This window comes from Glandiceps talaboti, chromosome 1 (genome assembly GCF_964340395.1).
Source record: "Glandiceps talaboti chromosome 1, keGlaTala1.1, whole genome shotgun sequence".
Taxonomy (NCBI): Eukaryota; Metazoa; Hemichordata; class Enteropneusta; family Spengelidae; genus Glandiceps; species Glandiceps talaboti.
Window position 1 is genome coordinate 6034172 of NC_135549.1, and position 140800 is coordinate 6174971.

Consider the following 140800-nt stretch of genomic DNA (forward strand, 5'->3'; position numbering starts at 1 on the left):
GTGAAAGTACTCATGACGTATTTCTTCTATCTATAGCAAACAGTTCAACCAGTGATAATTTCCATGCCAACACGTTTTCATGTTTGTAGCATCTGTTGTTGTTTTTTAAAATGGTTTTGTTTAATAGCTTTAGTGGACTTATCAGTTTTTGTCCGACCGTTGTTGTTGTTGTTGTTGTTGTTGTTGTTGTTGTTGTTTTTGTTTTTGTTGCTGTTATTGTTGTTGTTGTGGTGGTGGTGGTGGTGGTGGTGGTGGTGGTGGTGGTGGTGGTGGTGGTGGTCACAGGGGCGCGTATTATTTTCAGATTGCCGTTTTCTTAAGAAAATATCGTATGAATCCTGCTGCTACAAATGTATCAATCTCTATACTACTAGTAGAAAGAACGCTATGTTTTAATATATAGTCAATAGGTTGTTATATTTAGCCTGTAGACCAGGAAAACAACAATCTAAGAAATATTACACGTCCCTTGTTGTGGTGGCCATGTTATTGACAATCCATTCCTGGTGCAAAGTTTCAACCAGCGCCATCATTATAATGACCGAAAATCTTTTGTTTTTAGGACGGTTGATAAATCAATAAATATGTTAATTTAATGAGTGGATTCAGCACTTGGTCATCAAACATTTTCTAATAAAGTAGAACATTTATGACACAACGATAAGTCGTTATCTTGTACTCTTCAATTTGCGAGAATGTATAAAATGAAAAAACTTTAAGAGTGGCCGTGATGACCTTTGACATTGCACATGCGCATTTCTGTCCGCCATATTTAATCATATTTTGTTGACATCGGCTCGGCCGGATATAGTGAAAAACGAATTCAGCATTCCGTTTTGTGTCTTTCAGAGATTTAAGTATTCCATGATGATCAGTAATCATTCCTAGCGGAGTTATATTTCTTCCTTATCTCCACAACCGTCATATTTTATCATGGAACAGTACACAATCCTTGGGCGAATCGGCGAAGGCGCCCATGGCATCGTATTCAAAGCCAAACACATCGAGGTAAGCATTATCTGTTGTCATGGTAATGCTAATACTAGTGCTTGTGCATGTAAAATCACCCACCCACCCCGAACCAACACCAACACCCAAATCCCCAATCTTCACCAGGTTGAAGTGACAGTGTATCATAATTTTGGGGAGGTGTTTACCTCGAATGGAAAGAAATATGGGGTGGGGGGTGTACATGGACATTTCATGAATTTACTTACACCCCTTTCAAACAGTAAATAAATATCAGGTGTATTGATATATCAATATTATGTAATAAAACACTTTTACACTCAAATAAAAGCACCATCGTATAAAATATTCGAGCCAATTGACTGACTCAGTGACTGTACAATTTTGTGTCTAATCATGGATGTATTTCGGTCCAATCAAGATAGGTAGGGTTGGTAGGATTTGGCTCAGGCGGTGACCACATTGCAGAATATATGTACATGTATAATCTAATATTGACACTGGGACATTGACAATTCTGTGAATGCACACGACACAATAGCCAGAAGTCTTGTGATAATACTGTCTACCATGGGAGTATAAAGTATTATACTTGTATGTATCTACCAACAGGACTATGTTAATTATGGCATTGAAGTACATGTACATCCATGATTGTAGTATCTGCTACCAGTATGACTGTATGGTGAAACATTGTCAGTTTTTATCACAGGTAGTATTGATATAAATTAATGATCCATCATTCATGTAGTCATGTATTTACTTTCCACCTTCTAATATACATTAGACAGGAGAGATTGTTGCAATGAAGAAGGTACCATTGAGAAAACTTGAAGATGGTATACCAAACACAGCCCTAAGGTATGTACATATGTACATGTATGTGTTCATTTCAAAATTAAGTGAAATTTGTAACAAGTGAATAGTAAGGTAACATACTCAATTAATGGAAATGAAAGTGTGTAAGATAGTTGGCTAAATTCAAGTTACTTTCTATTTTGATAAAGAATAGTTGTTAACAATTAATTTTATCTCACAGTGTTCAGCAATTCTTTTTGACAGCAGTAGTAACTCTATCTAATTCTCTCGATTGTCTTATGTATCAGTACCAATTAGATTCAATAACCAGCGACACTCTGTTTTTGTACACAGGGAAATAAAAGCACTGCAAGAGATTGATGAAAACCAACATGTGAGTACTATGTAACTTACTGTGTATCTTATTTACTTCTGTGTCAAGTGCTAGATTCACAGTGTTGTATAAGTTTGACTTTTAATAGTTTTCAAGATTGTGAATGTTGTGTAGATTTTGACAGGTTAATTTTACTTGTATTATTTCTTTATTTCGGGCCATCAAAATGTTAAAAATAAAAATAGAAAAAACATACAGATACAAAAAAAATAATGCAGTCATCTACCTATACAAGACAATCCTATAATTTTTCAAAAAAAACTTGAAAGAAAGTATGTGTTGTGTGTACGTTTTGTACATTTGCTCGAGTATCTCCAAGTTTTCCATGTAGAACAGAACAACCTGATAAATTTGATTAATTGGAAAGTGATAGGTGTATATCATTATGCATACTTTTCAACAGGTCTTTAAATTTGGGTGTCTTTCCCACAGCATTTAAAGTCGCAAATGTCACGCCAGTTTTTAAATCCGGTGACAAGTCAAAGGTAGTTAACTACCGTCCAATATCTCTCCTACCATTAGTATCTAAAGTTTTTGAGAGATTAGTGTATGCCCACCTTTTCCCCCATATTCGGGAACATATTTCAGAATCCCAACATGGTTTTATGAAAGGTAGATCCACTCAAACCAATTTAGTAAATTATATTGACTTTATTACAGATGCTATTGATAACAAATTACAGGTAGATAGCATTTATACAGACTTCAGTAAAGCTTTTGACACTGTATCACATACTTTACTGTCACACAAACTGAGCGCATATGGTTTCTCTGGCAATGTTATGTCCTGGCTTTCATCTTACCTACAAAATAGAACACAACGTGTAGTTATAAATGGTCACATGTCATCACCTTGTGACGTCACTTCAGGTGTGCCTCAAGGTTCCCTGATTGGGCCACTTTTGTTTATTCTGTTCGTCAATGATATGCCAGACATTGTCAACAGTCATGGGTCATCATTGTGCTCAATGTATGCTGACGATGCCAAAATATATCACATAGTTAGAACACAACATGATTGTATTTCTCTTCAAACAGACATTAATAATGTCTATAAATGGTGTAATACATGGAAATTGAAGCTTAATGTGGGGAAGTGTAATGTAATTACATTTAGTAACAAAAAGAAACTGATTACATACAATTACAGTATTGCTGATGGTCCCCTTGTTCGTGTTCATAGTATCAAAGATCTTGGTATTCTACTTTCTTCACAGTTGTCTTTTAGCACCCATATTGATAGTATTGTCAGGAAAGCTTTTAGAATGATGGGTTTTATCAAACGTACATGTGCCAATTTTTCCAACATTTCTACATTAAGATCTTTATATGTGAGCCATGTTGGAAGCCATCTTGAGTACTGCAGTGTAATTTGGTCACCATGGCAAGTAACTCAAATTGATAAAATCGAACGTGTACAGCAGAAATTTATTACATTTTTATGTTTTAAATCAAATGTGCAATATACTTCAACAGATTACGATTCACTATGTGCTAGGTTTAAGCTTCCCCCACTGGTGAGGAGGCGAAAGTTTTTAGATGCTATTTTTGTTTACAAACTGGTCAATTCATGCTATAATTGTCCATCCATTTTGTACAAGGTTTGTTTTAATGTACAGAGCAGACAGCTACGTAATAACCATATCTTTCGCATCAGTGCCTCCAGAGTAAATCTGAGAAAATATTCCCCAATTTTAAGATGTTTAACCACTTGTAATGACGTTTTTAAAGTAAATCCAAACCTAGATTTATTTAGTCCTGTTTCCGCCTTTCGGCGTGTGCTTCAGGCTGCGTGTTTTTAATAATTTTTCCTGTTTTGTTGTTTTTATTTCTGTGTTTGCCTTTTATGTCATGTCACTTGTGTTATTGCTACCCCTTGTTTTATCTTTTTAGTGCTTGTTTTTCCTTATTTGTTTCTAAAGGTGCCTGTAAATGGCCATGGGCTTTATGCCCGTTGGTTTACCTGAATAAATAAATAAATAAATAAATTAAAAAAAATATCAACTACATCCAACAATATGTATATATTGATTCAATCTTTTGTGGATTTTTTTTTGTCCAGGTTGTAAAACTGAGAGACGTCTTTCCACATGGTACTGGTTTTGTACTAGTGTTTGAATTCATGTTGTCTGATTTATCAGAAGTTGTTAGGAATTCTGACAGACCTCTGACAGAAGCCCAGATTAAAAGCTATATGCAGATGTTACTCAAAGGTGTCACCTACTGCCATGAAAATTCCATTATGCACAGGGTAAGAATAGGCTTCTTCTAAGTACAATGTATCTAATATTAAAATTCTGTTATTGTCATTGTCTTTTTATCTTGGTATGGTTGGGAATCTACAGTAATAATAATCTAGTTGAAATAACTAGTTGATATACCAGGGATTGCCAGTAGATTTGACGGACTGTGTTAATGTTACTGCCTTTACATAGAGTGTAAATTATTGTCTAGGACTATAACACCCAAAATATTTATGTAATAGTTCAGGTTTGTAAACTTTTTGACAAATACCAGTCCCTGAACAAATTTTTACAATGATCAGATGTGATGATGTAAATGTATGGAAGCATTGTACAAAACTTCAAGGTTTTCTCAGATTGCTTTACTTTCGATTTAAATCGTGTTTACATAGTTCTACCCACTGTACAACACAATATGTCTGATCATGATTATTATATGGAGATCAAATATGAAATTAATGATATACTTATGTATGGAGAGAGAAAAAAAAACCATGTTATTGAATGGTTAACATTTCTATCAAAATTACAAGTGAGTTGAAATGAGTAGAGTAATGTCTCAAAATATCAATAATCTTATATGTTTGTAGGATTTGAAGCCTGCTAACTTACTGATTGGTGAAGCTGGACATCTAAAGATTGCAGATTTTGGATTAGCAAGAGTGTTTAATAATGATGAAGGAAGGCAATATAGTCATCAAGTTGCTACCAGGTAAGTCAATGGTCCAATCATTTTTCAGTATTCATATTCACCATGTTTATCTCCTGTGACCAAATACTTACCATATTCTGATAACTGAGGCATATTTAATCATTGTTAGTTACCTGCAAATTTTATGAGAGATTTTGGATAACCTGGTGAGTACATTTTGGCTCAATCACAGTGACAAACATGAATAGTGCCCTCTATGTTGGTAAAATGCATTTCAAGCTTCAAATTTAGAATAATGCAGATGATGAAAGTTTCTGGCCTATTTGTGCGTCATCAGCATGTAATCTTTGATAGAAGTCTCTATATACCAGATACACCACTCAGTGAGTAAGGTAGATACTAAAAATGGAAAGTTTGGTGTCAACAAACTAAGGTAGATACAATTTTACCAACAGAGATCTGACAGACATTGATAATTGTGACACCATTAGTTACAAGTGAAGAGTTTAGATTTGAAGTGCATATCACATCAATACTATGATGTAATGCTAATTGCACAAGTGTTGTGAAGGTACTGTTGTTGTGCTATCATGTATCTCAAACACACATGCTACAATTAGTACGGTAAGTATGGTTGTTTTGTTTTCACAAAAGTTTTGATCAATAGTAATGAAAAAACTACACTTTTAATTCGTCATTTCAGGTGGTACCGTGCACCAGAACTCCTGTATGGAGCTAGAAAATATGATGAAGGTGTGGATCTATGGTGAGTGGTCCTTACTTCATTTGATGTGTTGCAACTTTAACAAGCTATCCTAAATTGTGTTAACACATGTCAAAAGAAAGGTGTGAAAGGTGTCAAGAATATGTCAAATAAATAGCATTAAAATCAACGTATTTTGACTAAAAGAGAATTTTAAGTTGCCTTGGTTAATTTTCAGTTCCCTGTAGGTAGCTAATCTCCTCTTTTCTAGAGAATAGTTTTTAACTGTCCTCTTGTGACATTATCGTCTTTCAAAACCCAAGATGAACACTTGATTTGATTAACTGAGCTGTGTGATTAATACTGGTAGTAGGAGCTGTAGAATTATTAGGAAGCATCAAGATGAACGCTAATGATACATTGCTGTTACATTACAGGGCTGTTGGATGCATATTTGGTGAACTTTTAAACAATTCTCCATTGTTTCCTGGTGAAAGTGATATAGAACAATTGTGTTGTGTACTTCGTGTTTTAGGTACACCAACAGAGAAAACATGGCCTGTAAGTTCATTGAGAATTCTTCATTTTAGTTCCATAGAGACAAAGTGGCAAAGCAGGGCTAGGGCTTTTAGAAATGATATACCAAGTAGTTATAACGCCGGACATGTAAATTCAATCTGGTTGTGGTATTGTCAAATAAACTTTTAGTCATACACAAGATTTTCGCCTTTTGCGAAATAAATTCTTGTTACTTGCTACTGAAAATGCTCCTCTCTGAGTTGATGTTGGAAGTGTACATATAACATTGATTTGTAATTAAATTAAATCTTTTTAGAGTTCTCCCTATAATAGAATACACATGTAGTTGGTTGCCTAGACCCTAGATATCTAAATTAGTTGATTCATCAATTAAACCTCAGATCTTGGTGGTCCAAGATTAAACACCTATAGAGTACCCTAGACCACTGACAATAGAATACTTGATTCCATCCTATGATTTGTTGAGAACAGCTAGCGTATGATATATGCACACAACATGCATATTTGCCATTAGCCAATCATTATTTGCTTAGGAAGCACTTTGCACCCAGTAATTCAATAATTTAATAAATAATTTCATTTCTCACAAATCATAATGTCATATATTATCTATACATCTGTTAGGGAATGAAAGACTTGCCAGATTACATGAAAATTACTTTCCCAGAGAACCCACCCATTCCATTGGAACAAATAGTCACTGATGCACCACCTGAGGTATGTAATAGTCCATTGTTTATATAGCTTTAATTTTGTCAAAATGTTGTCAGTAGATGTATGATCATGGATTGGTTTTCAGAGTTCAACCTCGACAGCAAAAGAGTCTATATTACTGGTTAATAGACTGTTATTCTTTCCCCACTTGATTTTTTCAAAGTGGATGTAAAGTGAACCACATGAGTCAGAGCTCAATAAATTGAATGAAACCAAAACATTGACTTAAATATTGACATATAGGTTTGATTTCAATTAATCATGAATACTTCCACAGGACAAACAAAGAAATGATCTGATATGATATGATGTGATATGATATGACATATGATATGATATGATATGATATGATATGATATGATATGATATGATATGATAGAAGTATATTATTTTAAGGCAAAACCCTAGATTTAATTTGATGTGATTGTTACAGTGAAATAATTGTATTTTTTACTAATTGAGTTATTTATCAAATAACAGCAATGGTATTAGACAACTTGAGTAATCATCATTGTATGTTTTCTATATCTTATAGGCTCTTGATTTACTGAAGAAATTTCTTGTATATCCATCAAAGCAAAGGATATCAGCTACTGAGGTTTGTAGTTTCTCCTCTCAAGACATGTCAATTTCAGCGAAGCAATGTGTGTGTATGTATGTGTGTGTGTGTGTGTATGTACCTATGTATGTATGTATGTATGTAATTGTATGTATGTATGTACGTACGTATGCATGTGTACATTGTATGTATGTATATACATGTATGTATAGACTGTCAACAGCCGCTCGCGCCTTTTTTTCCCTATGTTGCTGCGCTCCGATCTGGCACAATACTACTATACTCGCATACTGATATCGTGGGCCGAAGGCATGGCGACGACTTAAGTTTAGATAAAACGTAGGAAAAAAAGGTGCAAGCGACTGTCGACAGTCTAATGTATGTACAGTATGTATGTACATATTTTTTGTATATATATATGCATGTATGCATGTATGTGTGTGTATGCATATATTATGTATGTACGCATGTGTGTATATATGTACATCTGTATATGTACATACATATGTATGTGTGTGTGTGTGTGTGTGTGTGTGTGTGTGTGTGTGCATGCATGTATTTGTGTGTAAAAATGTATGTTTGTATACATGTACATACAAACATACAAGCGCTTGTATACGTATATATTAATTCCACAATATCATTATCCTCTTCCAGGCATTGCTCCATCCATATTTTTTCACGGAACCACTCCCAGCACACCATTCAGAGTTACCCAAGCCAACTAGAAGTCATAGGAAAAGACAACATGCACAACATGCACATGAATATGATGTAGATACATCCCTGGAGAATTCATTGGTAGATCCAGAACTTATAGTACCATTTGTGTAATTTATGACAGCTAAAACAGGAGTTCATTTATTCAGATGTACATTGAAATATTTGTATATATACCACTGTATAGTATATTGTCATGTGACACTTTGTATTAGAAATATGTTCGTGACACTCTATAATCAAGTGACTGTTCTGATGATGAAAAAGCGTTAAAACAGAAAGATTTTACTAAATAATAAATGTAAAAAGCATTCAGAAGTTCATCAAACTTTGTTGCAAATACAGTGTTTTGTTAGCATCCTATAATCTACTAGCATAGGTTATCCATGCCATCAATGACTTTTAAAAAAGCCTGCTGAGGTGTAAAAATAGTCAAAGATTCAAGTTGTCTTTGTACTCATTTACATGTGCTACCAATGACTGTACTGTACACTGTAACTCTATTCCGTTATGTCTATTTTCATGCTTATAGACGAAAAGGTAGGCCTAGGAGTGAGGAAAAGAATTAAATGTTTTCTTTGTTTTGATACTGTGATGATAGTATACTGTGATGTATTGCATATTCCATTTCCCTTTCTTTTGGACCAAAATCAGAAAACATTATTTGTACATGTATTTCTCAGCAGTGTTTACAACTTCACAATCAAATATGTTATCATAAGTTCATAAATTAAACATTTTTAGTTGTCTAAAGTTTGTCGTACGACTCACCAACTTGTCATTACTAATTATTGTACATTGTATATACATGTATATGTACCAAACTGTTCTGTAAATTTGCAATAAATTATTGAACATGTTGAGAAATCTCAAACTTCAGTGTCTCTATGAAATGGCTTTTGTAGAGAGAGAAAGGATGATGATGACACCATATTGTAGAATGGGGGGGGGGGGGGCAACAGTACCAACCCTGTCAAGTAAAAAAAAAATCACATTCTGTGTATGAGCTGTGGTGCTTTACTGAAATAAATTATTATCATTACTATTATTAGTAGAGGTGCAACATCTCTAGTAAGTTGAGATAGCATACTCAAGATCAACCAGCAAAAGTTCTAAGGGGATAGACTCGGAAGATTCTGAACATGAGTGTTGAATAATTATATGTACCACCATGAAGTATTTCAGTGACCTTTCACTTTAAAGGAGCTTGTCAATATCAGGAATAAATAGAAGACAAGTGGAACAGTCATGATGTGAAATTTGATAATGAAATCAGCCAGGGTCTTCTAAAGGATTAAATCTTTGGTAATCAAATTACCAAAGAACACTGTTGAAATGCTGACAACATAGCAATCATCACCCATAGGCCATCAATGGACACATCACTGAAACTGCCTTGTTAATAAGATCAATCCAGAATACACAATAGACACAAATACACATCTACACTATTGCTTCAATAACATAAGCACCAGTGGAGTTTGGTATCAGCAAATGACATACAAAGAACAAAAAATATTGTCTTTTCATATCGTTAGTAAATTAAGTGAAATGACTATAATGTATGGGTAGAACTTGTAATTTTTTGGTTGTTGGGTTGCGACATGTCATTAGTGAATTCTTAAGGCATGCATTCTTGTCAATCAGGCACGTTGATAAAATTCAGGTCAAGTCATCACTTTCGCATTCAAAATTCTATATATTTTGATCTTTTCAGTCATTTTCTGACATCAAACTCCAACGACGTCCTTGTACTTACTCTCAAGACACAAAGAACATCCACAAATGGACAATGATACACATCCATGCCAGTCATCTACACATACATGCGCATGTGTGACAGTATATGTATGTCAGCACTCATTAACAACTTAAGAGGCATACAAGATTAGAATTCATACAAATTTGAACCAATCCACTTCAGTCCATGTAAGTTGCACTGTATATTTTATTTCATGTACTACAAATTAACAGTAAGTGGAGAAAAAACAAAAGCACCAAAAAAAAGTCTGAAATTACAGATCGAAACATGGAAGAATGACAATTGTACACAAATATAAAAAAATTGACAAGCCTCGGAAAAGTTAAATAAAACAATACTGCAGGCAAAATAAATAACATTATTTCAACAAAAGAAACGTAAAAATGATGTTTACAGACATTGTAAAGTTGATGAGTTATCTCAAGCCCTATATGGCATCTGGAGTTGTAACTGTATTTCCATCACACCAAAAGTGAGTACATAAATGTCGATAGGCATACAATGAGTAGGTGACACTGATATATATGATACTGGCAAATGTATACTGTATGTGTTTTGGTTAAGATAGGGTACATGAATACATGTACTGATAAAAAGAGATCCTTTAGTTTCCCCAAAAGTTAGATGGCAAACCAAAAGAAACTATTTTGAAAGTTCAGTAGATTTTATTTTCTTGCTGTCCAAACAAACGACACATTACAATAAAATCCCTTGCATCAAAGAGCTGTTTAAATATTTTCTGAGTAAAATACATTACAAAGATCAAGAAATCATTGTACTTGTCTTATACTTTCATAACATAACTATTTTAAAAAATAAGCCTTTGCATTTTCCACTATTTTTCCATCAAATTAACACATCTTTTGAGCATAAAACTCATGAAATTTTAAATTTGTGACCAACATCATCACAAAACCCAATACCGGACATGGTAAACAATTACCTTCCACCAAAATATCAGTCAAAACAATGAAAGGGAAAATGATCAGTATCTTGATATATAAAAATCAACCAAAATAACAATAGCAATTATCCATGTTAAATTATAAAAAAATTATATTTGCACATGAAGTTAATAATAAATACATCTAACATAAATGACTACATGTGGCATATGTAATCATTCTCGATCTTGAATCTATCATGGCTGGAACCAATCTGATTAAAATCCGATGTAGTATACACATCGCGATTTCTTTTTGGCTGTTACATTTACTGTTGTTTGTTCTTTTGTGAATGCTCATTACAAACATCTGACACAATACCATAGGTTTTCCTGAATCCAATCTCATACTGACAAGTAGCCAACCAGTATAATTTCTGTTGCATATGCAGTGACTCTGAAATAATTAGTAGCAAGAGTTAAACTTACTGGTATATAATTTTAGTTGCACAAGAAGTCGCTGTGAAATCTGTATTAGCTGGAGCTAAATTTTTGTTGTGTGCAAGTAATCACTCTCAAATCTACTATGGTTACAATATTTTCTGTGGCATGTGAAATTATTCTGAAACACTCAGTAGCTGCTACAGCTAAACTTGGATATCTCCTGTGGCATGTGAAGTTACTCTGAAATCTGGGGCTAAACTTAGATTTCTGTAACACATGAAGTCACCCTAAAATTTAGTGACTGGTTGGTTATACTATTAGCATTATAGTATTACTCTATTCTGATTGGTTGCTATATTAAAACTACAGCCTACCCTACCTAAAGTCACATGGGCTACCTTTAATATGAAATGTACATGAGTTTATATAAATCCTGGGAAACTATGCCCATTTATAGAATGTGGGGCATTCTAATAATTGCTCCATTACTTCGTATTGCTTTCAATTTAGTTAGCTTTTTACCTTCGAAGTAGAACTAATAATTGAAATCCATACATTTGACAACAAGACATAAAGAATTGTCATTCTAGCTGCCTTCCTCAGCACATTTTTTAGTCAACAGAAACTATATTAGGGCAGTAAAAATGACTGTTAAATAAAGAATTTCATATTAGCCTTCTTCACTCATCTGCTTCTAATCCAAATATCATTAACTGAACTCATAAAGTATCCCATCTTATATTCTGTAGTTATTACAATGCCTTGAGTCGTAGACAAAGTATGCAAATCATACATAAGTGAAATGAGGCCTCTCATTGATATGTACGATAAATGTAAACAACATCTGTTAAGTCGATACTGCATATGGACTCTCCAATAGAGCAGTGTATTAGTGAATAAAAGGTTCATCCTAATTGGTTGTTCACTGTGGAGGACTTAAAAGCTTCAACCTGATTGGTTGTTTATATGAAGTTTTGAAGTTTTTTAAAAGCTTCATTCTGACTGGATGCTCAATTTAAAGTACTTACAAACTTCATCCTGATTGGATGTTAAGTGTTCAGTTCTTAAAAGCTTCATCTGGAATTGTTGTCAACTAAGAGTAAGAGTCACAGGTTAGTTTGAACATAGACAGTGCTCCACTGTCTATGGTTTGAAACAAGATAACAAGATAAACAACGACAAGGTAGTCCCTATCTTTTCTATATTTGAAAATGGGACTCTCCTTATTAACTTATGCATTGAACTTTGTTCAGAGGGTATTACAAAACTGGTAAAACAGAAATATCTTCTTTTTTTTCAAATATAAGATAAATACGACTACAAAAATGTATTATATGGCTATACAGGTTTACAAATGTTGTTAAGTACAGTAATGATTTTGAGATAAAAGTATAACATACACCATGACTGTTTTTAGAACAAACTTTCTGTTAAGTGCTTCTATTTGGCACCTAAATAAAAGACAATACACAACATAAAGGTATATGTAATGCAAGATGGGAAGATTTAGGAATAAGTGCTAGACTGAAAACCCCCATGTACACCTTATGTGCAAAGGCATTTAATGAGAAGACTGGTAGGCATTACTCTCCATGAGAGTGTTAAAAAGAGACAACAGAAACAGTCAATCTAGTTTGCAGCTGTGCAATTTCCTGATGTACAAAGTACTTTAAAGAAGAAATTTCAACCTCTTTGTCAGGGAAGGGTATGGACTAAATGAAGAATCAGTGTTGAATTCATTGTCAGTAGTGCTATACTTTACAACAGGCAAGTACTACTAACACACTTGTATGGCCCAACACAACACTACCAAGGCAGAAACCGGTATACATGTACATGTACAGTTACTACATAGGTAGTTGGTCAACCACAGATCAAAGAGTATATTTCGTTTGAAATACATATAGCTTATGTACAGATATCGTTTGTACTTCAATGTTTTAGTCTAGTGCAGAGAGACACTAGAAATTCACCTAAAACCCCTGGAAACTCAAGACAATCCTAAAATGCCAATTTGCCTAAAAAAATATACAATTACGATTTGTCTGTTGATATACTTGTTTTAGTTTCACCTATGAGTGGACCTGTGCTTGGTTTGGGTCTACTGTACAAATACACAGCAAAGATGACTAAACTTGCACCAAATGTAAACTGCATGTTGATCTGAAAGCCAAAGAAGTAGACAGCACAAATTGTAGATATGATAATAGCTGCTGATGTGGCAAAACCTTTCAGTATATTGTCAGCGTACTTCACAACTACAGCAACCAAAAGGCCACCGAATGCTTGCCAACATACCACAAACCAGACGAGGCTGGTGTATCCAAAGAAAAACCCCTTGTCTTGAACTGCTGCACCCTCTTTCATCCACATTCCAATCAAACCAATGATTGTTCCATACATGCCAAATTGTATGTTCATTAACCAGATTGATGCAGACGAACCTTTAAGGATTTTCTCAAAATAAACGCCAGCAAAGCCAGATGATAGGCAGGAAACGATGACAGCTACAAGTCCAAGAAGGGGGTTTTGTTCTGTATGTTCTGTGCCTGTTTCTGTGTGTTGTTTTGAGGGATCTGTGGGCTGCACCTGAACAATGGCCACGCCAACAAACAATATGACAAGTGACATCCACTGGACACGACTCAAACTTCTCTGTAGCAACAACACTGAAAATAACGCTGTAGTCAATATCTTCAACTGGTATGTTACCTGCAAAAGAACAGAATCCAATAATTCTATTTAGTTGTAATCCAGTAAACATAACACAGGACAAAGTTTTCTTTTATGCATCAGTTCAAGTTCCCCAACAGCATTCTCAATACATCACTCTAATTGCACTTTGTATGAATCATGAATAAAGAATGAAATATCTAAAATAACAGAAAATAATACAATGACACAGTCCTTCCATCAAAGGCCTGTTGTGGCCATGGGTGTCTACTTCAATGCCTTGACTATGCAGAGCTCAAAGCTTTCCCACATCCATTGTTTACATTGTCAATGTCAAGCTATTGACTACAATACATATTTGTATCATGATTTAATACAATAAGTGATAATATGGGGTACAAGTATGTCCTTGACTTATACAGGTAATATGTGAAATATTCTGTAAGATATGAGATGTCGTGCCATCGTTTTAGCAAGCATTCACTGAGAAAAGAAGACTGGTTTAGAATAGGGCTGAATGACACAACATATCTTACAGTCTATGTGTGAAGTAACTAATATAGGATTCTATCATAGACAGTAGAGACGAAACATCTCCACTGTCTATGGTTCTATACTCTACGGCAATAATTGACAACTAGAGGAAATCCATGTAATAATGTACAATGTATGCCCTAAAATCTAGTACACTCAACATAAATGGTTCCAATTCATGGAACATTTTGTAACAACTACTAGACTATGGTTCATGAAACATAAGTGAAATTAATGACAAATTATAACTTCATTTTCTGTACTTAAACCATTTGAAGAAGGACTATGTATTTACAATGTGCCTGTTCTCCTGAGAGCTCCAGACACTCCCAATTACAGTATTACTCCAGGCATGGATCTATAATTGTGCACTGGCCCTTTAACGTCCTTAACTCCCTGGGGAGCATACAATCCATTGCAGCCTCTGTATTAAAGCACAAAGCACTCCTATTGTAACCCTATCCATGGAAGTACCACCCATTATCCATCAGGTCCCCAATTACTATACAGCTGGGTTGACTGAGACACAATCTTGGTTCAAATCTTGTCCATTCAACAACAAATGGCAATCTACAGATTTCAAGCCAGTTACATGTACTCTAACTATCTGGCAATCATGACTCCACATGGCTCCACTATTGTTAATACAAGCATTAACAGCACTATGCAAAATTTCTTATACTATCATTTTTCATTTCAAATTTCAATTCTAGTTGAAGCAGAGACAATAGTGTTGAAGTTGTACCATGCCTCTGTCATTACTATCTCTTGATAAAAATAATTTTGTGTATGTACTTTAACAGCTGCCATGATAAATGACAATATCTGGGACTATTACGACAATTTCAATACCAAACCTATGTTTACTTTCAGCAAATAAAAGTATATGTACAGGTATATTCAAAATGAATGCCTTTATTGTACATATATGAAGAGAAAACACAAACATATGGACACATGTAAATATATGTTTAGAAATGTATCATCATACTGTAATTAATTCATTTTCAATAGGCCAATTCTCACTGAAGAACATTATACGGTTGTTTTGTTAGAATTTTATGATTATTGACTGAAGAAAGCATATGTGTCACTGTGCATAGAGTCTATTCAAATCCAATTAATTTTCATTGTGAGCTTACTGTATAGAGGAAATCACATAAAATAATTTGTTCTACATGGTTTAGAAAGAGATTGTTGGTCTAATGCTATCTTTCATCAAATCTTTCAGGTTAGAGACCACGTTGGCATCCAGACTATAAAGAGATTGCATGCTTCATAGAAGCAACCCTAGGGGTGCTACTCCCTTTATTTGAGTATACATATATGTGCTGTCCTTTGAGTGCATTTTCTAGTCCTTTGGTCTAAGCTGAAGAGTTTAAACGGGGTCACCTTTGCATTATTTTTGATATTGCTGGTCTAAAATGTGGTCCACTGTCCTATTACCAATTTAATCATAATTGCCATTAATTGCCCCAAAAATGTTGCTTCCTAAGGAAAATGTAGTTAGGTCTAAACGTTCAACTTTTAGAAACCTGTAATGGTCGAAAATGGGTATTGATTTTTGGTCAAAGTGGGTCTAAAATGGGGCCTGGGGTTTCAAGTACTGGCCACACACCCCTACCAGAGCTCAGTAGCCACTGGTACGTCCCAGGTATGCAACATGGGAAGCTGGATAACATTACATAGTCCTACAAAGTAAATGGAAAGGTAAAATGTTTTGGTAAAAAATACTCCCCACCCCAACCCCCACACCCCATCCCCCAAAAGGAACAAAAAATAATTTTCCTGAATTTACTTTTATTGCAGAAATCATCTTGTCCTTATTCATAATATATGTGTTGTATAAATGTGTTCAAAAATCCTACACATCTCAGTGCCCAAAACTGACTTGCCCACTTCATACAGACCATTTACTTTCACCTGTGATTTTAAATATAGATGAATGAAGAGTTTTAAGAATCTACATGTATTTGCTGTTCACACACATGTACATGTATCACAGACAAAGGTCTTTACTTGTCTGTGATGTATGCACTGTGAAAAGCTCACTCACTCAAGGGTCTACCTTTATACTATGTCTAACATGAGAATTCAAATTTGATAGCAAACAGATGTCACATCATGTACATGTATGTCTTCATATTTTATGTAAAAAAGATACAGATAACAGCTGTGATTAGTCATTGTAACTACATGTAATCTAACTAAGCATGTACACATATGAATGTTATAAGCTATTTACACTGAGGAGTAATTAAACAGTTGTTCATACCTCATTAAGTGATAAGTAATTAGCAATTACTGATATAACAGGATGTAATTACTAATTCATTTCTTCTATTGGGAATGAATCCATTACTATTCATTCTCTCTCTCTCTCTCTCTCTCTCTCTCTCTCTCTCTCTCTCTCTCTCTCTCTCTCTCTCTCTCTCTCTCTCTCTCTCTCTCTCTCTCTCTCTCTCTCTCTCTCCTCCCTCCCTCCCTCTCCCTCCCTCCCTCCCTCCCTCCCTCCCTCCCTCCCTCCCTCCCTCCCTCCCTCCCTCTCTCTCTCTCTCTCTCTCTCTCTCTAATAATGTGATTTTCTTATCTAAAATCAGCTGCACAAGTATATGAAAGTGATCTTTCTCTTTTTTTCTTTCAATGTAACCCTTTAAGCCAAAACAGTAATCAATCAAACAATTTGTCATGTGAGATTGATAGTTTTTGTATAATGTAACAGTATATGTACATTTGTACATTTGTAGATGTACCATATGGTCATACACAAAATGCCCAGTGTATGTATACATTCCAACGATCGATTCTATTATCTTCACAACTCAAAGATACAGCACTATCATGTGACACTGCCTGACACCTATAATGTTGCAACCATTGTAGGTCCTTTACTCCTTGCATATAATATAAAATCTGTGTTGGCACACAATTGAATCCTTCATAACATTCCTGTCCGATAAAGGTACCTCTTCTCCAGCTTGGCAAACCAAGGCACAGGAATGGCTTAGATCTTGCCAAATGATTTTACTAAATCAGAAACAACCATCAGAGATGGGAATCTAATTCATTATGTACAGTTAAGATACAATGTATACATGTACGAATAAGACAGACAGTCACGCATACTTGGACACATACACACATGTGTACATACATGCATGCATACATGCACACATGCACGCACACACATACATACTGATAGACTCACCTGGAAAGTAGCTGCACTCAAGTTAGATATTGCAACATAGAGCAGATTGTTCTGAATAGTGTATGCCAATGCTGGTATTGCTAATTTCAATGTATCCACAGGTTTTCCTATAATATTACTGTGCAGATACCCACAAAAGGCAGGGAAGTTACCATGGCGCTGAATGAATATGATAACTAAACATGTAGACAGCTTCAGGAATTCTGTGACCACCACTGCTGTTGTTGAAAAGTACATATCTCCTTTAACAGTTCTTGTGTATCGCATAACCAGAATAAGGGATGCATTTTGCACAACAAGGACCACCAGACTTATGTATTTCAAATGACTTGATGACCCTACAAATAAAAAGGAAATTCAAGAAATCAGTGCCACAATATCAACAACACTTAAATCAATGCTGTCCAAACAATTTAATGATAACAGCAAAAATATGTAGATACAGAATTATGCTTGAACTGGAAATGCCACGCGCATTTTGACAATGCAGAAACTAGAGAAAATCTATCATAAATTATATCCAAATCATTTTAGTTGGGCTCACTACCAAAATGAATGCATATATTGAGAATATCGCATCTATTTTAACAGATGTCTAAATCCCTAGTATAAACAATAATCTGCACAATACATGATACATCATACATACATATTATCCTCTAGTATATGGTGGACGGATATACATACAATATAGTACAGATTTGTAGGCTGAATGAACAACTACAGAGAAACCTTAACAGCTGTAGTCAGTAATTCACTCAAAACATGCACATTACTGGTGAAACAAAATAATCATGGTAAAAACCGTACCAGTAAAATAACGATAATATGGCTGGTAATATCTGCACATTCTCAACCTACCACTCCACTGCATGATTATTGTTCAATATATGAAAGTGACAAATAGTGTACAATAAAAGGAAGTTTAAACCATATGTTTCCATGCAGTGCTATTTTTACATTGCATACATGTATGTACATCTGCATATATATGTACATCGACATTCAGAATACAAAGTGAAATGTGCCAAGGTCAAAGGTCAGATTGCAGTTTTCCATACATGTACACGTGCATACAAACAATGTATGATGATAAATATTTCATTCTTTGGCAATTGAAAAAAATAATATAATTCTATATTACACAGGTACTGAAGTCATTTGTGTAACAGAACTAAGAACTGGGGTAATAAACACAAAACTACCAGAAAATACAGTATTAAATGGTAGATTTATAGAAATACAAATGTATGTATACATGTAGGTGAGGATGTGTTGTTACAAAAATTCTGCGTGATTGCTGTCAAGAACTGGCAAGGTACATGTAGAACACACAAACTGATGAAGATCTGGAAAGAAAACTAACCATTTTTATCTGGCATGGGTACGTGAGAACTAAAAAAAATGCTCTGGTGAAAAGATGAACACATAATACAATTATATAGAGGCTGACTATTTCTATATATGGGATGAAAGTACATTTTTCAGTGCTGGATTTACTATAGCTGAATACATGGAAAGGCTTAGGTTGGGTTTTTTTTGCTGAAATAAGACCCACTAAACCAAGTTGCCATATTTCTATACAAAAGTGTCAATGACAGTTGACAGCAGACTGACTGATGAGTTATTTACAAGTAGCATCTACTTTTATTGTCTGTCAAATAAAATTGCACCTGACACGTCATAAATTGCACTTTGCTCTTTTACCAAATTTTTCACGTGCCAAGATAAATACATGAACAGATCTGATTTTATACTAAAGGGACCAAAGTATAGTTTTTAGAGATTGACGAGATGAAATATATACATTTCACCAATATTACTAGTACTGAGTACTGAGGTATTTTTATCCTAGAATTTATTGGAAAATGGATACACAATACTACCAGTACATATGATACATTGTGAAGTTACTCATCTGGATTGACATACTAGTAATCACAAATAGTTCTGTACATTGTACAGAACACATCACACTGTTTTAGAGTAAATTGTTGCACAAAACGGCAAATGCTAAGCTCTTATGACCAGGATTCAGTGTGTCTCAAACAAGGATTGTGTGTGTCTCAAACAAGAATTGTGTGTGTCTCAAACACCCAAATGCTAAGCTTTTATGACAAAGAATGTAATGTTTGTGATTCTCTTTGTTTCAATTTCAAACATCTAGTTTTATATTGCAAAATGGATTCTGGTTGGCTACACACAAGTACAAGATTTGGTATGAGCTCATATGGTATTGTATGGCGCTATAGGTACAAGGTGCTGACAGAACAAGAAAAGAACAAATGACAATAAAAGTAGGAGGTAACAAAGAAATCCCACCAAGTTCCCTACATCAGATTTTAATCAGATTGAGATGAAATATAAACATGTAGGTACAAATTATTCACGCTCTGAGTTTGGAAGTATGATTCCAAGGCAAAGAAATGTTTTTGATTGTACATGTACATGCTTGTATAACAACTGGCTTACAACAATCCATGTCATCAAACTGAATCAGTTGGTAAATCCTTTTAGAAGCTATTTATCCAGACACTTTAGATTTTATGGTATGGTTGATAACCCCTTTTTGAGATTTTGGCACTACACCTTTTGTTGACACACAATGCCCATGTGTAAAAGTACAAAATGTAGGTGCTCTACTTTGACCACACCCGAATTTAATGAGAAAATGAATGATTCCATGTTAAAGGTTGGAATACCTGTATGAAAAAAACCACTCAACCAAACTCCAATCCATTAATAGCAGGTTTCCTTTTTGACAGATTTCCTATTTTTCCAAATTCGTCCATAAAATGTGCATCTAGACTCCTGGCATGTGTACATTAAAAATCAATACTTCTATGTACTGCATAGCTTTGCTAAAATAAAATGAAATACACACCACACATTGTGATTTATGAGTTTGGAAGGGCAATACATCCATTCATACTAATGTTCATGCATGTGTGTTGTTTACATCATACGTGGCTGAATTTTCTAGGGAGGTCAAGAACTCTTGTAGAGTTTATAACACAATAGTTTGACCTTTCACCTCTCTCAAATCATTAACTGTACATGTAGTTTTGGTGGCAGTCCATGTATATGTTGTTTTATTACTACCAATAGCTTGGAATCTCTTACAGCTATACCAAACAGGGTCTTCAACTCTTGGAATGGGCATGAGTTCACATCTACATCAACTGAGTGTGACCGATTCATTGTGTTTACAGCAAGGATGTATATGCATAACATAGAATATTTAAAAATGTCAGATAAACACTGCCAGAAATGTGTTCAAAATAGTTGTACATGTAGTATGGAAATCCCACATTTGTACCTCCCCTTCTATAACCTCTGTAACAGGAAAATAGTATAGATTAAAGTGGCACAAGCTGAATTTGTAAGGCTTAGCTTTTTACTCAAGTGAAAATACTGACATAAAACTTTGATTAAACTATTTTCGTATAATGTTAATATTGATGTATGTCTTCTATGACATTACAATTGTCGTCTGGCATTGTTAGAATAGTTCGTAGCATAGTAGACATCTCCAACATTTTTCATACGTATAATAAATTACATCATCAGATCTTTTATAAGTTATATCTTAATACCCGGTCATTCTCACAAACCAGAGCTGTTATTAGGGTTTGAGTTCAGTCAATTGCAAGTGATGGTTTAAGTATGTTTCAGTATGTAGAATACTACCAGAAACTTCTAAATCTGCAGCAAAATTACATCCCAAACCATATAAACTCAGCTTGTGCCTCTTTAAGTACCTATGCCCCAACACCCATTGTATCTAGGCTGTAGACAGTGATTACCAGTATTAATCAGTATACATATAATAATATATACATATTATCTGTTATAGGTTAGTATATGTTGTAGAGTGTTATAGTTTAGTATGTCACAGCTGCAAATATACGCAATATTGCTCGAATAGGCTTTTATGCAAATTAGAGAAATCAATGGGTGAAACCTACTCTAGACTCTAGGGAGAGAATAGCGCTACATGTACATATAGAATAACTGTGATAAATATGACTTGCATTTTAATGATCAAGTAATCACGTAAAATTACTCTAAGCATGGAAGCATAACAAATCATAGTATTATAACTGACAAAGTACAAGTAGTACCCCAGACAAGAAAAAGTAGTTAATGGTTTGAGACTGTCCAGAGGGAATATATTCATTAGAGTAGAACAGTGACAACTACATATCACTATCCAGAAATTGACCCAACAACACGTAAGTCATTCACACACACACACACACACACACACACACATACACACTGAAACAAGCTATAATTTATAATGTAAAATTAAAAAATGCATAAAATATTTGTTATTGCAATGAGAAACTTTTCACACATTTTTTTAGCTTTTTTAATTCAGTTCACAAACCATATACATGTACATGTACAGTTGAGCTGATTGACAAGTTGTTACATGTACATAGGATGCCATTCCCTGATTCAGTTCACAAATCATATTGCACCTGGTTACTGAGTTGTGAGGCAAAAGAGCAAACCATACAAACCTACAATGTACATGTACCTGCGATTCATTTGTTACAGAGGACATTACATTAGTTGAATCAGTCAAGAAATCACTACATGTGTATGTGTACCCAATATTGCCAAGGTGTCACAAAGGATTCTACAATTTCTATCGGATGATGATGTCAGCAAATCATCACATGTATCTGTTTAATTAATTGTTACACAGGTTTCTATTGGATGATTACACAAGTAAACCAACAAATCATCATATGTAGCTGATTGAATTGTTACAGAGGATTCTATTGGATGATTATGTCAGCAAAATAAACATATGTATCTGTTTGAATTGTTACAGAGGATATTCTATTGGATGATTATGTCACTAAATTATTCTACAGTACTTGATCTTTGAGGTGATACAAGGGCTCTGATTGGGTGATTCAGTCTGCAATTCACCATACAAACCTGATCAGGTTGTTCCAGCAGACCCTATTGCATGATTCAGTCAGCTAATCACAATACATATTTTAACCTGATTGACTTGTATACATACCTGATCAAGTTGTTACAGTGCATTCCATTGGCCAATTAAATCAGCAAATCATCACATAATGTGTACATATACATGTACATGTACCTGACTGAGTTGTTCAAGTGGATCCTATTGGACAAACCATTAATTGTATCTGACCGATTTGCATACGTACCTGATAACGTTGTTATGTAGAGGCTGGCTTGGTTAGCAAATTTGTCACATGCATGATACCTACCTGTAGTTATTGAGTTGTTAACACAGGATTTAGTCAGTAAATCAACATGCACTGAACATACCTGACTTTGGAGTCACTATAGAGGATACAGTAATAGGATCCTGCTTCTCAATATCCACATTCACAGTAGTGGCTACATCAACATCAACATTATACAAAATGTGAGGATACAAGGAAAATAATGACCCAGTTTGTACAGTTAAATGAAAAAGACACAGAAAAATAAAACATGTTATTATTAGGTTTTGTATTTCTCTATATTAAGCATGCTATAGCTACCATAACACAGTTGTTATGCATGTAACATTACACACCATTATTGCCTCACCTGTTTACACCCAAGAGATGTTAAAAAGTACTGTGGTTAGTTTGAATTTGACACAAAAATGGGAATTTGTTTTTACTATTTATAGTGAAATTGGATTGAAAAATGCAACATTCTTTTTAAATCAATGCAAATGTACTTGGTGCATATCAATGAAATTTTTGTACTTCAGCATACATGTACATCATCTTTCCTACATCATGTAATTGGGAAATGTTGGTCACTTCAAGACACATGTTAAAGATCCCAGATTCCCACCATGAAGATGTGCCATGTATTTATGTAGTTCAAAGCAACATCTTCCTATGTAGGCAATCTTTTTTTTTTGTAATTTGTATCATAATATTATATCAAAATAAAAATGCCTTCATGAAAAGTTCAACAGCTGAGTAAAAAATGTCTGTCTATAGATATGACAGGGGTCGAGGGTGTACATTTGTACAATGTATTTGTAAATTGTATTTCTGCTGGCAAGACTTGGTAGGAATGTCCTACATGTACATGTATACATGTATAAACACCCCCCCCCCCCATACATGTGCGCACGAAAGCACACACACACACACACACACACACACACACACACACACACACACACACACACACACACACACTCACTCATACCACCACCACCATCACCACCACCACCACCAATACCACCAAAACCACCAACCAGAAATCTCTTGTGGAACAAATCATACTTCCATAATATTAAAACACAGTTTGTTTCATGTCATGTGTTTTAGAAAACTAAAATCAATTGTAGGGTCAAAAATCAACTTTGATAACTAGCGATTTACAAGACGTGAATTGTGCGTAGATATGTTATCAACATACAGACCACTGTATGACTTCAATTCAAGTGGGTAACAAGTACAATATGATAAGCAGCAAACAAATATGCATGATAAACTGGTATGTGGATGGCAGGCCAACAGTGACAAAAGTACATGTACACGTATCACATATGTACAAATGTACCAGCACATTGTGCGAATTTCATATAAACTCCACATGAATTATACATGAATACATGTAGATTAGTGAAATCCTTACACCAACTGTTGGTGATATCAGCTGTGACTCTACTAATACTGCAAAGTATAATATACATGTGATACATATATGTATAATTTTCTTTCACAATTTTTTAAGCCTTTTCATAATTCCCTCAAAACACCATCACATCTAAAAAACTTTTCAAAAAAATTTACAAATGTAATAATAATAATAATGATGATAATAATAATGTTGGGTTCTATATAGCGCTTTCCCAAGCTGTGCTCAAATCGCTTTACAATTATTACCCCTGGCTTGGATCAAAACGTCACAATAGCCCTTTACATGTAGACTTCCTCAACTCCCCAGGGAGCATACAATCCATTGCAGCCATTTCAGCACATAGGATTAAAGACTTCACATTGCAACCTACATCCTACCAGGTCCCCAATTATACAGCGGGGTTGACTGAGGCGCAGTCGTGGTTCAAATCTTGCCCATGGACTTTAGCCACTCAGAAACAAACAGCAGGCAGCGACAGGGCTCAAACCTGCAACCTGTAGATTCCAAGTCGGCCACGCTAATCATTCACCCATCATGACTCCACACAAATGTACTCTCTATCTGCTACCTCCCGGCAATAATTTTATCTTAAGTGTTTAAGATGAACAGTTTACAACTCCTAATGTATGCTGTGTCTCCAATGTCTGTAGGGGAAATAGTCCAAACCCCCACCCCCACCCTCAGCACATTCTGAATCTTATTTGAATTATAATTCCTTCATTGTTTGGTGAGCTCATTCATTGTGACTAGATTAGAATGTGTGCTGCAAAATCACCCTCATACATCATCATACATTATGAACTCTAAAGAGGCTGCTCATGACAAATACTTTGTATAAAAACTGAGCATTTTCAATTTTCTGGAGGTCACTGGAAAATGTATCAAGAGAAACCGCAGCAAAATAATTATGTTTGGTAAACAAACATATCAACTGAACAAAATAGTTCATTCTTATTGGTTGATCTATCCCATTTCACATATTTCACTGAGGGTGTGTACATCCAATCTCTGACTAGATGGCTGAAATGGACATCGTCAAATGTCAACAAAGTACATCCAATAATACATATGGTCAAAATGTTAATCATATTCATAATCCAAATGGAACATTGATTTTCATGGCTTCTGCTGTGATAGTTTGTAATCATTGCACTCTTTTTGTTTTATATGTATCTACATTGTACTATGGTATCCCTTAGGCTGTGACTGCCATACATGTAGCAACAGTTTTATACACCCAAAGCTTGTTGCAACTATACTATTATGTTGTGAAAAACCAGCAGTCTACTTTACCCCAAGATGAAATTACTAAAAAGAAATAAAGTGCTTAATGCAAACATGTAGCTAATGCAACTAGGTTATCATTCATCACCACATGAGTTCCATTTGCAGCTCACATTACGACTAAGAGTACTCCTTGAATTCTATTTCTGAAAGACTGAATTGTTCTCAATTGTGTTTTCACTGAATTTTCAATAAAAGCATACACCATGTACATAGTAGTTACATCATACTACTGCATAAACCATGTAAACCATGTAACTAACTATACAACACTTCTTGTTATATTATAGCTACTGCCCTTTGCATGCAGAACTTGTTATATGGTAAGATAAGAATTAGTCCTTTATTCCAGCTAGCAGCTACCACATTTTAAACTCTGAATTTTAAGCAAAGTCTAATCAAGTACTTACATTCAAAATGCTAACAAAATTAAAAATGTTTCCCTAAATATCACCACATACTGTATGGTATTGGGTAGTCTGAGGCAACTCTAATTTGACATCACAGTCCGATATATTTGGTTGTTATGACTCTATTCTCAGTTTGAGACCTAAAGGTACTAAAACCTTTGGTATTCAACAGGTGAGATTCTGTGCCCCTGTTTACTGACAAATTTATTTCAGACGCCCACAATGACCAACATGATAAGGTCACATACAGTACTTCAAAATTGTTCCAAAGTGACAAGCACCTACCATACATGTATTAGTGAACAAAGTTTGAAAATTTTGTTGTCAATAAAATGAAAACAAACATAAAGTCACAACAAGTTTTGTAAGGTAAAATTACAAAATATGATTGCAGATTATCGGGCGAGGTTAATTGCTGTTTCAATATGGGAGATGCTTGATAATTCAACAGTTTTGGGAAAATTGGGTGCAACCTTGAATGATGGATTGGAGGGATTCAAGATCACCAAAAAAATGTGCGGCCTTTGAAGTCACACTAACCAAATACATGTATACTCAAGTCCATACTCAAGTCCATGTACATGTACATACTGGACGCCACATTTAATTCAGAGTTGCTTCGGACTAGTTATTAGGTAGACTGAAAAATTCATCATTGTACACAGCCTCATTTAATCCCTCATTACTCAAACAACAATGAATATTTCAGTCTAGATATTGGGAAGTAGTAAATGTTGCTGCATCACAGGCAATGGCTGTGAATCAGTAACACACAGAGAAATATTGAGAGCATATCATATGCTGATAATGTATTTTGTCTTGTATGCTTTACATGTAGGTGTGTGATCTCTTCCATGTGTTCAAATTCTCAACTGTAAACAGGAAACTACATGTATATCCATTATAATAACATAACAGTACCGGTACTCATGTATTGATTTATACTTATTTGCCACTCAGTCTACCCGGAGTTTAATTAAAGTGAATTTTTTATGTTGATTATTGCATTGATATTTAAAACAGAAAGGGAACATTAACATCCCTTTACTTATTTACCCATGGTGGTATAATTACATGTAAAAGGCAAGAAGTTTACAGTAAATACCCCAATAGTTGAACCAATACCCTTTTACTTTTAAATCTAAATTAAAAGAGACATGAAATGAATAGAGTAACAATACAACTGGATGGATGCACTTTAGTTAATGTAAATAACAACATGTAATAAAATTGCAATGAAAAACGGCAACCCTCAATGAAACTACCATAGATGTATTTCCACTTGTACATGATACACGTATACTAACTCCATGAAACTCCAAACTTTCAGTCTTTCAAAGTTTCAAAAATACTTTAAAATCCATTTTTGTTCAAAATATGAATGTTTCTAACAATGATTATTGGAGGTTGTCATTATTTGCCATATCACTAAAATTTGAGGGATTACAAGATACGCAGTTCTGGCAATAAATACAAATGTACTAGCATCATATCTTGCATACGTGTACATATGTACACAAGTAACAATACTAATTAAGTACTCAGAACAGCAACATAACAATCTCGTATGCAGAACATAGGTGTGGACGTTCGAGGCAGTGATACAGCCTTCCTGTAATGGCGTAGTTATAAAAAGTAGTTTGGCAGAGTCCCTTGTCTCACTGTTCGCTCACGATTGAATGAATTAGTTCACAGTGTAACAATGTCGCTGCCACGTTACTTACTTGTTGGTTTGGAAGCAAGTGGGTCCGTTTTCGAAACACCAGCCATGTTGTCAGCTAACTCAATATTCTCGCAACTTACGATATTTCATGATGCGAGATTGAACGAGATGTCAATCACATTTAGCATGACCTTTCAACTTATTACATATGGCGATGGACCATGTGAGTTGATGACACAGCGTTAGTAGCGTAAAAAGCTGAGATTTTGGTTATTTGGCTCAATTAGCGGTGAAGATGTCGTACTGTAGGCAAGAAGGTAATTATGTGACAACTTCTCCTGTTCAAAACTCCCGTCACTATGAATTCCTGTTTAGAGATATAATGATTTGCCTGTGACTGTGAGGTTCACCGGTGTTTGCACATAACTTGATGAGTTGGTTACATCATTTCACAACGATACATGTTAATGTTATGCTAACTGATCACTGGGCTGTAGTGCTACAGTATCGATCGCAAGTCAAACACACTCTTGCGATGCCGGCGGCACGGTGGTAATAACCAGTACAAATGTGGTTTTTTTTTTACCACGTGTTAATTGCGCCCTCTCGCCGTGTAGTGCTGACAGAAAATTTGACTTTGTCTATAAATTAATGCATGGTGCCAAAGACTAGTCATACTCCAATAGAGTGGTTCCGTGTAGTGAATCATGTCTCATTGCACGACACGCATTATCATTGTCAGCACAGGCACTCGAATCAATGTGTATGATATTTTTTTAATGTGTAGTAAAAAAAATTTTTAAATCATACAGATTGATTTGAGACTGAGTGCCTGTGATTGTCAGCTACAGCCAACATAAAAAATGGTTTATTTAGAAACTATTAGTGTGATCAACATTTACATTTATTGGAAGTCTATAAATGGTCTGGTTCCCTAGATAATGAATTATTATTTAGATGATTTAAGTTTGTCAATAAAATTGAAGTAATAGACTAATGTTATATTTTAAAGTAAGTGTAAGCACTTATTAACAAATGACAATTCCGATATCATTACATCTGTAAAAATGTGGCGTTTTAAAAAAATTAATGATTTATTGATATGATGTATATTTTGGATTGATCAATGGAGTATCTTTGATTGATAGGTAAAGACAAGATAATATTTGCAACCAAAGATGATCATGATGAACCATCTAAAGCAGATATTGATTTTGAAGATGACGACGATGATGAACCAGGTATGTTACAACATTTTACAGTATTTCAGCTAAAATTATCTGGTTAACTTTGGCTGGCTGTTGGATTTTGCTCTGGTTTGACCATTGGATATCATCCCCTCTGTTACATGTATCTGTGAATGCATACTGTAATTGATGTGTACTAATGGGGACATTCTCTTGGCTTCAAATGTGTGTACAGCATTGTTCACAAAATGGCTTGCGAGTCAAGATTCTGATGTCTGAGACCAAGTGTGTATAAGTGAGAGATGTCATCTATCTTTGTCATAAGAAAGTTCATCTTATCTCGTACAGAGTACTAAAGTATTTTCATAATTTTGATCAACAACAACAACAAAAAAGATTGGGCTTTTTATTCCGGGTAACTTTTTTGGTCAGACAGTCTGTGAACATTACTGGGACAAGCCATTAGCCAAGCAAGTGGACTTGTTATCAAAGAGTACCAATATTTACACATGTGATGATGGGCTCTTACATAACACAAGTAAACAGCTGTAAAACATTTTATTACCCACCGGCACTACTTTTGGCATTTCAACATGAAACAATATTGGGGAGTCGAACAATTCGAATTACCGATAGCTTGGATTAATGCTCATTTCGAGTTGAAATCCCACAACTTTAATGTAAGCGAAGAATGTGTGACTTAATTTCATCGTGTAACCTTTTCTCTAATAACAAAAATCAGTATAATTCCAAAGTGTAGTTCACAGCGTAAGATCATTTCTAAGGAGTGAGTCAATTGAGGCAAACCTTATCTCCGTCTTATATCAGTTGTTATCAATTTATTAGGCTATTATAAGTAACACTACAAACAGCTTTAGAGATGCAAACAACTTTTATGACACCCGTTTTCGCCAGGCAAGCCTGCGGGTTTGTTGCACTTGGACCGCTAATGGTTTGTGACTGTCATGATTTTCACATATAGAATGTCATGTATTTGTGAGAGTAATTAGCCAATGAGCTTTAATTTTTAGAAAGACATACATGTAGCAACTTTTCTGAAATATTTATGAATTGAATACATGGATTTGAATGATTCGTTAACCACTATCATCTTACCCTCATTTACATTGTACTTTGTCACAGGACTGATTCTTCCAAATGGTGATATCAACTGGAACTGTCCTTGTCTAGGTGGGATGGCCACAGGACCCTGTGGAGATGAATTCAAAGAAGCATTTTCATGTTTCCACTACAGCTCAGCCGAGATCAAAGGCTCGGATTGCATTGACCAATTCCGTACCATGCAGGAATGTATGCGGGAGTATCCAGAACTTTATCCAGAGAAAGAAGATGAAGATGAAAAGAAAAAGGATGAAGAAACAACTTTACCCAATTTAGAGATTAGTCCAGAAGAAAAGAAAAAAGATGAGGAAACGGTCTTACCAAGTTCAGAGACCAGTCCAGAGGAACAACTAACCGTAAAGGATTCTCCACAAACTCAGGAAAACAGTAGTTAATGTTTTTATGTGTACATTTTATTCACGGCAGTGGAATAATAATATCATGAAGGCATCAAACAGTTAAAGTGAATCTCTTTGTTGTTATCAGGGCATTATATTTCAACTGACCAATATAAAACTTCAATCTCGGTAAAACAGTGGATTTCATCCCCTTTCAGGTTGTGTTACAGTGTACCCCATCAATGTATATTACTTTCACATACATTTTACACAAATGAAAACAAACAAAACCTAAGCACATGGGCAACTAGAGAGGTGATATCAAATGCATAAACTCATGAATGATCATACAACATAATATGACATTGTTTTCAAAATGTTGTATTGTTGATCAAATGGATAATTTTAATTATGTGGTACCAAAAATGTTATAGAACTATTTTTGTTTAGGATTGAAGGGCATGTAAGACCTACCTGGGGTGTGTTTGCTTTTTACCCAGCTACATGGGCATAAGTAGTATCTATCACAATAACACAATTCTGTGTACTGACATTCTAACATTTCTCGATATCCTGTTATCTTGGTCATTTAACCTTTTTGGAAACTGCACAGGTGCCAAAGCAGTACAAATAAATTGATAATTTATTTAATTTTATAAATGAGTCTTTACATTTGTTTTTTCAAATTCAGATTTCTGTCTTACCTAACTTACCCAGATCAGCACCCCATATATTAGTTCACCACCATTGTAGTTGCTGTAAGGGCAATCCACTAATTCTTTGAATGTAGAGACATTGTACTTGAACTAGAAAAGAAGAAAATTGACATCAAGCACATCAGTTGTTGTATTCCATAGAAAATGTAAACAGAGTCACTCAAATATGTAAGACAAAAGATCCCTAGAATATGTAGCCTAAGCCACTCAAAATTTATATCTTAAAAGTATGTTAGTATGTTGTTTCACTTTTATCGTTTTCAAGAATCACAAGTGTCAACCTATAATCCAGAATGTCTGCTGCCAGTTCTATTTACTCAAATGACAAAATATGTATACCATGTTGATAATTCTGCAAAGACTAATATTTTTGCCAATGAGCAGTGTGGCCACTAAGCCAATTGGACTCACCAGTGACACACATAATTTCTAGTGACGTACCAGAATTTGTTGTTCCGTATCTCTTACTATGTGGTGACGCACAAAAAATGCAAGTTTTTCTCATTTTGACTCACAACAACAAAATTTGGCTATCATGAGCGGGCACACTGCCAATGATAGTCTAGTTCCTATACAGTATCGTTATGATTTATACCTTCACTCACAGTTGGCATCCAGACTATGCCAACGAGGAAGTGTATGCATCAAACTATCAACAGAAGAAACACATGCACTGCAAATAGATGTGACTTTAAGTGCATGTATTATATGTTGGTGTGAACTTTGTAGTTTTGCAGAACAAGCCTTTGTATGTTCAATCAGTGTTCTACCTAAAGACTGTCATATGGGGCTAAGAAGCTGTCTTGTAATATCTGAACAATTTAGCAAATGAAAATTATATTCGACTACTTTTCAAAATAACGATAAAATGACGTGAAAACAGTCGTCAGGCACCAAACAGTTCACTGTACCTTCACTATCAAAAAACTTAACTTTGTGGAGACAGCACACCTATCCTAGTAGTAAACCAGTGTCAGCTGAAGTCTTAGTGATGACTATTGTATGTAGTAGGCCAATATCAGAGTAGGAATAAAATGTGGGTGTGAAAAGTGGTTGTCTGGCAGAGCTCTAGAAAATGTTGGTCCTGAACAAAGAATGTGCTTATCTAAATCCTTGTGGCTTTCATTGATAAGAGAGTAAATGTAGTACATATTCCAAACCATGGGATTCAAACATGGGGGGTTTAGGCCCCTTTTGTAACCAAATTTAAAGGACAATGTTGCAAACTACTGAATGTTTCTAACTACAATATACAATGTATCATAGCATTCTATACAGAATTGAAGTGTTGTGTGGATAGGGTGTGGATATTTTCCAATTGCAAAAGATACTAAATGGGATTTTTTTTTTAACTTTTACTGCATGCATTGTAGTTGTCTTCGTGTTAGCATTGTTCCAGAGTAAGATAGGGAAATGGGGACCATATGTACATTTTTTAGAACCATTTGTCTGTGAGATTTGATAAATTTACAGCTGTCTATCACAATTCCATTCTCTCTTTTGTAATAAAGAAATGTTTTATATGACTGTGTATTTCCAAAGTTTTCTTCATTTATCAAAGGTGTGGTGTAAATTGATAAATTTTACCAATTTTTTTGTTGTACTAGTTCAGAATCATATATTTTACTAGTGTTATCGTTACATAAGGGGTGAGACCAAGGTGGTGAGACTACAGTAACTGTGGCAATTAGTATGTTTTGGTGCAACTGAACTCTTACGGTTATCAGCCTTCATTTGTGTGTTCTTGTGTGAAAACAACTTGATATCAAAACACAAGGCAGGCAATCTATCACATGTCGTAAGGAAAAGGTCATGCCATATGTATGCAAATTCGACTTCAAAACATTATTTTTTGTCGAACATATTGAATGGTCCAAAACTGTCATATGTCAAATCGCTTACAACTCAAATAGAAACTGAATCAAAGCACTTCATATAAATAGCTCTTAACAGGTATCAACAACAACATTGAAACCCAATAATGTCATGTAGAACTGTTTTGTGAACATAACTCTGCTAATATTTTTTGTAATCCAGAATCAGATAATACCCCGAACAAAACTCCAGCTTTGTAATATAGATTGTTGGAAAGTGATAAAATGAACTATTTGTTTTATTTCCAGTCTTTGTACCTCAAGCAACCATTACTATATCCATAGCAAACTACACAACTGAGGTATTCTAGTTAAAGACAGAACTCCACTAGTTAAAGAGAACCCGATCAGTTGGGCATGTAATTTACCTGTTGGGCATGTAATTTACCTGTTAATTAGAATGTAAGGCTGGCTACCGTCAAGGTATTTTCATTTATGAGAAGAAAAAGATTGTAACATTTTCGAACCAGATGTAAACGGAATCATAATACCATGAGGATGAAAAAGTAGATCACTACAGGAAAAACAAAATTTTAAGAAAATCACTCCAGGAAAAACAAAATTTGAAACTAACGACAATAAACGAATAAATAAAGATATAGAGAAATATTCACTACATCAGATTGCCCCTGTACAGATTAGACAAGCACACACACAGGCGGAGACACACGTACAAACAAAGCTATAAACCTCTTGTAACTCTCGGAGATGGATCGAGACATGTACCAATAAGGAAATAACATTCTGCCAAACAAGTTTAACTGTATATATAGTCGTGCTATGATTTAATGTCTTTTTGCAATCTAGCAACTTCCAAGACCCTTGGAATTACATGTATAAATATGTCAAATACTTTTCCAAACTTTCAACAATGCGGTATATAATACCTGATCAATACGAACAATCAGTCAGCGTACATTGACCTTATCCTACAGGAAATTTTAAATGTAACATTGTCACAGTACAGCCTAATCTCTCTCTCTCTCTCTCTCTCTCTCTCTCTCTCTCTCTCTCTCTCTCTCTCTCTCTCTCTCTCTCTCTCTCTCTCTCTCTCTCTCTCTCTCTCTCTCTCTCTCTCTCTCTCTCTCTCTCTCTCTCTCTCTCTCTCTCTCTCTCTCTCTCACGATCCCTCCCTCCCCCCTATCTCTCTCCCCCTCTCACTTCTCTCTCGCGCTCTCGCTCAGTCTCTGTGTGTGTCTCTCTCTCTTTCTCTCTCTCTCTCTCTCAACAATTGAACTTAAAAGCATGCTGTGAAAGCAGGAAATTGAATTTTGGCAGATATATGATCAAGTGCTGTATAAGTTATTTAAACCCTCTCGTAACTCTCGGAGATAGTTCGAGATACATACCAATAAGGAAATAGTATCCCACCAAACAAACCTTAATAATATTAGTACTGTAACAATCATGATATGATATCTCCTTGCAATCCAGCAACTTTATACATTAGGCAAAACAAATTATCTAGCCCATGCAGTCTGCAGGTCTGTGGGGAAACACAAAAATAACCCTCCCTACTTCAGTGAAGACAACTGCAGAGCCAATCATGAACAAGCAAATGAAATCTGCCCCACATACACACTTGCTCTAAAGTAGTGTTAATAAAAAGAACAGTAACTGCCATAAATAGGAGACTGGGTTACATGTTTGTTGAGAATAAAACAAACAAACAAATCCACGTTGTCGCACCATTGAGACAGACTGTCTGGCTCCTAATCTGAAACAATTCTTCTTTTGGGGGGCTTAAATGAAACATTATCACAGTCTGCTCGTCTTAACAGGTGGTTCGAGATTTGCCAATGAGGACACAACGATACATCAAACAAAGATTAGGGAACCTTCATTTTTTACAAGGGGGAGGAATCGGGGGGGTCACATTTTACAAACCTGTTCTTGGGGGAGGGTCATATTTTGCATTACAACATTTGGGGAGGGTCACATTTTACAATGCGTAGTTTTGTGACTAAATTGAAGATTCAATTATTGTGATGATGATGATGATGATGATGATGATGATGATGATGATGATGATGATGATGATGATGATGACGATGATGATGATGATGATGATGATGATGATGATGATGATGGTGGTGGTGGCGGTGGTGATGGTGGTGGTGGTGGTGGTGGTGGTGGTGGTGATAATGATGATGATGATGATGATGATGATGATGATGATGATGATGATGATGATGATGATGATGATGATGATGATGATGATGATGATTTAGTTTTGAATGTCATAGAGAACACGAACAGTGATAGATGTACTGACTCAAGAAGTAACAGTGAGTCAGATTTGAGTGACACTGATAATGGCAATACTAACTAGATTGTGTATGATTATAAGAGAAAGGTAATTAGCCAGTCTTTTACTGTTTGTCACTTTATAATTATGTACAAATATTGCTTTCTAATACAAAGTCAAAATAATTTAATTTGTATGTATATATACATATAATGGGAATATTGATTAACGTTCAGTATATGCAAATGTCATGGGGAGGGTCATATTTTACAAAATGGGACAAAGGGGAGGGTCACTTTTTACGAATGGGGTAGGGAGGGTCATGTTTTTCTTAACAAACCATGTGTGATTTCCTCCGCCCCCCCCCCCCGTAAATACTGAAGGCTCCCTTAGACTCCCGTACAGAGGTATTATGATTTAACATATAGTGTTCAGTCTTTGCTGGCAATGAAGTGGTGACTCTTCTAAGGCCCCTTTAAATAATTCATTCTTGAAAGTATCTGTCCCTATATCATCAAATTTTACCTTGCTACAAGACTATATTTATATTTGACCGTGATATATATATACCTTCTTGGTCAATTCGGTTTTTTCTTCAAAAAGCTATTTCACCTATTAGTTACATCTAAGATCGTTTCTACAGTGGTCTGAGGTATTCCAGAAGTAAAGTATTCAGAGTGGCCCATGACTTCTACGAAGACTTATCAAAAGCATTTGACATGATAATCCCTCAAGAAGAGACAATACTTTTGACAGATATGATCAAAATCAATAGTCATCAACAAATAAAATCAACAATGAAATGGGAATATCATATGTTGCAGTTTGTTTCTGAATTAAAATAAAGTATGGCGTAAAAAAAATGGGCTCAGTGTTTCACCTAGTACGCGTTTTACTATTTGATTGCAAGAACGCCGAACATGTCACCAACAAATTTGTAAAGTGTATCTCGACATTAGTCATAAATCATATTGCACAATGATATTCACATTCTTTGGCGTAACTTTGTTTCTTTATTACCTCGAACAATCGATGGTTGGGGGGGGGGGGGGCTGTAAATTCTGTTTATGGTTCCAGAACACGGATCTAACAAAATCTATTTCCTTCTTCCTTGTGAAATAAATTATTATTTTATTGATTGAAAACTCAAAAATGCATTATATAAACCCTGGACTTAAGTCATATTAGGCATAATCGTTCGGGCAGCGAAAGAAACGGTCACGCTTATTGATCTGTTTCTTTTCTCTCTACGTTTCGGTGTAGTGTCGGTAACATGGACAACTCTGAGAAAAGTTCGATTGGTATGGGTCAAAGCATGGATCCCCTCACACCTGTAAATATCGTTTTTTAATTCCTATTTTTGAACTTTAGATTTTGAATTTGATTAATCTTGAATATAGAAGTGATATCCGTAAGGTATTCTGCTAAGTTAGCTGGAATGTTCAATGAAGAAAATATGTTAGAGTTCTTTCTGTCGTAAAACGCCCGCCTGCAAGTTCCAGACTTGAGTAACGTTTGTGATATTATGAAAATGTACACTGTACATGTAAGTCCAACCAGGGATACCCAATCAAAGGACATTAATCGGGGAAAAAATGGAAAATCCAAATTTAAAATGTCAAAGTTGCCCTCTCCTCGTGGAAGAGACTTGTATCGTTGTATTTGTATCAAGATGTTTTTGTTCGTGTTATCCCAGACTATTAGGTGTTAGTAATCTGTTTCCAAAGAGAATCTCATTTATGTAACTTTTCACTGCAGGATTCAGAGAAATCAGGATGGAGGAAGATGTTGAAAACCCGAAAATTCAAGATTGGCGCTGTGTTAGCCGCATTCATGGTGGTTGGCATGGTAGCAGTATCGAGTATTGCCGTTGTCAAGTTACAGGACAGTGATGAGGGGAATGAAGAATTTCAAGGACAGGTAGGTAACTTCTTTACCTCTCAGATGTATGTATGTATGTATGTATGTATGTATGTATGTATGTATGTATGTATGTATGTATGTATGTATGTACGGTATGTATGTATGTATGTATGTATGTATGTATGTATGTATGTATGCGTGTATGTGTGTGTATGTATGTATGTATGTATGTATGTATGTATGTATGTATGTATGTATGTGTGTGTGTGCATGCTTACTTTGTTGATTATTGGTGTTGTTTATGTTTGTTTTGTTTGTGTGTTTCTTTTGTTTGTTTCTTTAATTTATGCTTTTCAAAATAAAATTTCATAGCAGGTTATTATACACTCTTTTACTCTATATAACCCACATTTTAATATGCTATTGTAGTGCCACCCTTTGTGAATGAAAAGGGATAGGATTTCGCTAACGCCATTTCTATCATTATATTATATTATTTTTATTAATATTACATGTTGTGTATTGGAGACCAGACACTCACATTTCGTGCCTTTACATGTAGCTGGACTAAGTAGATTTTTATTCGACGAGATTTTTTCACACATTTACATTCGTTGTTGACGTGACGCAATATCTTTTGATGTACAGATTTACAACTTTCAATATCAAGCAGCCGATGGTAAAGTTCGTAGTGGATCAATCGGAGTCGACACGGAGGACGGCGTCGAGATTTTCAATACTGTCCAGAAACTTAGCGATGGGCCAGGAGCGAAGAGCGCCACCAACGGCGATATTTATGTAATCCAAGACACCGATAAAGTAAATCGCTTTGTGCATTTATGTCAATCTCGTTATAGCTTGAACATCCGAACAATCAATTTTTAGTTGTTCTGATAGACTTAAAACGAAAGTGCCTAAGTGCCTGGGTTTGAGGGACACATTTAGGTACCTGCTTACTCTATGCATATATATGGTTAGGTACCTGTTGTACAGGCAGCCGCTAATAAAGTATATTTCGTAGGGTTTCCAGAATGCATTTATTGTAGTTCCGGCTACACTTTATACTTTCACACCCCCACACCCCAGATCGTTTATCATTAGAAGAAATACACACACACAGATATAATTACCTAATAGTTTGTTGAATCCAAATTGGTTTTCTGAATATACTTAACTCTTCCACAAATATTAACGCTTCTAAAGATTTATATTCGGTCAAATTCAGCTTTGAAAACAGAATTTACCAATGCAGCATTATTTGCGGTACAATCAAATAATAAATCCATTTATTTCCATGTCTATCAGATGATGCAAGCTATGGTGGACGAAGGTGAATCAACTTGTTACATCAATACCATTGCTCCTAATGCTGCCATAAGCCCTGAAGATTTACAAGGTGATTTAGAAGGCAAGGGTGAGGTACGTGTAACTATGTATTTCAGTTCATGTGTTCAAACTTTCCATTAAATTCAGTTCCTTGATGATTTTATGAGAGTAATAAGTGCGCGCTCACTCAAAACTTGTTAGTGAATTTATAGAAGGCAATTGAGCCGCACCTATCGCGTACTGATATATTTTACTAGTAATGTAATTTTGACGAGACATTTGCAAGTGCTGTCTCCGTTCTTTCACGCTCCAGTGCAGTTGAAATGCCATGTCATGAAAGAACAACGATCATATGGCTTTCTTTTTGTCCTTACGAAAGGTATTTAATTTAGAAATTACACATGTTACAATGTCTTCAAATCTTGTCAACTTATTCTCAGGACATCACGATTGAAGCAGATGACACTGATGATATCAACATGACTGTCGCAGATGCAATCGACGATTTGTCGGTCCTAGGTGATGTCATCGCAGCTAGATGTGACGGCAAGTCAGTGTTCTGGGCAACAGTGAACGAGACCAGTGCTAGTGAAAGTGACGCACAAGGAGAAGGTTAGTATTTCACTATTGTTGAATTGTGAGTTCCGTCCATCACATGCCAAAACAATTGACTGATGATCGATGCGAACGCAATATCAGAGATATTGCTGGTCCGGTGAAATGTTACAATATAAACTTATTATTTACTTGCCTTTACAGTGACGTATCACACGGATGTTGCTATTGTATCAATTAACTATGTTTTCTCTTGTCGATAACATGACAATATAGGAAATGTGATGAACACTTGTCAATCATAACCGCAAGAAAATTGTTAGCTGAATACAAATTGATAATATATGTTTGTTTGTTAGCAATTGGTTGTAGATTTGTTTGCACATATACTGAAAATAGTTCATTATAAAACACAGTCTTTTGCGTTTATGTAATGTTAGTCCCTTTATTATTATCAGTATACCATTTGAATGATATTTTCCCAAAATTCTTAATTGCACTCATATCTATGTCTTCTTTTTAATATCCAGTTCGGGCAAAGTACTGTCGGGTTGTAACACAATACGTATGGGTACGCGTGTCATATTATCGATGTGGATGGGTTTTGTCATGGTCATGGTATGGTTACATCAGGCAGTACACGTGTTGGATAGAGTCTTACTGGTATCTCACCTGCAGAAGCGTATTAATCTGCTATTTTGGTTAAAGCAATTAGCTCAGAGCTTCCTACAATACACTACATTATGGTGTTGCCAACAAACTATATCAACCGAACTTTATTAAATATATGTTTGTATTTCTAGGGTAGAGGCGGGGGACACTTGCATTTTATCAAAATGTAAAGAGAGCAGTTGTCGGACAGTGACTGAAAAGGGGGTTGCTTTTACATCAACTACTTTAATATGCATAGTCCACGAAATTATGTTTCCGTTTGTTCTGATGACTGCTTCCTTTCTTTGACTAAAATGAATTCTAGAATTTTAAGGGCCATGTAAACAGTCCATTATCAGTGATTGAACCCACTGATTGTATTGACCATATAAACGAGATTCAGAAAGTAGAGACGTGATTCAGAAAGTAGAGAGAGAGAGTGCATTAGCGCTGGAAGGGAATAAAATTGTAAATATGTTAATAAAGTAAATAAAGTATTCGATAAATAGTAAAACTTCAATACACTGTTTTATTATTATTATTATTATTATCTGTTGTTGTTGTTGTTGTTGTTGTTGTTGTTTTATCTGCTTCAAAATCATACATATGACCAACTCAATCACATTAATACTCGCAGAATATTCAGTCCCTATATCTTTTTACTACTTTGTTATCTAGTGGCAGCGAGTGACTTGCTAACCAAATGAATGAATAAATGTGTGTGTGTATGTGTATAGGTGTGTGAGTGAGTGAATGAAAGAAAGAAAGAATGGATGGATGGATGAATGAGAGATTAATTTACTGTCAGTTAGTGACTAACTAGTTAACTGACCGATTGATTGATTGATGCACAATGGGTTGTGGCTAGCTGAATGACCAATAATTTCAATCGATTGAACATTTACATGTATAAGAGAACGAATATAATTTTCGCCAGGGGGAACGATGAAGAAACTATCTTAGTCAAAATTTATTTCGCATCACCTTAACCCCCCCCCCCCCATATAACTCTAGAAATCTCGTAGCACTCCCCCCCCCCACCACACACACACACACACACACATCGATTCACAATTGTATGGTACCTCCGCCCTCACGTGCATTGGAAATGTACAATACATTAAAGAAACAGTGGCATCGACTTCATTGTCCACAATAAAGTTCTGTACAGCTAGATATGGGATTTGCAAGGAGTAATCTCATAATGAGTTGTAACAAATACTTGGAAATACTTTATATGTGATAGCCAGCTGGGCTTTTTCCTTCAGAAATAGTGTCACCGTAATGGTCAGACAAAAGGATATTTGACAACATCGTCATAGTCCTTGACTGTACGTGACAGCTCTCCCTATCAAAATTGACTGAATAAGCTTAAAATGGTGCTTTAAGTTTCGAAAACAACTTAACATCTTGGTAGTGTACCAAAGTAAATAACTTGAAGTAGTGTTTTAAAAACATTGATGATTTATCGACAATGGCCCTTACATGATCAGAGGTAAACATGGCCATATATCATGTTTAGCAAACAAATTTTGATTAATACCACGTCTCAAAGGAACCAAAATGAAATAATCGATTTACATACACACAGCACAATATATTATGTTGAAAATCTTATTACGTATCTGACAATGCGTGCCTTGTAACTAACTGCTCATATTCAACCACATTGAGCTAGCGGAATTTCCACTATTTTTTTACCTATGATTTACTTATTGGCTGTTTGTGCTAAGGCTTTATATAGAATAGTAATTTATAACTAACTAGTATTACTGTGAAAATCACGAGACCTGAAACAAAACGCCATCTGTCTCGACAAAATTCTAATACTACATGCTAGTAATACTGTACAGTACCTGCTATATTGCATCGTCTGGTTCGATAAAACTTCACAGACATTGCTATACTGTATCGTCTCACTTGACAAATATCCTTGTCCGTCTGACTGACTGACTGACTGACTTTATAGTTTTACTGTTAGTAAGTAAACACGCATATGGACTGTTCAGTGAGTGAGGGAAGCTAGGTGATCAGTTAGTTAGCTCGTGTGCCAATTTATAAAACCAATATAATTAAATACAAAACAGACACAGCCACAGAAATGATAAACTTTATCACCATGTATTACATATCTATACATACTGTATAACACCACGAAATACATTTTCCAGTTCCCGAAATTTAAAAGTACACATTTTTAGATTTTTTTCATAAGAAAGATTTATAAGTGAGTGTACGGTATCAATTTTGACATTTCTCCATGACAATTTTCAAGATTTTGTTTACTGTAGTCAAACCCTTTCATGACTGCAAAGACTCAAGTGAAATAATGATGAATACAACACACTGAAATGTATTTTTCAAAATATTTCCATCAAAATGTGCTAAAATTACATCTGAATTAAAATATTTATTAATTTTAGCAAATTTCCCTCATAATCAGTAAAATTTAACCTCTAAAAAGATTCAGGTTTGTGTCTTACAAGCCCTGCAGCTGACACATCCCTTTCACTCTCAGGACAAGTACTGCATCTGACAGCTGACCGACACACCAGTCTGTGAAACATTTTATATTGTCAGGTAGAATTGAAGATTGGTGGAGGGGACAGTGACTTCTTTCATTATTTCCTCAAAAAATGCCTGATTTGTGTGACAGGGAAGTGAAATTGAAATTATAACTTGGGAATTTTAGATTACAACAACTGACCTGAGAGATTTTGTTTTAAACTGTGATAATCTTACAACAATTATATGATTTTTTTATAATTTCACTGGCAATAGTTTACTCTTTTTATGCAAAGGTTAAAAATCTGTGTTCAGAATTACAAATATATTAATTTAGGTATGTGTATGATCAAGCTGACATTTTTTCATGTAGTTAAATTAAATGAATTGGTATTTGCAGTCAAAATATGATGAACTTAACATTTTCAAGGTACAAACACTGAAGGAATATTCAAAAGTTGATCAACTGGATTTTTCTTCAACAATTATTAAAGAATATTATATTTTTTGCATTTTTTTCTATCACAATTGTGTGAGATACCGGGTTTTCGGAAATTGGAAAATGGTTTTCGGGCTGTTTATTATAAAATGTTGCATTTTACAGTCATCAGATGTGCATGCTCTCAAGGCGGACTATTACTGTGATTTATTACACTTGAATATGATTGAAACAAGGTTTTGACGTTCACATTTACACTAAAGAGCTCATCAAGATTCACTAATATACATATGTTAGCAGAGTCATTATCTTCGAATCCAAATTACTGCAGAACTCCTCATATGGAAATGATGTTCATTTTACATGTGGACTTGGTAAATCATAGGACACAAAATTTTAGATCAGAATTAAGGGGGAAAGATCAACATTATAATCAGTGTATTCCTGTGAGTGTCTAATACAGTAACTGCAACCAGTATGTGCAAAAGTTTTATGTAGATTTGGAAAGGTACAATACGTCTAAGTAATACTGTTTTCTCCAGTAGACGTACGTGTGTGGTGTACATGTAACAGTTAGTTCTATTGCTTTAACACACGTAATAAACAAGTCATCAACTATGTTTGGATATTAAATCAATAATAAGTACATTATTTGTTTTGGGTGACTTATTTCCTTATTGGCATAACCCGAACCACTATCAAGGGTTCTTGAACACGGATCTGCAACATTGTATATCCTGTTTCTGTTATAATTCATGGTTAATCATTTATTTTATCTATTTATTTGTCAAAACATGGAAAGTATAAAAGCACTGGAATCAGCTATTTTCGCCATAATCAGGACAATTATCGCTGGCAAAACACTGGTGGCATTCTCAGTTGTATATTCTTCAGTGTTGGTACGATGGAAAACACAGAGAAAAATTCTATTGGTATATGGGTCAAAGCATAGACCCGCTCACACAGGTCAGTAATGCGGTAATATCTGTTGGATTTGACTGTATATGTTAGCTTCTAGATTTACATTTTATTACTTTATCTTTAGGAATATACATTCTCCCCTCCATTGTCTATGATTCTACCAAGTAATCTGGAATGATCACATTTGGTAATTTTTTGAAAGTTGGCTTGATTAATTTGACGTCTACAAGTGCCTGACGAAAATTAGTTACAGGGTTTCATGTATAGAAGTACTTTGTTGTGACCGACCAACTAGGATCAAAACATTACATTTGTAGTATAGATTACACTTTAGTATCCACTTCAGAAATTATACTATCGGGGGAAATGGGATGGGGGATGTTCAAGCTTTATTTTTTTCGCTCTACTCTGTTTTTTGGAAGAGGATTATGCCGTTTGTATTTGTATTGCGAGATATTTTATTCGTGTATGTTATCTCAGTGTTTTAACGAGAATCTGATAACCCTTGCTTTGCTTTTCAGGAGTTAAAGAAGTCGGGATGGAGGAAGATGACGAAAACTCGAAAATTCAAGATAGGTGCTGTGTTAGCCGTATTCATGGTTGTTGCCATGGCAGCAGCAGCTAGTTTTGTCGTTGTGAAACTGCAGAACAGTGATGGGGATGATAAAGAGTTTCATGGACGGGTAAGTATCTACACCTCTCAGAAAACTAACTGTGGGAACTACCCATGACCGTTTCATAAGGCATAACAAATGCTCAGTATCATAGCGTTGGATATATGTGTATTGTGGCGTGTGGAGGGGCCCTTGGGTTCAAGTGTGGGGATAGTTGGTTGGTGGGTTGATGTGTTGATGCATGGGTTGTTTATTGGTTTAGTTTACTCTTTGCGTTATTTTTTACAGACATTCAACTTTCAATATACGGACTCTGACGGCAACGTTCATCCTGGATCAATCGAAGTTGACACGGAGGACGGAGTCGAGATTTTCAATACTGTCCAGAAAAAGGGTGATGGGCCAGGAGCGAAGAGCGCCACCAATGGTGACGTTTATGTAATCCAAGACACAGATAATGTAAATCGATTCCAATATCTCAGACCTATTCTATACAGTTCAGTTTCAAGAAATACAAGACCGATAATTGTAATGATGCACTCTGTTAATTAAAAACAAATCAAACATTCTAAATGCAGTGTACTTAATCCACGCAAGAAAGCGCAAGACGAGCTCATAATACCAAAAGCACACTTAGCCCTGTTCTATCTCTAGAATCTGATGTGTATCAAGTTGACAAGATTTCTAGATCCAATATTTATTTGCCACCATGACCATTTAAACACTTGGCAATCATATATGTACAGCACAAAGTCGAAAAAAACCAGAATTCATCGGTGTAGCATTGATCATGATGCAACATATAAACAGCACCTCCCTCGATTTTCATTTTCAACAGTTGCTGCAAGTCACGGTGGACGAAGGAGAGTCAGTTTGCTTCATCAATACCATCGCCCCAAATACTGCAATTAGCCCCGAAGATTTACAAGAGGAATTAGAAGGCAAGGACGAGGTACGTATTATCAGTTCGGTTCGTTTTATTCAAACTTTTCTACATTCATTTCATGGTAATTCCCTGGTTTCATTTCAGCTATAACCCAGATAGTGATACTAGGATCAGAGCTAGGTTTGTCACAGAACGTATTGATTGAGGAAAACAGACAGCACAGATACACTGAGATAGTCATTTTATCTGAAATTGTAAATGTTTGACAAAACATATACAGAACTGAAATGACGACGTCACTAGTGGTTTACAGAGATAATGTTGAATAGTTGATTGATTGATACTTTGCATGAAATCAAGGACACACATTCTCAAGATACAAAAAATAAATTTATCAAAAATGGTTGTGCCTCCATGGTCAACCAGGGTGTATGATCAGGGACACGGTAGGGGGTTTCAGTGCATTGTATGCTCCCCAGGATGTTGGAGAAGTTATAGAGGGTCGCTGTGCCGATATAGTTCTGTGACAGGATGGCACTTTAACAATTATAATTATTATATTATATAATATTATAATTATAAAATAACAATTTTACTGTTTGTTTACATCTTTCAACATATTTCTAGGATATTACAGTTGAAGCAGGTCAAACTGATCAGATCAATATGGATGTCGAAACAGACCCAATCAATGATTTGTCGGTCTTAGGAGATGTCATTGCTGCCAGATGTGACGGCAAGTCAGTGTTCTGGGCAACCGTCAACGAGACGAATGGTGGCGAAAGTGATGCACAAGAAGGAGGAGGTTCGTAGTTTGTAGAGAATTTCGTGTATATCGAATCTGATTTTACTGTGGCTTGATTTGTGTAGAGTAATTCTAAACAAATTGCATCATATCAAATGTCCATCGAATAGTTCGACGATAATGTCAAAAGGCTAGTTCAATACATAATTTGCGAATCTTCCGATCACAGTGAAGCGAAATCTTGCTCATAAAATTCCTATAAATATGTTGCATCCTATAGTTAATTTTAATGTCAACATTCATGTTATTTTTCCATTCGACGTCCTTCAAAGTTTGTATTGGTTTCTTTGATCGATATTAATACATTGCATTGTAACAGTTTTGAAAATCTTCGCTATTTGATGAATGCGTGTCTATCGATTGGTATAATAGGCATATGTAAATCGCTGTATGAATGAATGAAATTGATGTACTTGTCCATTTGAGAGTCATGAAATAAGAAATAGTGCTCGAACACTTCTGCTCTTCAGTTCAAATCAACAAGTCGGGTTTTTTACTTGGTTTCTTACGTAATCGGATATGTAATTGACCCACTGACACAAATACAGACACAACTATTAAATCCTTTCTAAAATGGAATCCGCTTCCCGAGCACCCTCTGCAGCATTTTGCAAGTGTAATGATTCGTTACAGTTTAAGCTGTAACTCTCTCAGAGCAAATCGAACCCCATTGCATCATTTAATTGTCTCTTTCAAATGTTTTAATTATCTGAAACAGTTACTGTTCTTTTCTTTTTGATATCCAGTGCAGGCAAAGTACTGTCGGGCAATAAGAGAATACGTCATGATATGCATAACATATTATCGCTGTGAATGGTCCTGGTTTCGTTATAGCTGTTGGTACTATCGTTACTGTTACGTCTCTTGCAGAACGAGATTTGTCTGTTATGGTTAAAGAAATGAATATCTGTCCTTGGCAACTGTTTCATATTGTTGATTATAAAATGCTTCACTTGTATTTTATAAAATATATCCATTTAATCGTATTTCTAGCAAATTATTTGACTTTTGTATCACATATTTAACACTACACACGAACGAAGGCACACTCACACAAACATGCACACACACACATACATACACATACATATACATACATACACAAGCACGCACGCACGCACACACACACACACATACGTACGTTGCATTTTTATCTGTTTGTTTGTCTTTAACATTGCTTTACAATATGTAAAATAAATGTTTTCTCTAATTCCTTATTGTTTAGTGCTTCACAGTCAATTCAGTGTTAGTAATTAGTCTAGAATGTATATGATAGTAATTCGTTGTAATTTTACACACAAATTTGTGACGTAATGTTGAAAATGTATATTTGTAAATCTGCATGGTTCAATAAATGATAAGTGAGCAATTTACTGTTTACATTTGTTTTGGAGAAATAACTTTGAATCGTTCGCTAGAGGGATCTAAGATCTAAGGATACATTGACAATAAGCCAATCGGTGCTTATGTCTACACTAACCATCAAAACAAGCAGTAATTATGGTATTTCTGGGTGTTGCTAATTTGTAAGATGCCCCCAGACTATGACGTATAAATCTTTGTTCCTCGTCATCCTACTACAGCATGTATCATCATTCATCGTGATCTACTAAATGCAAACTTAACTAGACGAAATTGAATGATTCGTCGTTAAGGGCGCTCTTTCAGAGCGATTACAAGCTTCAAGTTTTACAGCAAAAAGCTCGTCCAGTCTCAGATATTTCTTCAAACTTACATCATCACATATCATTTCGTGAGTTAATTTTTTGTAAGCTTTGTACCCGAACATACTCTGGATACAAAATGTGTGGCTGAGTCCACATTATAGAGCCGTATTGATAGCAGTGACCAATTATTTGACCAATGACACATACTAGTAGTCTCTGTGGACTGATTCGTTGTCCGTTGTATTTTGAGCTGTCGGTATCCTGTAAAATATACTCGACTGTAAACACCCCTTCACATAGTACGGCCAAGGGGACAACACCTAAACACTCATGTTATTGTTCTGTTCGTGATATTACATCAACGCCAGCCTTTGCTACTGAACTACTCGACACCAAAATGTGTAGATTTACAAAGCCAATTTTGAATGTTGGTGATAATTTCGATTTCGGACTTTTACAAGACTATTATTGCATTCTGTACTTTACAACACTGGAATTTTGACCTCGTGTTCAATTACTGTGTTATCGGTAACTTCTATATATTGGACTACTGAATCAGATATTTTGTGAGATACAAGTATACGCACGTAGATATTGAGTATCACTTCTTCAACTGAGTAAAGTGATAATAAACTTATCAATCTTCTCTAGACTAGTATTTGTAAACTATATACCGGTTAAGAAGGTAGTAGGCCTATATATGTGATAGTAGGAGTTTCGAATCTATTGAAACTGAATAAATCCGGGATCATGAAGTGACCAGCAATTCTGTTGTTATTTTGATAGTGACAGTTTTATGTATGTATGTATGTATGTATGTATGTATGTATGTATGTATGTATGTATGTATGTATGTATCAACGATGATCTTTTTCGATGAAAATATCCATTTAGACACCAATCCTTCTTTGTAAGAGAGTATGCCTATCAAAGACAGGTGAACCGATATGGTTTAAACCACTGACCACAAACAAATTGGTGGTCTGAGTTTAAACGAATGTATGGGAGGAATAAAAGGACGCCATCCTGGGTTTAAGGAAATCATTGCACTGGTATATAGACAGTGATTTCTCCTTAGCAATATATAGGGACGTACGTGTTCATAAGGATATGATCGCATATACAGGTGGACAAACGGTCATGAAAGTGCAAAGACTTACAATACGCATGCACCTGCAGAAGGTAGATATAAGTTGGCCAAGAAAGAAACAGAGTTGGCAACGATAAACCATAGACCCTCCACCAACCGGGGTCTATGGATAAACTTACAGTCAATCGAAACGGACCAGGTTACGTGGAAGAGAAGCGGATAAGTAGACAAGGATAGTTAGACAAAGTCTGGTGGTGTTCACATGTCTGGATGTTGTGCTTCCAACGCTTCATCCGAAGGACGCCCTCCCATGTGGAATGTAGTAAAATGAAAATAGGTCAGGTGGTCTGAGATGTTAACTGGCCGACTGTACTGTATATTTCAGTTATTCTCTGTCAGGTATGTTCATAGTGTAAATGTTTTGGGAGATATCCTCCTAACCTACTACTCTGGTTGTGAAGGGACTTCGTATAATTGTATCCATGCGTTGTCTACACAGCACCGAAACATGCATGTGTACTTTATACATGTGATAAAGCATGGGGCAAAGTATGTGGTAGGCCGTTCACTTCATCGCTGCTCTCACAGTGTGATTGTCATGTGTGCATTCATCTCATAACAAGTTGATTGGAAGGGAAATTCGCGAATTTAGTGGCAGTTAACATGTCACGAGACCACAACTGGTAACATCATGTGATGACTCCTGCCCAATGACGTAATGTCTGGTGGGAGATGGGATTGGCATACCTCCATGCACTATGTTCCGAGACTACGAGACTATGTTACATGGTCGGCGATTTACAGGCATCACAGATAACAATCACACATTCATGATTTCCTACACTGATACCAAATAATTCGACAAACTGTAATCTTCGCTAACATATCAAAATTCGGTTTTTCAAAGTGCAAACAGTTCTGATGTTACACACTTTCATTACTGTTCGTTACAATAGCAAATAGCTGCTTGGAAAAGTAGACCGTTGTGATATCGACAGTAGCCATGTGAGGTCCTTGCTTGTAAAGACAGTTGCAGTGACTACCAAGGAATTGTTACATTGTTAGCTATGAACAGAACTGTTCCTGACTGGCCTGTCCTTGCCGAAATTGAGGTATGTAAGCGGGGTTTAGTATCAGGAGGTGGGGATATGTAGGCGTGCATTATATCCAACAAACACACACCATTGTTCTGCACATTACGTGTATTTTATTTGCAACACAACTTGACAGTTAATGTTTCACACACAGACCCTCCACCAGGTGGTGCACGTTCTATGCTTCACAACAATGTACTGATTACATAATGTAAATAGCATAAAGTGTCAATCACAATAAATGATGCATTTAATTTACATACTCACAGTAACCATAAGTTGTCATTTGATGTACTATTGACACGTCAGATTATAAGCACCTTGAGATGTAGCCCCTTATTACTACTATCTTACTTTGTAAAACTTTGGGTTGTTATGATGGGAGGCAACTCAGCTTTATGATAAGATATTTTATTTAGGATTCAATTCCAACTACAAATTAATATTTGCTTAATCCGTGCTTTCTGTGCATTTACTGGAGTCCTTTACAAAAGAATGTCATTAAAAAATCAAAGAGTCACACATTAAGTATCAACATAATATCGCAAGGTTAAAATATGCACAATCCAATATAAATCTTAGAACCACTCGTAAAACACATCGTTTTCATACAACCTTCAATGATTTGCTTAGATCCTGTCACGTCGTATGGACTAGTGACCCACCGTGACCTCGATTTGCATAGAGCGTGTACGAGTGTGAGTGTTTATGATAATTTGTAAACTATGACAAATTATGAGTACCGGAACTCTTTGTTTAACCGTTGTAGAATCTATTAAAAACTATATGTAGACGTTGATAAGCTGTGCTTTTAGAATAAAAAATTTATGATGACATGATTTTATTATGTATTATTTTTGAATAATGAGAAGAACCCAGGAGTATCAAACTAAATTAGCTCATTTCGTATAGAGTACATGATTAACCATAAAAAGTTTGCCTTTTCAAGGAATCGGGCACAAGTCTATCTCGCCATTGTAAAATTTAAACAAGAGCTTAATACCGAGTTTTCATTTAAAATGTGTCTTTATATCACCCACTGATATAGTCCTAGATTATACACATGGTTGTTGATGCAAATACCTCTCGATGGATATAGAGACTAGACTAAATAACCATGATTTGAAAAGTGAAATGTCAACAGCACCCTTACATTGTTAACACTATAACATGTGATGAAAAGTTACCACGTCACTACTAATTTTAAATTTACTCTCGTTGTATCCAGATTGTTTTACTACATTTATATTTGCATAACACTACCAATATTTGTAAGTATTTCTTTGCTAGGTTATTAGAAACGTTCTGTATAATCGTCATGCAACATTTACGAAAAAATAATCCACACTTAGTCTATTAAACAAGTGACTACACAACTACACGTTTCCGTCACCACTCATGGTATATATAGAATGTCATCAATAACATTTTGTTCCAGGTCATTCCATTGGTCATTTTGGAACAATACTGTGTTGTCAACTCCTTTACATGCGAACTATTTTGCAGCAGCCTGCACTGTAGCTTTCTTTTTGTAGTCGTCAATAAATGGTTCGACCACTTTCCATACCTAGGAAAAGACATAAATATACTCTAGTATTGTAAGAAGTAAACCGCTTTATCATAGCAAATATGAAGTCATCAGAAGTTTCATTGTAATTCAATCATCGAAATAATGTAAGGTAATTGACATTGCATTTCATGCTCAATTACAAATACCTTTACATGTATATCAATTTTGTTTGTGTTAAAATGTTAGTGTTTTGTTTTTTGCCTTGTGAATCACCATGTCGAAATAAAAGGAAATATCGTATAACTGGGTTTCCTCTCCATATCCTTACTATAAGTACTCTAGACCATTGTAGAAATAGAATCGAAACTATGTGTTAAATGTCACAGTATATGGTCGTTCGTAAACTGAGTCACGGATAGATTGAAAAAGTGATAGTACATGAAGAGATGGGGTAGGACCAACTCGAAGAGATCACGTATGTTCAGCCAGATTTTACGAGATCTGTTCAGTGCACAAAGTAATCCCGATTGAAGAAAGCAGCTGTAAAGCAAATTAATAAGTTGATGCTTCATACCTTTTCTTCTCGCAGCAATTCGGTGACGGCATCGATATCAGGAGCCATGAAACGGTCTCTATCCCATGGCCTGTTGATTGATAACAAGGTAAATAGTTTTAAGTACATACATACATACATACATACATACATACATACTGTACATACATACATAATGACACACATACCCACCCATAAACATATGCAAATTAATTGTAATGTTCTGCATTTCGATGGAATTGTCTTGGTTTTTTACATACATGTCTTTGAGAATTAAACAATAGTGTCATTTACATGCTAACACCATGACAATATAAACACTGTGACACATTCCTTTGTCATATTTTTCATCCTGAAGAAGTAGCATGACAAAACAATACAACCTACCATGTCATATAGGGATTAATGTTTTAAAATATACGTCTTATATTATGATTTACTGTAAAGACCAAAATATTACAAACAAAAACTTGTAAAATATAAGTGGCGCACAAATTTTGTATCTTAAATTACAGTCGGTTCAGATTACTCACTTAGCCACTCCCCGTACCATCTTGTATACTTCTTCCAATGGGGCTGTAGTTCTCAATCTCTTCTCGTCCTCAGATCTCCGAAATTCCAGACCTTGACAAGCAGCTAGCAGCTCAATGGCAAGAACTGTAATTTGGATAGTAAAGTTTGATAAAAGACAAGTAACTGTTATAAAATTCGCCAACATATTTAAATGTTAAATAGAATATTACATAAAATTACACACTAGATATACACCCACAGTACACGTTCCTATGAGAACGCTAACTTATTCATGTTTGCGGTTGCAAAAGAAGTGGCTCGATAGAGATTATTTACCTTGTTCAACATGTTCGACGACGGAGAGAGCCTTTCTGGCGGCAAAACCCCCCATAGAGACATGATCCTCAGTACCCGCACTGGTAGGTAATGAGTCCACTGACGATGGATGCGTCAGAACCTTGTTTTCTGAAACTGTAAAGGTAACAGATAATCTATCAGCTAGATCAAGTCGAGTAACTAGACTGGGAAAATATGGGTTGATTTTGTGGGATCTGTACTCGATGTCACAGGAGTTAGAAGTCGTAAACGCAGAATGTAATGATTAGAATTTGAGGATTTAGTCGCACTGACAATCAAAGAATGACATTGTACATGCACTCTAGAGATTCCAAAATCATCATCTATTGCAGTGAGTCTTTTTCGAAGCACTTCATTCATGCCTTTAAAAACTTTGAGTAAAATGATAGTTCAAACAATTTTCATATCACATACTGTGGCCATACTTACCCAGGGCTGCTGCGGTGCAATGTGCAATCATAAACCCAGAATTCAGACCACCTTCTTCTACCAAGAACAGGGGAATGCCAGACTTGTCTGTCAGAAAAAAAAGGACCGTTTTATTTATCGATAAACATTTTAGGGACATTTTAAGAATAATGTTTCATGTAGCTCAACCTTGTATTTTAAACTTCTGCTGTGGAAATGGAATGACACATGATACCGTTCTTGTTTATATTTTTATGCACGTCCTCCCTGTATACTTACCAGCATTGGTCAGCTTCTCTGTTCTTCTTTCACTGATATTTGCTAACTCATGAACACCAATCGCCAAATAGTCTAACACCTGTATACATATATATAATAAGATGTCATTTTGTTTTCATTTCATTTATTTAAAAACACCAAGATGAAGTTGCCTGTACATATTTATTCACAGTCACTGCGTAATTACAAGGACGGTTGCACCTCAAATAACACTATTGTAGCGAACGTTTTGTAGTATTCTACTATTGATAATGTTTATGTAAATATATTGTTTCCTTGAAGATTCTACGAATAATGCAGGGTTGATTTCTAATTGCTTTAAATATTGTTTTGATATTTTTATCCTGGTGTTAATTACCAGTTAAAATGCCGTGTATCGAAGAAGAAAAATAAAATTGAATGGCAAAACTAGGAATCTTTCGTGGGAATACTTCCGCAAACGTGTGAAGCAAATATGGAAATGAAATCAGATAGTACTGATAAAGCAAGGATGTCATATCTTGGCATGAAACTCCGGGAATTCCATAGAAGACTCCTACCTTTTCAAATAACGCACTAATTATCATGTCTTTATTGTCATGCATTAACCATTTCCAGCCATATCATACATATTTTGGAGGTAAATTTCCCTTAGCTACTTCATACTCATCTCGGTTGAATATTCTCCATTTTCCACTAATTGTACTAATGTCATCTCTGCAGGAAAGTCCCAATGGAAATTCCAACTACCTACACTTTCTGCATCTTGGCTGGATATTGGGGGGTGGGGAGCGACTGGATATTCTCCATAGAAATTCCATTTGCTATACATGTATCATACTCGCCTTAGGAGGATATTTCCAGTGGAAAGTTCCACTAGTTTAATACATTACACTCACCTTAGCTGGATATTCTCCATGGAAATTTCCACCAGAAATAATTTCTTGCCTATCAGGGAACACAATCTTTGCAATTGATGTTAAGGAGTTTCTTAGACTTACATCTTATCGATCGATCTTTTTATTTCTTTTCGTATGGCCATCATTCATTCTTGAACTCCAATCCAAGGTTTAAAGTAGAAATTAAATAAACACATATTAAATAGACGTGTGAAATGATGCACATCTGATTAAAGGATACAGGATTATCAGTCACACTATTGATCTCTGTTGTAAGGACACCTCTTACAAAATCAATCGTATCTCTTGCAATTCCATGAACCTGCAACGGACAAAATCGAAAGTGAATCAAGACGTCTGTTGTACACTGTTAGTACCCAACTATGCAATGCCTTTTCATATGACTTGTATTGGAATGCATATATATATACTGTTAGTATGTTTTTTATTTATCTATTTATTTATTTATTTATTTATTTATTTATTTATTTATTTATTTGTTCGTTCGTTCGTTCGTTCGTTTGTTTGTTTGTTTGTTTGTTTGTTTGTTTGTTTGTTTGTTTGTTTGTTTGTTTGTTTGTTTGTTTGTTTATAAATCGTTACCCTAGTGTCATTAGGTAGGTAGGATTTCTTACTTGGGGAGAGCATCGGACGGAATAACAGTCTTGCACTCTTTTCCATGTCTCATAGTGTTGAGCAATTTCTGATGGATGGCATTCAGAATGAAGCAAAGCACGAAATGTGGCTGCAGATTCTTGCTGACCTTTGTGTGGTCTCACTCCATGAAGATCTGGTTACGACAACATAATAATATCAACTTGAACCATTGATAACATTATGGTTCATTAGTTAGTCAACTCTACTATATATGAATCAAACATATCTCAACACAGTTGAGTACCGTACACATTTTAGACTAATAGGTTGTCTGGTGTCTGGCTGTTTGACATTTGATGTGGAGGGTCTATCAGCCATTATTCAATTGAATGCATAAGCCAATATTTGGCTATCCTCGCTTATTGAAATATAAAGATTAAAGATAGAGGAAATTTGCAAGGAACTTTCACTTTCATTCATTCATTCGTTCGTTCATTCATTCATTCATTCATTCATTCATTCATTCATTCATTCATTCATTCATTACGGGTATCAGAAAACCAGGAGGGAATGTTATACAGTGGTAATACAATTTGATCGTTATACACAGTGGGACCTTTATTCCAAAGACAACAAAAGTTCCACTGTGTAAAACGATCAAAGATCGAAAATTAATACCTGAAATTTCATTGTTAACAAGACTGAAATGTGCAGTCGAAATGTGTTTGAAGAAGTTGGTGTTTTCTTACTATTAGAAACACTGTGTGACATTCAGTGAATAGTAACAACCCCTACCAATATCAAAGGCTCTTGTTGTGCCTTTTAAGGCGTCTAATGTAATAGCTGCAACCACATCTGCCTGTCTTGCTATTGCCGCAGCCTTTTCCAGTGCTAAAAAGAAACCAACAAAGTAATACAGGAAGATTAAGTATTAATCTATTTTATGAATGACGCCCTCTTGTGGTAGACGAAAGCATTAGGTATTTTCGCCGAGAGGGGAGTGTCGGCATTTGAAAAAACTCTGAGGCAATTCACCCTCTTGCAGCAACTTCGGACCTGAAGGCAAGGTAAAGAATTTGCTCTTCTCACTCAAGTACCTAAGGTTAAACATTTCCTAACCAATATAAAGTCAGAAGTATCTTGAACTTTGTCACTCATACATAAGTCTAATTTGTACAACTGTGTTTCAGTGACCTTTGACCTGAAACAAGGTGAAATACTATCCTTTTCAACCTGATTTTTTGGCCAACTGTAACCTTTGACCTTATCTGATTATTGTAAAGTGGGTTGGCTGATAGTGATTATCCTACCGAATAAGGGATTTTTCTGGGTGAGGAAAGTCTTTGCTCTTGTATTTTTCTGAGATATTAAACATTAAAATTGCCATGGCCAATGTTGCCAGAAATGTGGTCTTTTGTGTATTTGTAAAGATTTATAGGTGGTACTTGCTGTTTAGGATTTGTGAGAGTCAGCCATAAATAACTGTTAACTGAGTTCCAAATCTACATGTACAAATCTAGGTAACCAAATATTAGGGCAACAATGTAGAACAGTTGACTGACTGACTGAACAAAAGACGCACCTTTGTATAAACTAAGCTAAGGAGTTGGGGTTACTGTTCAGATATGAACAAAATCAGATTAGGTTTGACCGCTAAGGAAACATCCATCACGAATGGCCAATGCTCTACACCGTCCCACTTTAGAGATATATGTACAGACACAGATAGCTCCATCCCGCTTTTGTTTTAATTCCTTTTTCATCCTTTTCCAAAACATAATTTGAACTTAGCTCGATTTCAGCATTTATCAAAACAAGTTCCCAATGTCTATTTACACAACAAATCCTGAGAACAACAACGAGTAATGGTCAAGTTGGCGAAAGATGTGTGCTTAGGTGAAAATCTGAATTAATCGCATTTATAACAATTAAAATGTATAGGCATGGATTTCTTGAACTTTAACATTCTGTACCAACGTCTTTATCGAGAGGATATGATAATATAAGGTGACCACGTCGGGGGGTTTTCAACTGTATATTGACCATTATAGTGGGGAACAATGTAAATACATGTAAATACATGCCTCGGGCTTACAGTAGTCAACTGGCAAGTATTTAGACCACTCACACTGTTATAAAAATATCTTTTGTCAGGATTACTTTAGCAGATACAATTTCCAGAACTCGATACTATGTCTCGAGGAGTCAAAAGTACAATTAAGATATATATTTCAATAAATTACAACCAGAACATTGTTAGTCATCTAAGTATTCGTGTACACGTTGCTTGGTATGCTAATGACGAATAAGATGGCGACCTTATTTCAAATCGAAAGTTGTTTTGCAAAGTGTGTTGACATTATAATAAACACACGATCTATAATGTCCCACTGAACGGCTGGCTACAAGTACCTGGTATTAGTGGAAAACCTTACATCTTGCCTGACTTGGCTCGGGGCCAAGTGAATGGAAATTTCACGCAAGCATATTGAAATGTTGTAAAAAGAGCGAAATGAGGACACATTATTTTTACACTTTTCCCTGTTGATAAAATCATTGTCCAATGTCAGGGTTTAAGAATTATTTCAAAAGATAAAATCATTGAATCAAATTATTATGCGACCAATTTCATTGTCATGTAGATATGCCTGTGTCACTATTTATTAGATGGCCAGTTAAAAATGGCTTCGAAGATGCCGTGAAGTCGCCTTCTATTCATACTACCAAATACAATAAAACATCTTAAACTGTCGTTGTGCCAGGTTACAACATTTCTATTTATACATTTTTAATCATTGCGTGTTAGTCATAGCGTAAAGGCTTTCGGTTCTTTTCTTGCTATACATATGACAACGGTATTCAACAGAGCACGGATGGTTGATTGCATTGTTACTATTTCAAAACTATTTTTAAAAAAGTGTAGTCATAGCGTAAAGACTTTCGGTTCTTTTCTTGCTATACGGTATTCAACAGAGCACGGATGGTTGATAGCATTGTTACTATTCCAGTACTATAAAAAAGTGAAAACACAAATCTTTCTATTTTAAACAAATGTTATACATATATATGATTAATTTCGCGACTTTTTGCTGTTCGCGTAATTCGCTAAATTAAATACCCACCCTTAATTAGTGTTTTTACAGTATTATGTTAAAGTGAAAACAAACTTTTCTATGTTTTTAAAATATACATGTATATATTATATATATCCCGTTATGTATTTTTGTAAATTAATGACGATGTTTCTTTCCCCTATATTTCACAAAAGTTATAGGATACAGTCAAACTCTACAAAATCACATAGAACAATAAGCCGATAATGAAAAAAATCAATCACCAATGAGGCACCGCACACGGTTCTTTGTGCACGTATGACATGACATCAAAACGAAAGGACACATAGAGTTCACAGTTATGTTATCGTATTGTCAATTACTCATCACATTTTTACAGTATTATGTGAAAGTGAAAACAAACCTTTCTATGTTTTTAAAATATACATGTATATATTATATATATCCCGTTATGTATTTTTAAAATTAATGACTAGATGTTTCTTTCCCCTATATTTCACAAAAGTTATAGGATACAGTCAAACTCTACAAAATCACATAGAACAATAAGCCGATAATGAAAAAAATCAATCACCAATGAGGCACCGCACACGGTTCTTTGTGCACGTATGACATGATATCAAAACGAAAGGACACATACAGTTCACAGTTATGTTATCGTATTGTCAATTACTCATCACATTTCAAGACTAGTACACTGTACGAAATATTCAGTACTCTATTTTGTTTATTTTAGTGAATTAAGAAGTTTTTGATAGAAACTTGGGGGGGGGAGGGGTTCATAACATGGAAAAAAAATCCAGGCTAATTCCATGGAATAGTTGAAAAAAGCACAACTCTTGATTCTGAACACATAGCAGTCTACGTACGGTCTCTACTGGACACTATACCCAGCTAGCTTGAAGGGATTTCAACACTGTTTGTAGCATGCGTTTAGGGGGAAATATTTCATATGTTTGATGTCTTCAGTTTTTGTAATCTGAAGAACCTTTACGTCCGTGGTACTTTATCCAAAATCATAATGTATCCTATGGATGGAGCTCAAATTTGTCAACAAATAATTTCTTGATAACACTGCAGGCTGAGTCCTGAATTAAGTATTCTACAATATTTACTATATATGAGTAAATCGTCCGTGAATGGGAATTACCAGCAACTGGTATGGATTTAGCTTTCATTTCATTTCACCAGGCATCCATATGTTATTGAGATTACATAGCATGTAATCCCATATAACATTTACTTTTTCACCATTTAGAATCCTGATATATCTCTAGGATGTCAACCTTGATCTAAAATACATTATTAAACTGATATCTCCTTTTTGTAACACGGTGATGATCTGTTCTCAAGATGATTTATTCGAATGATTTACATTTGTAAACTCAGTGCTACTGTTTCCTAATAGAGTATCTTAAATGTTCCTCTCTATTTGCTATGATTCACCATTCCGCATGTGTTCTTATATATGAGTATTGAGGAACCACGTGTTCATTAATTGATGCTATTACATGTCATCAAAATATGTTGAATTCCCGTATTTTCGATTTGATTATAAGTCAAGCATTCGTCATACCTAATGTTCCAATCGATGTAATCAGCTGAGCACCATTTATCAGGGCGAGACCCTGAAAGAAATATTTCAAGTTACGATGTTGTTACTTTGCACGTGTGGGTTAATGTCAGCATAGTTTTGTTCATATCCAGACTGGCATAAATACGCAAACGTACATGTATCAGGTAATATGTATTCATTTATATCTACTGGTTTCCTGGCCAACTTACATGTAGAACACAAATAATAGCAGAGCTCAAAGAATAAAACATGTGACAGATTTGAAGCAAAATTGTTTGGAATTGACAACAGTAACGATGCTTGAACTGTCTATTATATAACATGCTGATAAATTGTATGTGCCTACCTCTTTTGGGCCAAGTTTAATCTTGGTTAGCCCGTGACTTTTCAGTACCTATGAAAACATGACATTGGACAGAAAAAATAATGGTCATTGCAATGAACTATTTCTGGTGACTAGACACTTTAATTTTATATTTGCCACAGTACTTCTTGATCAATCTAATGTGTGTATAGTAATTTATGAATATATAATTTCGACAACTGTAACTTTCTTGCACCCGGCCTCATAGTCTCAAGAGTATATGTTTTGCCTTGTATGCAAAGAAGGTCATAATATTTGCATATCATTGATCCATTACTTTTATAATTCGTAGATATATGGTAATGATTCTCGAAGCATGCTTAAATGGTTTTTTACATTGTTTTCAACTTACAGTTTCAGCATCTATCATACCACTTTTTGGACTCCACATTTTACCTTCACCCATCAACCCAAGTGCCAAGTGAGCCAGGGGAGCCAGGTCTCCACAGGCGCCAACAGTGCCTTTCTCTGGTATGTAGGGTAGGCAGGAAGCTATGGAAAGATTACAGAGTTGTTTTAGCAATATAGAAAAATTCGTTATTGAGATCGACATGTATCATGTAAAAGTACTCACACATACAAAGCTTAAGTTAATGTGTGGAAATTAATGAAGCATCAGCATAGATTAGTTGACATGTACTACTACTTCCCATCATTCTTTAAAATGATCTCTATTTTGCAGTTCACTTCATACACCAATTCTTATTATGTATCATCTGTACTATACCATAGTAACTACAACTTTTGAAAATAAAAGTCGACGGAAAAATTCTATTTAGTATGTTGGTGATCGAAAGTTTATCTTCGTTATTGCAAGGTTTATTGGGACTAAATTTTACAGATAACTAAAGCTCTAGGTGTTCTTGATTATTGCCGCTATGTACACTTTGAATAACAAGAAAGTGTGTTAGATATCAACCTGTAAACACTAAGTTTATCTTGTGAACACGCCTAAACCCGAAAAAGACGCAAAAATATATATTAATTAAGGTTGTAATTACCATTGAAGGCAGCAATGAATTTTCCCAATGTTTCTTTTGCGATGCCACTGTGTCCCTTGGACAGTACGTTTATTCGTATTGCCATCAGCATACGTGTCTTGTCGGGACACAAAGGCTCTCCAACTCCTGCTGAATGTGACCGAATCAGATTCTCTTGTAACTCACTGAAATATGAAAATATAACGTTTGACCTCCTGGGGAAAACAGTCTCACCGTGTCTTCAGGCCGAGTCCACTTGACACATTGCTTGATAAACACGTACCAATTTTATGATACCTAATCTGGCATCGGATGCGAAACTATGCTCATGCCTTCAACACTCAAGCCATTCTTGTACATGGCATTCATCGAGAAAGAGGTGATGCTAGAATTCCACTTTTTGAATGATAACTTGTACTTTGTTAGTTCTAACAACTGAAAGATGGAAAGCACGAATAAAGATAATTTAAAGTCTTGATAAACCAATATGATAAATTTATTTTCATGTCTTTCCTTGTAAAGAGAAAGGGGGCAAACTCAGTCTACATGGTCAATTCACAATCACATTTGTACAACTTAATACAACCAGTTCAATCGTACATCAGCCTAGTTAGTGTCAATTGACAAATCTTCTGGCATCGAGTCAAAAATACAAAGTAATTGATTACCACTCCATAAAGTAAAGTGAAAGAAAAACACAGTTAACAATGGTTTGAAATGATATGAATGTTGGCATGTATATGAGGTCATACCTCAGTTTGTCAGGACTGATAACAGTTTCAGCAAACCTGCCAAACCCAGTATTAACTCCATAGGTAACTGGAAAAGTGGGAAGAAAACATAATATGACTATCACGAAAAATTACGCGATCCGTCTCTTTCCAACATTAAGTCGTTCAGAAAACTACATTTAAAACTTCACCAGCATACATTGAAATGTTGTCGAAAAGTTTAAATGCACTCTTGACACAATTGCTTTACTAAACCAAGTACGATAGGAGAGGAAATAAGCATTGAAGCATTCAATTTGAATACGCTTCACGGCAACACCTGTTCACCTCTATAGCTCTGAACTGTAAGAAAAGATGTTGCCACAAGTTTGATTGATCAACTGAGCAGTAAAGTAGAGGATTTGTCAGTGACGAGGAGTATGCTTCTTGTGCCGGTTTAATAGCGTTTGCATTCTCCAGTTAATCTTTTCAGTCAGTGTTTGATTCATAGTGATTGATTGATTGATTGATTGATTGATTGGTTGGTTGATTGGTTGGTTGATTGATTGATTGATTGATTGATTGATTGATTGATTGATTGATTGATTGATTGATTGATTGATTGATTGATGGATTGATGGATTGATTGATTGATGGATTGATTGTTTTATTTCTATACTGACAACTAATGCCTGGAAAATCCAGCTGAAGACATCTTTTTTTTAGAACTCTTTTCTGGTTAATTCAACAAAATTACAAAGTCGATTGGTATTGACTATTACCTTTTTCGTCTTTGACTATTTTATCCAGAAAGTCCTTTGCTTTTTGAACTTTTTCCCATGACTCGTCAGTCAACTGTATAAAAGAAATAAACAAATTCCCAATTTAGGACAATAATTCACGAATTGTCCTATGTGAATGTGTTAGGCAGACATACCACGTACAAATATGACTAGGCTAGGGAGACAACTATGTCTATTAGACAATATCTCTCATTTGATTGATCGTGCCAAAACGATCTGATAGCACGGTATCGATTGTCACTAATTAATATGTTTGAAGTGACGTTCCGATTAAAAAAACCCATAAAGATCCCCCCACACACACACAAACAAACTGACACACACACATGCATGTACGCACATGCACGCGCATACATACATACATACATACATACATACATACATACATACATACATACATACATACATACATACATACATACATACATACATACACACACACACACCGACCGACCGACCGACCGACCGACCGACCGACCTACCTACCTACCTACCTACCTACCTACCTACGTACGTACGTACGTACGTACATACATACATACATACATACATACATACATACATACATACATACATACATACATACACACACAAACACACCCGGACAGACAGACAGACAGACAGACAGACAGACAGACAGACAGACAGACAGACAGACAGACAGACAGACAGACAGACAGACAGACAGACAGACAGACGGAAAGTGAGACAGACAGATGCTTACGTACAAATTATTACAACGAGAGACTTAGAAATACAGGCATGACACACAGCCATCGATTCGTAAAATACAAATTCTCGTACTAAGAGGTAAAGGGGAAGACAATGGCACTTGGTTTTTACCTCTATTCTGTACTTTCCTTTACCAAGCTGCACAAGCTGCTCAGTGGACAGTGAGTTACCATCTAACTTTAGAACCTGTCATTGTTAAGATATGCATTGTTAGTTGACACACTATTCTAATTTACCAACCATGTATACCCAACAATGGCCTCACGTTGGTTATTCAGTTTGCATCACATTGTGTCAGGAAAAGACAACTGTCACAACAGCATGAGAAATTGTCTTCGGTATATACATAAGAACAAAAGTTGTTATGCCTTAGGAATCGCAACCTTATCTTCCTTGGCTGATTGAGTTCATTCAAACCAGTGTTAGAATGTTGATATATTTATTAACTCTTTAGACTTGGTTGGGTTAAGACATGACAAAATTGAAGCAATACACTTAATTTTTTAACAAATGTTTTAACAACCTAATAAATTGCAATTGATCAAAACATGAACGAAACAACGCGAGCAATGCACCACATGTTGTGAACAGTGACAAACAGAAAGTGAAAGAAAGATGTAGGCAGATTTAGTTACAATGTAATATAGCCACGGCTTACGTCAAAATTGTTCACCATTCTACATTTCGATATTTCGCAATCGGCATGGTGTAATACATAGAGAAATGGAGTGGTCCATGTTTATGTCAACTTCGCATTCCGAAAGCTGTTGTAATGAGAGGGTCGATTACAGTACTTACAGGACTGAGATTTTTAAAAATGAGATTTTTAAAAAGTAAATAAGTGGTTGCATGATCTGATTGATTGTGAGGTTATGGGACAATGGTCTTTGGCAATGTTTGCACGACCCCAGTTTGAAAGTCTGCGTGAGTGTGATTGGATCATCACCCGAGGGACCAAGGAATGTGAATACATTAATGATCACCGTGCATGATATTTTACAAAACATGTTTCCCTTTTACAACAAACAATAAACTGATAATTTACCTCAGTAGGCTCTTCATATACACTGTCACTGGTTATACAACTTCAAGGAAAACTAATGTGTTTGACTGTCACTCATATTATTCGTTTTAACAACACTCTTTCAAAGGTAATCAATTGTTATTAGTGTCAGCAATATCAGTAAGAAGTGATTTTATAATTAAATATTGTGAACGATAAAAAGTGAACGATGGTCCACAATTTCATTTAAAAACATACGCACACCGACAAAATAATTATACTTTTCGATATTACCAACATTTAAATGACGTAAAAAGGGAGGAAGGAAAAAGCTACATGTAAAGGATACAGTTGCTGTTGTGACAGTGTGGACACACTTTGGTTTTCATCCTGTTGGCCAACACTTTTTAGCTCTGAAAAAAAATGATAATCACATTTATTTACTCACAAATGCAACAATGAAAGTGGCAATTTACCGATGAATTATTAACAAAGATTCAATAAATGATCCTGTAACTATGACATCCATGATCGTCTCACGTGACTGCTTCCTGTAGGTTGTTACGTTTTCATTGTAGAACTAGCTTGTCATGTGTTGTGTAATCGACGTTCGCTTGGCTGTGTGGGGGGGGAGGTGTGTGTGTGTGTTTTAAATCGAGACCACGTAGGTGGCTGTAGACTGCATCAACTTGCAGACTATATGGCTTAAGAAATGTCGATATACTTCGAGATTGTCCAACAGACGTGATGACCTCAAAAAGTAAGCGTGACGTTAATTTGACCACATCCGTGTGTTGCCAACTTTTTGGGGGCGTTGCTTTTTTTGGCTGCATTTTATTTCGCAACTATTTTGGTGATAAAGGTATTACGAAATGAGGTCAGTAAAAAGGACAGGTACTCTCTACGGAGATGACTTATATTCAATGCTACATGTATGCATGCACGTACACACGAAATGAAACATTCATTACGTGACGTGTCCAGACTTTGCACTTTTATTTTTTTTTTCAAGTCGGTTTGCGATTTTATTGAGTCTCATTAACAAGCGTTTAATGACCCACGTACTCTAGTACATATATCGGCATTTATGCATACATTGAGAGTAGCATGGTGGGAGTAAATAAATTGCTGGTCGGAATGTCGCAGTGTAAACGAAGTCGTCTGTTTACGTGATCACCAAACTAAGAATCATAATTAGCATTGCGTCATGTTACATTATCCAAATCTGATGTCTTGCCAATCACTAAGTATCACTATATATATGTAGTGGTGGTAAGATTTCCTAGAAACGTTATTAATGCTGACTATTACGAGGGTATGTTTGGACACAAACTTATTGCAATTACGAAATGTGTCACGTTTTAAACCTATATCATGTCTAGTATTGTGTGATCTGCAAAAAAAAGGCGATTGGTATGTTTACGTTACGCTCAACGTACTTAAAATAAAGCATTCCATAATCAAAATTGATATTTTTTGACATTTCACCGCGTTTCTGCCTGTTGTAATTACCCTGAGTAAATGATTTATTATAACATACCACATTTTACAACACCCTTCGTGTATAGGGGATTAAATGCGTTACACACCGACGCGACGCGTTCCCTTCATTCAGCAAACAAGAGCCTCCTACTTCCAATTCAAGACCAATACATATATACGATAGCCGTGCATTTTCAAACTGTGCACCTACACTATAGCTATGGAATTCTTCACCATTGTATATGCGGCAATCATCAAATCTGTACACTTTCAAGAACAAACTTAAGACAGTATTTTGTGTGGATTTACCCCTATTTGTGCAATTGAACAGTACTTTCGTTCTGGAGCCTGGCGCGTTATAATTTTTTTTGGATTGATTGATAGTCAACATTAAACCCACCTATGCCAATTAAAACTTTGTAAATATTTCATGAAATACTTATATCACTAGCGTCGGAACTACTTAATTTATTGACACATTACAGGTAGTTGAAACGTATATCACCCAGACCTCACCACCTACCGTTGCCTTGTTGGGCAACTTTTGGCTTTAGAAACTTGGATAGAAACTAGTGTTACTGTAACTGCCAAGTCAGCACTTTTATAAAGTTCGTCACGTCATATCACGTCGCAAAGTAGATGATCAGTGTGAGTCTGAATTTTGCGCTTTAGATAGGATTTTGATCATCTCTAAATGCGTCACTCAGGAGGGTGTCCCCTTTGCTGTTGGCGGATGTACAGACTGTGAAGTACTGAAATTATATTTCAAAGTTTTAAACAAGTTTAAACAAACTGTCTATACATAGACAGTTTGTGATTTTTCCAGCTACGTTAACGGTGGCTATCTGTGGCTGTATGTGGCATGTATTCCCGCAAGAACTCTCACTCTTACATTTGTGAATATGTCAATAGTCTGTCATGTAAATGAAAATAAGTTTACCTGCTGTAACGAAGTCGTTGTTGCTAAGAACGTCTTCGATTAGATCGTCGGGATCTAGCAGACTTCTTCCCTGGGCAGTTCTCAGTTCCAACACTTCTGCACCGAGATTGGTTGACGATTTCCGCAACGCTTCTTCAATGAGCCATTGCACTTTCTTACCACTTTCACATGGCACTGTTACCCAGTTGTCGTTAACACGAACTGATACTCTCATAGTTTTACCGAAATAACACAAAACACGTTCACGAAAGTTCTAAGTGGTAGTGAAATATAAATATAAGTATACAACACTATCTGGAGCTCTCTTGGATTTGTAACAAAGCGGGCTGTGTTGAACACGTTAGGCCCTCGAATATATAGCATATTTTTTGGCCGTTTGCCCGAACGGCCTATTTGTGATTGGCTCATAAAGTTTGTCATTTTCGAAATCCCCAATATTCATGTTTAACTGGAACAAGAAGAGAAAGTGAAAACGTTAATTAAAGTGTCATTATCATTATGAGAATAATTCAATAGAAAATCAACAACTAACTGTTTATAAACTCTTGGTAATTGGACAGTATAACACTTTTATGGGAATCATGTTCGCCATTTGGAAATCAAGAACGCTCCTAACAAGCTCTTAGGTCATAGAGGTCATAGAGGCCATGGGTCATACGTCAGCTGGCAGTTAGAAAGTGCATAAAAATGTGTAAATGTTTCATTTTCCAATGAACATGTGCAGATGCGGTGACGTGAAGGATTAAAATAGTACACGTTGAGTGTACTCCATTTAGCCTATGAATACTAGTGACAACTGAACTCAGGCAGATAGCCATGCATATTAAAGCTGAAGTTAGTTTTAACACTTTAATACCATATTTGATTTGTTTAATATAACCCATTCACAGGGAAATAAGAAATAAAATGGCTGAAAATGGTTTAGTTGGGGAGGGACAATATCAATATTTTCTAATGGAACATATCAATTCGATGACATCATCTCTGTTTTTTTTACATTCACTTTGGTACAACTACACCGAAAGATGGTTACTGGATGTAATTTTCTAAATACTTGACCAGTAAAATGGTCAAAGTATGTATTGACATGCACGACTGCATTCCCTGTCTACATGGCAAGCATACATATTATCTACTTAACACTTGTTATATATAAACTATCTCAACTATGGTCGATAAGTTATGCACGCCCACACAACCATACACAGACACACAATGACACACACATATATAGATATTTGACTTTCCTTTCCCCCCTTCCCCCCCCCCCCCCACAAATTATCAATATTAAAATGACAACAGAGTGACTACACACTTGTGTAACACAATCAGTGCGCTACATATGAATACAATAGATCGAGTTATCAATAGAGAGCATAAATACCTGTTGTGTCTATCACGTTGGATTTTCCAAAGAGGGTTGCCAAAGGCCGAATGCGAAATTGGATGCACCCCAGGGGAAATTGGCGACACTCTGGACTCAGGCACCTGCCAACTTGAGAGGGCGTCAATACGCTTATTACATAATCCCTTGTGTGTCTGTCTGTCCGTGTGTGTGTGTGTGTGTGTGTGTGTGTGTGTGTGTGTGTGTGTGTGTGTGTGTGCGCGCGCGCGTGCGTGTGTGTATTAACTTAATACCTGGATGATTGATAACATTCATGCTCACTTCAGTTACAGTTATTACAGCTTTAAAATTTAAGGAAAAGCTGGAAAATATGCGATGTATGACAAGTTTGAGCCCAATCCTTATAAACGAATTAAACTTGAACAACATCTATCTTCATTTGAATTCGCAGAAAGGACCTACTGGCGGATCCACTGCTCACAGAGAGAGAGTTCTCCACTAATTGCAAGTAACAATGGCGAAAGTGAAAGGAGTTCTCCACTAATTGCAAGTAACAACGGCGAAAGTGATGTGAAATCTGAAAGAAAGTTCAACATTACCACTTACTCTCATACCAAAACAGCTGCACATGGTTTGACAGATTTTGCACTCATGACTCGTAATTTCACGTTAATACGACAATTGCTACTCAGTGGACCAAAGAACGATAATTTTTTCTATCTGTTGATAACTTTTGCTCTGCTGTCTGTGCTTTTTCAAATTATCAACGGCGTTGTGGTGTTTCTTTCTCTCCGTAAGGACATGCAGGATGAAGCACACAGAGAGGAATCACATAGACTTTCCAAGATTAATGGACTCCTGGCATTCGTCATCACTGTCATTAACGTTACCATTTCGGCATTTGAAGGCCACAATCTACAAAATAGTTAGAAAATAAAGTTTTTCTCGGAGAGGCACAAGCAGAGTTTATAAGCTTTACACTCAAGTGAAAATATGTAAATAAAATCATATTCTAGTATAATGTTAACGTCGGTTAGAGTTAGGGTTAGTAATACTGCAATAAAGTTCTCTACTTCACCACAACCTCGAGGTTTTTGATAGAACAGGGACAGTGAGTGAGTGTGTGTGTGCAGTGTAGTAACGAAAAGGGGATGGCGGGTAACTGAAAGTCGGGGGGTTAGGGTTAGGTACCTTATTAAATATTAGACCATGTCAATCAAATCGCTGCTGACAACCATGTAGTGAAATAATTGTCATGTGCAATGTGAGGCGAGGAGTCACAGTGAGTCTCACAGGAGTAAAACGAAGATATAAGGGATAATGTTGTGGAAATTTTGACCACGGTCATGACAATATCGAGAGTGTACCCATCTAGTGTTTAGGATTTATGTTCTAGCCTTCAGCTTAGCCAATGAGATCCAAACACAGGTATTGATTAATGCCGTGCCAAATTCACACAAATTTACTATGATGGTAGTAGTTGGCAAATAACCAATACCTTTAAAACTTTCAACGTGGTGGCAGAGGTGGGATTACTGTCCTTTTCCAAGTCTGACATCATTTGAACCATATTTTAAAAATATTTTAACAGGGGAGGGTCATGTTTTAGTACGAATGAGTTGGGGGAGGGTCATGTTTTAGTACGAAGGAGTTGGGGGAGGGTCATGTTTTAGCGAAAGGAAATTGCGGGAGGGTTACGTTTTAGCACGAATGAGTTATGGGTCATATTTTACGCAACATCTCAAGCCTGATTTCCCCCGGCCTTCCCCTTTTGGAATTTAATAAAAGGCTCTGTAATGAAGAGTATAGAGTTGTACTCATTCACTCAAATATGAAAAAGTACTCTATATTTTGTGTATTATGTTGTTTTTAAAAACTTCAATCCCAGGTATCTTCACATATCTTAATTTAGTAATCAATGCCGGGTATTTTTATACAATTTTAACCTCGGTTGAATTCTTACAAAAAGTGGGCGTTCACTTTCTGTCGATTGGTGTTGTCACAGGGCCTAGGGCCTATCTTAGAAAGATTTTATACAGCTTATCAACGACTTGGTCTCTAAATACATGTCGCGCCCAGTTTATGAAGTGAATATTTTAACGAATCAAGGAGTAAATCGATGACCCAATCTCGTAGACTAAATTTATGACGTCTTGAAATAAATAAAAAAAAAACCATTAAATGAATATATGTAGATGAAAACGTAAGTTGAACAAGATAGATTTAAATTGAGATACATCTCTGTCTACATCTATGAACGAATACACATTCAGAAAACCCATAAAACCCCGAGCCTGGGTCAGAGGTCAGATGATCACCGAGGTATTCAGCTGAACTGCACGATCTAAAATTATCGAAAATAAAAATGATGGTTGTAATTATATTGAAAGGGTGTGTAGGTGACGATATTTCATACAATACTAGGGCGTACTGTATAATGTCTAATATATGGTCCTGAAGTCGGAATTCTCTTATAATTTTACTGCGTAAAGACACAACTGAGTGACGTCAGAATGGCAGTGAGTATAATTAAGAATCCTCTTCTCTTCGACTGCCAATCTTGTGAAGTAAAAATTATATCATACGTAACTAATTGTGTAGATATATTTTATACTTATTGTCTGCATACACGGCGACTTCTATTTTTGGCGGGAAATGGGACAGCCAAAATTATATATACACTTATTGTCGTTTGATCTCTACGGGCGGGAAACAGCTTGTGGAAAACTGACATTGTACACTAATCATAATTTATCGTCTGATCCGGGAAACAGCCTGATGAGAAGTTGAACATAATCAGATTGAAAATTCTTCGAAACCATTCCCTCTGTTTACTATCACATAATTCTTAAGAAACCGGAACGAATTTGACTACCGACGTTTCCAGAGAAAAACAAATTGTTACACAGGTCCTTCACGCTTTCAATTTTAATTGTCTGGACCATAGACGTAGACCTATGATTAAACTACAAATCAGTCGTCTAAATCTGAACATGGGGTTAAATATTTTAATTTCACATCTGTATTTTGTATGGCAAAAACACTGTTTACATTTGCTATAAGGACCAACATTGGTACAATAAAGGACCTACATTGATAAAGGACCGACATTGGTACTGCCACTTTTTTCGAATCTTGTCTTTGGTGTAAATACAAATGTACTTAAGCATTACTTTTTTACACTTCAGACATATACATTGTTCATAGTACTAGTGATCTGAGAGTTATCAAAATACTGCACAAGCTGTATGTTTTTTAATTCAAAGATCAAATGCAGATATAATAAGGTTACACTTCAGACATATACATTGTTCATAGTACTAGTGATCTGAGAGTTATCAAAATACTGCACAAGCTGTATGTTTTTTAATTCAAAGAAATTGCGACGTCTTTGATGAACAACGTGACAATTTTAGCAATGTTATGTCGAGTGTTTCCTTTTGTTTACACCTAGCAAACTCCTGAGAATGCAAGGTCAATATCAGATGACGAAATTGGACGTGCGACAGATTCGAAAACAGAGGGGCCTAAATTCAATCTGAATCGTTACTCACATACAAGAACAGCGTCCCAAGGCCTCCTGGACACCGCACTCATTCTACGAAACTGTACATTAATTCAACAACTTGTTATCGGAGGGGAATCGGAGATACATTTTTACTACCTGTTGTTCAGTTTGGCCATATTATCACTACTCCTCCAAGTAGGTAATGGTTTCCTTTTACTCGCCAATACTTTCAAAGATTTGAATGACGAAAAGCAGAGAGAAGATGCAAGTACGTTAACCCAACTCAGTGGTATGGTAACGTTCTCGGTCCTTGTCATCAACCTTATTATATCTGCATTTGAGAGGGAAAGTTATTTTGACGTTTATGATAACAGTACAAGTATCTCACCATAATCAAACAGTTGCAATCCAGAGAAAGGAAATGGACTTGGTATCGTTGGATTGAAAGACTGGAATAGAATGTGGAAATTTTACATGATGAAATATTGTGACCTAGTTTGAAGGTCAATGTCATCAACACTAAATATGATATCGAAAGTGGATCCACATTGGTCTGACATTGGAATAGTAAAATGAAATTGTTATAAAACATATTTTATTGCCTAATTTCTGTTATGTTTATTAAATACAGAAGCTTTTTTATTCATTGTATCAAAAAGCAATGTATTCACACGTTGATAGGAACGGTCTCCAAAATGTGCCAAGGTAGTATACCACTAACAATTATCAGGTCTGCAGCACACCAGTTTCATCAGGTCTGTGACAGGCCAGCTGAATGCCTGTCACAGGATTGCATTTCTAGCAGTGTTTAAAATATGCCATGGTCGACAGTTTAACAGATATATTCAATTTCATCGTTTGCGTAAGTGTATTTTAAACCGAAGTTGGTGATGGAGAAAATCAATACAAACTGGACATTCTCTATAAATTGGGCCCAAAGTAATTCTTACTAATTGCGGTGTTAGTGAGAGACCTTTCAATCTCAATATAGGGGGGGGGGGGGTGTAGGTTTTGGGAATGACGTACAGATATGTTTCAGTCTACACCGGCAAGTGACTGAAATGTGTAAAACATTACAATATTCTTGGACTTTTGATCTCCTTACGTTTATCGAGGTGCTAAATTTTGGAATTTGATTTCTACAAATGTATTAGATAGACATGTGGTCAGTGTAGTTCAAAACGGACTAGAAGAATGATATTCCTAGCCAATATAGTAAGATGTCATCTCTTCAATGATGGTTTTGTATTCTCACTAATTGTAAGGTTGTGTGTGTGTGTGTGTGTGTGTGTGTGTGTGTGTGTGTGTGTGTGTGTGTGTGTGTGCTATAAAAAAGTAATTAGAGGGTTTTGAGAATATATATTGTCGCATCATACAAACACGTCCTGTTATAATGTAATATGATGATTAAGAGAAGACCTACCTTCCAGCAAGGACAGGAGATTGGTTTTGTACTTGTCCGTTCCATCAAATAGACCAATTAGCCATTACTGTATTTTGCTAAATTGTTTGTTTGTTTTTTTCGATCTGAGTATACGATAGGGTAGTACATATGAGTTGGTCATGCATGTATGTATTACTTGGACATTTAATATAATGGAGTATTCCGAGAGTTGCCAACAATCTGAACCTAAGGTGGCACTATGCTCTCTGATGATAAAGTCCTACTTTGCTTGCAGCTGTGCACTGTGGGGTGTAAAGGTCATTTTCTCTAGCTAATTTTTATCGAACTTAATTAGAAATAAACCAGACTACTTCAATCATCATGTGGAATTTGTTTCCCGAGCCATACCTCTAGTCATGCCTATTCTCTTATATTTTATGTATGGTTAATTATTGATTGAATTCATATACATTTATATAGACAAATTCAATGTCTTCCGCATGTAAACTTGTCTCTAAGGATGTTAGATCTGTAAAAACACACACACACACCCAATTCCCGCCCCCGCCGCATCATCCTGCATAGTTACTGAGCTATGAACCAACAAAGTGGCTGACAACGGTAGTATACAAATGTGAAATGTAATTATACGTGTAACTTGGTCACTCAGCCTAAGCTTGGTTACAAAATTGAAGCAAAGTTAGTGTATATGTATGAATAATGTAGGTCTAAACGTGTAGGGCTGGTTTGAACACAATAGATGAAAACGTATGAAAAAAAGAACAATAATCGTGTACTCTGACAGAAAGTGGTCAGTAAAAGCCCAAGAAAATACCATACAATATAATCGAGAGGTAAATCAATTGGACAATAAAAAGCCGTTTGGTCGTGGTTTTTACACACATTATAGGAATGCATGACATTCCAACCGCATTGAAGTGTGGGGAAAATGAAGACTGTACGTTCTTTTGGTAGCACCTGGAATCCCTCATACAATTTATCGGAGATGTAAATAAACGCCATTTATATTCATTTTGTAATTGATAATGCGCAAACTTTATGTCAAATTGCATTACCTAAGTGTCACAAGATGTTGACATGGTATTATACTGAACGACTCATTTTGAATTTAAACCTGTGTCACTTAGGGGCAACATCAAAAGTTCAATATAATATATCTAACTTAATTGCTTAAGTTAGGTCCCAGACCCCCCACCCCCCATCTAACTTAACTGACCTAAAATTGAAAATCATTTCAGACTCTGTCACTCATACTGTATACTTCCACTTTCAAACAACGTACCAATATACTACTGAATTATAAATAAAAACAGAAAACCATTTTAACTCTGAAAAAATACTTTTATTAAAAACCAACAGAACACAACAACACTGAAGGGCTGATGAAAGTTGGGGCATTGACAACATCAGTAGTTAAAATATCTGAAGGATTGGGCTCTAAATCAGCAAGAAAACTCCGAATCAATTGCAGTCTGCTCTCAGTATTAAACGTATGCTGTCATGATTGATCAAAACGAACACCACTGGTATTCGTAGCTTTTGGGCATGTACCTTGTCCTGCGGCATTTGAAATGGGAGACCTTTCATGACTGGATGTAGGCTCATCAGCAACACTTTGATCGGATGATTTTTGTTTAACTGAAAAATGTTTCAAAATAGATTGTTTCGACTCGACCTCCTGGGACATGAACTCGGCTAATGACCGACGGTCATTTTTGTATTTGGCATGCCACAACCTTGTTGCGCTTTCCTGTACATCGGCCCGGGATTTGCCCTGTTGTTTTTTTATATTTAACTCCCAAATCTTGTTTGTTAGTTTCTGAAAGTCGTTCGAAGGGCATTTATAAATGTCCATTGTGTGGACCAGAAAATTGTACGAACTCACCAAATGTACCTCACCGTCCAAACCCTTCGTGTCTCGAGGCGACGCCAACTGAAATGTGCGTACGCACACGCTGGGTACCCACCTCGTTCCCAGATAACTATTTTGCAGCAAACTTGAAAGCTGAACCCCGTACCGCTGATAAATCGGACCGAGTGTACGCAGTGTTATATATAAGGTAAAAGCAGCCTTGAAATCGTACTAAATTTGCCAAGTATGACTTTAAATCGTTTTTGACGGTTGAGAAATTAATTTGGCCAAACCCCACCCCCCACCACCAAACTAAAGCAATTAAGTTTTTTGTAAACATTGATCTTTTGACGTCGCCCCTTAGCTTGTGTGTGTGTGTGTGTGTGTGTGTGTGTGTGTGTGTGTGAGTGAGTGAGTGAGTGAGTGAGTGAGTGAGTGAGTTGTTTCCCATTTCCCTAATGCTCGTGGTCCCATCCATCCTGTTCTCCATAAAATATCGGCTTTTATGACACTTTGCAATTATTTCAAAGCTGATTTGTTAGATGAAAATCAATGCATAATTGGTAAATATCAGTGATAATGCAAATTTTGTACAGTAATTATCAGATACTAGACTGTGATTTAATTTATTTATATATTTTTTCATCCATTATGTTATTATTTATTCATTTATTTATTTGTGATGTGCTTTATTGGTTTGCGACTTTACAAAAAATCTGGATTATCGCGTTATCATGTTATAGATCATTCACCCACACTTGTTAGCTTAAAGAGGTGTGTCTTCTTATTATCTGTAACCTTATTCAAAAGGTCTACTCAATCATGTCGATAAGTTTGATAAGCTTTGTCGTCCGGCCCAGTCCGAACAGTAATCTGTTTAGTCCCGCTCGGGTAATGCCCAAAGGGAAGGGTGCTATAGCTATGTGTTCGGTCTGTGCGTCCGTGCACATCTTTATCTCTGACGTGCAAACTGATTTTTCAAACCTGGCTTAAAGCTGACTTACTACATTGTATATATAACGCATGAGCGTCACTTTGTTTCGAGGCCTACTCAAATTTGAAAGCATGGTGTTCATATTTGTAGTTAAAAATCAAATATAAAGTTAAATATATTACTACTATACTCAAAAACTGCAATACATAGAGTCTGCATTCCCCAGCTCCATTCACTGTTGACCCTACATTACAAGGTGCACGCATTCTTTTATGACCTTGACATTTCGAGTGAAATATCAAAATTAATCTATTTTTTGCACATAGCCCACTCTCTGTGGTGTTAAGTGCAATCACTTCCTTTTAGTCTTTGTTTACAGATAATACAGTAGAAGGAAAATAAAAACATGCATTACTTTTGCACCCGACTTTGGCCTTTGAACTAACCTTGACCTTCAGGCTTACTTATCAAAATCAATCCTTTTCTTGCATATGCAGACACTTGGTGGTAGTTGATTACAGCCAATTTCTTTTGGATTTTGTTTAAAAGTTACACAGAACAGAAAAATATTAACCACATGCGTTGTGTTTGACACTTTTTACTGAATGGCAGCTATATTTGTAGTAACAAATCATAATTTACAGTATAACTAAAAACTATTAGCCATAGAGATTCCATTCAGGTGCCTATCCCATATAATCAGGTACAAGCTTTTTTTTAAGACCTTGGCCTTTGAACTGGACCTTAATCTTCAGGGTTACATTTCACAATAAAGCTATTTCATGCATACTGTAGACACTTTGTGGTATTTATTAAAGTATGGTCAATAAAGTTAAGAACATGTAATATGTTGCAAAGGAAAAAACGTTATACTTTTTGCTATAAGTTCAAATAGAAAATCCTCGATTACAAAGATTTGAAGGAAAGTGCCCCAATCAAAATTGCTAAAAAGAATAAATTACATATCTAAGCCTGGTTATACATGCATGACATCTAATACATGTCGATGGCCTAGAATTACTTGAAATAAAGACCATTATATATGATATGAAGAGGCCATGTCTAATCATTTCATGCATAGATAAGTATATTCTGACTACTAAGGCCAACTAAGATCCTGGGATTTTCTTCTATATTTCATTTGTTTTCAAAATGTTTAACGACCGATTTCACAAGCATACGAATATAAAATACTAAGGCAATAATCTTAAACCCTCGCGTGAAAAGGTCTTTACTGTTTGGTTCGTGCTATTTTCAGGTGTTCACGTAGCTTAAATGTAAAATACTACGATTCTGTGTGTGTAACAGTCGGAGACTACTAGTCTTTGAGGTTCATCTTTAGTACACAAGATATATGTCGGTGACCTCACTCGTTGAGTAATTGACAACACATAGGTGCCTTCCGAACTGAATTTCAGTATTCGTTTGTTGCCACCATCGCAGACAAAGACATTATCGTCTTTATCTGTGGTGGCACCATATGCTAGCTTCAGTTGACCCTCACCAGAACCATGTGAACCAATCTGGTAGAGAAACTTGTCGGTCTCGCCATCGAAAACTTGGACACGGTGATTGTTTAGGTCGGATACCACCACTTGGTTCTTTGAGTTAACAAGAACGGAGAATGGATAATCGAACTGACCAGGATTGTCTCCCCTTGTGCCAAAGGCGCCGAGATACTTGCCTTCAATTGTATACTTCCTTACACATTGGCCTGCAATATCGGTCGCTAACACATGCCCATCCAAATCCAAAGTAACGCCACTAGGTACGAGCCTTTCATCTTTCCCAAACGTATTAATCAGATTCCCATCTTCATCAGAAACGATAATCTGAAAATTACCATGGTCTGAAAATACATACTTATCATCTGCAGTTACCGCTACATCATATGGTCTAAATGGATGTGGAAAATTGGTGAATTTGATCACTTTCCTGCATTTATTAGACCAATTTATTATTTGGACCCGGTAATTATCTCTGTCAGCGACTACTACCTCTCCATGACTATTCAATGCCAATCCATGGGGATTGTTATATTGACCAGGCTGGGATCCCTTGTTGCCCATGGTGTATACACCACCCTTCTTTGGTACATCTATGGTAAAAGAAATTTACAAATTATTAGCATTATTACTCAATCATAGAAATTCATAGGGAGGAACCCGGAGTTAGGCGTCGAAAATCTCATTGGATTGAGAATAAAATGGCAAGTTCATCATCACCTATGTTTTGCAAAAACGGCCAACAACAGTCTTGAAAGGTTTGGTTCAAATGTTATATACTAATCGAGTTTCAAAGCGGTTATCATGCTGATTTCGGCATCATTTCTATACAGCTGTTGTTTTCTCCAATGTATCAGGTCAAAGAATTGGTATGACAATAGTTGACCATGAGAATGTAACACCTGACAAGGTCAAAGCGCAAGCTTCGTATAAATGTGATTAACCAACAACATAGAATAATTAGGATTATTGTTTTTGTACCTCGCATTTCCTTTTCTTTGCTGTGTTGTAAATGTGCCAGTTGATCGCGGAGAGAATCTATTTCCCTCTGTTTTATCTGCGCTTTGACTTCAAGGAGTGACACTTCATTTTGTAGTTGCCCAACCTCATCTCTCAACCTTTTACATTCTTTTTCAACTTCCTCCTTGTCTTCTTTTGCCGTCTTCTCAAGAATCTCGAGTTGTTGTACTTCTTGTTTCAGCTTACTAATTCTCTTCCATAGTATCATTTCACTTTGATCTTTATCTGTTTGTCCACGTTTGACAGCGTCCTTGTAAAGCTCTATTTCTACATCCTTTGCCTTATTTCGTGAGTTCAAATCGGAAACTGTTATAGTAAGTTGGTGAACTTTGTCCCTCAAGTTGTCAATTTCTTGAGTCTGTATAGACCTAACTTCTTCAGGAATACTATCATCAAGACCAGTTTCCGCCTGTTCTGTACCAGAAAGCAAAGGGGTGCCTAGCTCCTCAGATTCCTTTGTTGTGTTATCTACTGAGGAATATACAAAGAAATGAACTTATATTAGTATGTGAAGTGTTGTAAATGACATGCTTGTAGGAATTTGGGTCTTAATTTCTAAACTAGTGTACTGTACTCATTGTTCAAACACTCAACATTTTTATTAATTACGAGAATGCATCTAGACAAAGTTGATGAAACTATAGTTAATTGCATGGCCACTGAGATCGTCTCACAAATATTAGATATATTTTTTTTTAAATGTGACTGATTTCTTTAACCCCGGGAATTCTCTAACTAAAATTTACCATATGATCTTCTGTAAGGACTCATTCATTGATTTTCTTTGTATCACGATGCAGCATTTTCATAGTGAATCATCTGGTCTTAACGTAAATTGGTTAAATCAGTGAAACCAGATAGTATTTCTAATTTTGAACCAGTGCAACTGTTACACTAACAATTGGAACAAAATGCTTACGTTTGGCTAGTTCTTCTTTACACATCTCATATTCCTCTGCATCAATTACAGTTTCAAGTACCAGATACAAAGCCCCTGTGACCTTCAGTAGCTTGTTTGCTTTAAAAACTGATTCCAACATTATATCGAGTTGACCATTTTCATACTTGGCCCACAGATGTTCCACACCATAAACACTCCGACAATGCATCAGGTACTTGAGACTCGAGTTAATGACGTCATCAACTGCCACTTCTGGATGTATGTCATCCATTTTCTGTCTCAGTTCGTCGTTTTCCTTTTTCAAAGCAGGCGAAAAGAAGAAAGATTTTTCGACATCTTCCATCGATCTTCCCTCTTCAGGTATACCTTCTTTAATGCGTATGTTCACAGAAAGTTGACCTAAGAAAGAAAGAAGACAAGGGTTATATTAATTTGTGTTCTATCATCACATGTAGCATTAGTAATTCATAAAAAGCAGGAATTTCTCTTATCGGAAGTTTTAAACACCCGGCATTAATTTATAAATATTGCACTTAGAGAAACAAGCCAGTAGCACACACTCAATGTGAGCGAATGTCATAATGTGTTATTTAATGATAAATTAAAGTTAAAGATCTAAATTAAAAACTACTTCATTGTTCCTTTAACCTTAATTATGACCACCAAGTGATACATGTGGAAATGCCACTACTGTCCCTTTTATGCTGAGTATTTGAGAACTATATTTCTTTTTCTAGTTTACTTTGATTTCGGAAAAATAATAAGGGAACTCACAAGGGGGTGGGGCAATCATGTACAGTCTGTCACATAAACTGACACCCTCTCAGTTTCAATTTTCTAAATGTTAGCTCCCCTCAGTTTCCTTTTTCTAAAACAGGACCCTCCCGATATTCAACTATTTCAAAACATGGGCTACAAGACGATCAGAAATGAAAAGTAGCCACCAGAGTCTGACACTCAATGGTAATGACTCTATCCCATCGCTGATCCACACATGATTTCATTTTCTTAAATGTGCCTACACCTCCGTGTCCCCCCCCCCTCCCACATACCCACCCGAATCAATTTGTAAAATCTAATTAATCCCCCTATTCTCCAGGTCCCTCTCCCACTTGTAAATGTTGATGGCTCTCTTTTTCAAGTTGTTATTACTTACCTTCCTTCCTTCCAGTACCCGGATTAGGAACGACAGAAGGGTCGTTACCATGGTGATTCTTAGAAGCTGTAGTACCATCTGAAAAGACAGAGAAAGATATTCCTCATCAGAATGTTGGATGACTGGAACGATGCACTCTGTTCTCAGATATTATGATTCATAGGAAATTAGTTAGCACGGTATCATGAGTATGATACCATACACAGAGTGGAAAATATGGATTGTACAAAACCATGTACAGTGTTGGCTACACCCCGCTAAATACAATGTACCTCTGTATGGTTATCATGTGCACGTGGTGAGTAGAAATCACTAACTTTTGTACCCTGTGCTTTAGCCAGCTGAGTGCTTTGTTCATCACTGTCAATATACAGTATAATAATTAGCTAGTTATATCACAATATTTGAACTTGTCCATTAACACATTGTAATGTATTATTAAGTGAACGGTTGATAGGGTCTCAACCCCATGGGTTAGACGGAAGTTTCCCTATAGTCAAATTCACCAGACACGTCTTTCTCTTAGATACATACCAGTTCCTTCTGTTCTGTAATCCGGTTCGATATCTTCTGGTGTGGCTTCTTTGTGTTCGTCTGGTCTAATCATACCAAGACACTTTTTATTAGAATCCCATAAAGCTTCAAAAACTTGACATTTGAGGACCTTCCTAATCTCCTGTGCTCTGTATAGAGATTTATGCGGATCTCTGAAGGCTTGCATTATTTTACGCTTAAGACCCTGCGAGCTATCATCGTCAGGAGAGTCATACATGTCAACCACGATATCAAACTCAAAGTCGCATAGGTAGTGTTTAACAAGATCATGAGCAGGGGATTCCGATGAAAGTAGGACGGGTACACCAATAGCCATGGCGAAGAGGGCAAAATTGGGGTTGTTGTCGTTAGATGGTGGAATGAGCGCTAGGTGAGAACATCGAAATTCCTTTTCGATACTGTCGGGTGAAAAGGGTTTTGCTATGATTCTTAATCTCGGGTGTGGGTGAAGACGCTTTTGAATGTCACAGTCTGCACCTTTGGGTACACCAAAGATTTTCCATACTAACTGATTTTGTTCGAATCCTTGACGAGATTTTACAACCCAGTTTAGGGCATTGGCCAAGATAGAATGATTAGTTAGTGCCGCTATGTCATGCTCCTCGAGAAATGAAATAATCTGGAATTTCTGATGCTCTCCTAATGTAGGTGGGGTACAGCTGAAGCAATGCTGGTATGGTGTGTACAGTAATCTGTAATGTTTGAAGTTTGAATCTGTACCAAATCTTGAACTGATATAATCGTATGCCTGGTGTCCCATTGAAAAGATAACTTCTGCCTTTGCTACCTCGGCCTCTGTGGATTCACATCGAGCCTCAAATTCATCATCGTCACACCTCAAGACAGATGCAGTGACGTCATCTATAGACCAAGGACACACCAGGTAGTATGCCGCCAATGGAAATAGGTCATTTTTCATGTATAAAGCTGCCTCTGATGTAGACAAAACAAATCCGACAACCACAGTAACATTTTCCAATTTTGCAACATCTGGAAAATACGATTCGTATGACAGAAGCCAGTCTGAGCTTGGCTTTGTGCGACGTAGCCTCCCTCTTGGTTTTGGCGAAATCAGTTTTTCGAGGTTTTGACTAGGAACATTTAGTTCGCTTCCTTTCTCGATTAGAGTAGTACAGTTACATTTAAATCCTGCCATCCGTAAGAGTGTAATAAGGACGTGAAGTGCAGCTAAAATGGTTCCTTCTAGAGGAGAACCCCAACCCTCGGCCACGATCAGTGCACGTCGATCCATGGCCTGAAAAACAATGCAATGAAATTCGTCATAATAATGATAGAAGCTGGCGTGATGCGTTCAGAATGCTTCGCAATCTCTTCTTAAAAATAAACACACGTTGTGAAGTCTTGAGGTTGGGGCAACTGTTCGCATGAATTATTATTAATTTGAAAACTTTAATCGGTCGTTTAGTGTCATGTACCAGAATTTATCACAAAACCATGACAACCGTGACTATTATTTAAATGGTATCAGTCAATTGAGCAGTCACATTAGTTGGAACTTGTCACGTATGTAAGTCTATCGTCATTGGAAGTGATCGGGGAGCATAAATAAGTCTAACTTATCCTAGCTGCATTGTGTGTTTTTAGGACCAAACAAAAGACGTGTTCACCAGTTACTGAGTAAATACATCGCGCACCCTCTTTAAAATATAACTTATGAAAATTGGGACATTTGGCTTATAGTTTAGTTGTGCTCTACACTGCGTCAAGGCATTCTGAGAAATAAACACAGCTTGGAGTTCCTAATCAGAACAACCCCAACATTGGGTAAGGGTTAAACAGATTTCAGTAAACGGACACCTCGTGAATTCACTATGTTTAATAAAAAATTGGATTTTAAACGACATCAAATGCATTGATTGCATTTACTTTTACTTATCAGTGTAGAGCTCGGTAGTGGTATCGCTCCGAACTGTTAAGGTGGAAGTGTCGGCGTACAGGACTTGATTGGTAACTTTTATTGTTGTTTATGCATTATAAGTGTCAGTAGAATCACATTGTACTGCTCTTAGATCTAAAGCAACTAATATCATTTGCTGAGGACTGCTGAGGGAACGGGGTCGCGAAAAATGGGGGTATTGGGTGTGAATAGGAGGGGGGAATTAAAGTTTGGCCGAATGGAATACACTTTTCCTTATCTATTAAAATAAGCGTCACCCTTAGTATGTCAATAAAGCGTGAAAATATGTCAATGATTCTCAATAACATACATACATACATACATACATACATACATACATACATACTGTATTCCTCTTGTAATATTGTGAACTGATTCAATATTCTATCCTATTCTTACGAGTAGGTAAACACGAAAGGTGTTTGGGACAAATTTTCGGAGACTGCAAATATTTGAGTTGTCTCAGAAAGGTCGGGGTAGGTCATTCAATCGCTTTGGTAAAACGTAGTCTTTTGGCAATTTACCAAAGCAGAGAGGAACATACTGCATATAAATGTCTGAAAGCCTGTACCGACAATACCCGTCTCTATGTACAGTGCCCACTGTGTGACGTAAACAATGACCCATAACACAGCAAATACCAGGGTGCGTTATGGTATGTAAAAGGAACATGGGGCCGATTCTGGTGCGGTGAATAAGGGGAGATAAGCAAGGAAAATAAAAAAACGTCAAAATAGTGATGAGGTGGTCACAATAAATAACTGTTCCTTTCAATTTAAAATGGCAGACGGCATATAGGCAGCCTACTGCCTGGCTTACTGAGTAGTGTTATTGACCTAGGTCGTCTGTATGTATGGTATCTATGGAAACGTGCATGTCTGTTTTCAACTATGTGATCCATATCGTTGGAAAATATGGAGTTTACTTTCGTGGGCGTAGAGACATGAAGCGAAGCATCCTGGTAAATGCAGCAGGTACAACAAGACTGGTGTGAAAGGCACCGTGCAATACTCAAGGACGTACAGATTTGCCCTTTCACCCGTCGAGTCGGTTGAGTGTTTGATGTTTGACGACCGAGCGCAGGGAATGATGTTGTATATACTACCTGACATCAATCATTGCAAACATTCTCAACTAGTTGACAATCACCTCTATTTATCGTCTGTAACTGGTAGACTACTTACCGCTGGCAGATGAGAGAACGTCCGAACTATTTAATAGCGGCGCAGTGTTGGTAATTCAAGACAAACAAGACTGCGGATAGCATTCATGCAATACTCACAAGGTGTTCAATTTGCCATTTGAACAAAGGCTTCATGGGTGACGACCTTTCGGTTTTCGAAATGATATCGTATACATCCTACCTAAGGCAAATTTCAACATGTAGCCACGAAATCTAGATCAAAACTAGACTGGACTTGCCCTTCCGGTAGAGTCCATTACGTACCAATTCGGTATGTATTACGTTTTGTTCTAATTAGGGTGACCCTAAAACAAATGATGACAACCCGAACGACCGAAAACGAATGACAGTTTCGTCTTTCAATTTTCAAAGCTTTGATATTGATGTCATTCCACTTTTGCTATAGAGTGGCGCTGTCGTTCCACTTGTTTAACAGAGCAGAGGGTGGCGTTCAACTAACTGAATGTAGAAAATGGTGTCATTCCACTGTTTACATGCATACTGCAAATGCTGTCATTCCAGTTTCAAAGCATTGATACCGGGCATTGATATTGCTGTCATTTCACTTGTTTTACAGTGCTGAGGCTGTTATTCAACTAACTGAATGTAGAAAGGGGTGTCATTCTACTGTTTACATACTGTAAATGCTGTTATTTGTTTTCTGTCATTCTGGTTGTCATTCGTTTTAGGGTCACCCCTGTCTGAATTACGGCGCAATTATGGGAATACAAGTATACCGATATTTTTCCAACATCCATGCAAATATTAGGTTGTAGAAAAAAAAATACCCTAAATTGCAGAAATTAAAATGTTGGGATAAAATATATATGAATACATTTTGTAATAATAGCATATCAGATCAAAGTCTTCGCCTTGTATGCTGTGTGGTACAACTCTTTGTTTATTTGTCTATGTCTGTCTGTCTGTCTATCTGTTTGTTTGTTCGTTTATTTTCTTTACTTGTACCTATCTACATATCATTTGATTGTTCATTTTAGTATTTATACATTATTAGAAGCTAACACATTTGATTTTTTCAATCACTTACCTCGTGAATAAAAACCTTCACATTCTAACGTGACGGTTCAATTCCCCCAACCCCTGACCTCATTTCCAATTCAATTCCCCACCCCTAACTTCACTTCCAGTACAATTCTCCAACCCCTGACTTCACTTCCAGTACTATTCCCCAACCCCTGACATCACTTCCAGTACAATTCCCCCAACCCATGACTTTACTTCCAGTTCAATTCCCCAACCCCTGGCCTCACTTCCATCTCAATTCCTCACTCCCAGACATCACTTCCAGTACAATTTCCCAACCCCTAACTTCACTTCCAGTTCAATTCTCCAACCCCTGACATCACTTCCAGTTCAATTCTCCAACCCCTGACATCACTTCCAGTTCAATTCCCAAACCCCTGACATCACTTCCAGTTCAATTCTCCAACCCCTGACATCACTTCCAGTTCAATTCCCCAACCCCTGACCTCACTTCCAGTTCAATTCCCCGACCCGAACTCAATCCCCACTCCCAGACATCACTTCCAGTACAATTTCCCAACCCCTAACTTCACTTCCAGTTCAATTCTCCAACCCCTGACATCACTTCCAGTTCAATTCTCCAACCCCTGACATCACTTCCAGTTCAATTCCCAAACCCCTGACATCACTTCCAGTTCAATTCCCCAACCCCTGACATCACTTCCCGTTCAATTCCCCAACCCCTGACCTCACTTCCAGTTTAATTCCCCAACCCCTGACATCACTTCCAGTTTAATTCCCCAACCCCTGACCTCACTTCCTGTTCAATTCCCCCAACCCATGACCTCACCTCCAGTTCAATTCCCCGACCCATGACCTCACTTTCAGTTCAATTCCCCAATCCCTGACATCACTTCCAGTTCAATTCCCAACCCCTGACCTCACTTCCAGTTCAATTCTCCAACCCATGACCTCACTTCCAGTTCAATTCCCCCAACCCCTGATCTCACCTCCAGTTCAATTCCCCAACCCCTGACATCACTTCCAGTTCAATTCCCCAATCCCTGACATCACTTCCAGTTCAATTCCCCAACCCCTGACTTCATTTCCAGTTCAATTCCCCAACCCCTGACCTCACTTCCAGTTCAATTCCCCAACCCCTGACCTCACTTCCAGTTCAATTCCCCAACCCCTGATCTCACTTCCAGTTCAATTCCCCAACCCCTGACCTCACTTCCAGTTCAATTCTCCAACCCCTGACTTCACTTCCAGTTCAGTTCCCCAACCCCTGATCTGATCACTTCCAGTTCAATTCCCCATCCCCTGACCTCACTTCCAGTTCAATTCCCCAACCCCTGACCTCACTTCCAGTTCAATTCCCCAACCCCTGGTATCACTTCCAGTTCAATTCCCCAACCCCCTGACATCACTTCCAGTTCAATTCCCCATCCCCTGACCTCACTTCCAGTTCAATTCCCCAACCCCTGGTATCACTTCCAGTTCAATTCTCCAACCCCAGACCTCACTTACAGTTCAATTCCCCAACCCCTGACCTCACTTCCAGTTCAATTCCCCAACCCCTGACCTCAGTTCCAGCTCAGTTCTCCAGCGCGTGACATCACTTCCAGTTCAATTCCCCAACCCTTCACGTCACTTCCAGTTCAATTCTCCAACCCCTAACTTCACTTCCAGTTCAATTCCCCAACCCTTGACCTCACTTCCAGTCCAATTCTCCAACCCCTGACCTCACGTCCAGTTCAATTCTCCAACCCCCTGACATCACTTCCAGTTCAATTCTCCAACCCCTGACCTCACTTCCAGTTCAATTCCCCAACCCCTGGTATCACTTCCAGTTCAATTCCCCAACCCCTGACATCACTTCCAGTTCAATTCCCCAACCCCTGGTATCACTTCCAGTTCAATTCCCCAACCCCTGACATCACTTCCAGCTCAATTCCCCAACCCCTGACCTCACTTCCAGTTCAATTCCCCAACCCCTGACCTCAGTTCCAGCTCAGTTCTCCAGCGCGTGACATCACTTCCAGTTCAATTCCCCAACCCCTGACCTCAATTCCAGTTCAATTCCGCAACCCCTGACCTCACTTCCAGCTCAATTCCCCAACCCCTGACCTCACTTCCAGATCAATCCCCCAACCCCTGACCTCACTGCCAGTTCAATTCCCCAACCCCTGACTTCACTTCCAGTTCAATTCCCCAACCCCTGAGTTCACTTCCAGTTCAATTCCCCAACCCCTGAGTTCACTTCCAGTTCAATTCCCCAACCCCTGACCTCAGTTCCAGCTCAGTTCTCCAGCGCGTGACATCACTTCCAGTTCAGTTCCCCAACCCTTCACGTCACTTCCAGTTCAATTCTCCAACCCCTGACCTCACTTCCAGTTCAATTCCCACAACCTCTGACCTTACTTCCAGTTCAATTCCCCAACCCCTGACCTCACTTCCAGTTCAATTCCCCAACCCCTGACCTCACTTCCAGTTCAATTCCCACAACCTCTGACCTCACTTCCAGTTCAATTCCCCAACCCCTGACCTCACTTCCAGTTCAATTCCCCAACCCCTGACCTCACTTCCAGTTCAATTCCCCAACCACTGATCTCACTTCCAGTTCAATTCCCCAAACTCCTGACCTCACTTCTAGTTCAATTCCCCAACCCCTGACCTCACTTTTAGTTCAATTCCCCAACCCCTGACATCACTTCCAGTTCAATTCCCCAACCCCTGATCTCACTTCCAGTTCAATTCCCCCAACGCCTGACCTCACTTCTAGTTCAATTCCCCAACCCCAGACCTCACTTCTAGTTCAATTCCCCAACCCCTAACCTCCCTTTCATTTTCAATAAATTCAAACAAACTTAAACGTGAGAATTAATACTTCTAGTGTGTGTTTAAGTATCCGATGTCTTAACCAATACTGGGTAATTGGGCAAGTTGACACATATTGATATCGATACGAATAAGGAATAATGACAAGACAATCAATTCGTTGGAACTTTTATTAACAAAATACCATTATTACTAGAGTGTAAACTATAAAGCTATACATTGTGTATATGATAATAAATGTAATAAATACACATGTATATCAATTGTTAGTAGTCTATAATACAATTGACATAAACAGCCTTCACCATCACCGGATGCACAACCATTCTCACTGCTCTGTCTTATTAAGTATTTGCTATGCAAGACAAGTCCACTCTCAGTCCCCAAAGAAATACCTGGCATGTGAATATGATATGGAGGAAATGGGGCATCATGTGTTATAAATAAGGGATGGGGATGTCAGCCTGTTTTGGGTTTTGCAGATGAACAATCCAATGACTCCCACCCCATCCCCATACCCTTTCAGGTCAGATAATCTGACCGATGCCTAAATGCGGAATGCAAGGAGTCTCAAGTTACTATTGTTTTTGCGTACAAGCAGATCACAAAATGTGATGATTAGAATGTGCAAGAGGGCTCTTTCCAACCAATGGCGACATTAGAACCATATGCTCCACAAGCCATACATGTAGTCTGTCTCGTATGCGGTATGGCTACTGATGTTGAATGTGAAGTCAACTGGTCATAGAAGAGATAATACATGTTTTATTTACAGGAATGTGCACCTGTGGAGCATATGAGACTCTTTGCAGAATATTGTGCTGAACAGACCGATGTCACTGTTAAATGAACTAGATTTGACTTTATAGATGTGTGCATAATTTATACATAATTATAAATTCTACAGTGTATGGGTTAGCATTTACCTGGATGCCTAACCATCCATATCGTTATCTTTGAATTGTATATCTGAACATCCTCTTTTTGCTGTTGTTGTTGGCATGGTCTTGTTGCTAGGCATATATGTATTCCCTTGCTAAATGTTCATCCACTTGTCTAACCATTTATTTATTTATTTATATTTATTAATCTTTCTTATACAGGCACCATTTCAGTGCATTAGCACTGTTATCTTTTCACTTGGAGGTTGCCATTTGGAAGTTGCTATGGGTGTGGACCTGTTGCTAGCCATATTTAATAGTGTCCATTGTTGTATGTTTGTCCACATAGGGCCTCAATACTTTATTCGCCATAAAATTTTTTTAAATGATTGGCCTGTCGATCTGTTAAAAATAAAATAAACAGTTTTTTAAAATAGTAAGTTTATGAGTAAATGCTGGCGATACCATTTGTGAAACATTTGCCTTTTCAAGGAATCGGGCACAAGTCTATCTCTCCATTGTAAAATTTAAACCAGAGCTTAATATCTAGTTTTCATTTAAAATGTGTCTTTATATCACTCATTGATATAGTCCTAGATTATACACATGGTTGTTGATGCAAATGCTTCTCGATGGATAGAGAGACTAGACTAAATAACCATGATTTGAAAATTTCTTGGCTAGGTTACTAGAGACTTTTTGTATAATCGTCATGCAACATTTACGAATAATAATCCACACTATTAAACAAGTGACTACACAACTACACATTTCTTTCACCACTCATGGCATATAAGGTAGGTATATATAGAATTTCATCAATAACGTTTTGCTCCTGGTCATTTCATTGGTCATTTTGGAACAATACTGTGTTGTCAGCTCCTTTACATGTAACTATTTTGCAGAAGCCGGCACCGTAACTTTCTTTTTGTAGTCGTCAATAAATGGTTCGACCACTTTCCATACCTAGGAAAAGATATAGATATACTCTAGTATTGTAAGAAGTAAACCGCTTTTTCATAGCGAATATGAAGTCATCAGAAGTTTCATTGTATTCAATCATCGAAATAATGTAAGGTAACTGACATTGCATTTCATGCTCAATTACAAATACTTTACATGTATATCATTTTTGTATTTTTTTTAAATGTTGGTGTTTTGTTTTTTGCCTCGCCATGTCGAAATAAAAGGAAATATCATATAAGTGGGTTTCCTCTCCATATCCTTACTATAAGTACTCTAGACCATTGTAGAAATAGAATCGAAAGTATGTGTTAAATGTCACAGTATATGGTTGTTCGTAAACTGAGTCATTGATAGGTTGAAATAGTTATAGTACATGGAGAGATAACGTATGTTCAGCGAGATGTTACGAGATTTGTTCAGTGCACAAAGTAATCTCGATTTGAAGAGAGCAGCTGTGCTGCAAATTAATAACTTGGTGATTCATACCTTTTCTTCTCGCAGCAATTCGGCGACGGCATCGATATCAGGAGCCATGAAACGGTCTCTATCCCATGGCCTGTTGATTGATAACAAGGTAAATAGTTTTAAGTACATACATACATACATACATACATACATACATACATACATACATACATAGTCACTCAATGACACACATGCCCACCCGTAAACATATGCATAATTATTCTAATGTTCTACATTTCAATGGCATTGTCTTGGTTTTTACATGCATGTCGTTAAGAATTACTCTGATTTACATGCTAACACCATGGCAAAATAATCCCTGTGACACATTCCTTTGTCATATTTTTCATCATCCTGAATAAGTAGCATGTCAAAACCATACAGTTTACCATGTTATATGGTGAATACTGTAATTAAATATACGCCTTATACATGATTTACTGTAAAGACCAAGATATTAAAAACGAAAACTTGTAAAATATAAGTGGCGCACAAATTTTGTATCTTAAATTACAGTCGGTTCAGATTACTCACTTAGCCACTCCCCGTACCATCTTGTATACTTCTTCCAATGGGGCTGTAGTTCTCAATCTCTTCTCGTCCTCAGATCTCCGAAATTCCAGACCTTGACAAGCAGCTAGCAGCTCAATAGCAAGAACTGTAAATTGGATAGTAGAGTTTGATAAAAGACAAGTAACTGTTATAAAATTGTTCTTTCGCCAACATATTTAAATGTTAAATAGAATACATAAAATAAGACACTAGATATACACCCACAGTACACGTTCCTATGACATCGCTAATTTATTCATGTTTGCGGTTGCCAAGTACATGTCTCAATAGAGATTATTTACCTTGTTCAACATGTTCGACGACGGAGAGAGCCTTTCTGGCGGCAAAACCCCCCATAGAGACATGATCCTCAGTACCCGCACTGGTAGGTAATGAGTCCACTGACGATGGATGCGTCAGAACCTTGTTTTCTGAAACTGTAACAGATAATTTGTCAGCTAGATCAAGTCGAGAGACTTGACTGGGAAAATATGGGTTGATTTTGTGGGATATTTACTTGATGTCACAGGAGATAGAAGTCGTAAACGCAGAATGTAATGATTGGAATTTGACAATTTAGTTGCACTTACAATCAAAGAATGGCATCGTACTTGCACTCTAGATATTCCAAAATTATCATCAGTTCCAGTGAGTCTTTCTCGAAGCACTTCATAAAACGTTTATGCCTTTAAAAACTTATAACATGATAGTAAAATGATAGTTCAAACAACTTTAATATCACATACTGTGGTCATACTTACCCAGGGCTGCTGCAGTGCAATGTGCAATCATAAACCCAGAATTCAGACCACCTTCTTCTACCAAAAACAGGGGAAGGCCAGACTTGTCTGTCAGGAAAAAAAAGACTGTTTTATTTATCGATAAACATTAGGGAAATTTTAAGAATAATGTCCATGTAGCTCAACCATGTATTTTAAACTTCTGCCTTGGAAATGGAATGATACATGACACCGGTCTTGTTTATATTTTATGCACATCCTCTCTAGTACACTTACCACCACTGGTCAGCTTTGCTGTTCTTCTTTCACTGATATTTGCTAACTCATGAACACCAATCGCCAAATAGTCTAAAACCTGTATACATGTATATAATAAGATGTCATTTTGTTTTCATTTTATTTATTTAAAAACACCAAGATGAAGTTGCCTGTGCATATTTATTCACAGTCACTGCGTGATTACAAGGACGGTTGCATCTCAAATGACACTGTAGTGTTATGTAGTTATTGTGTTGACCTTTGTGTAGTATCCTACAATTTGATAAATTATGTTTATGGAAATATATTGTTTCCCTGAAGATTCTACGAATAATATAGGGTCGATTACTAATTGCTTTAAATATTGTTTTGATATTATTATCCTGGTGCCAATTACCAGTTAAAATACTGTGTTTCGAAGAAGAAAAATAACATTGAATGGCAAAACTAGGAATTGTTCGTTGGAATACTTCAGAAAACATGTGAAGCAAACATGGAAATGCAGTCTGCTAGTAGTGATAAAGCAAGGATGTCATATCTTGGCATGAAACTTGGAATTCCATAGAAGACTCCTACCTTTTCAAATAATGCACTGATTATCATGTCATTATTGTCATGCATTAACCATTTCCAGCCATATCATACATATTTTGGAGGTACATTTCCCTTAGTTACTTCATACTCATCTCGGTTGAATATTCTCCATTTTCCAGTTTTTGTACTAATGTCATCTTTGCAGGAAAGTCCCAGTGGAAATTCCAACTACCTACACTATATGCACCTTATTCTCCAGAAATTCCATTTGCTATATATCATACTTGCCATAGGAGGGTATTTCCAGTGGAAATGTCCACTAGTTTAATACATTACACTCACTTTAGCTGGATATTCCCCATGGAAATTTCCACCAGAAATGATTTCTTGCCTGTCAGGGAACACAATCTTTGCAATTGGTGTTAAGGAGTTTCTTGTATTTCGTTTCGTATGGCCATCATTCATCCCTGAACTCCGATCCAAGGTTTAAAGTAAAAATTAAATCAAAGCTGATAGGCTTCGACTACACATAATGTCATAAACATAAATTAAAGGTACGGCTGCGGGTGCCTGGGACTCTATTTTGCATATGACTGACTGTATGTTTGGAGGTGGAGAACTTGTGATGATTCACTGGCAAGTAATCACCAAAAGATAAACATTCCCTATCTGGGTTGTTCACATGCAATAGCCGCATATTTGAATAATACTGAGTGACACACAATCTAAGCAGCTGTTTGCAGGGGAATTTGTCTCATTTTGAAAGTTTTTTTCATTATATGAAACAAACAGACTAATTTTTGTATCAAGTTACCATCCTACGACATTCACAAACAATTTGTACATGATACATGACCTGTGTGTTTCTCGGAGCACATAAAAAAATGATGAAAAACAAGACCCAGAAGTTAGTGCTCTGTACAGCAGTTTGAATTTCCCGCATTTGCATAGATTAGCCATAATCCTCTATATATAGGGCAGTTCTGTGTTTAAATAGACGTGTGAAATGATGCATATCTGATTAAAGGATACAGGATTATCAGTCACACTATTGATCTCTGTTGTAAGGACACCTCTTACAAAATCAATCGTATCTCTTGCAATTCCATGAACCTGCAAAGGACAAAATCGAAAGTGAAACAAGACGTCTGTTTTACACTGTTATTCCTGCTGTTATTAGTATGCAATGCCTTGTCATATGATTTGTATTCGGATGCATATATATATTGTTTAAAACATGGAAAAATTCAGTTTTAGAAATATCAAGATACAATATATCATTATCAAGATTTTAGGTCCACTTTTGTTAAACTAGGAATTGGATTACACAATAGTTAATTTAAGGAAGGTCGCTTATATGTGTACACAGATAGTCCAATACAGATTGCAATATGGTAGATTATTTGGTATTCTGTGAGTTATTCTAATAAACAATTTACATTTGATAAATATTAATAATCTTGAAAAACGGTTTATTGCAGAATATGTTCATTAATACATTCTTTTTATAGCCATGCTCCATGTACAGCCAGGGCAGGGTTGGCACTCGTATTAGTAAATAACGTTTAGTACTTGTCACTTCCTATTTTTTAAACCGTGTATGGTGTATTTATGCTAGTCAATTGTTAGTTAGTAAGTTTACTGTTAATATGTTTGTTTGTTTTTTTGTTTTTTTGTTTATAAATCATTAAAGCAGTATCTGTCATTGGTAGGATTCCTTACTTGGGGAGAGCATCGGAGGGAATAACAGTCTTGCACTCTTTTCCATGTCTCATAGTGTTGAGCAATTTCTGACGGATGGCAATCAGAATGAAGCAAAGCACGAAATGTGGCTGCAGATTCTTGCTGACCTTTGTGTGGTCTCACTCCATGAAGATCTGGTTACGACAACATAATAATATCAACCATTGATAACATTATGGTTCATTAGTTATTCAAATCTACTATATATGAATTGAACATATCTCAACACAGTTGAGTACCGTACACATTTTAGACTAATAGGTTGTCTGGTTTCTGGCCGTTTGACATTTGATATGGAGGGTTTTATTTAGTCTCTATAAAACATGGTTTAATTGAATGCAGAAGCCTATATATGACTATCCTCGCTAATTGAAATATAAAGATTAAAGATAGAGAAAATTTGTAAGGAACTTTCGCTTTCTTTCATTCATTCTTTCATTCATTCATTCATTCATTCATTCATTCATCGAGGAGGGAATGTTATACAGTGGTAATACAATTTGATCGTTATACACAGTGGGGCCTTTATTCCAAAGACAACAAAAGTTCCACTGTGTAAAATGATCAAAGATCGAAAATTAATACCTGAAATTTCATTGTTATCAAGACTGAAATGTGCAGTCGAAATGTGTTTGAAGAAGTTGGTGTTTTCTTACTATTAGAGACATTGTGTGACATTCAGTGAATAGTAACAATCCCTACCAATATCAAAGGCTCTTGTTGTGCCTTTTAAGGCGTCTAATGTAATAGCTGCAACCACATCTGCCTGTCTTGCTATTGCCGCAGCCTTTTCCAGTGCTAAAAAGAAACCAACAAATTAAAAAACTGTTCACTGAGTTCCAAATCTATATGTACAAATCTTGGTAAAGAAATATTAGGGTAACAATGTAGAACGGTTGACTGACTGAACAAAAGACGCACCTTTGTAACTGAGCTAAGGAGTTGGGGTTACTGTTCAGATATGAACAGAAGCAGATTAGGTTTGACCTCTAACATATAAGGAACCATTCATCACGAATGGCAAATGCTCTACACCGTCCCACTTTAGAGATCGGTTCTATCAAAAAATTATCTAATTGTAAATCACTTTGTGTTTATGTGCAAACACAGATAGCTCCATCCCGCTTTTATTTTAATTCTTTCATCAAAACATAATTTGAACTTAGCTCGATTTCAACATTTATCAAAACAAATTCCCAGTCTATTTACACAACAAATCCTGAGAACAACGAGTAATGGTCACGTTGGCGGAAGATGTGTGCTTAGGTGAAAATCTGAATTAATCGCATTTATAAAAGTTAAACTCGATACTATGTCTCGAGGAGTCAAAGGTACAATTAGGATATATATTTCAATAAATTACAACCAGAACATTGTTAGTCATGTTAGCATTCGTGCACACGTTGCTAATGACGGTATGCTAATGACGAATAAGATGGCGACCTTAATAATAATAATCTTTATTTATACTGGATAGTTCTTTAAGCATTTAAACACTTGTCTCCCAAGAAGTCCAGTGTGGGCCATCCCTCATGGGTTCAGTGTTAATGCAGGAGGAAACCGGAGTACCCGGGGAAAACCTGCGTTGTTCCGGTAGAGTCAAACTGAATGACACTCTTCTTACTTACAGCGTGGTAAATTTAATCGAACCCTGAATGGGGTTCGAACCCCGACCGCAGTGGTAAGAGGCAAGTGGTTTAACCACTTGGCCACCGACAACCCTATTTCAAATTGAAAGTTGTTTTGCAAAGTGTGTTGACATTATAATAAACACTCGCCCTATAATGTCCCACTGAAAGGCTGGCTACAAGTACTTTCACTTCAGATTTATAGGTATTACAGGAAAACCTTACATCGTGCCCAGTACCGTATCCTGCGGTGGGGACAGGGGGCGGCTACCCCTCCCCCTGAGATTTTTGAAAAAAGTAATAAAAAAGGGACTTTTTGAATACATAGCGATGTTATTAAAATCGTCATTTACGTGACGATTCCTTGCAAATGCGCGATTTATGTTGATGGGTCATTAAACTCGCTAATATGTATCTTATATCTCTATTGTACGCTAGCTACTTTTTGCAGTATAGCAAATTAACTATTCTTTGTGTGGGAAAGTATAAAAGAAATGCGCACATGCACTGTGCATTTTCCGCGAGTAACAGTACTCTTGAAAGTCTCCTTCATTTGGAGATAGCAAGACTTTAAATTATGTCTGTGGTCTGATATTTTATGCGTTCTACACTGCTTATTTTCAATTTTTCACCTTTTGAGTTGTCTCCTTCCAATCAGTTGATAGCATTGTTACTATTTCAATACTCTGTGAAAGTGAAAACACAAATCTTTCTATGTTTTTTTAACAGGGAATGTTCTAACAAATCATGTTATATATATCCCACATAAAATTAATGACTAGATATTTTCCCCCATATTTCACAAAAGTTATTGTATTTTAAATACTTTTTTTAGTTTGTTGAATTGTTATAGGATACAGTCAAAATCTACCAAGTCATATAGAACAATATACCGATTGTATTGGTACGGCAATCAATCACCAATGAGGCTTTAGCTTTCATTGTAGTAGCATATTAACAACAGACCATTCAGATACAGTTATTCGTAGACCATACATTCTCTTAACCAGACATCCATGTTATTGAGATTACATATCATGTTGTTTTTACCCCCAGCCATCCCATCTAACATTTGTTTTTTCACCATTAAGAATCCTGATATATCTCTAGGATGTCAACCTTGATCTAAAATACACTATTAAACTGATATCTCCTTTTTGTAACACGGTGATGATCTGTTCCCAAGATGATTTATTCGAATGATTTACATTTGTAAACTCGGGGCTACTGTTTCCTAATAGAGTATCTTAAAGGTGATTCAAAATGCTCACATTCACTATCGCAAATTTGCTAGACGACATGTTTGTGAAATGCATTCTGGTTTTAAAACTTTAAAAAAGCGTCTGCAAATACCTTAAAATGACCTTTTTTCAGTCAGTTCCCTTCGGGTTTACTTCGAGAGTTTTCGGGTATTTCCGGTTCCACCTAGCCCACAGGATTTTGTGACATCATAAGGAGTACTCGTTACCACTAAGGCTATGATGAGCGTAGTCACTAGCTGAATAAAACTCAATAGCATTGTGAAAAAATACATTGCTGTTGGTTAAAATAGACATCAGTAAACAAAAACTACAGTCTACATGTCTTATTAACCAACATTTACCGATATTTGCTCACACTTTCTGACTAATTGTCAGTGTCTGTGGGTATAAATGCTAAAATATTATGTCCCCATATTATGGCAAAATAAATCAAAATGACTAGACTAGATATACATAAACACTTGTAATGTCGCGTGTTTCACATTCATTGACTTTTATTTATCTGATTTTTTATTATCCTTGCCCTAAAAAGCCTTCACAAGTTGTCGCTATACGCACTCCATTTCTAGCACTAGACCATGGAACAACTCATTGCTGACAAAGAAGTAGTCAACGAAGTGAAGCGATCAGATCATACATGTACAATTGCAAGGTAAGTCTAAGACTTTCAAAGTGTTCGTAAATCGTGGCTTGGGAACAACAATTGCATTCCTTATAGAAGGTGAAACTACAGAACGAAGTGTGAAAAGATTAATTATGGGGAAATGTACCGATGGATATGTATTGAGAACACATACCTTTGGATATCTTATTTGACAAGAAAGGAATTTCTATCTTATACCTTGAGTGCATGTTGCTAACATTGACAAAGAAGCCTGTCTTAAGAAAATCATTTTCAAGGCAATATAAGTGGATATACACGACATATAAGTTTGACATCACTGCAAAAACAGCCAACATTTCCACGTGCTATTTACACTGACAACTTTCGAAATTTCGTTGCTCTCGAACCTTGTGTTTTTGTACGCTAGAATTGTGAGGAGGGATATAGCTTTGTCTGTCTTGAGACAAGGCTCTCCTTCGAGGGATTTCTACATTGCTGAATACGGACGAGATTATACGGTGCCTTCCGTGAATTATCAAGTTCAACTTTTGTTTATCATGAAGTTTATTTGAACAGTCAAGCTTTAAGTATTGGTTCTAGATCTATTTTTGTCTGAAGCTATCCGATTTATTGTGTCTAGGTGAAATTTCTTTTCTCAGTTCCAGTGTACGGTAACTCCATGACAGTTTTATATCTAGCATTTTAGTCTTATACATATTATGTTATACTCTATCTACACTTGCCAGTAACATTTATTGTAACTTTAAAGTCGTCCCATTTTATATCCGATTGATTTAAATAATCGCCTGTTCATATTTTGTATTTGATAATAAGAGACATAAATTCATTTAAGAATATCGTACTGTATTCATTTAAATTATTTGAAATTGACCTGGTGGTGTTTTTGAAAGTCAATTCATGTTTGTTTTTTGTACAGAATGGTTATGTTTTGTATCAGCTCTTTATTTATGTTGACAAGTGAGAACACACTGTCATTTCATATTCTTCAGAGTATCTTGTATTTGAACCCACCTAGTCTCCATGGTGTCGGTGACATGCCCTGTCTCGTAAGTCTGTGTAGCTTACACAGGTATATACTAATGTATGAACACAGACATATGGCATTTATTTTCGCGCTCAAAAATAATAGCGGAAAGACAATATTTCTCACTTCAGCTCAATTTTATTTGAGAAAACACTGGCACTGTTCACTTACCTTGACAATTGATAGAGTATATAATTAGTGTTTTACTAAACAAAGCCGAAACTTGTGTTTGAGTGTCTATAGAACCACACAAGTGATATATTCGAAATACCGATTTTTGTGTTTGAGGCTGCCGCTTGGTGGCGATGTTGTGATGGCAATTGCTGACAACTCAGTTGAAATGTATATATATGCAACTACGGTGATTTTCAATTCTAGATCGCTCAATTTTGAAAGAAAAATAAATAAGACTTTGGAACATTTTCCAAGGAAAACCAGACTACACTAAAAAGTAACCCTCCCTTAGTTCATAAAGTGAATTATCAATAAAAGAGAAATAAATAGTGACAAATATTATATCGTAACTTTTAAACTTTCATTATCTGCGTTTTTAGACGTTTCCTCGCATATTACATGTAAATGGTACTTACAGCATTATATACACTACAATGGAAACTTAACCATCTCTTGGTATTCATACCGCAAATCCGATATTTGGGTATTTTGACGATAAAGAGTGTTCATTGGTTGGTTCTTAAACCACCTGTCTTATTTGTTATGCATTATTTTAATGACCAGGTGTATTCACTAATTGTTAATTTACATAGTCTTTAAATAGTGAAGAATACAGTGCCACGTCGGCTGTCCACAGTTTGTGGGAGTTGAGGCAGTCCACGGCTCGTTCCTGAAGTTATCTCGGTGGTTTCGTCAACGGAGACCCGTCTTCAATGTAGCAGTCCGGAAAAATGTCGTTCTCGTGTGTTGGACATTGCTGAGACTAAGCGGACCCTCACGTATGGTATGAATGGTGCGGACATTGACGTCAAAGTCTAGAGAAATGCATGTGGGAATTGAATACTAGCACCCGGCATTAGCACTATTGCGAGTACTATTGCAAGAAATGTGGGAATTGAATACTAGCACTCGTTTTTTACTGAGGTTTACATTGGTCTCAGACTCGGACTAGAGTATTGCACCCTAGACAGCCCCTGGCCGAAAATAATAGCTGTAAACTTGCGTTCACAAGCCAAACGTGTGACAATACAAGACCACAACGAAAACTGTGAAACATTTACAGTACAGGTCACTCTCATTTTATATATGGACAACAAAATTAGATCGATCACAGTTCCATTTACATGATGCAATGACTCGGAGCGTGCTTCCATATGCTCGGAGCAAATCGAATCAATTAGTGTATTATGGGACCAACAATTATATTGTGGCACTGCATGTCCTGATACGCCTTCTTGAAGTTTCCCATTGTTAGTAATAGCTAGTATATTTATTCAAGATGAAATATGTTTACTTTGTTGTTAAATTCAAAAGGCGACGCGAGTATGATTGGGCTGAAATATGCTGTCCATGGGATGCCGTCAATGCATCACTACGGGGCTTCTTGTTGGCAAATAATAAAAAATCAGACAAATAAAAGTCCATGAATGTGAAACACGCAACATAACAAGTGTCTATGTATATCTTGTCTAGCCTTTTTAATTTATTTTGCCATAATATTTTAGCATTTATACCCACAGACACTGACAATTAGTCAGAAAGTGTGAGTAAATATCGGTAAATGTGGGTTAATAAGACAGTCATGTGGACTGTAGTTTTTGTTTACTGATGTCTATTTTAACCACCAGCAATGTATTATTTCACAATGCTGTTGAGTTTTATTCACCTAGTGACTACGCTCGTCATAGCCCTAGTGCTAACGAGTACTCCTTATCCCGTGTAATCCCATGGTCGAGGTGGGACCGGAAATACCCGAAAACTGTCGAAGTAAATCCGAAGGGAACTGACTCATTTTATCGTGTTTGCAGACGTGTTTTTAAAGTTTTAAAACCAGAATGCGTTTCACAAACATGTCGTCTAGCACATTAGCGATAGTGAATGTCAGCATTTTGAATCACCTTTAAATGTTCCTCTCTATTTGCTATGATTCACCATTCCGCATGTGTTCTTATATACGAGTATTGAGGAACCACATGTTCATTCATTGATGCTATTACAAGTCATCACAATCTTTTGAATTCCCTTATTTTCGATTTGCTTACAAGTCAAGCTTTTTTCATACCTAATGTTCCAATCGATGTAATCAACTGAGCACCATTTATCAGGGCGACACCCTGAAAGAAAGATTTCAAGTTACGATGCTGTTACTTTGCACGTGTGGGGTAAAGTCGGCATAGTTGTGTTCACATCCAGACTGGCATAAATACGCAAACGTACATGTATCAGGTAATGTGTATTCATTTATATCTACTGGTTTCCTGGCCAACTTACACGTAGAAAACAAATAATAGCAGAGCTCAAAGAATAAAACATGTGACAGATTTAAAGCATTTCCAAATGCAAAATTGTTTGGAATTGACAACGGTAACGATGCTTGAACTGTCTATTATAGAACATGCTGATAAATTGTATGTCCCTACCTCTTTTGGGCCAAGTTTAATCTTGGTTAGCCCATGACCTTTCAGTACCTATGAAAACGTCACATTGGACAGAAAAAATAATAGTCATTGCAATGAACTATTTCGGGTGACTAGAGATTTTAAGTATATTTGCTATACAAATCATGCATAGTACTTCTTGATCAATCTACTTTGTGTATACTAATTATGAATATATAATTTCCACAACTGTAACTTTCTTGCATCCTGCCTCATAGTCTTAAACGGTATATATTGTGTATGCAAAGAAGGTCATACTATTTGCATATTATTGATCCATTACTTTCATAATTCGTATATATGTAGTACTGATTCTCGAAGCATGCTTAAATGTGTTTTTTACTTTATTTTCAACTTACAGTTTCAGCATCTATCATTCCACTTTTTGGACTCCACATTTTACCTTCACCCATCAACCCAAGTGCCAAGTGAGCCAGGGGAGCCAGGTCTCCACAGGCGCCGACAGTGCCTTTCTCTGGTACGTAGGGTAGGCAGGAAGCTATGGAAAGATTACAGAGTTGTTTTAGCAATAATATAGAGAAACTCGTTATTGAGATCGACATGTATTAAAAGTACTCCCACACACAAAGCTTAAGTTAATGTGTGGAAAGTCATGAAGCATCAGCTTAGATTAGTTGACATGTACTACTTCCCATCATTCTTTAAAATGATCTCAATTTTGCAGTTCACTTAATACACAAATTCTTATTATGTATCATCTGTGCTATACCATAGTCACTATCGGCGTTAACCTTTGAAAATAAAAGTCGACGGAAATTTCTATTTAGAATGTTGGAGAGGTTTATAGGGACTAAATTTTACAGATAACTAAAGCTCTAGGTGTTCTTGATTATTGCCGCTATGTACACTTTGAATAACAACAAAGTATGCTAGATTTCAACCTGTAAACATTCATTTTATCTCGTGAACACGCCTAAACCCGAAAAAGACGCACAATATTATATAAATTAATTACCATTGAATGCAGCAATGAATTTTTCCAACGTTTCTTTTGCGATGCCACTGTGTCCCTTGGACAGTACGTTTATTCGAACTGCCATCAGCATACGTGTCTTGTCGGGACACAAAGGCTCTCCAACTCCTGCTGAATGTGACCGAATCACATTCTCTTGTAACTCACTGGAATATGAAAATATAACGTTTGACCGAATGGGGAAAATAGTCTCACTGTATCTTCAGCGCTTGTCCACTTGACACATTGCTAGATAAACACATACCGGTTTTATGATACCTAATCTGGCATCGGATGTGAAGCTATGCTTCAACACTCAAGGCATTCTTGTACATGATCGAGAAAGAGGTGATGCTAGAATTCCACTTTTTGAATGATAACTTGTACTTTGTTAGTTCTAACAACTGAAAGATGGAAAGCACGAATAAAGATAATTTAAAGTCTTGATGAACCAATATGATAAATTTAATTTCATGTCTTTATTTGAAAAGAGAAATTGGTTGATCAATTCACAATCACATTTGTACAACTGTATAAAACCAGTTCAATCCTACATCAGCCTAGTTTCACTTGACAAATCTTCTGGCATCGAGTCAAAAATACAAAGTAATCGATTACGCCTCCATAAAGTAAAGTGAACGAAAAAACACAATTAACAATGGTTTGAAATGATATTAATGTTGGCATGTATATGAGATCATACCTCAGTTTGTCAGGACTGATAACACAATCAGCAAACCTCCCAATCCCAGTATTAATTCCATAGGTAACTGGAAAAGTGGGAAGGAAACATAATCTGGCTATAACGAAAAATTACGCGACCCGTCTCTTTCCAACATTAAGTCGTTCAGACTACATTTAAAACTTCACCAGCATACATTGAAATGTTGTCGAAAAGTTTAAATGCACTCTTGACACAATTGCTTTACTAAACCAAGTAAGATAGAAGAGGAAATAAGCATTAAAGCATTCAATTTGAATACGCTTCACGGCAACACCTGTTCACCTCTATAGCTCTGAACTGTAAGAAGAGATGTTGCCACAAATTTGATTGATCAACTGAGCAGTAAGGTAGAGGATTTGTCAGTGACGAAGAATATGTTCCTTGTGAATGCCGGTTTAATAGCATTTGCATTCTTCAGTTAATCTTTTCAGTCGGTGTTTGATTAATAGTGATTGATTGACTGATTGATTGATTGATTGGTTGGTTGGTTGGTTGGTTGATTGGTTGGTTGGTTGGTTGGTTGGTTGGTTGTTTGGTTGTGTGTTTGATTGATTGATTGATTGATTGATTGATTGATTGATTGATTGATTGATTGATTGATTGATTGATTGATTGATTGATTGATTGATTGATTTGTGTATAGATTCTTTTATTTCTAAACTGACAATACCTGGAAAAATTCGAACTGAAGACAACTTCCTTTTTTAGAACTCTTTTTCTGGTTAATTCAACAAAATTACAACGTCGATTGATATTGACTATTACCTTTTTCGTCTTTGACTATTTTATCCAAAAAGTCCTTTGCTTTTTGAACTTTTTTCCATGACTCGTCGGTCAACTGTGTAAAAGAAGAAAAGAAATTCCCAATTGAGGACAATGCTTCACGAATTGTCCGATGTGAATGTGAGTATATGACTAGACTGGGGAGACAACTATGTCTATTAGACAATATCTCTCATTTGGCTGTGTCAAAACATCAAGATAACGTTTTTACGTTCTGATAGTCACTGATTAATATGTTCAATGCCACGTTCCGATTTTAAAAACCCATAAATATCCCCTCACCACATACACACACACATGCATGTACGCACACGCGCACACATGCATGCATGCATGCATACATACATACATGCATGCATACATACATACATACATACATACATACATACATACATACATACATACATCCCTAGACAGACAGACAAACAGAGAGACAGACAGATGCATGCCTACAAATTATTACAATGGGAGACATAGAAATACAGGCATGACACACAGCCGTCGATTCGTAAAATACAAATTCTCATACTAAGAGGTAAAGGTGGAGACAATGGCACTTTGTTTTTACCTCTATTTTGTACTTTCCTTTACCAAGCTGCACAAGCTTCTCGGTGGACAGCGAGTTACCATCTAACTTTAGAACCTGTCATTGTTAAGATAAGCATTGTTAGTTGACACACTATTCTACTTTACCAACCATGTATATCCAACAATGGCCTCACGTTGATTATTTAGTTTACATCACATTGTGTCAGGAAATAGCATGAGAAATTGTCTTCGGTATATACATAAGAATAAAAGTTGTTATGCCTTAGTAATCGCAACCTTATCTTCCTCGGCTAATTGAGTTCATTCAAAACCAGTTAGAATGTTGATATATTTATTAACTCTTTAGACTTGGTTGGGTTAGGACATGACAAAATTGAAGCAATATTTTTACTTTTTTAGCAACCTAATAAATTACGAGCAGTGCACCTCGTGTAGTTAACAGTGACAACACATAACGTGAAAGAAAGATGCAGGCTCATTTAGTTACAATGTAATATAGCCACGGCTTACACCATTCTACATTTCGATATTTCGCAATCGGCATGGTGTAATACATAGAGAAAGGGAGTGGTCCATGTTTATGTCAACTTTACATTCCGAAAGCTGTTTGGAATGAGAGGGTCGATTACAGTACTTAAGCAGGACTAGATAGTATTGTTTATGATGGCATGTTTATACATAGGGTTTTATTCGAAATGCGAACGCCTTGAAGAGGGATACAACATATGGGATTTAAAAAAAAGTAAAGTGGTTGTCTGATCTGATTGATTGATTGTGAGGTTATGGGACGAATGGTCTTTGGCAATGTTTGCACGACCCCCAGTTTGAAAGTCTGCATGAGTGTGATTGGATCATCACCCGAGGGACCAAGGAATGTGAATACATTAATGATCACCGTGCATGATATATTACAAAACATGTTTCCCTTTTACAACAAACAATAAACTGATAATTTACCTCAGTAGGCTCTTCATATACACTGTCACTGGTTATACAACTTCAAGGAAAACTAATGTGTTTGACTGTCACTCATGTTATTCGTTTTAACAACACTCTTCCAAAGGTAATCAATTGTTATTAGTGTCAGCAATATCAGTAAGAAGTGATTTTATAGTCACTTTATAATTAAATTATTGTGAACGATAAAAAGTGAACGATGGTCCACGATTTCATTTTTAAAACAAACACGCACGCCAATAAAATGCAATACTTACAATATTACCAACATTTAAATGACGTAAAAGGAAAGAAAGAGCTACATGTAAAGGATACAGTTGCCGTTGTTGTGACAGTGTGGACACACTTTGTGTTTCATCCTGTTTGCCAACACTTCTTAGCTCTGGAAAAATGATAACCACATTTATTTACTCACAAATGCAATAATGAAAGTGGCAATTTACCGATGAATTATTAACAAAGATTCAACAAATGATCTTGTAACTATGACATCCATGATCGTCTCCAGTACCGTAGCCTGTGGGGGGGGGGCAACTGCCCCTTGCAAATTTTGGAATAATATGCAACTTTTCGAATACATAGCGATGTCATTAAAAAAAATTTACGTGATGATTCCTAGCACGCGCGCTTTGAACGTATGGTTCACTAAAGTCAAAAGTGACAGTATGTGTACCTATAGTGACTCCTCGCTAATAGGTCTCTATTATATGCTGGCTTATATTCGAATAAAAAGTGTCCAGTTAAAAATTGTTATTGTTTGGGAAAGTGCAAAAGAAGCGCGCACGTGCACTTTGCATGTTTCGTGAGTAACAGTAGTTATGAAAGTCTCCTTCATTTGAAGACTGCAAGATGCAATATATCAGCAAGTGAAACGCCCAAAAAACGTCGTGTCCAGCAGTCTTTTGACAATTGTCAGGAAACAGGCAGGGTAAGCATACCATCACGTATCATGTGAAAGGGAAAAGTCATCCAACGTTAGGACGCCTACTGCAGTGACTCCGAAGATGCGTTCGATTTACTTTACATCTTGTTCCTTAGGCCAGAAAAAGTAAAGAAAAAGTAAAAAAAATGCTGTTCAACAGGCCCGACCTCGCCGTAGTTTTGGCATTTCATTTTTTGTGATGGGCAATATATCCTCACGGGCTTCGCATGTCAGTGAATTGCACACTTTGTTTAAAAGTTAAGGGATTTCTTTATATTTTCTGAATAGTACATCTAACAATACACATTTTAGTCGATTCCAAATTAAATAATATCTTATGCAGTGGTTTATCTGCCTCTGATTGCAATTGCAGTGTCTAGTATTGTGCAAGCTGCAAATAAAGGCGATTGGTTGTTTACATTATTTGTTAAAATGGGTTTACATATTTGTTTACCATAGTTATGAAACGTTCAACATACTTGAAAGAAATACATTTCAAAATAATCCCTACACCATAAGTCAAGCATGGGCCAATACAATAGTCAGTGGACCACTCATAAAGTCAAATGATGGTGAAGCTTTGCGGGAATGTGCAGATGATGTTAGGGGATGTTTAGAAACACTAAGAGCTGTGGACAGGTTGAATGATGTTGATTCTCAGGAGGGAATGGTTAAAGTTATGTTACTGCTGCCAACTACAGTCCAGATGGCGAAAACAAGCACATACAACCAAGAAAGACAGGGCTAGATATCCCGCAAGAGGCTTGTGATCCGGTATTTGGGAAGATTGAAATTCAGGCTAGAGGAAAGGTGGCTAAAGGTCGTAAATCTGTTGTACGGGGTAAAGGTGCCAGCTTTAATGTTCAAGCTACAAATAGCAAAACATCTAAGAGTGATCAAGTGACTTCTAACAAAACTGAAATACCCAGGTCAATTACACGATCAAGTGCCACATTTGTAGTAAAGGACATTCACTCACAGTTTGTGACCAGTTCAAGAAGATGACTCCTCAGAAACTGTCAAGAAAAAAGGATTGTGCTATGGCTGCCTGGACTATAGCAACCATGGTTATCGCAAATGCAGGCGAGCCAATGTGTGTCCAGTAAAGGATTGTGGTAAGAAGCTTTACTGCATGATGGTTTAGTTCCTGTACCCACTGATGATACAAAGCTGATATGGCAATCCATGCAGTGGTGATGAAAAGAAATTATATGTAGAAGCTCAAAGTTGTGCTTGTCTACCAGCATAGTGTGACAAACCTACAGTAAAAGTAGCCCTGCCTACTGTATCAGTTTATGTAGGAGTAGAGGGTCAGAGTAAGTTCATCAGACCTCAAGCACTCTTAGATTCAGGTAGTAACAGAACATTTTGTTCTACAGCTTTGGCTGATCAGTTACAGCTGAGAGGTCATGATACTACTTTATCTTTAGAAACTCTTGGAGAAGATAAATCTGTTGCTGCTGTAGAGTTGCAGTTAGAAATTACTTCAACTACAGGTCGGCATAAAACATGCAAGATAGTCGACTTACCAAGAGTGTTTGCAATGAAGTCATTTCCTACATTGACAAGAAATGTAGCAATGGGTGATATCACCAAATGGAGCCACTTACAAGACCTGAAGTTACTGCAAGATGATTTAGACAGTATATCCATTCTCATTGGTCAAAATATCCCAACAGCACTCATTCCATTAGAAGTCAGGTGTGGTCGACTTGATGACCCCTATGCTGTGAGAACAATCCTAGGTTGGACAGTGAATGGGCCTATTGCAAAGTCAGCCGACGAGTCTTTTATCAGTAACTTTATTCATGCAGGTCTGATGAACAGAAAGGACCATTTAGAAGATGAGGTTGAGCAGTTCTGGAAGTTGGATAGTGGGCCAATTCTGGCTAAGTATAAAACTCACCCTTCTCAAGATGATAATAGAGTAGTAAAGAAATGGAATGAGTCTATTTCCATGAAGGATGGTCATTATCATTTGGACATTACATTTAAGGAGTCCATACCAAAATTGCCTAATAATCAAAGACTGGCATAAAGGAGACTGCAGTGTTTCGGAAGAAGACTAGCCAAGGACCCAGAACTACACCAGAAATACAAGGGAGGTATTCAAGACCTAGTAGACAAAGTTTACGCTGAGAAGGTGCCACTGGATCAGGTAAATAACCCAGAAGGAAGTGAATGGTATTTACTGCATCATCCTGCAAAGCCAGACAAGTTTCGAATAGTTTTTTATTGTGCTGCAGAGTATGGGGGGACTTCCCTTAACAAAGAAGTTCTTCAGCGACCAGACCTTACAAATAACTTGATTGGTGTTCTACTACGCTTTAGGGAGAGGTCACTTGCAGTCATGGGAGATATAGAAGGCATGTTCCATCAAGTGAATTCAGATAACCAGGCCACGGAAATGATAGTCAGTCTACGTGAGTTATTATTCAAGGGAGGTTTTCGTCTGACTGAATGGTCCTCCAACACCAAGAAGGTTATCCGATCTGTACCTCTCGAAGAACGAGCCAAAGAAGTGAAGGCTCTTGACTTAGACTCTGAACCTGTAGAAAGAGCATTGGGTATTCATTGGGATACTGAAGCAGATATGTTTGGTATCAAAATACGTCAGAAGATTCCAATCTACACTCGTCATGGACTGTTATGATCCCTTAGGATTTGTTAGTCCTTATGTTCTCCAAGCAAAGAAGATTTTCCAGGATGAATGTAAACTTGGAAAGGGGTAGGATGATAATATCGATCCAGTAAACTGCCACAAGTGGGAAACATGGCTGAAAGGATTGCCTGAACTGGAGAGGATTAAAGTACTAGTTTAAATATGGTACAAGACTTTTTCCTGTTAGCTCTAATATGACTTAATTAGCTTAATTGACAACTTGCTATGCGGTTTATGTAAAGGTACAAACTTCCTTTCCGTAGCGCTTCTGGTGGGGCTGCCAGTCACGTGGCTGGTAGGGTTGCACCCAACATTCAGCTTGTTTGGGTTTGTAATGGCTAATAAAGCTTTCCTCACTCCAAGGTAAAAATTTCCTAACCAATGTAGACTCGGCCCTCAAATCTGCACTAGCTGTAAACTGTTCTGTTAGATATAAGGCCCACTTGGGTGAGGAAAGTCTTTGCTGTTGTATTTTTCTGTGATATTGTTGAACATTAAAACTGCCAAGATGACATGGCCAATTGTTGCCACAAAATGTGGTCTCATGTGTATTGGTAAAGACTTCTAGGTTGTACATGCTATTCAGGATGCGTGAGTCAGCAATAAAGGAAGATTAAGTATTAATCTATTTTATGGATGACGCCCTCTTGCGGTAGACTAAAGCATTAGGTGTTACCCAAGAGGGGGTGGCGGCATTTGAGTAACCTTTGAGGCATTACAGCCTATTCAGCAATATCTGGACCCTAACGACAAGGTCAAGAATTTGCTCTTCCAACCCACCCTCTTTCCCCATCACCACCTGTTCTCTATGAAACAGTCTTATATTGTCCTGGTATTCCCTGTACAGCAAGTATCTAAGGTAACAATTTGATAACCAATATAAAGTCAGAAGTATCTTGAACTTTGTCACTCTGATATATATGTCTAATTTGTACTTACTTACTTGCAACACAGTAAAATACAATCCTTTTCAACATGATCTTTGGCCAACTGTAACCTTTGACCTTATCTGATTATTGTAAAGTGGGTTAGCTGATAGAGATTATCCTACCGAATAAAGTGATTTTTCTGGGTGAGGAAAGTCTTTGCTGTTGTATTTTTCTGTGATATTGTTGGACATTAAAACAGCCATGGTGATATGGCCAATTATTGCCACAAAATGTGGTCTCGTGTATTTGTAAAGACTTCTAGGTGGTACATGCTATTCAGAATGCGTGAGTCAGCCATAAAAGTGTGTGAATTTACCCCTATTTGTGCAATTAAACAGTACTTTCGTTCTGGAGTCTGGCGCATTATAAATTATTTTGATTGATTGATTGATTGATTGATTGATTGATTGATTGATTGATTGATTGATTGATTGATTGATTGATTGATTGATTGATTGATTGATTGATTGATTGATTGATTGATTGATTGATTGATTGATTGATTGATTGATTGATTGATTGATTGATTGATTGATTGATTGATCGATCGATCGATCGATCGATCGATCGATCGATCGATTGATTTTGCCAATATGTATCTTGAAATCAACATAGCTTTGTTTAGTGATGTCGCCACATGACCAACGTAACGTTGTGCAACATGAACGAAGTTATGACATCGTCCATATGTCAACCATAAAAGGCAACATGAAATGTCTTTATAGGTCCAGGTCCACATATCCAGGGTCAACATTAAACCCACCTATGCAATTAAAATTGTGTAAATATTTCAGGAAATATTTATATCACTACCGTCGGTACTGTTACTTTTCGATCTTCGCACACAGCTGACAGACCAAGTAACTACACTCGAATCACTCTCACATCTTACATCTTATGTACCGACTCAACTTCTGTACCGGGATCACTACTTGAACTTAGGGAATTAGTCCAGACCGCACACAGTTTATGTTCAAGCTGGAAGTCTACACTAGAACTATATGGCAAGCACTTAGCATATGATCACTGTGAATCCTAGCTATTTATGAAATAATAATAATAATCTTTATTTTGCACTATAGGCCACCGGCCCTACGTGCCGGCACTTAAGTCAGAACAGAAAAATACATTTACAGTCAAAGGTGTGTTATGTTACAGAGTGAGCATCATTGCGTAATTTGAAAGCATAAAATAGAAATTTACTGACATTACGGGTAACTTCTGTCTTATTTGTGTTCAATAATTGTACAAATTTATCCATATTTGGTTGGTAGTGGTAGAATTGGGGAATATATTTTTTTATAAGCTCGTTGTACAAAGGACATACTAGCAGAAAGTGGAATTCATCCTCAATTGTTGCATTGTCACAGGAACATACCCTTCGTTCTCTTGGACAACCAGTATATCTCCCCTTTTCAATATTAAGTGTGTGAGATGATATGCGGAATGATGTCAGTACAATTTTGAAAATGGGTTTCATTGAGATGTGGAAATAGCTTTCGATACATAGTGAAGTTTTAAATACAGAATACGTTGAAAGCCTACTATAATTACTAATAAGATCGTGCCAATTTTGTGCATCTATATCTCTGCATCGCTGTTTGAATTGCGATAAAAAATGTCTTCATTCCCTACTCCCTGATTTAACCAACACTCAGCAAAACCATACGAAAAAAAGTATATTTTTAAGACTTGACGCCCAGCAGTTTTTATCATTTTCTGCCATTTCGTATTGAACATTATATGCACGGTAAATGTACCGCTCAGATTTCACTTTTAAAAGCCTTAGCCAATATTTGACCATTTCGGGCAGTCTTATCGATCTGAGTGTTGATCTCCCGAGTTCTCCTCTGGCAGCTGCATCTATGACATGTTTTCTTTGTCGAATTAATCTCTTACAAAATTTTACGTGAACAGTTTCAATATTTCGGCCTTCAATGTGTCCCCAGATTTCACCACTGTAACTCAAAATAGGGAGAATCTTTGTGTCAAAAAGTTTAAAACATATGTCAATAGCTTCGTCTCTAAAGTAACTGATCTTAGTACAAATCCAGAAAAGAGCTTTCGAGGCTTGATCTGCCAAGACCTCTTGAGCTTTACTCCATAAACCACTGCAAGAGAACACAACTACTAGATATTTAAAGTATGACACAACTGACACCCGTTTCCCCTATAGAACCACTTTTCGTAATTACGAAGCGGTCCACCATTTCTGAAGACTACTTTACTGGTTTTATCCAGATTGACTTTTCTTTTATATTTTCTACAATACAACTCAAGTTGGTTCAGAAGTCTCTGCAGTTTGATAGCACTTTCTGCTAATAGAACCAAGTCATCAGCAAAGAGGATATAGAAAATTTCAATTAAACCCAACGAACACCCACCTACCCATGCATCTTTCCTTTGTCACTTGCCACCATTATTTCGCGTCTCAGATTAAACAGTTTTCGTCTTATGTCTCTTGTTCTGGGTGCAAAATCTTCATCAATAGAGATCGTAGTCCCCTTGAGATTCGCTGCCTTACTCAAGACCTGTTGTTTATCCTTGAAAAATGTGAACATCGCAATAATTGGGCGAAAACCGCGTACCAATGGAGCTTTAGCAATGCAGTGGACACGCTCAAATGATATATTCTTGTCAATATCTAGTTTATCTTTTACAATATCCTTGATTTTCATTTCAGTTGTTTCCCAATTCACAGTTTCGGAATCCTGTTTTACGCCAATAAAATATAAGATTGCATCGTCGCGCTCTGTTGCTCAGATCGTCATTTTCTTTGCGCTGTTGTCTCAGTTCTCCCCTTGTAATAGCTAGCTCTTCTTTCAAGCTTTTCAGCTCTTGGGTGCCAGTAGTTTTTTCGAGTTTGTCAATCCTCTCTGAGTTTTCTGTACGCAGTTCATTGAGACTGTGCAGCGTGTCTTCAATATTGTCCATGCGTCTTTCCAACCTGTTGAATTTTGCCTTGATTTCTTTCGAGTCTGTTGATATTTCGTTTAGTTTGTCCATTATAATATCAATATCTTTTTGGTTATTGCATTATCAGCCGTCTGGGTTTTTGATCGGGTAGTTTGTGGACCTGGGTTGACTTCGATATTGCCGACTACCAGTAATACAAAGAAACATATTCGTATGGCAAGACTCATCTTCATGGTGCCACGTAACAATGGATTTGCACTGTACCTGCCTTTGTTCGAACGGTCAGGGTCACCACCACCAAAAAGTCCAATTTTCAGCCTGTAGTGAACCACAGAGACGCCTATTTTCACTCCAATGACGATACAATGGTGTGTCCAGCCTACTTGTCTTCGATAGCAGGAGACCCGAATACCTTTTACAGTGAAATTCGAACGCAACCTTTAGACACGTTCACTCGACTTGTTGCATAGGCTAATGACCTTTGACCCTTTACGCTATTTATGAAACGCAGACTGTCGTCTCAAGTACTCGAGTACGCTTGGAATCATGTGGTCTTAATCCGATATCCTCGAGAGTGTCTGTTGACCATTCCGTCAAAGTGGGACATGCGATGCAGTTAAAATATTGAATTTACTAAAATTATGAATATATCATCTGTGACAGTACTACTTAATTTATTGACACATTATACAGGTAGTTGAAACGAATGTCACCCAGGTGTCCCCTTGGCTGTTGGTGGATGTACAGATTGTGAAGTATTGAAATTATATTTCAGTGTTTTAAACAAGTTTAAACAAACTGTATATACATAGATAGTTTGTGATTTTCCAGCTACGTTAACGGTGTCTATCTATGGCTGTATGTGGCATGCATTCTCGCAAGAACTCTCACTCTTACATTTGTGAATATGTCAATAGTCTGTCATGTAAATGAATATAGGTTTACCTGCTGTAACGAAGTCGTTATTGCTAAGAACGTCTTCGATTAGATCGTCGGGATCTAGCAGACTTCTTCCCTGGGCAGTTCTCAGTTCCAACACTTCTGCACCGAGATTGATTGACGATTTCCGCAACGCTTCTTCAATGAGCCATTGCACTTTCTTACCACTTTCACATGGCACTGTTACCCAGTTGTCATTAACACGAACTGATACTCTCATAGTTTTACCGAAATAATACAAAACACGTTCACGAAAGTTCTAAGTGGTAGTGAAATATATATATAAGCATACAACACTCTCTTGGGTTTGTAACAATGCAGGCTGTATTGAACAGGCTAGGACCTCGAATATAGGGCAGATTTTTTGGCACATTGCCCGAAACAGCCTATTTGTGACTGTCTCGTGAAGTTTTTCACTTTGGAAATCCCAATATTCATGTTTAACTGGAACAAGAAGAGAAAGTGAAATTCAATAGAAAATCAACAACTAATAATATAACTGTTTATAAACTCTAGGTATTTGGACAGTATAACACTTTTATGGAAATCAATAACGCTCCTTATAAGCTGTTAGGTCATAGAGGTGATGGTCATACCTAAGGTGGCACTATGTCGTCTGATGACAAAGTCCTACTTTGCTTGCAGCTCGAGGTCATTTTTTCTAGCTAATTTATCGAACCTTATTAGAAATAAACCAGACTACTTCAATCATCATGTATAATTTGTTTCCCGAACCATACCTCTAGTCATGCCTATTCTCTTATATTTTGTGTATGGTTAATTATTGGATGAATTTATATACATTTATAAAGATAAATTCAATGTATTCCGCATCTAAAGTTGTCTCTAACTGTCAGATCTAAAAAAAAAAAAAAAACACCCAATACCCACCCTCGCTGCATAGTTAATACTGAGCTATGAACCAACAAAGTGGCTGACAACGGTAGTATACAAATGTGAAATGTAATTATACGTGTAACCAGGTCACTCAGCCTCAGCTTGGTTACAAAATTGAAGCAAAGTTAGTGTATATGTATGAATAATGTAGGTCTAAACGAGTAGGGCTGGTTTGGACACAATAGATGGATTCAGCAATATGATATACAAACAGCCATAGAAGTCGTGTTTTTCAAGCTCTCCTGGGATCTTGTAAATTTTAGAACATTTGCCTTCGATTTAGCACTGTAGACCACTTTAATCGACTTATCGTGTGTTGCTGGTGTTACTTCACTAGATTTCTTGTCAATAAGAACGCTCATCAAGATAAAAACAACGATTTTCCCGTCAACTGTTTGAGTAACATTGGCCGTCAACGTTTTCCGTTGTACACACTCTTACTTTGCATAAAGACAAAGCCGCCAAAAGATGTCAAGGTGTCAAGACTGTGGTGCAACCAGAGGTGTGTCTTCTTGTCAAGGTGACCTCTTTCTATGCAAAAAAATGCAACAACAAGCGTTTCCCATCCAACGCATCTAATTTAGATGACAGCTCGCTGCAACACATCACCTCCATCAGAAAAAGTCTTGTTGATATCAACGCACAGGTTAGCAACATACCCGTCCTCCTGGTGGATGTGAAAATGATAAAGGACAAACAGAATACCATGAGTGGGTCGTTAGACTATTTCAATGAACTTGTCGAGGAACTGGGAGACCGTCTCAAAGTTCTTGAGCAGGAAAATAAGGACCTAAAGAAAAGTAACATCATCATCATATTACACATATGTTGTAGGTCAATGACCTGTTCATAGTTCCATAGAATGTTATATAGTGAAATCAGTCCAGTGCATATTTTCCTGTGCGACGGTATTGGAAGTATGGATCAATAGAATACTCATAGAGAAACAGTTTTGCACTCCAATGTCTGTCCAATCTTGACTTGAAAGAGTTTATAGTTGGTGCATTTACTACATTGTCAGGTAAGCTATTCCATGGTTGAAATACTCGATTTGAGAAAAAGTGACGTCGAATTTCCAGTGAGGGTGTATTTAGTTTCTTTAATTTATATGGGTGACCTCGAGTAACCTGGCTGGTATCCAACCTCAGTAGTGTAGATGAGAGGTTGTATAGACCATGAGTTAGTTTGTAAACTTCAATCATGTCACCTCTGACCCGTCTGTAAGTTAACGTCGGAAGTTCAAGTGAACGAAGTCTTTCAGGATATGTTAATTCATGTAGTCCGGGTATTAGTTTAGTGGCACGTCGTTGAACAGACTCAATGGTGTTAATTTGATGAGCCTTGTAGGGTGTCCAAACTGAATGAGCATATTCTAAGTGAGGTCTAATCAATCCACGATATAAGAAGAGAAAGGTGTCCTTGTCCAAAAAGTTGAAGGTTCTACAGATGATCCCCAGAAGTCGATTTGCAGACTGTGTAATCTTAGCAATATGTTGATCAAATGATAATTTATAGTCAATTGTAACACCAAGGTCTTTCTCTTCTGAAATATGCTCAAGGATAACTGGTTGGTCTGATCCCATAGTATAAGTTGTATGTGGACTATTCCGTCCTAGCTGCAAAACCTTACATTTTTGAGGATGAAATTTTAGTAGTTGTAGTGAGTTCAAGTCCTGTTGCAGTGTTGTCGGGCCATCTTGAACATCCGATCTGGTGAATATCTTTGTATCATCCGCGAAGAGTTTAGACGTGGAAATAGTACAGTTTGGCATGTCATTAATGAAAATCACAAATAGTAAGGGTCCTAACACACTTCCCTGTCAGAGAACTCCCCGTGACGTTGACACGTTGCCTACGATTACTTAGGAATGCTTCTATCCAATTTAGTAGTTTTCCCTCAATGTGACAGTCTGACAGTTTCTGGAGTAAACGCTGATGAGGAACCTTGTCAAAAGCCTTCATAAAGTCCATGTATATCACATCAACACAGCCACCTTCATCTAGAATTTCAGTCCAACCATCCAAGGATTCTAATAGTTGTGTTACACAAGATCTACCAGGTAGAAATCCGTGTTGATCGTTGTGGAGAAGGTTATTTTGTTGCATATGAGATAGTATCTCATCACGTACTAGGGATTCCATCACTTTACAGATAATACATGTAAGACTAACTGGGCGATAATTACAAGGTGAATGACGATCTCCCTTTCTGAAAATTGGAGTTATATGTGCTGTTTTCCAGTCTGAAGGGATAATACCATGATCCATTGAGCATCTAAAAATGAGCGCTAGTGGAAGTGAAAGTGGTTCAGCAATTTCCTTCTTGATCCTTGGATGAAGCCCATCGGGTCCTGAGGACTTACTTGTGTTTAGATTACTTAGGATCTTTTTTAATGTTTTCTACAGTGATATCTATATCCGTGAGTTGGGGTGCAATCATAGGTTCCATGGCGGGAATGTTTGACATGTCCTCCTGAGTAAAGACACTTTGAAAGTAATTGTTCAATATATTAGCTTTCTCTGCATCATATGTAGTCCTTCCACCTGTTGGAATGTCAAGGTCTGCTACTCTCTGACGAGTCTTTATTATAGAGTTCACATATGACCAGAAAGCTTTAGGGTTCTGTTTAACTTGTCTTGCTATACCATTTTCATATCTCTTTATTGCTCTACGGCATTCCCATCTGGCTTGATTACTTGCTCTGGAGTATGCTAAATAATCCTGTTTACTTTTAGTGATCAGCCACCGTCTAAATGTTTTCTGTTTATACTTTACTTTATCTAACGTATGAGCATCCATCCATGGCTTTTTAACTCGTTGACCAGTTCTGTATTTTATTTGAGGAATGCATTCTCTCACTGCTTTATCCAACTCTGACTTCAAAATGTTCCAAGCTTCATTGGGTGCCTTGTTATCAAACTTTTCTCTCCAATTAGTAGTAGTTACTATTGTCTGTAATTTATCATAGTCACCTTTGTGATACAGAAATTTTGATGATTGTTGATTCATAATATGGAACGTATAGTTGAAGGTCCAAGACAGGATGCAGTGATCACTCTTACCCAGCATCGGATATGAAATAGTATCACCGACCATTTCCTCACCATTTGTAAATATCAAATCCAACAGACTAGGCTCCTGACCAATTCTGAAACGAGTAGGGGTTTGCTGGTGCTGAACTAAAAAGTGGAGCTCAACGAAAGAGTTGGAGTATTAGAAAAGGCAAGTGATGACCAAAATCAATACAGCAGACGAGAAAACTTAGAGATACATGGAATTCCAGAATGTCAAGGTCAAGCTGAAAACACATACAACATCGCACTTCAAGTTATCAAGATGATCTCACCAGATATAACTACAGACCACCTTGAAGTAACTCATCGAATTGGGAGAACGACTCATCACGATGGAAATGTCAGAGGCAAGCATCAGCCAAGGCCAATAATCGTGAAGTTCTCAGGAAGGAAAATCAGGGATCAAGTTTTCAACAATAAAAAGAAAATGAAGAACGTAACAACGCGCGATCTAGGTTACACTGAACGAAATCTGATCTTTATCAACGAGAACCTGACACCGAAAATGCGCAACCTGCTGAAGTTAGTGAACAACAAAAGGAAGACCGAAAGCTATAGGTATTTATGGACCCGAAATGGACATATTCATGTCAAAAAATCGGACACATCCAATGTAGTTACTATCAGAAATGAATCGGATCTTGTGAAAATTGTTTAATATATTGTATAAGGTGCGTAATGTGTAATGGTATTTTTAGTCCTTTTTAATGATCAGTCAACATAATAATCAGTTTTCTGTCAATGGCGATAGGCTTTTTGATGTGCATTGTAAATCGTACTCTGTCTCAGAGTTTAATAGTGCTTTCTCAGGCAATCTATGTGATATTTTCTCGATTTCACATGTAAATGTACGGTCTCTAAGTAAAAACTACGGTGACTTTCAACTTTTATTTGAAAATAGTCTCCAGGCACAGTTTAAAATAATTGTTGTGTCTGAGATCTGGAAGGTGGAAAACAAAAGCATTTTTACCCTGCCAAATTATTCTTTTGAAGTAAACTGTCGAGATGTGGGACGTGGGGGAGGTGTAGGAATGTATGTTCATGACAGCCTTCATTATAATATTCTGAACGATATTGTCATCACAGATGCTGAGTCTCTTTGGATTGAGGTTATTAACAGAAATAACAAATTTATCATAGGTACAATATACAGACCTCCAAGTTCAAACTCAGACATATTTATTGATAGCTTGGAGCAAATTTTGTACCATAGAGTACAGGGTTATGCTGGGTGCTTTCTTGTCGGCGACTTCAACATTGACGTTTCAAAGCCTTGTGAGGCAACAGCTGATAAACTTCTTAGTGTTTTATCATGTTTACACTTTGAGCAAACGATAACTGGTGCAAGTGAGACGATCATCTGTACACAAATATGGCTCATTTGAATATTACATCGGGCACTCTGTTAGCCCATATCTCAGATCATTTGCCAACCTTTGCATTCTTTCAATCAATGTCCATGCATTCTGCATCAAAATCAAATGCACCTTTTAGGAATTATTCTAAATTCAAATTAGATTCATTTAGACATGATTTGCAAGATGAAACGTGGCATGAAGTATTGAACTGTAAAGATGTAAATGAAGCAATGACCAAGTTCACTAACACCTTCTTAAATATTTGTAATACCCATGCGCCACTCAAAAACATAATACCACAAGTTGAGCGCTAGGTGAGAACATCGCAATTCCTTTTCGATACTGTCGGGTGAAAAGGATTTTGCTATGATTCTAAGTCTCGGATGTGGTTGAAGACACTTTTGAATGTCACAGTCTGCATCTTTGGGTACACCAAACATTTTCCATACTAACTGATTTTGTTCGAATCCTTGACGAGATTTTACAACCCAGTTTAGGTCATTGGCCATGATAGAATGATTAGTTAGTGCCGCTATGTCATGCTCCTCGAGAAATGAAATAATCTGGAATTTCTGATGCTCTCCAAATGTGAACTTCCAGTTCGATTCCCCAACCGCTGACCTCACTTCCAGTTCAATTCCCCAACCCCCAGACCTCACTTCCAGTTCAATTCCCCAACCCCTGACCTCACTTCCAGTTCAATTCCTCAACCCCTGACCTCACTTCAAGTTCAATTCCCCAACCCCTAACCTCACTTCTAGTTCAATTCTCCAACCCCTAACCTCACTTCTAGTTCAATTCCCCAACCCCTAACCTCACTTTCATTGTCAAACCTCAATTAAATTTAAACTAACTTAAAAGTGAGAATTAATACTTTTAGTGTGGTTTAAGTAACCGATGTCTTAACCAATACTGGGTAATGGTGTATGGAAGACAGTATAGACTGACATATGAATCCTCATAACAAGGGATAGTTGACACATATTGATATCGATACGAGTAAGGAATAATGACAAGACAATCAATTCGTTAGAACTTTTATTAATAAAATACCATTATTACTAGAGTGTAAACTATAAAGCTATACATTGTGTATATGATAATAAATGTAATAAATACACATGTATATCAATTGTTAGTAGTCTATAAATACAATTGACGTAAAAAGCCTTCGCCATCACCGGATGTACAACCATTCTCACTGCTCTGTTACGATCAAGTACAGAATTCGTTCCCACGTCATGTTACCCTTCACTGACTCTATTTTATTCAACCATGTAGTAACCAATAAGAAACAGCACATTCTATACGTTAAGAACAAAATCACAATTTCTTGCTACATTTTGTCTAACTGAAATAAATCATTTAAAAGTACTGAAACTAGACACAGACACGCGGGCACTGATGTTTTGATACATCTGCACTTGATGTCTGCATGGTGGTATGTTACTTCATTTCATTCGGACAAAATGTTGCAAGAAACTGTATTCATACAATTTTGCTATCTTAAGGTGTAGCGTGTGCAGTTTCTTATTGGTTTCTACGTGGTTGTATCAAAACAGAGCCAGTGAACGGTAACATGAAATGGGCGGTAAAGACTTTGAAATTGTTGCAACTTGGTATCAGCAGACTATTCATTTTGTCTCAGACCAATCCTCAAATCTTAATTGGTCACCATTTACAATCAAACTGTGCATTAATTAGTAAGAGTTTAAAGTGGCATAAAAAAACTTTTCTTTTTTTTGAAATGTTATTTGACTGAAGAACTTCAAGGTAGGCTACGTATTGAATAGTATCAAATGAATAAAGTTTATGATTTGTACATTGTTAGTACAAATTTGTAACAGTTCAGTGAGAATCGTTATATGTGTTAGTCACGTGGATGTGGATACCACATCAGTCATGAGCATACATAAAACAAATACGTAAGTATGTACGTACGTACGTACGTGCATGCAAACACACACACACACACACACACACACACACACACACATACATACATACATACATACATACATACATACATACATACATACTATGAAAAAAGAAAGCATTGATACTGGTTTACAAAATATTTCATTTGCTCGTCAAACATGGGACGCGACAAATGTTCTGTACGCATGATTTGAAATTGCGTAGATGTGTACAATCATAGAAATCACGAATCTGCCGAACAAAGAAACACACGATGTGCGAAGACGATTTGTAGGTTGTCTAACGGTCTTTGATGAAACAAAGACATTTCAGTGCAGCCAAATATATAGGTCTTTCTTGAAGAAATGGTCTTCCAGGCTAAGATGTCCCCTTAACGGTCTCTTTGCCGAAGGAAGTTGTTTCTTTGAAAGGAATAGCCATCACAAAAAACCTTGCGTACAAATTTCAAAAAATCGTCACATTTCAGAATTGCCTGTTGAAAGTCAGTTCACATTTCCTTCACATACTCAAATACATTAAAATACATATAACACTGCATCCGTTTCAAACATAACTATCAAGTGGCCAACTTACACCAAGCAGAAATCCACATACCACTATATTTCAGCAATGGTAGGTATGGAGTACTCAGTCCATTTACAACCAAATTTGTCACGACCATTAATTCTTTTACGTACACCTTGGACTTGTAAATATAATAGGATACACAATAAATTGATCAAGGTCATATATATGATAACCAAATACATTGTAAAGTAATACATATCCTCATGGCTTCAATATCTCGAGGTAGAAGTGGTTGGAAGTAATGTCACACCAAGCCACGTCATTCTATAATAGTAGTTACTAAACTAAAAACAATATTTTCTCATCAAACTTGATGCATCCCTGCCTATATCTCTGCCCCATTCTGTAACAAGGCTATTTTCATCAACTATCAGTCTACCAGAACGTTCGTCACGAGAACCAGCGATCAAGTAGTCTTGTTCCATCAGCAAAATTGGGCACGTACAGCCTGTTGCCGTCCACGAAGTTGGATGGAGTTCAATAGCGCCCTCTACGACGTCCATATCTGGGAATTTGAACACTCGTTTTAAGCTGGCGTTCACTATAATATCTGATCCTTTGTCTACTGCTTTCAGTATCTTCGCCCGCACAACTAAGGAAAAATAAAAGCAACTTGATTTTACAAATGAGTTCTTAAACATTTAGTTTATGAGAAACAATGGGTATGATTTAAATCGTACAAGTAAGTTAGGTACGTACATTCCTGGTGTAATTTCACTGTGATCACATAGGGTACAAATGAACTATGCCAAAATCCATTCGACAACTTATCTTGCAGATTTGCTGATCAGTGAAAATAAAACTTCGGCAATACGTCACAGTAATTGTACAATATGACATGCGTCCATAGTAGTGTGCATGGACTAACACACCAGCCCTACACTTTGAGAGTCAAATGTTGAATATATGTGTGATGTGTTCATAAGGATTACGAGACGGAATGTCTATCATTATGAGTTTAAAAATTGATAATGAAAGAAGTATTGGCAATGGAATGTGTCGTATCAGGAGTTACTCCATTTGGAGCAGACTAAACCGTGGGACGCTTTTACATCACTGTTATGTATATTATATTTTGGCCATTATATTTTTGAAAAGATGTGTTCGTTAATCAGTAGTGCCTACATAGACAGTGACCCACTCCACTGTCTATGGTAATACAGCAAAAACACAGAAAGATTTGATTATAACTTAGTCCTTTTACACAGTGCTTGCCACTATCTAGTAACATGCTTTGGTGGCATAGGGAGTATTACTGTCATTGTAGTTAATAATGGCAATATCATCATTTCCAAGTCGATTATCACTGTGTACATTGATGCAACCAAACACACAGGTGTCGTGAACAAGTGTACGTTTTGTGTTTATACTTACCGTAATCATAATCACATAGATTAGCTTCATTCCCCGTCAGACTTCTATCCGGACATATACAGTTAGCTGTGTAATAAAACACTGTACATTATATCGACAGCAAACACAGTATACCAATATTCTACAAATCTAATTGATTTACATGTAACAGATTTCTTGATAGGTAAAGTCTTTACAAATCTAACTGTCAACAATTTGCGATATGTTATCCTCTGTTTATCCAACTGATCTACCTTCATTTTTACTTATATATCTGTATATCTAAGATGTTACGCTTGCTCTTTATTTCCCTTTTATCCTGATCTGAATGTACTTCAAATCTTCCAAAATCGAACGACATAAATCCACACGACAAAATGTTACTCACCAAATTTTCCAAGTCCCTTTTCTAAGCGAAACTGACGGTTTCTCCTCTTTCCTTGATTCTTTTTCTTGTGCTTTCGTTCAAGATGTCCCCCTGTCGGTATTTGTGGAAGAAGACACGCACCACTCCGGGGATCACACTGGCCACCTTCTCCACACGCACACTGTCGACAGCCATCTTGGCTGTAACCATAGTAACCAGGTAAACATACGTCACAGAATGGTTCAGCTACACCTTGCTTACAGAAACAAAAACCCGTGTATGGGTCACATGGTTGGTTACTGGTACCCACGGACTGGCATGGACATTCTGAAAATAATCATGTAATTTTACCATTATTATTCAATTTCGTTGTTTCTTTTTGTTGTTATGGTGACTACTTTGTTTTATTTTGAATATTAGCTATGGACTTTGAAATAAATGGGTGTTGGCGAGTTGGTATGGATCTTGGTGTGGTTGTATAGTGCGTACACGTGTGTTGTTATTTGAGTGTGTGAGTTGATATAAGAATCTTCGTACACACAGTGTTACAGAAACACTGAAGAAGCAACTGCAGTGCAGTCTGGGTTCGAACCCGCCTGGTGTTGGCTGGGTTTGATTTAAAAAAATTTAACTAGGTCTGCATGTAAGAAGGGTGATGCTCAGTTTGACCCTGCCGAACAACGCAGGTTTTCCCCGGGCACTCCGGTTTCCTCCTGCTTCTTCAACACTAGGGCACTAGGGCGCTGCTCTGCGGCGACCATTCAACAAATTTCCGAATTTATTTGGACAAATAAAGAATATTATTATTATTATTATTCATGGCCAAAAATCACCTTCGCTGAAAATATTGTAAGACGTTAAATTTTCAAATAAAATAATAACTTTATTAGTGCGAAAGATAACATGACCATAATGTATTATTATTAGTGGGACCGGAAATACCCGAAAACTCTCGAAGTAAATCCGAAGGGAACTGACTGAAAAAAGGTCATTTTAAGGTGTTTGCAGACGCTTTTTTTTTAAAGTTTTAAAACCAGAATACATTTCACAAATATGTCGTCTAGCAAAATAGCAATAGTGAATGTGAGCATTTTGAATCACCTTTAACACATTGTATGTAGTAACTTACCGATACAAACATCCGGGTCACTCATATCTTTCCTTGGATCTTTGTAAAAACCTGGCTTACAGATCTCACAATGTCGACCAATAGTATTGTGTTTACAGTTGTCACAGACACCTCCAGTCAAGTGACCACTCGCTTTCCAAACACCTTCGTCAAAGTGACAAGTGTCTGCATGTCCATTGCAATTACATGCTACGAGGAATTGAAGAAAGTCAATCAAAAAGGAATTATTGTCTAAGATGGAGGAATTGAAGAACTCAGTATTGAAGGGACTGTTGCTCTAGTATTATGTACAAAGATGTTTATCAATACAAAGGAACCAAATACTAATTACAATGTAGTGAACTTGGCCATACAAAATATTCTCAGACGTATACGTAGTAAAACACGTCGCCATCGAAAAAAACTTCAGATCTATGCAATTCAGTAAACATGCAGAAATGAAAACGATTTTAATATATTCGTTCATGCCTGTTACTATGGAAACAAGGTCACTATATAGAGGCGCTTTTGCTGTTTACTGTGAGAAAGTGATATTTGTCATTTGTTCTAATTTTAAAATAATTATACAGACTGATTTATAAATACCAATACTCACCTTTGCATGCATTTGGTTCATTGGTAAGAGCATTTGCTGGACTCCAGGGGGCGTCGTTGTACAGTGGCAAACACTTTTCACAGTTCTCACCGTCCGTGTTATGCTGGCATACACATTTACCGTGAATCTGTCGACAAAGGTACGGTGAGAAATGATTACAAAGCACGTGGCGGCATACCCGCTTATACCAGGCTTATACAACGTCAACGGTCCTTAGTCAAACAGCCAAAGTAGGGAAAATTATATGATTTAGAACACTATGGCGGAGACAATCAGGGATCTTCAAGCTATCACTTTCACCACTACATAGGTCAACAGTCATACATAAGACCACCGCCATAGATGTCATGATAGGTCAACACAAAGGTCACCAGAAGGTCAATATATACACCTTAGAGGTCAACAGAAGGTTAATACATATACGTGATACACAAAAAGATCAATATAGAAGTCGTCTGGGGTCAATCCATACACAAGAGCTTTTTCGTACTAATGAACCAAATTGAATCTACAAAGCTCAATTGTTTTTCATTTTCGTCTACTTCGCACTCTTTATTTTTAAGTTTCTATAGTGATGTTTAACTATTCCGACTTTCATGTGAAGAGAGATCAAACTTAATTTATATTTTATTGAAAATCTCATGTACCTTGTTTTCTGGTTGGCTGTTACTATTGCCCTCTGCCGACAAGGGCACGCACTCACTGGCGTGTCCATTGCAAGAACAAGTTCCTCCTACGATTAATTCATACACGGCAAAGTAGTTCAGTTTAGAACTCTTGTTCTTTGCAGTTGGGTTTTGGGTGGCACATTCGCACTGCTGTGTCTTTACCAAATTTATCCGGAGGTTGGTGATTTGGAGTCGTTCTCGTGCTTCCAAACTGTAAGGATCAAATCGTCTACCGTATGAGGGCGTCAACGAGCGAAATATCACCTGGGAGAGATAATAATAATAATAATAATAATAACTTTATTCGTCATGTCGATCATGAAATTTTCGTTGCATTGACAGAAAATAGACAAACTACATATCCACACAGTTTACATTAATTAAATACATAATCCATGAAAAGTAAAGTTAGGATTACAATACATATAAATACATACATACATACATACATACATACATACATACATACATACATACATACATACATACATACATACATACATACATACATACATACATACAGACAGTAGCGGTTACATGTTATTTATGAGATGAATAGATCTTGGAACAAAGCTATACTTAAATCTGTTTGTACGTGCACGTGGTACTCTGAGGCGACGACCACTTGGTAGATATTCATATTCTGTATGTAGTGGATGTGTTGAATCTTTGATAATTTTTGTAGCAGTCTTAAACGATTTGAGTTTATACAATGTAGAGTTATCAGATAGTTCGTAGAATTCATTACTAACTAATTTTCTGCATATGTTCCTAGGACGGTTTAGATCGTGTTTAAGATAGGTAGGCAGCATATCATAGAATGCAATGTTCGCATAACTGAGGACTGTATAAATAGTTGAATTGTAGAACAAAGAAATGACATTCGAGCTAACATTTAATTTCCTCATGGACCTTGCAAAATACAACCTTTTATTTGCTTTTTTGAGCTAAATAAATAAATAAATAAATAAATAAATACATACATACATACATACATACATACATACATACATACATACATACATACATACATACATACATACATACATACATACATACCGTACATACATACATACATACATACATACATACATACATACATACATACATACATACATACATACATACATACATACATACTTTTCATTCAGCTTATCATCTTACAAATGTATATCATGACTGCTTGAACTACAATGGTTGATATCAGCACTACAATTAATATCGATGGACTTGACATTCCTAAATATAGATGAATTATACAATCTCATATGCTGACTCAATTGACTCTCTTGTATTCGTATGAAACGAAATAATTTTTCAAATTGTCAGTTTTAACATAAAATTGGACATAAAAAGAGACTAACAGTCTGTCTTATCTGTCTCTGTCTCTGTGTGTGTCTCTGTCTCTCTGTCTGTCTCTCTGTGTCTCTCTCTCTCTGTCTGTCTCTCTGTGTCTCTCTCTCTCTGTCTGTCTTTCTCTCTCTCTCTCTCTCTCTCTCTCTCTCTCTCTCTCTCTCTCTCTCTCTCTCTCTCTCTCTCTCTCTCTCTCTCTCTCTCTCTCTCTCTCTCTCTCTCTCTCTCTCTCTCTCTCTCTCTCTCTCTCTCTCTCTCTCTCTCTCTCTCTCTCTCTCTCTCTCTCTCTCTCTCTCTCTCTCTCTCTCTCTCTCTCTCTCTCTCTCTCTCTCTCTCCCCATAGTTCTGAATAGGTTTGTTCTCAGAAGTGAACTACTCCGTGCACTGAACTTCCAGTCTGTTACAGTTATTATTCCTCTCTGGTAGTGTTGGATAAATTATGCATACCGTCACGTTTTGTTTCGCATGCTTGTTTTACGAACTAGGCTCCGACCGGAACGAAATTCTTGAATTCAATGTGGTTGTGCGGGTGAACACAAATTGTTACATTTGAAAAATAATGTAATAAAGCAGTGACTGTGCTATCTAATGGATATCCAGGTTCAGAGTGGTTAATGTAGGTCAAACCGATACTTAATAGCTTATGTAGATAATGACAGAGGAGAGTTTTGTCATTATTGCATATTTAACGGCTATTTGGACAACTATGACCCGCCATTATTTTGATATACTGACGGACTGGTCGTTATTTATGAGTTTTCAATTGAGTAGTCTGTATACAAGATTTCGATAAAGAGTCAAATCAATTTTAACTACGTCGCTATTTTTTCTCAATTTATTGAAATGTTGTCCTCGGTAACCAATACCATTGACCGAACATCACAGCATTTGTCAGCCCATGGTCTTTGTATGGGAACAAGCTTGAACAACTTGGCCTGTAACCCAGCAATTTTAAAACTAAAGTACTTTATACAATCAGTCGAGCCACTTAAATATTTATACTCCATCGCTGAACAAATTATTTTCATGCAAAAACTTTTGTAAACAAAAACCGATTGGCTTTTCATTACACGTTTGCCTATCAGTTCCATTAATCAAACATTTCTTGACTGGGTCACTATTTGTTTGTGTTTAATCCAAATTGCAAACACTGGAACTCTTGTAGTTTTCACTTCATTCATATCCTTAGTCTGTTCGTCGTGGTTTTTTTTCATGCAAACACAACATGTGATTGAGGGCTTTTTATCCGTACTAAGCGTCCAGAGTACCCACCTAAGTCATGCCCGCAGACATTTGAATCATACGTACGTCTTTTGAAAGAAATTCAAAAATACCATCTATTCAGCCTGTGCTTGCCTTTGAGTCGGTGATGCTAAATGTCATGCGCAATTCATATTTCACGGAGCGACAACTGACTAGGTCGATCGTTGTTATGCGTAACTTGTGAAATGTGTCCTTAGCAGCAGGGTCGTCCACGCCTAACTCATCGATCGTCTGGTTTTCTCATTCTGTCCGTTTTCCAATATCGTATGATTAGCTTCCACTGCTCTCTTATTGTGGTTGTCTCGCTGGACACAGTCTTTGAGACATGTAAGGTTTGCCGAAAAGGTAAGTTTTTGACAATATTTCTCATACTTCATGCCCAGTTACTATGGGTTGTTAACCGTTGATAGTGTTTACGATAACCTGTTCATCTGAGATGTTTTGTCCTCATAGGGTCACCACTGCTCTTTATTGTTTATCATTGTTACATTCTTTAATTAATTTGAAGTCGTAGATATCACCCCATCGTAAATCTGTTCGTTTAAGTGACTTAAACCCCACGGCGGTCTCTGACACAAACGTTGACTTAGACGGGCGCGGGCCTTCTTAGGACTTAAAAATCACACGAAACATTTATATGGAGATCTGTAATATTCTGTGATTCATTTCAGATGTTGTTGACAGAGACCAAAGTAGTTTTAAAAGAGCCTACTACACTACTGAGCGAGTACAGTTGCTCACTAAAACATTATATCGGTTGCGTATGACAACCCATAACCTGTAAAGCATTTTATTTAGTTTTTCAACTCAAACCAACTGGCTGTCATATGTCCACAGAGTCAGAGGTTACTCGTGTTGATCGTAGATTCTGTTTCAATCTAACCATACATCGGATATCCTTACATAATATGGATTGAATCATTGTGAGTGAATACATGGATAATGAAGGAATACTGAGGACCAGAAGTAAAATCCTTAGTGTTATTTGGGAGCACATTCACCCCTTGATCAGACTGCATCGTTAACCTGTTCGCCAAGTGTAGAGAGACATGTTAAAACCAAAGCAAAGTTATATCTTTTTATTGAAACTTTTAACACATGCCAAGTATTCCATTTTATATAAATTTTCTTAGCAAGTATGCGTTACATGCCGCGTTCCCGTACATTGACCTCGACAGCCTAGTGAGTGAGTGTATGACATTTTGTTGTGAACACGAAACCCGAACGTTTGATGAGTTAACCATTTATATTGAAAGCGTGTCCTCATGTCTGGAACAATGTAAAGTGTATATTCGTTAAAGGAACTGGATGGTCTTCATATGAAAATATGAGCGTTCTTTGCTACTCAAAGCACAAATATTTAAAGTCCGTTGTAAACCTTAGGCAGGAATAAAGAATTTTACAGCTGGTAGAGAATCACGCTGAAGAGGTTCTTGCAATTAGAAGTGGGTCAGGGGTACCATGCCATTCACTGCAGCTGGATAAAAGAACTTATTCACTGTAAAGGCTTGGTTATGTATTTCTGAGCAACACTACAAGAAACTATATTTGAGACTCGAGGTGACCCTGAGATTTAACAAGCAGTCATTCAGCTGATTGCTGAATATATTCGTTGAGGTGTAAGTCATTTAATAGGTGGATACTTCCAGTAAAGAAGTATGACTTTGGTATGTAGAAATTCAGTAATCCTTGTGATTCGCAATGTTTTAGTATTTCTGTGTGTACCCATTATCCACACTGTTCTAACTATATCACGATGCATATCGAATTATAGCTTTAGGGCTTTACACTTTGATATAAATAGTGCCTTACCTATAATTAGAAAAGACATTTTGATCTATGAAGTAGTTGATAGCCAGTTGATTAAGTTAGCAAGCGATGCAAGGATGGTCAAATTTATATTCCAAATAGATTATCCCCGTAAAATTTCAATGTTGATTGTTAATCAGTTGAAAATGGAATAAGAACTTTCACCCATGCGTTACAATTGTTACACGTGACTGTCACGTGACTGTAGTCACAGATGCTTCGCCTTGGTCATAATATTAACAAGATCCACATACAGAACATATAATCGCGGGAGAGAAATCCTGGTGGTGTTTAGACACAAACTTACATGAATAATATTGATGCAATTTTAAGATATTATATCAAATCTAATACTTTGTTTTATTTGAATATTTTGGCATTCTGTTGTATCACACCAGACTGCGCTCGTTGCAACCATAAAATGATACATCAATAAGGTTAAATGCGCCTTGGAGGCATAACAACGGCTTAGTTTGATTTCCGTCCCTGCGTAATAATCCATTGACAAAAATCATCTTTGTGGCAACGGAACACAAGCATACGACATGTCATATATTGAATGATAAAACTTTAGCCGGCGGCACAAAGGTGGGCGTGAGAATGACGTCACTTTAGTCTTTAGCCAAAACAATATTACAACATGATATATATTATTACAAGTATATGGTTGATAAAACTACGTATCTTGTCAAAGTTAAAGATGCTTAAATGACTTTATGTGAATAAATTAAAAGATCGGTGTCCAAATCTCGTGATTACTCTTTGACTACCACGGGACATAGTTAATGACACACCCTACACTTAAGATAATACTAATAGTTAACCTCGTGTCTATCAAGCATTCATACTAAATAAAGAGACCCGATTTAAGATTTATAAGCAAAGCTGCCTGTTGGCAGTCGTCACAGCTCCACGTATGCATTGGGAAGAGTTATTTCCAAGGTTATTCTTATGCAAAGTTTGATCCTATATCAGGAAAGAAAAACAAAAAGATTTTATTCTAACAATTTTGACAGGAAATGTACTTGGTACTTAAGAGGTTAAAGGACTGTGAGATTAATAGTATGTAGTTATTAGGTTATCTCAGTCCCTTTAATAGAACCAGTGTCCTTCGGTATATCCCGGATTAGGTCTAAATAATACTTGGCATTGTTTGAGATAAGTGTGGCGACAACAGATGAACTATGTGGGAGTGTCAAATAATTCTACAAATGTCCATTATAGAATACACTCTACTTCTAGTAACTGATACAAACATTGACGGGGGCGATTTATGTAAGCTGTATTTGCAATGATGGAAATCATCAATGACGAATACCTGATTTCTGGTATCTTCAACTTAAAGTTTGTTTAGATCTCATATATTTGCCTCACTGACAGTAAGATTGCCGTGTTTTCATCGTTTGCACGCTCTGACAATCTCCAGTTTGAATTGTTGATAAATCTGTGAACATTTACTCTAGCATTTAAGCGCAAACGCAAAACATTTACATGTATTATCATTTCATTTACGTTTGAAATCTGTTAATATGGTACAAAGTGTATTCATTTCTCATGGTTACTTCGTCTTTCATTAGACGCACTGAATATTTTTTGTTTTGTAGTAAGTTTTACTTTCCATATTGATCTCCATACAGCGCAACAAGGTGGTGTCTTTGGAATATTTCCCCAGAACATTGTGTTTTGACGGATCAACTTCGGACAACTACTTAATTATCATGGATATTGGTTTCAATACGAATTAACTGCCTCGCCAATTATCTTTTATTCCGACATCCAAAACTTGTAATCTTGTACTGACATTGACATGTATACAGGGATTAAACGTGAAACACGGCCTTGAATGATCATTTGGTATGAGGATGCCATTTATACGATATGTCCTCGATCGATTTTTACCCGAGGACACGAGAACGAAATCTGATACTTTACCTTAGGTAGTAGGTACTTTTCCGGAAGGTATAGACGTACTTTGGGCGATTATTTAGTATAATGTAGGTAATATACATATCTTAGCAAATTGCTGTATTGCTTTGGTCATGTCAATTTAGCATGGATTGACAGTTAGTATTCGAAGCTGTCACAGCTTATCAACTTGTCCTGTATATATTAGTTACATTTCTGTTTCTCACAATCTGGTATAATAGTTGTTGGTAAGAAATTGTTTGTGTATAGAATATGTCTGAGGAGCAGGTGTCACGTGTTGGAAACGCCCAATACAGGATTTGACAAAAACTTTGGAAAGTTGAAATATAGAAATTGGAAGTTAACAATAAAATTCGTCATCAAAAATGCACAAATGTCACAAAATAAAGCAAAGGGCATCTTGAAATTGATCTAATACTAAGTAATAGATTTGACAATAGTGAGTTCACAAAGTTTTTAAATCCTTGTGAGAAGATCTAGAGCACTGTTCCGAGTCCTTGCGTGGATATATTTATTGATAGGCATTATGTCTGAGGTCAACTTTCTAATTGAAGTAAAGACATAAATAGCATGATCACAAAAACTCTGCTGAGACCCTAAATATGTAAGCAATTTGGCATATACTCACGGCTCCTTAATGTACACATTTGTAACACATATTAGCATGCAATTATACCATAAACCAAAATCACCTGAAGACCTGACTTTGATTTATAATTCTTACTGTCTGACATATTGTAACCTCGTACATGTTTATGTAACGATAGAGAATGAATACTCGGATAGTTTTCAGTAGAACATGACGAACATGTCTATCATCGACCTTTTTGCTCTCACTATTGTCTGTAGCCGAATACTTGAAATAGCGCCGCTGGCACCGTGTATATTAACATGTATAACTTTTAGACTGCAAGACTGGGTCACTTTTAGTATCGTGAGTTTTGTAAACTCCACTTTACAACCTTGCTGAAGACCTATTTCTAATAATGAAAATTACACTGGTACATAAAACAAAACACACACGCGCATACACACAGTATTTAATGTATATATTGTATATATTTTAATGTTTTTCTCGACACTGTGTGAGAAGAGCCACTGGCTCAACAGTCTATCGAGATTAAAGAAAGTCTAATAATAATAATACATACATACATACATACATACATACATACATACATACATACATACATACATACATACATACATACATATGGAGACGTCTGTGGGAATTAAAGATATGACCAAAAAGCTCTTTCAAAACTACTATATAACAGAGTGGAAGGAGACATTTTTTCTGGTATGTATGTATAACAAAGTTTCCACTATACTGGCCATCCTAATGCTAGCTGGCTATGTACAATGTAACAACGATCGATTTTGGACAGAGGAGCTCGAGTAACTGACAAACACCTCTGCTTAAATGAATGTGAAGTATCGATCTTTCCGTCACACTAAAGTTATCTCAAATAATAAGACAGAATTAGCACTGTGACCTTTACTAAGAGGTCATAACCAATGGCATATTTAAATGGTTACCAAAAGTATTCTTTGTCAGTGAGTGATCAATGTTAATAAAAAGTTATAAATTGGTGATAAGTAATATTAAGTAGTATTCTTTCTATTCAAGACAGTTCAGATGATCAATAAAATGACTATTCAATGGTTTTTTCAGACATTTTGGCGGAAACACTTTAATGGAGAAGCTGTCCTCAAACATATCTGTCTTGGAAGTGGAACGTTTTGATATCGTGTCTGGAATTCGAAACACTTTAATTTGTTACTTTGTTTAGAGGTTGTGAACGAGTTGGCGAAGGAATTTTGACATTGATACAAACAAGCGATGGAATTTCTAGACCCTCCCTTCTTCTATAAACACCTGTCCAAAATAGTTGAGAGTAAACATCTTCAATTGTGACCATATACCGTGCTCCTTTAGTGGTCATGATAGACACAATCACGGAATATATGTCTTTGGGGCATTGAGAAGTGTTATCGGGACCCCTCTAGAATTTAAAGTCGCCGAGTTCGTTCTGCGCTGATGGAGATTCTATTCATATTTGTTTCAATCGCAGATAATCAACCCTACTAGTGTACATCGAAAATTGCATTGGGCTGAACATACTTAGCATTTCTTACAGTTGGAATATCACCCTTACCTCTCCTTTTGTGCATGGCTCTGGGTCAGAATACCGAGATGTGCAAACAGCGCCCTCGTCGGTAACTTCATTTTCGACCATTCCGAATTCTTTTGCGCAGTCCGAGGCGTAAAAGGAATATGGTCTCCATGACTCACCGAAGTTATCGGATCGCTCGATTACCATAGCCGCCGGTCGTGAACTCTTAAAGACCATCACGAGATGAGTGAAGTAGAACCGACCTTGGAGATCTAACTGTAGAGTTTCCGGTCGTCCGCCGAGCGACGACTGCCACCATGTGTTAGGATGAGTCAGGAAGGAATCAGTCATGTGACTTACTGGATGTGCTTTGTTAGCTTTCCTGTGAACAAAGTGATATATTATGGATTAAGGCACTTTTCATTATTTCCACTTCCTTTCTATCGATCGCAACAGGAAGAAACGAGATGCCCACAATAATTACGTCTGTGTTGCTTTTTTAAAAAGAGAACACACAACTCTTATCATTCACAATAGAAGAACTGTTAAAACAGTTTACTTTGGGTAACGCGGTTAAGTTTTTCCCATTTGTAATTTTAGAAGAGTACTCGTCATAAAATTTGAATATTTCTTTCAGGAAAAACTGTTTTTGTCCTTAGTTATCTTTACGATACGAATAGGTTTTATTCAATTAACACTTTGACCGGATGCAATAACTGTAGAAATACCATTGATTTGTATGTAACACTCCCATGGGTTATTTGTCTACGAATCCACCTACACTTTTGGAATCCTTTTGTTACAAAACATGTCAAGTTGAATTGGCTGAATCATCCCTATCATAACAGTGAGCAACAAGTGTGTACACATTGTGAGTACCGTAACCTGGTTCAATGAAGCCAAACAGACAACTCGGCTAAATTCTACTGTACATGTAGGTGAACCATCACAAAAATTTGTATCTACGACTTTGGGACAAACATGAGTTGGCGAATAGTGGCGTTAGTTTCTGACATGGGAGAAACCAGAGAGAAAATTTTTTGTACGTGAGATTTTTGCCTATCGGGTTTATCATTCATACAACTTTTTCCTTACCTGCTGTTACATTTAGAACATTGGACATCCCCACATCCTTCAACCACGCAGTATTTCTCATTTTTAGTCTGGCCACATTGTGTTGTTGTTGTCAATTCACGTCCAATTACCAAATTACCCGGTTTAGGGTGACAGGTTTGCTTGGAACAGTCCTGTATGATATCTTAAAAAAAACAGAAGGATTACGATATGATAAACTATCAAGTGGATGACCTGCACTATAACTACATGGAGTTATCTGATGCTCTTGCCAAGAATTAAAAGTATCGGAGTAAAGAATTCGCATCACAAAGAATGCTAATATGCAAAGCACGGCTTACATGTACACACAGTCTTCTGGGTTCAACGAGGGGAGTATGCTGAAAGTATGCCAAAACTAGTGATGTACTACTGGACTATTTAGTTACAAAATGTTATAAACTTTTGACAGGCATACGCGAAAAAATCCCACTCTTAGATACTTTTTGTAAAGGAATGTACCTACCCAAAACTATGGCAGAGGTATTCGAGACATACCACAGAAGTTGAACAAGAAAGAATAACTGGTATCGTATCATCTTCGTGTTAACAAAACCAAAAAAGTCTGTGAAGTGATGAAGACAACGCTATGCCAAGATAAAACGTGGTTGTTAAATACTGTGTATGTCGTAAAAAAGTTGGTGTAGTGTCAGAACGCGATATGCGTAGACTGTTATGTACCGACTGACGACTTTGTTATGTTCCACCGGTATTAATAACACGTTAAGCTTATGACTTCACGATAGCTTACGATCACAACGAGGCTTGATAGGATGTAAACAGCGATCACGTGGTCTTCATCGCTCCACTTTCTATCAAGGTCACACTGACAAAAACGTAAGCAAGTATCTGGCCTTTCTCTTCATTGTCTTCCCTAAATAAGCCGAAAGGTTCATCTGTGTTTATGAATACCAAAAGTAAATATCGCCAGTAGTATAACCTTCATGTTGACAAAGATATGCCCTTAGACAAATCTTTGAACCGTGCAAACCCGTTGAATCGCACATAACTCAATTTACAGATCTCTTGGTGAAACCACCTCCAAGAATGTTCCTTTTGTCTAACAGATAATTGGGCGCATAACACGTATCGCTTTTCAATGCATAGGGTAGAAAGACAATGTCGAATCCGTCAGCCTTGGTTTATACAATTGTTACTAACATGCTTGTGGATACTCATTTTCGACCACAATTTATACGCCCTGGTTTATATTAGAAGTTAATAAAAGTTCACAAAGTTGTCAGTACTAGTACTCAATGTACAATCCCAGTCTTTCTATCAGTGATAGAGGGACTGTGGTACAATACATGTAAGTACTATAATCGGTTTCCACAGAAACGTTGGCGGAGTATAACTTCGAGGTTATTGTCAAATATTATCCTTGAAACATTTTAGTCCTAGTGTTGACATTTTCCGACCTGACCAACCATTGTCAGATGACAATCGATGCGACAGATGCATAATATCATGAGAGAGCGCTGTGACACGCACTAGGTATCGTCTACGCCACGCTGCGTGCCATGCCATTCAACTCAGCGGACATAGACCTACCAGTCACCAACATTCTACTTAATCAGTGTGGGGAAACAACCTGTCAAATTTAAACTTAATTAATTGACTTTGGAGTATTTGTATCTCGTCACCATAAATAACACAAGATAACTATTCCATCATTTAATTGGATAGATCTCATTCTTCGTTGTCGTTATTTGATTTGACATTGAAATAGTTTCACCCTGATTGATTATGTATGTACGTACTGCCTGTCTGTCTGCATGTATGTATGTATGTATGTATGTATGTATGTATGTATGTATGTATGTATGTATGTATGTATGTATGTATGCATGTACGTACGTACGTACGTATGTTTGTCTATCTCTGTCTGTCTGTCTGTCTTTCTGTCTGTCTGTCTGCCTGTCTGCCTGTCTGTCTCTGTCTGTCTATTTATGTATGTATGTATGTATGTATGTATTTATGTATGTATGCATGCATGTACGTACGTACGTACGTACGTATGTTTGTCTATTTCTGTTTGTTTGTCTGTCTGTCTGTCTGTCTGTCTCTGTCTATGTATGTATGTAATTATGTATGTATGTATGTATGTGTGTATGATTGGTTGGTTGGTTGGTTGGTTGGTTGGTTGGTTGGTTGGTTGGTTGGTTGGTTGGTTGGTTGGTTCGATGGATGAATGTAGGTTGGTTAGTTGATGGATAGATGGATTGGTAGGCAGGTATTAAAGTAGGTAGGTATGTTGGTAGGTAGATAGGAAGGAAGGTAGGTAGGTAGGTACTAAGTGTTCATGGCCTCCGAATTGCAAATGAATGAATGAATGAATGAATGAATGAATGAATGAATGAATGAATGAATGAATAAATGAATGAATTGAATGAATGAATGAATGAATGAATGAACGGACGGACGGACGAACGAACGAACGAATGAATGAATGAATGAATGAATGAATGAATGAATGAATGAATGAATGAATGAATGAATGAATGTGCATGCGCGGGCATATGTGCCTGTGTGCGTGTGCTTAGGTGTTCATGAATGATTTACCATTTTAGAATCTCACTGATCGTCAGGTTCGTAGTCACAGAAGTATTTATGTAATGTTTCATCTACATGAATGTACTTGTATATTCAGCGAAATAGGAACACCCCCACCTATCAAACGTGTACAGATGTTACAATTGACCCCAATCAAATCATATCAAAGTCACAAACGTTGTTTAGAAGAAAAGGCTTTTCCCTTGGGTGATACTCAATGAAATAGCAACTCACATGTAATTGTTGAAACACCTTCACTTCATTTCAATCAACATGTGTCTTCCTATTATATTAAAGTAAATCACCTTTGTTATCATGTATAATTAAACTTGGATTTTATTCCACTTTTGTCAGTCAAGGAGATTGTAACATCGCGGACTCAGTTCCGTCTATCTCGGTCAAGGAGATAGTGGCAATGTTTTCAGATCGTCAACATGGAACAGCTCTTCAGCTGAGATATGTTCTGCGACTGCGCACATGACGACAGGGATGCTTTAAAGCAGCGGGAACATGTTAAGAGAAGCCATCAGCTGAACAGAATTTACTTGTAAAAGTTGGAAATTCAATCGAAAGCTTCCTTAGGCGAAAGTGCCAAATACCACTATTGAGGTCATTGTCACATGTGCATCACACTTAAAAACAAACCCCTTGTGAAATCATTGCAGTTTATTTTTCGAGTAAATGTTTATGTCATTCTAATCACAACGAAACACATGTGACCTCGGCATTTAAGGGTAGAACAATGTATTAAACACACTTATTCCAAGGTCACCGAACTAGTTTAAATCATGCTCCTGGGATAGGAGGACTACAACTCATTATTGTCTTCCTTCAAAAATATGACAAGCAGCTATCTATATTTAGATACATACACGTGTGGCCATGAAGTGTTCGCCTTCACCCCATGTAGCGTTCTATACTAGACTGCGACTGTAGAGTGCTAAAAATATGCATGATATGTTGGTGTGCCACGCACCTGTTTTCCAAATAGTTGGAAGCGCGCCATCAACGGTCATGTAAGTGTAAACGTTTTTGCGGACCTGAACACGAAACTACACTATTTGTTACATAGTTCAAGTAAATGTATATTGTGAACCATTTTCATTGAAATTTTCGTCTTGCTGTTTTCATGATTTTTACTTTTCACTGACAACATTTCGAATACGACACAAGTGAGCTATCAGGGGAAAGTATCTCCAGATGTGGAAGTCACTGACATACGGAAGTCGAAAACTTCTTTTGCCGTTTAGGGCGGCCCTTTTTATTTTTCTGTTTCTCATCTCCCGACCGACCCTAATTTGCAGCTCCGACATCAGAAAAAAAAAAGTTTTTTTATTTCCGACCGACCCCTGAGCACAGCAAAATTGTAAGGTTCCTCATGGCGTCTTAGACCAGTTCTGCCGAGGCCACGACCTTGCGACATTGGCCCCCTAAAATTACAAATGACGCAATAATTTTCCCACCTTGCGTCGCTTTGGCACATTCATTTTACGGCAGACATCAAAATTATCTAAGTCCACGGCCGGACCAGGCCAGGCTCTGACTCGACGTCAATCCCAGAAGAAGTATACTGACTGCGTAAGGGAAAGTTTTGTTGACATCATATAAGATACAGTGACAACGCGCAGTTCTATTGTTAACATAAAAATGCCACAAAACTTTGATAAACTTAATCTACAAATTGAAACATTAGAGGGAGCCGGGAGTAGAGGAGACTTCGAAATGGACGTCTCCCTCGTCACATGTTTTGTCTACCGTCACTGTCGTGACCTCTGACCTACTCACTGACGTGTGCGAAACACTGAACTTGCTACCGGAACGCGGAACATCTATCTGCCACAGCTCAGAAGCCTGAGTAAACCAAATTTATGGGAGAGGTTGTGATTTTCATTTGTTGATGGGTTAAATTAAATGAGTACATGTGTATTTTGATTCCGAAAAAAGCTGTGTTAGGGGATCTTGTTCCATGATGTTGACAGTGACACATGTGAATGTTGGGCACTGAATCAATGCGTAATCACTGGCATGGCTGGCCACTATAGACGGCCGATGCATGTGCGCCCGGTCAGACATAAAGAACGAACTTGTTGTGCAAATCAGAAAAAATTAATGTGGTATTTACAGAGCATCCCAATTTTGACGTTGTTGATAGTTTTAGTTAAAGATTCAAGTTCTGAGTTTCAAGGACACCTAATGTCCGCTTTCCGTATCAAGTTTACAGTATGTAACTATGCTGTCATTTGATATAGCAGGACCAAATCATGATACACAGCCAGTAACGGTTAATTAATAAAAAATAAATTATTTTAAAGTTTGTTTGACTATCATTTGTAAGTTTTTCGTTCACATTTGGTACTTTTTAAAGGGATTTTTTTTCTTCAAAATGTCATGAATTTGAAGAGGGAATGATAAACACAGCAGTGTACTAGCAATTTTAAAAATGAAACAAGTGGTTACAAGTTTAGGATTTCTCAAAGTTTTTATTCAATCATATATTCACTGTGACTTATTTTGAAGTTGTTCTTTGTCCTTGTCTGAAAAAAGGGAATTATGAATTTGAGCACTGCTATTCATTGATATTCAGATTAAAAATTGTGACTACCTGGCTGTCCAATCTTTCTAAACAATATATAATACACTCTGTAGAAATGACTTAAAATTACATAATCTTAATTGCCTTCTTTTTATAAGGTGTAATGTGTAGTACACAATTTTCAAAAATAGCTTACTGGGAACTGTTATTATGAATGAAATTTTTTTATGTAGTTAGGAAACGGTCTATACGTAATGGAATATCTCAGACCACAGTATCTCTATAGTGGTCTAAGATAATTTATATGAATATTTCATAGACAATAATAATTGACCCCACTCCCTGTCAAATGTCACCACTTTTTGCAACCAAGGGGCCTTTGTCCCCACTCGTTGGAAACCTTGGCAGAACACTGCCGTCTACCCACCCCCCACCCCCACCCCCACCCCCTTTGTTACGTCAGAGCAGCATGTGTCTTTCATCATGGCTGAAGCCGTTGAGGTTTGATGAGGGACAGGGCTCAAAATTAATACTGTCGCGCAGTACATTCAGCTGCAATGTAATAATAGCTCAGAATATTTCCATCATTTTCAAAATTATGCTTAAAATTGGTAAAGGTCATACTGCATTCCTAATTTCTTGACCAGTTTTTAGCTTTAAATCAGTTGTATCATCGGGGAAATGATCGACTCCATAGTGTTTCATGACCCATGACATGCATGATTCCGATGTTTACATTATTACTTTTAATTACTTTTAAACAGTAAATCCCAAAGGAGTTCTGAGTTTTAGAAATGTTTACATGTTATCTGGTGGATTATTTTGACAAGTTCACACTGAAGAAAAATTTTCATAGAAGTAATGATTTATATAAATGAAAATTCATCTCGCACACTGATGACAATCACGTAAGTGTTTCAAAAAGTTACACACTGAAGTTCAAATTGGATAACTTGAAAAAATTGTTAGCGATG

At 36.7% G+C, this 140800-nt stretch overlaps 7 protein-coding genes across 7 annotated transcripts; 2 read left to right on the forward strand and 5 right to left on the reverse strand.

Moving 5' to 3' along the window:
* The first annotated feature begins 775 nt into the window (after window positions 1–775).
* Window positions 776–9107, forward strand: LOC144436336 (cyclin-dependent kinase 20-like). The gene is made up of 10 exons (XM_078125111.1): window positions 776–1008; window positions 1757–1830; window positions 2122–2161; window positions 4224–4412; window positions 4995–5116; window positions 5760–5822; window positions 6197–6320; window positions 6924–7016; window positions 7549–7611; window positions 8230–9107. The coding sequence occupies exons 1-10, from the start codon at window positions 934–936 to the stop codon at window positions 8404–8406; spliced, it is 1020 nt and encodes a 339-aa protein (XP_077981237.1). The 5' UTR covers window positions 776–933; the 3' UTR covers window positions 8407–9107.
* Window positions 9108–10211: 1104 nt separating this feature from the next.
* On the reverse strand, window positions 10212–27908 carry LOC144435063 (UDP-galactose translocator-like). Its single transcript, XM_078123644.1, has 4 exons — window positions 27863–27908; window positions 23119–23190; window positions 17797–18134; window positions 10212–14093 (listed from the first exon to the last, which is right to left on the reverse strand). The coding sequence occupies exons 1-4, from the start codon at window positions 27906–27908 to the stop codon at window positions 13416–13418; spliced, it is 1134 nt and encodes a 377-aa protein (XP_077979770.1). The 3' UTR covers window positions 10212–13415.
* A 105-nt stretch (window positions 27909–28013) lies between these two features.
* Window positions 28014–32596, forward strand: LOC144438571 (mitochondrial intermembrane space import and assembly protein 40-B-like). The gene is made up of 3 exons (XM_078127659.1): window positions 28014–28118; window positions 28950–29042; window positions 30132–32596. The coding sequence occupies exons 1-3, from the start codon at window positions 28097–28099 to the stop codon at window positions 30503–30505; spliced, it is 489 nt and encodes a 162-aa protein (XP_077983785.1). The 5' UTR covers window positions 28014–28096; the 3' UTR covers window positions 30506–32596.
* A 17206-nt stretch (window positions 32597–49802) lies between these two features.
* LOC144432647 (histidine ammonia-lyase-like) lies at window positions 49803–66799 on the reverse strand. The gene is made up of 20 exons (XM_078120916.1): window positions 66462–66799; window positions 64389–64452; window positions 64082–64109; window positions 63148–63222; window positions 62284–62356; window positions 61544–61610; window positions 60813–60976; window positions 60164–60303; window positions 59794–59841; window positions 59448–59499; window positions 55593–55688; window positions 54836–54990; window positions 54442–54522; window positions 54201–54266; window positions 53323–53401; window positions 53065–53151; window positions 52615–52749; window positions 52299–52422; window positions 51787–51856; window positions 49803–51269 (listed from the first exon to the last, which is right to left on the reverse strand). The coding sequence occupies exons 1-20, from the start codon at window positions 66673–66675 to the stop codon at window positions 51198–51200; spliced, it is 1890 nt and encodes a 629-aa protein (XP_077977042.1). The 5' UTR covers window positions 66676–66799; the 3' UTR covers window positions 49803–51197.
* A 21001-nt stretch (window positions 66800–87800) lies between these two features.
* On the reverse strand, window positions 87801–113427 carry LOC144453913 (histidine ammonia-lyase-like). Its single transcript, XM_078145271.1, has 20 exons — window positions 113219–113427; window positions 105160–105226; window positions 104845–104872; window positions 103907–103981; window positions 103321–103393; window positions 102535–102601; window positions 101835–101998; window positions 101218–101357; window positions 100841–100888; window positions 100483–100534; window positions 94410–94505; window positions 93687–93841; window positions 92997–93077; window positions 92307–92372; window positions 91449–91527; window positions 91194–91280; window positions 90735–90869; window positions 90415–90538; window positions 89902–89971; window positions 87801–89415 (listed from the first exon to the last, which is right to left on the reverse strand). The coding sequence occupies exons 7-20, from the start codon at window positions 101923–101925 to the stop codon at window positions 89344–89346; spliced, it is 1296 nt and encodes a 431-aa protein (XP_078001397.1). The 5' UTR covers window positions 101926–101998; window positions 102535–102601; window positions 103321–103393; window positions 103907–103981; window positions 104845–104872; window positions 105160–105226; window positions 113219–113427; the 3' UTR covers window positions 87801–89343.
* Window positions 113428–114987: 1560 nt separating this feature from the next.
* On the reverse strand, window positions 114988–115881 carry LOC144435579 (uncharacterized). The gene has a single exon (XM_078124203.1). It carries the CDS (start codon window positions 115879–115881, stop codon window positions 114988–114990), a length of 894 nt encoding a protein of 297 aa, XP_077980329.1.
* A 4706-nt stretch (window positions 115882–120587) lies between these two features.
* Window positions 120588–135761, reverse strand: LOC144432680 (netrin-4-like). The gene is made up of 9 exons (XM_078120948.1): window positions 135207–135761; window positions 134723–134885; window positions 133670–134009; window positions 125139–125423; window positions 124492–124618; window positions 123897–124085; window positions 122789–123094; window positions 122422–122487; window positions 120588–121639 (listed from the first exon to the last, which is right to left on the reverse strand). Exons 1-9 carry the CDS (start codon window positions 135277–135279, stop codon window positions 121332–121334), a joined length of 1857 nt encoding a protein of 618 aa, XP_077977074.1. The 5' UTR covers window positions 135280–135761; the 3' UTR covers window positions 120588–121331.
* Window positions 135762–140800: the final 5039 nt, after the last annotated feature.

Bases quoted from the DNA above. Each gene is read 5' to 3' on its own strand.
- LOC144436336 (XM_078125111.1), top strand. From the start codon at position 934: ATGGAACAGTACACAATCCTTGGGCGAATCGGCGAAGGCGCCCATGGC. The intron at 4,413-4,994 runs GTAAGAATAGGC...ATATGTTTGTAG, and splicing joins AAAATTCCATTATGCACAGG to GATTTGAAGCCTGCTAACTT. The intron at 5,117-5,759 runs GTAAGTCAATGG...TCGTCATTTCAG, and splicing joins AGTCATCAAGTTGCTACCAG to GTGGTACCGTGCACCAGAAC.
- LOC144435063 (XM_078123644.1), bottom strand. From the start codon at position 27,908: ATGGCTGGTGTTTCGAAAACGGACCCACTTGCTTCCAAACCAACAA. The intron at 23,191-27,862 runs GTAAGTAACGTG...ATGTTGATGTAG, and splicing joins ACTTGCTTCCAAACCAACAA to CCACTACTGTGAATGTGGAT. The intron at 18,135-23,118 runs GTATGTTCAGTG...TTTTATTTGTAG, and splicing joins TATAGTGACTCCAAAGTCAG to GGTCATCAAGTCATTTGAAA.
- LOC144438571 (XM_078127659.1), top strand. From the start codon at position 28,097: ATGTCGTACTGTAGGCAAGAAG. The intron at 28,119-28,949 runs GTAATTATGTGA...TTTGATTGATAG, and splicing joins GTCGTACTGTAGGCAAGAAG to GTAAAGACAAGATAATATTT. The intron at 29,043-30,131 runs GTATGTTACAAC...ACTTTGTCACAG, and splicing joins TGACGACGATGATGAACCAG to GACTGATTCTTCCAAATGGT.
- LOC144432647 (XM_078120916.1), bottom strand. From the start codon at position 66,675: ATGAGAGTATCAGTTCGTGTTAACGACAACTGGGTAACAGTGCCATGT. The intron at 64,110-64,388 runs GTATCCTTTACA...TTGTATAACCAG, and splicing joins ACACTGTCACAACAGCAACT to TGACAGTGTATATGAAGAGC. The intron at 60,304-60,812 runs GTAATTACAACC...ATCTTTCCATAG, and splicing joins ATTCATTGCTGCCTTCAATG to CTTCCTGCCTACCCTACATA.
- LOC144453913 (XM_078145271.1), bottom strand. From the start codon at position 101,925: ATGCTGATGGCAGTTCGAATAAACGTACTGTCCAAGGGACACAGTGGC. The intron at 93,842-94,409 runs GTAGGGATTGTT...TGTCGTAACCAG, and splicing joins AACAAGAGCCTTTGATATTG to ATCTTCATGGAGTGAGACCA. The intron at 91,528-92,306 runs GTGAGTGTAATG...ACATGTATACAG, and splicing joins ATGGGGAATATCCAGCTAAA to GTTTTAGACTATTTGGCGAT.
- LOC144435579 (XM_078124203.1), bottom strand. From the start codon at position 115,881: ATGCCAAACTGTACTATTTCCACGTCTAAACTCTTCGCGGATGATACA.
- LOC144432680 (XM_078120948.1), bottom strand. From the start codon at position 135,279: ATGATACGATACCAGTTATTCTTTCTTGTTCAACTTCTGTGGTATGTC. The intron at 134,886-135,206 runs GTAGGTACATTC...GTTTTTTTTAAG, and splicing joins TACCTCTGCCATAGTTTTGG to ATATCATACAGGACTGTTCC. The intron at 123,095-123,896 runs GTAAGTTACTAC...GATTATTTTCAG, and splicing joins TGACCCGGATGTTTGTATCG to AATGTCCATGCCAGTCCGTG.